This window comes from Ammodytes marinus, assembly GCF_949987685.1.
Source record: "Ammodytes marinus genome assembly, chromosome: 22".
NCBI classification, from domain to species: Eukaryota; Metazoa; Chordata; class Actinopteri; order Uranoscopiformes; family Ammodytidae; genus Ammodytes; species Ammodytes marinus.
The window spans coordinates 16,910,744-17,054,922 of record NC_137226.1 but is presented as its reverse complement, the minus strand read 5'-3'; the positions used below and the strand labels follow the sequence as shown (position 1 = coordinate 17,054,922).

The following is a 144,179-nucleotide window of genomic DNA, read 5'->3' as shown; positions in this document are numbered from 1 at the left end:
GGTTGAAAAGTGTTTATGCCAGAGAGGGAAATATTTCACATTCTGAAGCTGCAAAACAACTGGATTCCAGTGAGCATGACAAGGCTGATTTCTAATAGGAAATTCAAGAGAAAAGTTTGTTAAAATAAATAAAAATTAATCCAAATTTGCATGGCACATAGTTATACATAATAAAAGAAAACAGCAATCTAGGCAGAGTTTATACCATTTATTTTGTCATGACATAAAAGTATAATTCATCACAGGGGAAAAACTTATAATCTACAAGATGAATGACTCTACATACAGACACCTTTCACTGCTGCTCATGAAATATAAAAAAGGGTTTATTATGTACAAGTGTGGAGATGATGATGCGTGTGTTCATAGCGTCGCTCGTTGCCCGGGAAGACGTCACACCTGCTCGCCCAGGTTCAAAACCCGAAACTTGTCTAGATTGTAGAAGGCGGCCTTGACCACTCGCCCGCCAAAATACCGTCCATTCAGATCTACCACGGCTAAACAGGAGAGAGACACACAGTAAAGGTCAGGCTATACTAAACTTATAGTTAGCAGCATACATAGATGACATTGACAGTTTATATTTGTTACGCTGATGATTACAGAAAGTAATTATAACATTATTGATATATTTTCAACCTGCATTAACTCAATACTGCTCTTTTGTAAAAAGTAACAATACTTTGTGAAGGGGCTTTAACATGGGACACTTAGACAGTCACTGTATGGTTATTGAACGATGGTACAATGTTGAGTCAAGGGTAATGTTAGCATAGCGCTAGTGGCTCGAAATATGCCTATGTAAAAAGTCACATCACTTATCGCCATGAAGAAAATGAATAAGCCAAAATAAATGAAAACCTGGAAGCCTCTGAGTTTGTTTCCCTGTCTCTTGTTCTAAGAAGAAATTAGTTATTCGATTTTTGTGGAACAAACTGTTGCAGTCAGCTGATTGGTGCTAACCGTTTGAAAAACAACTTAGCTTTTGCCCCGCAATTCTTGGAAAAAAGGGAGAAATATGACTTTGGTGTCATTTCCAAGGACAGCAGCTTGAAACACACAGACACAGACAACACCGCAGGGAACCCAAGCCTTACCTTTGTTGCTGATCAGGGCCAACCCAATTAAATAAACGGGCGACGCTTTCACCCATGTTATTTTAGCGGTTGTGCCAGTACAGGGAGAAATATGAATAACAGAGTTGCTTAAGTGCCAAGATGCAATTCCCATTTTGAAATTATAAAATGTCAAAGGGCCTGTTTTTCGAGCTTATCTGGTGTGTTCAGGCTTTAAAAACACATCGGGGAATTATTGGAGGGCTGTGCATTAAAAAAAAAAAAGAGAAAAACACTGACCTTTGATGGCCGACTCCACCCTCTCAAACTCCAGAAATATCCGGACCGCCTCATCATCCGTCACGTCTGCGATCTGAGAAGCAGAGCGGCTGTTATGCTCTTGTCCTGTTTTTTTAAACCACTCAAATTGACGTCCCAGTTTGTACATTTTCTCCACTCTCACCTCAAAAATGACACATCTGGTCACTTTGCCGTACTTCTCACACTCCTCTTTGGTCTCCCCCTCCAGGTCTTCATCCACCTCTCCTGGACCCACCATGTTCTACGGGACAAAACCAAAAGACTTTAGGCCCAACTCCACTTGACTGACTTATTTTCAAGAGTGACAATTGGACATAGAGTTGTTTTTTTCCTTCACTAAAATGTTGAATGCACAGTCTGCGATTTATTTATTCTAGTGAGATATTTGTTGAAACACAAGGCAATGACCCCCAACACATTATCTAAAGAATTCATGTTATTTTGATTACCACAATCTAATCTACATAATGGCATTTGGGAACACGCGCACACACACCCTCAGCAGGACCACTTTGGTGGGGTTTTTCAGGATCTCTGTGAGCGGGTTGGCGTCTGACTTCTTGGAAGGGTCCGCTGGTTGGGTGGAAACAGAGACAAAATTTCACATGAATATTTACTAGCTGCTGGGGAGCTGGATCATGCAACTAAAAGGTGTGGAACAAACAAGAAATGTCAGTTTTCCCATTGAGCTCCATTCAAATAAATATTTCCACTTTGAATGTGTATTTTTCTTCATATTGTGCGTCACATGCTGCTGTGTAAAGGGCCACTCCAGTGCAGTACCACAGTGAGTATATTCCTGGGACAGTGACTAAGCAGCAGACGGAGACGTTTCCTGGAACACTGATATTGTTTACATATTATTACATCCTCACTTTTCCAGACATTAAGACACTAAAACAGATAGTTTGTGTGTGTGTGTGTGTGTGTGATAAACTGTTTGTTCCTCAATGGGAGAGAATGTCTAAGAGTGACTGTATTCTCCTATTCAGTACAGTATACAGTACAGAGCTGATAGCAGGGATCGTTGCTTATTGGCCGAAAATTATTTAGCCAAAACAAAACAAAACAAAACGTATCACCCAACCAAGTTATCTATTTGCCACCCACTGCAGCCAGAAAGAAGCAAAGGATCAAGTCCACTGTTTGTATTTCATAGCTCTCAAAGCCCACAAACCCTGTTAACTGTGTTTGCTTACACATTCTACCTGAGGTCATAGTGGGTGCTGCTGATAAACAGCCTACTGTCATGTTCCTGCGTCGCTGGTGACACAGAAATACTAGTGGAGCAAACAGTCTGACTCTAATCTTTAAGCTTTCACATTTACATTCAAACACACGGATTTGCTTTTGGGCAGAGAGTTAAATGAGAAGATCTGTATAGCTCAGAATTGCTCCTATTATTAGAGGGTAATTATGAAGCTACAGCTAGCAGCTGGTTAGCTTAGCTTAGAATAAAGATTGATTAAAGCCACTACGAGTAACATGGCACGTTGGCGTCCCCTTTGGAGCAGTAATAAAAACTATTTAAAAACGTCTTTCTTTGCACTGATGGTCTCGTTTGCTGTTAAAGGTAATTTATGATTATCAGAGGAAACATGAGGCCGTTTAAAATATATTTAGATGTTACTCGTAGCCGCTTTAAGTCAAGGAGAACTCTTGATGGCAGTAGCTTTATATCTAACAGTCAGATATGACAGTGGTATCCATCTTGTTGTTCAACTCTCCAGCAGAAAGCAAAGAAAGTGGATAATCCTGAATGGTTGAACTAACCATTTGAGCCACAATCAGGGTGGATTGTGGATGTGGGGTTGGGAGAATATGTTCAAACTAAAACTATCATAAAAAATGCAAAGTGCGTATTTAGGAGTGGAGCTCTTACAGAAGGAGACCAGATTGGAAGTAGAGCAAAATGAAAGCATCATTTCCAAGCATAATCTCACATTAAGTGTGGGCACATACAGCAGGGATCCATGACAACCTATTAATTAACACTGTCATGCCATGTGTTGACACAACTATTTTGCATTGCAATGTTTAGAAACCCCTGAACTTTAAAAAGACTTAAGGCATCGCTGCTTTTGATTCGGTCAATATGTGTAATAAATAAACACACACACACACACACACTTGTAGAATCAAAGCAAGCAGAACAGCACACTCTGTGTAACGGTAGAGAGAGAATGAGAGTGGAGGCCAACCTGCAGAGAATCCACTTGAAGTCTCAGGGGCTCCTGTCTGACTGGACCCTGCTGCTCAGTCACATAGAAGAACACACACAAACACATCACAATGAAAAAGTACACAAGACAAGACAATGCACACACACACACACACACACACAGTCACGGTCAAATATAACTATTCCTGGAGTGACACCATGACGCTCAGTCTTCCAGAAACACACATGAAAGTTGATAAATAAAAGCCAAAGCCGTTAGTTACGTTTTTCTGCCGCGTCTCCGATGATGATCTTGCCCCCTCTCTTGCTGGTCTTCTCCACAGACAGCGCGGTGCTCAGGCCCTGCTCGTGCTTCCCCAGGCCCTGGCCCTCTTTGAAGCCGTACTTCTGCATGATCTTATGGGCCACCGTACCTCTGTGGGGTGTGGATAGACAGGGGGGAGAGGGGGTTAGATTAAAAAAAGTGGGGATTTGTTGTAATATAGTGTATATTGTTTGTCCACATTATCATCTCAATTTTGTATCATATTCAAAAATGAAGTTTTTAAATAATGGTAATTCAAAATGAGGTCATGCTTGATCTAGTTAATCTGGGGTAGATTTCTGAATTTGGTGAAAACCCGCTAATAAAGTATCACATAAAATCATTTTACATTACATTATTAAACATAGCTCTGATATAACACTCAAAATAAATGCTTTTTTAAAATTCGACTAGAAAATAAACAGAAGCTCTAACACAAACCCACCCCATGTTAGCCAGGAAGGAGCTGGTGGGTCCGGGGGGCGAGCGTGGCCGGTCTGAGTCGTCAAACATGGGGGGAGGGATGGCCGCCTTTGAGCCTCTGGACGGGCGACCTTCATCCTCATAGCCGTACGGAGAGGAGCCTGAAAACACAAACAATATTAACATGTTAGCACTGACACTGACCATGAGAAAGACACAACGCTGCCTTCTGCTGTAGACAAACTGTCACATGGCAACAAATCTTTTTAGTCTCTTTACTCTTTTTGTTCTCTTCCTCAAAGTTTTCCTAAAATTAATTTAAAGCAGAGGCCAATAGATCCTATTCTTCTTCTGCTGTTTTTACTCTGTATATTGTGTTGATGTGTGAAAGCAGCATGTTGTGATGGATCAGGAGACTTACCGATAGTTTCCACCAGAGAAGAAGGAGGAGCGATGGCGGCTCCACCCATACCTGAGACACAGAGACAGGGATGATGTCAAGTTTAGCACTTGAAGACTGTGGTGCATGGCTACTTCATATAAGATATGTTTTTTAGGTATTTGAAAACCTTTTATTGACCGTTGAGAGGAGAGATTCCAGAGTTGAAATAGGGAGGGGGATGACATACAGTAAAGGTCCACGGGTCGGATCCGAACCCGCGACCACTGCGACAAGGACTGAGCCTGTATGGTGCACGCTCTACCCACTACGACACGGAGCGCCCCCGCAAGGCTACTTAATTTAACGCATTTCATTTAACTCTGTGCTTCTATGTTTCCACGACACTATCATGTTATTCATCAATGCCAAAGTGTTATGCATGTTTTGGTTCCTCCTGAGTGGTACATAAGGCTTTGTTTTGGTCACACAAACTCTCAACATGAGATCAGTGAAGCAGGACTGTGGTTTTAAATCAGCTGATGATAAACAATGAACACATTATTTTGGGCACACATCATTGAAATGTTGATATTTTTTTAACATTTGATTTAACTGACACCAAACTAACTATGTCTGTTAGTAGTATGATCTCAAACCTTGGTCATCACATCCATTTGCTATAGTGAACACTTTGTTGGGGTGAATCCTATTTCTGCATCACTCACTTCGTTTCCTTCGCTCGTACTCGTCCTCCTCATCCGAGTCGCCTTCCGCTGCGGGGAAACGAGAGAAACCGCTTGGAGCTCCGCCATCGTGACGGTCTTTCCTTTTCCTGCAACACAACCAAGCTCCAGATTTAAACAAGACTCCTGTGTTCTTGTGTATATTCATTCAGTATGGCACGCATTAGTCTCGCACAAAATGACAAGACTAACGACTCAACCCCTAGAGTGTTTGGGGCGGCAGTGGCGAAGTGGGTAGGGCGTTCGCCTCTGGAGTGCAGGGTCGGAGGTTCGATCCCCCGTCTCCCCGCCACATGTCGAAGTGTCCCTGGGCAAGACACTGAACCCCAAATTGCTCCCGATAGTTAGCTTAGTTAGCTTAGCACCCTAGTGCTAAAACCTACCCTGCGTGGTAGCTGCTGCTATCGGTGTATGAATGTGTGTGTGACTGGGTGAATGTGTACAAAAAACAATGTAAAGCGCTTTGAGTCTGTGATAAACGGAGATATAGCGCTATACAAGTCCATTTACCATTTGTTTATGTGTTATGGCTACAAGATGCACAAAATGACAGACGCATCAAGATCCCCCGGGACAATTAAACGCTAACTCCACCTCGATATTTCCGGTATTCTATCTACGTGAGCCGAGTGAGCGAGCGAGCACGGACGTACTTTTCTCTCTCCTCTATCTCCTTCTGTCTCTCCTGCTCCCTCTGCCTCTGTCGCTCCTCTCTGTGTCTCTTCACAACCTTCTCGTAGTCGTTGGGGAACATGGGATCGTACTCGTCTGCCAACGGGATGAGCACGTCGCCGGAGGAGAAGCCGCTGGGCACCGAGTCCTGAAGAACACAGAAACACACAGAAACACACACACACACACACACACACACACACACACACACACACACACACACACACACACACACACACACACACACACACACACACACACACACACACACACACACACACACGGTTTCAGAGGGAGATAGAGAATGGCATCCAGCAGACATACTGTAGCTGTAATGTTATTTTGAAAAAGATATTTACAAGGTTAAAGCCACATCACATTATTAGAATGACATCGTTGTTATTTATTGTTTGTAATTGTGTATGCTCGTGTGTTCTGTCTTGTAGAGTATCACAAAAATAATAAAAATAATAATAAAAAAAACATTATGCAAATGTAATTTTCAAAAAAAATTATTATATGTAAAAAGAAAAGAAAAAAAGTTATGGCCACATCACATTACTAGAATGACATTGTTGTTATTTATTATTTGTAATTGTGTATGCTCCTGTGTTCTGTCTTGTAGATTATCACTAAGATAATAAAAATAATAATTCAAAAAAAATTCAAAAAAATGATTATATGTAAAAAAAAAAAAAAAAAAAATTATGGCCACATCACATTATTAACATTACGTACAAAACATTGGATTTGTTTGTCTTTGGGGCAAGATCCAGACCCCCAAAAAAATGTATTGAAAAAAAAATCAAGCCGCTTGAAACGTTCCTAATAATGTATACACTGAGAAGACGTGCATTTGGTAAACAGTGAAGATGAGCAGGTTAACTGGATCACACAGACCTTGAGTCCAGCAGCAGCGTGTGGAGGAGTGTCTATGATCTGTCTCTCATCAATGGAGCCTCCTCTCTTTAAATCAATGACTGGAGCCAGGACAGAGCCTTGCTTCATACGCTGGGTCTGCAGCGCACACACACACACACACACACACACACACACACACACACACACACACACACACACACACACACACACACACACACACACACACACACACACACACACACACACACACACACACACACACACACACACACACACACACACACACACACACACACACACACACACACACGTTTGGAATAGTTTTGTATGTTGAAATGTTTAGTATTACACGTTTAAACCCTTTCATGTGCCTACTAAGAAAAAAAGCAATGGATTTTTGACAGCACACAAATGCAATTTATCATTTAAGGGCAGTTACTATAGGGGTGAAAGTGAGAGAAATGCGTCTGATGTGAGTAGGAAAAATGAAGTGATAAATTAGCATTTGGGGTAAAAGATAAAGTACCCGTTATCCCTCATTATGCATTTTCTTGAACGTGACCTGTGTGCTGTACTTGTATATTTTGTTGCCGTGCATAGTACCACATAGACTGTATAGATGCACACATACCTTGGCCTGTGTCAGCGCTGCCTTCTTCACCTTCAGCTGGGACTGCAGCAGCTTGAAGTTCTTGGACCAGCCCTCGGTCTTGGTGTCACTGGCACCAACGCCGAGGTCATCATACAGCGACATGGCTGCCCGTCACTGCTATTGTTTACTACGGACAAGAATTACATTATTTTTATGAATTAAATCCAACCTCCACGTAGGTTCTGCAGTATTTATACATAGCTTGAGGTTGTAACTTCGCAGCAGCCCAGTTTAATAAAAGCTGGGTCACTTATCTGGATCACAAAGACTAATTAAATGCAACGACATGCCGAAATATTTGTCTTGCTGAGCTACATTAAGGTTAACACGTTAGTTTAAAACCCAGCAAGCCAGGACAAACTGTCTAAATGTAAATGTAGCTAACATTAGCTGATGCTAACACAGCAACTAAACACAACTGTCTGCTCATAAATGTTCAATGAATATGTGTGTATTATAATATGTAGTATTTTAGTTTGCTTTCAACTTACCTGCTTTAGAAATACCTGTACATATACTTAACGTTAGTGCCTGCACAATGAAAATAAAAAGGTTTAGCAACACATTTGTTTCAGCGTTGGCTCCTCGCTCTGCTAGGCGGAAGGAGGCGGCACAACAACAAAACTACAAGCGCGACAGTCAACGACATTTTGGCAACATTTCCCACTCTTGCGCCACCTAGCGGCCGGATGACTTTTCCGCCCACCTCTGCTCTACAGTGAGCCTACCCTGTAAAAAATTAATAATTAATAATAATTAAAAAACACAAAAAAGGAATGACGCTTAAAGAACATGGCAAATGGATGTATGCTATGGATAATGCCTGTTCGAATGCAAAAAGACAATAAAACGTGTAGTTGCCCCATTGTGAGCATTGTTTTGACACATAAAATAATAACCACAAAAAATCGGTGCCTGCAGGCGAGACGATCACGTGATCCGCTCTGATCCACCCCCTGTATTACGTTGTATCAGTAATCAAAGTAGCAGTGGTGGTGAAAGTGAAAGTGTGTGACAGAACCGGACAGAACTCGTACGTGTGTGCGGGAGGTTGCGCTGTGAGGAAAGGTCTCTTAACTGGCCCTGGTTTATTAGACAAACATGAATGAAGTTTCTTAGAGGTGTCAGATGGATCTGGGTCCCCCCTTATTCTCTGCCTGCGTTCTGCTGATCGTTCTGCTTGGTGTTGAGCGCTGTTCCAGCGGCGGTAAGTGCAAAACAAACTCTGCATGGTAGTGCTTGATGACGGGGATTTGGTCCTAAACAGGATAGGATTCAATTATTTACACTTTCACTTCAACGACCGCTGCCGTCTGAGAGGATTTGTGTAGTGTAGCCATCCAACTGTTATTTAGGCTACAACAAACACCACAATAAAAAACACACCACAAAAAAACTAAAGTAAAACTGTAATAGTCTATCTAAATATAGACCAATGACTCCAACACATACAAGCTCACACATGGAATTAAGACACTATCCATCTACTAGGAAAAAAGCAAAGTACTGGTCAGTTCTGCACCATGAATTTACATATAAAATCCAGTTCACTTATGTGTCTTGTTAAACATAGTTTGAAGTGAAAACTACTCATTATTAGTTCATGTTACTGATTCATCTATATATAAAACAGATATATGACATTTTTTTCTTTCCATCTAGCTATCTAAAGACTCAACCTTTTTATTGTTCTCTTGTTGCCACCTCTGTGTCCGGTCTTTGCTGTCCATATTGTCATTTTGCAACATGTATTTCTCCCTCTTCCAGACGATATCAATTGTGCATGTGAAGAAATCGCCCCAATGAATCTAACCAAACCCCCATCAGACACCTGCTCTTCGACCAGCACAAGGTTTCGCTACAGATGCATCACAGGTTTCTCGAGGATGGCTGGAACCTCGGATCTCATCACATGCAAGCTAATTAATGTTGTTCCACAGTGGTACCCACAGACCCCTAGCCTGAAGTGTATACGTAAGACATATTTCTTCTACTGCACTCACTGAATCAGAGCACATGTTGCACATTGTTGAGGGTGACATGCCTCTACACACAGTACCATATGAATGGGGGATGGCACATTGGGGCTCAAAGCATCATAGGGCTCAAGACTATGTTAGTGATATATTCCTTATTTATTTAAGAATCCCTGCACATAGGCAGAGGAGCTGGGAACAGACATTTTTTGTGTCAAGTGTTCTGTTCAAACTTGTAAAACCGGTGAGCATACCAAAGACGTGTGCATGTACCTGCGTCTGCTGTATGGGGCAAAACACTTACATGTGTTTTACTATTGACAACATCTCAGGCCAGGCAGTACCTCCAGAAGCATGTTCCATAGCGGTCGGCTGTGGCTCAGTGGAGCAGAGCACGACGTCATGTATTTACAGGGCTGCCGTCTCCTCCTGTCCACACAATGAAACTGTCCGAGGGCACAACACTGAACCCCAAATACAGTCAGTAAGCAGCGCTGGGACAAATGCTGGATAACCAGTACCGGCAGGAAGCAAGTCATCACAGCACCATAATATTTATGTGTCTGTTTTCGTCACATATTCTTCAGCAAATTTGATCAAATGTAAGCCGTCAATTGTGCTTAGGCATAATACTAATGCCTGAGTGTGAGTGTATCATATATACACTTTTTTATTGTTCACATATGCTGTTGTAAATAATACTGATAGATAGGACATGTTTTGATTAGTCCATATGGTGAGCTATTTACAGAAGCCTATTAGAGATTTGGGGAGGGGTGGAGACAGGTGGACACACTAAAAAAACAGCAGTATATCAGAATCTAAAGCCTGTGTTACAAAGCAAAACTATTGGCGCTCACCGGGCCATCAAGTTGTTTTGTGGAAACGGTAGGATCAACAGTTTCTGGTGCTTGGCTTACAGTTGGCCTTACAAGTCCCCCAGTTTTATCCATTAAGACAACACTATTTTTAGATTTTTTTAAACTGAAGTGAACTGAGTGGGAACGGAATGCTGAGCTGATACTGCAATTATGTCAAACTGCTCAACTTCTCATTTGTTGTGTTCCAGCTGACCCAAAGATAACCACAACACCAGCGCCAAAGCCAGCAGAACCAAGTAAGTGTGTTTGTAATTTATGAATTAGGGAGACATAGAGTTAGAATAAATATTTAGTCTAGGCTATATGACATGTGTCATCACAAAAGAGAAACAGTTTAGCTTATTAAAGTAGTTTCTGTGTGTGTGTGTGTGTGTGTGTGTGTGTGTGTGTGTGTGTGTGTGTGTGTGTGTGTGTGTGTGTGTGTGTGTGCAGTGTCTATTAAAAAAAGTCAACACACTACTGCGCACACTAGCTAAGATTGTTCATGCATAGAAATGTTTATACAATACACTAGTCTTAGAGATTTTCTTTCTTCACATTTATAATTAATGATGGTCTGATCTTGCAGCGGCACACACTGATATTCCCCCTGACTCCATAATTCCCACCACAGTCAGTGAGTTATATTTCTGCATGCGTTTTGAAGAGGTTACAAAAATTCTAACATAAAACTAATACACTTATAGTACTTAACTACCAATGGTGAATCTAAAAATCAGTCTAGACAATTATTGTCAGTAGCAATTTTTAGAAGCATCAGGATAGGAATTTGCACTAATATCGATAGCAGCCATGGCAATAGCTGTTGTGTCAAGAGCTTTAATGTAGCAGCAGTATGAACGGTTGTAGAACTACCAATAAAAGGAGTTAGAGTAGAGAGTAAATCAAAAATATTAATATTAATAAAAAAAACATCCCAAAATAGTCCAGCCTGGTTTGGGTTTTACAGCCCACATCTTGCATGTCTGGCTTAAATCTCCAGGCTCTCATCCACCTCTGTTCAATTTTCAAGTAAAAACTTAATTCCTAACATATTGGAGCAGATAGCAAAACACAAAAGCTGAATATTTCCTGAAGGAGTGGATGGAGACCAAAACAGCGCTAAAAATGATTTTAGTATTGGACTAAGATGTGTCAGGCGGTGAAAGGAACAAGTCTCCAAATGCTGACGGTGCTCTGTTTGTGTCAGACGTGTCAATAGGTTTGGCAACGTGTTAGCTTTATCAACTTTATAACTTAGTAATATGTCAATTTTGTGTGAATTCTGTTAATACTGCCATATGTCCCGGTATGTCCATACCATAGATAGTATAATAAATCCATACATGAAATATACTACTTTATTACAGTCATGGCGGCCATTTTGGCAAAGTAGGTAAAGTAAGGTGTACATAAAAGTTTTCTGTATTCTAGTCACTGTAATGGTTTAGTAGTTCACTTACATGGAAAATGGAGGAGGATTAAACAGTCTGTTGATTACTTCCGTTCTAATAAAATAAGTTGTAACAGTAGTAATGATATCTAACAAACTGACACAAAACCATGCATGTTTTTCAAATGAATGATGTTGCATGTTATATCAGATGAATATCATGATTCATAAACTATTTGCGTAATGCACTTGTGTATAATTGCTTACTAACAGTACTTCTGTACCACACAGTCACGTTTGAACTGTCCATGCATGACAGCATGAGTAAAGGCATCTGTAACACCTGGACTCTCCAAATCACAGTATGAGTTGGTTTGCTCCGGCAGTAGTTTTTGCCAACGGTAGCGATGGTAGAAGAAACAACAGTGGTCTTTGTAGTGGACGTAGTAGAATTGGCAGTAGTAGATGCTGTCATGTGCTTCGCAATATATGTAAAACTACATTTCTTTTTATATCAGTTGCAGCCAATAACAGCCTTCAGATGGACCAAAGTGAGATCCCCTCAACTTCAGTCTCAACTACAGTAAGAGACCGTTCTGAGACAACACAGGTCCCTACAGATCACACACAGAGTAAGTATAGCTTTCAGTCAGACATGCTACACTGATTTTTCCCGATAAGCCTCCACATTATTTGTGTTTATAACCAATCTGTCATCAGGTCAGATGATTTGCTATGTGTTATTACACATTGGTGTTGAGCGCCAAAGCCACAAGAACCAAGTAAGTGTGTTTGTAATTTATGAATTAGGGAGACATAGAGTTAGACTAAATATTTAGGCTATATGACATGTTAGATCAGGGTGTCATCACAAAAGAGAAACAGTTTTGCTTATTAAAGTAGTTTCTCTGTGTGTGTGTGTGTGTGTGTGTGTGTGTGTGTGTGTGTGTGTGTGTGTGTGTGTGTGTGTGTGTGTGTGTGTGTGTGTGTGTGTGTGTGGGAGTACGGTCGACATGATCTTTACAGCACGGCAACTTCAGGAGAAATGCCGGGAACCCACAGTGTCTACTGACACATTTACATGTCCTACTTGTCAGAGGTTATGTAGGTCTAGGATTGGGTTGTATAGCCACATTAAATCTCATAGATAGATGTGGAAAAATGGGGATGGGTAGTATGGGCATTGTCACTACCTGGAGCTTACTAGTACGGAGCCTGGGTCTGTTGAAGGTGGCAATGCTGTTTTTAGGCTGTGTTAGCCATGTGATAGGATCTGTAGAATCGGCATTGACACTACCTGGAGCTTGTTTGTACAGAGCCTGGGTCTGTTGAAGGTGCGTTGCTGTTTTTTAGGCTGTGATAGCCTTGTAGTAGGATAGGATAGGTAGAATCGGCATTGACACTACCTGGAGCTTGTTTGTACAGAGCCTGGGTCTGTTGAAGGTGGCAATGCTGTTTTTAGGCTGTGTTAGCCATGTGATAGGATCTGTAGAATCGGCATTGACACTACCTGGAGCTTGTTTGTACAGAGCCTGGGTCTGTTGAAGGTGGCTGTGCTGTGTGGGCTGTGGTAGCCATATGATAGGATAGGGAAAGTAAAGTAAGTAAGTATGTTTTTGTTTATTTAAAATGTTTTTTACGAAAAGGTTAAAAGTGGACGTCATCATCGAAATCGATGGACAACCAAGAGAGAGAGAGAGAGTGTGTGTGTGTGTGCAGTGTCTATTAAAAAAAGTCAACACACTACTGCGCACACTAGCTAAGATTGTTCATGCATAGAAATGTCTATACAATACACTAGTCTTAACAATGGTCTGATCTTGCAGCGGCACACACTGATATTCCCCCTGACTCCATAATTCCCACCACAGTCAGTGAGTTATATTTCGGCATGCGTTTTGAAGAGGTTACAACAATTCTAATATAATACTAAAACACTTATAGTACTTAACTACCAATGGTGAATTATTAATTAATCAATTATTGTCAGTAGCAATTTTTAGAAGCATCAGGATAGGAATTTGCACTAATATCGATAGCAGCCATGGCAATAGCAGTTGTGTCAAGAGCTTTAATGTAGCAGCAGTATGAACGGTTGTAGAACTACCAATAAAAGGAGTTAGAGTAAAGAGTAAAAAAGTACAATTTCTGTTACCTCATTTTGTGTGTAAAATTGACTAAAATGTAGGCTACAACAAAGCTCATCCGGACTCATTCAGTTTATGTGGATGGGAGGATATTAATAAGAAAAACATCCCAAAATAGTCCAGCATTGGTTTGGGTTTTACAGCCCACATCTTGCGTGCTTGGCTTCACTCTCCAAGCTCTAGCTAGTGTAGCCTACATAGTTGAGCAGATAGCAAATAAAAAAGCTGAATATTTCCTGAAGGAGTGGATGGAGACCAAAACAGCGCTAAAAATGATATAAGTATTGGACTAAGACCACTTTTCCGGTGGTGACAGAAACAAGAGTGGACGTAGTAGAATTGGCAGTAGTAGATGCTGTCATGTGCTTCGCAATATATGTAAAACTACATTTCTTTTTATATCAGTTGCAGCCAATAACAGCCTTCAGATGGACCAAAGTGAGATCCCCTCAACTTCAGTCTCAACTTCAGTAAGAGACCGTTCTGAGACAACACAGGTCCCTACAGATCACACACAGAGTAAGTATAGCTTTCAGTCAGACATGCTACACTGATTTTTCCCAATAAGCCTCCACATTATTTGTGTTTATAACCAATCTGTAATCAGGTCAGATGATTTGCTATGTGTTATTACCATGATCGATACACAAAATAGTCTTAGAAAGGATTTGTCCATCGAATAGGATCCAAAGCGGTGTGTGGCACTGTGCGATAAAGTCCCACCCAGTATTTGCTGTCAGTCTAGTAATATGGTGTGGTGGCCTTGGATTTCAATTCACAACGGAAATTTTGCGATGTCCATGTTTAAGCGGATGTTATTCAAGCCCATGAGAGTTATGGGGTTTTGTTGAGAATTGAAATCTCACCTAATTGAGTTTGGATGAATTCACTCAGTGACAGAAGACATCGGCAAAGGCGTATTTCTTCAGTGGGAATATTCCCACCTCGAGTACGTCAATCTTCTGTGACAAGTTTACTGCAGTTTGACCACTTCATCAATCCAGATAAGAGGCCTAGTTATATCTATTAGTCCACAGGGTTAGTGTTTTTGGTCCTGTACTGTCTGCATAACTCACACAAGCTTTTATTTGCCAATGCAAAATAACTGCTTTTGAGGAATTTGTTCCATTGTAAAATCTTACCAAACCTTTCTTTCCCTGCTGAAAACAGCCTATTCAGTGTTGGAAACCAAATCAACCTCAACCACCTCTGAGCCATTGGACAACAAGACAGTTAATCCTCGAGTGTCCAACCCAAGTAAGTTCAGACACTGGCGTTGTACCCAAATATTTTCTGTTTCCCTTTTAACCTGTCATTTTTCTTTTATTTAAATGTTTTATTTCTCATTTGCTTTTCTAATGTGTATTCTATACTTGATGTATTTTAATCTTGCCACTGTAAAGCACTTTGAATGGCCTATGTCTGAATTGTGCTGCATAAATAAACTTGCCTTGCCTTGCCAATTGTACCTGTAATTTCCTAATCGTCCTAAAGGAAATCTCTTTAGTGGTATATGTAAATGATGAAAGCTCTAGATGTCTTTTTAGCATCTTCTCAACTCTCCTCAATGTGGTGGTGGCTATGGCTAGAGATTTTCACGGAAGGCTTGGGATCATTATGTCTGAAAAAAATCATCATTTGAACTTCAATGTTGACCACTTATCTCGTTATGGCAGCCAACAACGCTGCGACAACAGCAGTGATCGCCTGCGTTTCGTTGGTGGTCATCGTTGCTTTGATCGGAGTCAGCTTCTGGTGGTGTTATAAAAGGTACGTACTGTATGTTAACATTACTCGGGGTTGTGTCGAGCTTATGACACACCACTTACTTTCCCTCGACGAAAAATGTATATTATGTATCTTTTGGCATGTTTATCCATCAGATATCGCAAATAGTTCTGTATTGCAAATGAATTACCTGGGCAAAGTGCCCATGTGTTCAATTATCATTTGACTTCTTCTAATCTTCTCACTGTTTCCCATGCAACTTAGGAGGTCAGCAAACAACACCCAGATGCACACGGTAGAAGAACAGATGCCCATGAATGTTGTTGAATCTGGAACGCCACCATAGGCTTTGTTCCCTTACGACTTGAAGGAGCGCCAATGGGATCAGCACCCCCCCCCCCCCCACATGCTGTGAGGTACAGGTCTTTACCTCTGCACAGCAAGTGTGTGCTTGCCGACAGCCCATTCGATGGTCTGTTAACGTTTCCCGATAAGGAATAATGGCTGGCTTGATGTGAAATGTCTTCGTTTGCACATTCCCAAGTATTTGAACAAGTTTAAATGTGTTTTTTTTTTCCTCGAGCAGATCTCAAGACTCTTTCAATGCTCTTGTTTTCTGAAGACCCTGTGATTGTTTTTCTGCTACTAAGACACAAGGTGCTTTTCTCTCTCTCTCTTTCTTCATCAATACCAATGAAAACGCCAAAACTAACAATGAATGAATTGCGGTAGCCAAGAAAACTATATTACCATAACCTCTGGCTAAACCTGTAAACAGATCACGTAAACCGGGAACAGCTCACATAAACCTTAGTATACAACCCAACAACCATTCCATTAAACTACAGTACAGTTCTACAGTATTTGGAGATCCATCCATCTTCAAAAACATGTTCCTGCTGTTCCGAAACCATGTCTGCATCTGTAAAATTGGACCCAAGCAAAGTATAAATGAATCCTGTTTGCTCCAAATACCAGTGCCCTGCTGTTTCACGGAATCTTTTGGCCACAAAAAGGCAGGGGGAAGTTGGAAAGTATTGTCGGACATTAATTGTATCCCCAGCCATAACCTTTCACAGTACAATGCTGATGGTTTAATTAATAGGAACTTTGAGCCGCGACGGTTGAGTGGGCGGCTACTTTGGTTGAGATCAACCGTTGGCATTAGCAAATTTATGTCATCCCTTTATGTTGTTGTAGTCTGTCTGCTTACAACAGAGGAAAGAGTGTTTTATGTTTTGAGCACTGCGCCAAAGGCACATTTAAACATGTTGCTGGATGTGTTCATATCGCACAGTAATACAAACTTCTTGATTTGACAGTAAATTGCCTTTTAAAGGGTAAGTCAAAAGCTCTCAGGCCACTTGAGAGACATTTTAGCCAAAATATCGAGGGCCTTCAGTGATTGGTTGGACTCAAGTACACAGTCTATCGGGGGTAGAACTAAAATAAATGTAGCAAAGAACAAAATGATCCAAATAAACATGTGCTGCTTTTTTTGCGGGGTTGTAAATTGAAAAAAAAAAAAAATCAAATTCCCAGAAATGATATTAAGGCAAATGAGCTCAGTGTCTGGCGTTGCTTAAACACCCCAGCTGTATAGAGATACACAGGGTTGCTAACAGTTTTATGAATGGTAATGCAGAGGGAAGTAAACCCCCCCCCCCTCCCCCCCAGACAAAATGGAAATGAGCCCTTGTTTGTTTTGGATATTGTCTCACACTGAAAATGTCTTACTTCCTCTTTATTATACTGTTCTGTTCTCCTGTGATGTAGAGTGTATGCTGTCTTGTTAGCAATTCTTAGCTAGCTGGCTTCAAAAGTATCTGTATCCCGTATGGCATATTTAAAGCTTTTGTTTAGTGTTTAAAGTTGAACTACTATGAGTTTGGTATTGATATAAATCATTTCCAGAGATGCCCGATATTTGTGATCTCAATGTTTTAAAGAGTCTTTATTTTTTTAATCTGTATTGTTTTCTTCAGTGTTGTTTTATGTGCTAACGTAGGAATTACTATTTCCATTTTTATGCAAATTATATTTGTGTGTGTGAATGTGTGTTTTTTATCAGTTCAAATAATCCTCAGTGTGAAGAAAGCCTATTAAAAGACTGCATAAATGTATTTTCCGGCTGCAAGGGTGGAGATCAGCTGGTAATGTACAGTTCTTGAGATTGTCCTCTTGTTATGATAAAATATTAAGAATTTAACGGTACATCAGTTGTAAGAAGAGGTGTTTATATGTGCCAAACGCTCTCCTGAGCAAGACTGAGTATTTTAATGTTTGATAATTCATTCCCATTATCAGTCTAATGTTCTTTGCGGAATTTTGGCTCTTACTGGAAATGTACTGCTTCAAAGTGCTCCCAAGATACCGTAGGCTAACTGATAGCAGATGTACTGTGGAACATGCCGTGTGGGAGTACTGTTAATGTCCAAAACTACGGATGAAATGAAATAAAATGTTTGTTTCTAACATCTTGTTGGTTGTCTTAAAAGTAAAAAAAAAAAAAGAAGTTGTCCAGGATTATTATTTCGTTTTTTTACTATTATATTTTCATAAGAAAAGAATAAGAAATTCACACACATTCACACAGTGCTCTCTAGTTAAACCATGATTCTCTACCGATGGCCACTGGGAGCAATAGGTTTGTCTTTGCAAAGGGCATCACACACACGTGATACTTTAAACACCCGATTACTTTTTATCTCACAGAGGAAAAACACGTCTCATTGTCTATGGGCGACTGAACGGCTGACATTATATTGTCATTAAAAGCCCTTTTCCAACACTGCACAAATGAAGTCCGTTTGATCCAAGGTCCTGGAAGCTGAGCAGCGTCAGAAGAACATCATGAGGTCGTGCATGGGGTGGACTGGCGGGCCGAAGCCTTGTGGGATCTCAGCCATGGAGAGCACGTCGTCTGTCATGAGGTAGGCAGTGGGCCCGATGCGCACCCACACACACCTCTCACACAGCGGGCCGCCGCGGGACACTCCGTCAGACTGGAAAAAAGGCAGAAAGGGGAAACTTCTAAACCATAGCAAGCAATGTCTCGGAGGGTATTGCCACAAGTATGATTGCATGTGGTGACACAATCTGGCCACAGGTACATTTTCTTTCAATATATCCTTCACATACAGTCTAGACCGGGGGTCACTAACAGGCGGACCGCGGTCCGGGTCCGGACCCAGACGCTGTCCTATACGGACCCGGACCTGTAGTCAATCAATTATTTAAGTATTTAAAATTTTGACGGGGCGCTTCTATTTTGACCGGCGCAGCTTTTCTAGACTTTACGGTACTGGTTTAGCGAATCAGGAAATGCTTTCGAGTTAAGCCATCCCGCCTCCTGCTACTCAGGCAGCCAATCGAATCTGTGCATTCCCGGCTCAGGCTGGCTCACAGACAAAGAGACAGTGAGCTATCATGCGAGAGATGACAGAGAGAAGTGCAAGAATTACGAGAATTTCAGCGAAATCAGATTAGAGTGAGAAAGACAGCGGGAGGAGAGTGAGAGACAGCTTTCTCTGCACGCTCGCTCACCGGCTCCGTGTGTCGCGAGCGAGTTAACGAGCGATCAACAGCTGAGTTTTTTCCTATTATTTACTATCTATGGTTTTTTCCCCTTTTGTAAGACTGGTGAAAACCGATCAAGGTGCAATCATGTGGACTCTCTATTACCCTGATGTAGACCTATGTGTGAATGACACAGACATAAGATTGACATAATCACCAATCGCCAGCAGCACTGCATCACTGCCCACAACAGCAACAGGAAAAACATTATTTTTAAATTTTTTTTGTATGTAGTTTCAATTATCTACATTTTAAGTTTTACATATTCTTAGTAATGGCAGAATTTATAAATACAGGTTAATTTTTTAGCAAGATATTTGGCAGTAGCCCCCACTAACATTAGCGAAAGCTAGTGGTCATCCGTCCCTCAGTCCAGTTATCTGGCTGCTAGCAAGTTATGTTGTTTTGTTAATTTTTCTATTCATCTTAACTATATTAAATGTTGACCTTTTCTTTTATTATTTTCCCCAGAATGCACCAGAATGCTCCGATTACATTCTAAAAACACAAAAAAAAATTACTGGGGGGGAAACCCCCAGACCCCCCTACAGGGGTTTAGTTTCTGACATGTCACTTTTTCAGAGCTTTTCAAAATTGCAAAATAAAAATCCAGTATTAGACAAAGTGGGAGATTACTATGTTAAACAAACATAGTAGGTATAGTGAAGTTTAGAAATGATACATTGAAAATATTTCTCAAAATTATTTAATTTTTCAAAAATGAATTATATATTTTATCTTTATTTTAAGATTATTATTATATTTATTTTCACCATTTTATTTTTAAATGCAGCCCTTCTCTATGAAGAGATTAGTTTCAGTTGAGTCACTTAAATACATATATCTTCAGTATTATATATCTATAATTATTTAAAAGTGAGAATAAATATTGTTGAAATGTTTTTGAATTGTTCTTTCTATATTGATCTGACAGTCAGTTGTTAATTACATGCAGACGTTGATACAACTACTAGGCTACTTCACTATATCACACTGAATCATAACGCAAGTTAGACATTATGATGTTCCGGACCTTTGCTTGAGGACATTTTCTCTAACTGGACCTATTTGAATTTTAGTTGAATACCCCTGGTCTAGACGGTAAGCATTCCTTTAAAACAGAGCAGGTCACTGACACAAACTGCTGTAGTTTGCTCATTTTCAGGTTCAAAATTGTAATTTGGGTTTCTACTAAAAACTGTTTCATGGTGTAGTGTCCAAAAAAACACATTATATTTGTGTGAGTGCTTTGCTAAATCTACTCTTTTCGGCCTCTGCCTGGAACGCTCTGTTTTAGCCAAGCCCCGCCTTCCAAAAACCCCAGTCTGCTCTGATTGGCCAGGTCCCCACGTGGTAGAGGCACTGCCCGTCAGCCTGGGTATCTGGGGTTGTGCTTATCACAAATGGAGTTATTTCTAAGTTAGGTTGGTAATGAGAGGGTGTGGGTTCTACCGTTATGATGTCATAAGGGGAGATAAATCTGACTGATAAATCAGAAAGGTGGAGAACAAAAAGAGAGGGATGTTTTGTCTCATACTTTGGTAGACTCTAGTCACACCTGGGACCCATTTTTATGTTGAAAAAAAAAAGCTTCTGCATCAAATTTGACCTTTGTACGTCAGTGTGGGTTTGATATGCTCTTACACATTGCATCTCTTGTTTGCGCATGATGAACGCTGAGCCGGGCGTGGTGCAGTTGGGACAGTCTTTGACGCGGCACGGGAGAGGCTCGCCCGCCTTCTGCAAGGCGCCCGGCATCTCCGACTTCAGGAAGTATTCCTACAGGGGACAGGGAGTTTTATGCAAATTATATTTGTGTGTGTGAATGTGTGTTTTTTCTATCAATTCAAATAATCCTCAGTGTGAAGAAAGCCTATTAAAAGACTGCATAAATGTATTTTTCGGCTGCAAAGGTGGAGATCAGCTGGTAATGTACAGTTCTTGAGATTGTCCTTTTGTTATGATAAAATATTAAGAATTTAACGGTATATCAGTTGTAAGAAGAGGTGTTTGTATGTGTCAAACGCTCTCCTGAGCAAGACTGAGTATTTTAATGTTTGATAATTAATTCCCATTATCAGTCTAATGTTCTTTGCGGTATTTTGGCTCTTACTGGAAATGTACTGCTTCTAAGTGCTCCCAAGATACCGTGGAAGAAAATGCGTAATACAAGGTAAACGGAAGCCAATTTTAGGAATAAGAATAGTTCTACCTTTTTCCTCCAAAACCAATAACTAATGTGACCTTTCAAATCATATTATTTGCTGTAGTGTCATTTCATTATAGTACCAGATCATTTGAGCCCGCTCCATGTTTGAATACGTTTTCTAATAACTTTTACAAATGAACATCTGTCTGGTATGTCATCATCTCTGTTCAGGACTAAGCCCATAGTAACCTAAACATGCTGTTAACATCAAGTCCCTGCCAGGAGCAGGCCGGGGGAAGACGGTGCTCCAGGACCACACAAGCCATGGGAGAATAATACGCAGAGTGAATGTGTTCCAGTGCAGATGCATTTGGTCTTCCAACACTGTAACATCTCTGGCCTTATTGATTCAGTTGTGAAAAAAGGCCACGAGCAAACAAGTTGTGACGTCCTCAAATATATTTGTCTTATGTGACAGTTCATTCAATAATTGACGGTTTTACGGACTCATGGCTCAATAAAACATTACAATGTGAACACACCAGTTTGGGCTGTGGGAAGTTACTTTTTATTATCTCTATCTTTATTCCTACTCTGTACTGTTCCAGGCCTAAAAAGCAGCAGCTTATGAATACAATGTGTTTGGCAGCAATTGAAAGAATAATAGACAAGTCTTTGTTATTTGATTGAACACATCTGTTCACCGGATGTCACATATTGGGTTACCAACAGGAAGCCTGGATCCACTCTGCAACAGGGCTAAGCTTCTAAAACGCACTTTGTCTAATCCAGGCTTAATACTGCAACTGGCTTGAGAAACCTTAAAAGACTCATCATCAAGTTGTGTTTGACTTTTCCAAGCATTTTCCCCTAAAAACAAGCATTCCAGTCAGCCAAACATTTTCTTCTGTCCTGGCTCACAACGTTTTTAACCATAGTCCTCCATTGATTTAAAGTCCTGTTTATATGACGACATTCCTGACCTACCCAAACAACTAAAAGCCATATGCTGCATTCACATGGAATCAGGCAGACGGTACACACTAGACGGCATTAAGATAGAATGGCAGGAAAGCAAAGGCAAACCGAACCAAACATGCATGACTATGTGTTTCTATGGTGATATCGTATTGTTTACAAGGAAATTAATAAAATGTAAGTCTTAAATACTAGATGTATTATGTCATTATTTTACAGCCTATATATTATCTCATGTTACAGCCCTGTGCGATTCAGCTTTCTCTGAATAATATTTTGCAAACTATAAAACAAATGTTAAAATTCCCTGAGCAGTGACAGTGAGAGAAGGAATTCACTGTGTGTACCTTGTTCATTACATTGTATGAAAAAAAAGAAAAAAGGTCATTTACAACAAATAAGCTCATATGGCTGCATCCTGGTCTGATCATACAATTCTGGATGCTGCACTTTAACACTTAAAGCCACGTCTGCATTTAAAATGGAGGTGTCCTTTGGCCAGACCGCAATCTAGAGGTTTTGAAGTGCAGAAGGTGGTGTGAAACCAAGACTTCTCTGGAAGGCTGGATGTGGTCGTGCTATGAGCTAGTGGGCTTTCAGCACCCGCAGAAAACACTTCCTACTTCACTTTCACACAACCATTACACCCTGCCAGCTACAGTATGTGAGAAGAAGAAACAAAAGGGTGATGAAAGCAGAAGCACACACTTTATCTACCAAGAGGGAAAACTCGATATTAAAAGGCAATGAAGAAAATAAATAAACACATCAAATATGGCTCTCGTGACATTAACATTTTGTTGTAAATATGACTTTGCTATATCACATAGAACAGTGACTGTGATCCTGCAGAAGTGTCTCACCCCAGCCATTGTGAGGATCTTGCGGATGTTCTTTGTGATGACCAGGGAGCTTTTGGCACGTGTCACCGCCACGTACAGCAGGTTCCACTCATCGTCTGGAATTTTGGCTGAGCAGGGAAGAGAAGGATTCAGATATTAACCAGTGATTGGTTTAGCAAAAGTCAAAATGTGTGAGACGCAAAATAATTGCCTGATGTACCATACCGTACCAAACCCAACTGTACCGCTCAGGGGAAATGAGGTTTTTAGATACACAATGGATGCCGCGGTACATTTCACAGTGGAATGGTCAGTGCTTTCAGGTGGACTGTACAACAAAATGCCATGGTGACACTGTTTCTAAATGACCTCAAACCTAATCTTCAGTAATAAGACAATATCAGTCTACTCTCAGCGATATAATATAGAACTAACTCAAAGGGATTCACCCCTAAAACAAAATATACAGACCCCCCCCCCTAACGGAGTGGAAAGGATAACATTGTCTACCAAAAAGCTACAAAGTAAAATACAGGGAAGAAAAAAACAAAAGGTTCCAGCAAAGACACTCACAGAAGGCGAAGTCGGAATGGTAGCACAGGTTGTGTTCCGAGGAGGGAACCTTGGCAAAGTCATCGCTCACCATCACGTTCTCAAACTCCAGACCTTTGGCTTTGTGGACGGTTCCCACGATGAAGTCTGGAACCCAACAGCAAACATGACATGAGCGTTTAACAGTGGAAAGACTCCATCCGTATAATGAATCAACCTGTATCACACACATTTATAAGGTCTATTCTTCTCCTATGTGTCCTTGAAGCTGCACAACTCCTGGATGGAAGATTACAGCATCTGTGTAGGTTTCCAACCAGCCGGGCTGAAAGTTTTTTTTTTTTTTTTTTCTTTACTAATTTCCACACCTTCAATGTCATTTTACCTTATTTTAAAAACACATGAATCCAATGATGACTTTCCTATTCCCGAATTGTTGTAGTTACTAAAACAATTATTTGAATCTATAAACAATGAAACATTTATCAATGAGTCAATAATTTCATATTGAATTTAAAATGTCATCACATTTCTGATAGAAGATCAACACTTTGGTATTCAAAGATTTTTTGAGGTCAAACCTGCTTTGTGAGAGTCCATTTCAAAGCAGCTGTTGAGGCGTGCGGCCAGCTCAGGGATGCGGCTCTGGTATCTCTCCACGATGCTGAGTTTGGCAAACAGCTCCAGGTCCTCGGCCTGCTCGGCGTACTTCTTCAAGCCCCAGAAGCCGTTGTGCTCCACGCTGACGAAGCGGCGGATAAAAGAATCCCTGATAAATGACGGGGCTTGATAGAAAAAGAAAAGTCTTATTAAAAAAAGAGGAAATGACTGATGGGCAAAACATGTGTGTGTATCTGTATGTATATCTCACCTTTGGGCTCTTTGTCTCTGCCTTTCATCAGCCTCCAGATGTCCAGGATCCTACTCAGGCCGATACCGTTGAGCCCCTGAAGGGAGAATGTAGACCTGTAAGTGCCTGCTCTATATGGGGGTTTAAATGCTACATAGTTTGGCACCTACGTTTGCCAAGACCTAAGATTGTATATTAAAATTTTGAATATTGTTATGCCGAAATGTACAAACACCGATCAATGGGCATTTTGACATCACATGCATATCTGCCCTCACAAGCCTGAGACTGCAGGCAGCCTCATCAGTGTGGCTGAGCAATTTTTAAATTTGAACTTTAATATTCAAAGCTCACTTACTAGCATGTTATATGTTGTTTAGTTTTAGGTTTTTCTTCCATTTAAAACTGAAGACTAAAAGCAACACCATTGGTCAGAGTAAGACTAGTTATTTGCATCTGTTTCTGATCTTGTGCTTTTGTGAGTGGTATTAATCTTCTCATGTAGCTTTCGGCAACAAAAAAAGGGGGGGAATGATTTCCTTTCAGGGTTATCTCATCTGACCAAACATGTATGTAAACTATGTGTCTGGTGGTATAAACACACTCACTCCTACAAAGTGGATCCTGCAGTTGGGGTTGGCGTCAGTGAGCCTCACGGCTTCACTGAACACACTCAGATTACATCTTGATAAGATGGCCGTCGTCCCCCGGCTTAGACTGACACCCGTCCTCAAAGCTTCCTTCACCCTCTCTGCAGCCTCGTCACACACACCGCCTACACAATCAATACGCAGACAGACACCAACAAAACAGTCAAAATAAAATATTTCCATATATTAGAAACATTTTTTAAAAGTATACAACGTGTACAAATGAAAACATGAAGGTACCTTTTTGCCTTCCTCCCACTAGAATCTTCTGCACTCTCTTGCACACCTGGAGCACGGTGGCCCCCACATAGGCGATCTCAGCACCGAACCGAAAGCTCTGGACAAAAACATCCGGAGCACAGAGGTTCACTTTTATGATTCTCAATGAACTGCTGAGAGTTCAACAAAAAAAAGTGGCACAGTGGTATATAGTATATAATGTCCCAACAACGAGGTCATCGTTTTCCACTTCCTTTGGGGTTTGGTTCATGGATATCTGAAGTGATGAACAGATTAAGATTGTGTGCAGCAAACCATGACGTGGGTCTGTGCTAGTAAGTACAGGAAACACAACTTATCTTTTTCACTATCTTAAAGCATACCGCCACAGCACCTATACAGAAGGTGTTAGGATGTGGGGCTGTTTGAAAACACCAGTCTAACATGTTGTACTTTAGGAACAGCCACGCTGTTGATACGTCAATTTCATTGTGGAGTCAGCTATTCTGGAGAATGCTTTTGTCAAAATCATTATATGATAAAAACATTAAATATGTCCTCATGATCAGCTACCTGTCTGTACAGTGTGTGTGCTCTGAATAAGATTCCAGTGTAAATACATCCTAGGCTTTGTAATTGAATAGCAAAAATGTTCCAAGCTACATACCAGTTTACAGAGCTTAGTTGGTGTATTCGTTTATGTATGTGTTTTTTAGTGCACACACAGTCGAGACAGACAGCGGATTGTGAGGAGATGTTCACTGATTTTAACAAGTGATTTTTGTCAACAAGGGTGACTGAATCACTGACTCCACCTTTAAGTGTGTCTGTGCAGAGGTGAGCTCTATTTGTGTATTTGTGTGTGTGTGTGTGTGTGTGTGTGTGTGTGTGTGTGTGTGTGTGTGTGTGTGTGTGTGTGTGTGTGTGTAGTTGTGAACACCTGTGTCAGGTAGAAGATGTGTGTGTGGTCCACAACTTGCAGGGCATTGACGGCTCCTTTGAAGGTGTAGATCTGCTGGTGAGGATCTCCCACCAGGATCTTCCCACAGTTCTGAGACAGGAGCACGTCCATGATGGCTGAAAAAACAAAACAAATGCACCAATCAGCAACTCAAAGTGAAGGAACATAAGGAGAGCATAGCACTTTGTAAGAGCTGCTGCATCATTACCTGGAGTGCAGTCCTGGGCCTCATCGATGAAGATGACATCGTATTGGTCGGACAGATCAGGCTTGGGGAATTGGAGCTGCCATAACTTAAGGTAACCTGGGATTACAAAGAGTTCACTTTACCACCTGTGCAGAGTTCCCTAATATTAAAAGGTAGATTCAGTGACACAGAAGAATACTTGTTGTCAAAATACCCTTTTGTCAAAACTAGTTCATATCTCCTCACGATCCGCTAATTGTCCGGCATGTGTGTGTTTACAGAGCCTAGGCTGTGTATGAGCACCAGGTTTTTGTTCAGCGCATACACATTACGTACAGGTAGCGGATCATGATGAGATAATCCCTAATTTCGACATGAAGTGATTTTGACAACAAGTGTTCTCCGCAATCACTGACTCCACCTTTAATGCATAAACGACTAATATTACATTTGACCTACCATCGTGGGTCATGTGGTAAGCGTCTATTTTGGTCTCGTTGAGATCCTTCATTTTGGTCCAGATCTTCCGCGCGTCTTCCACAAAAAACTAGGATTACACAATAAAACACAGTTTGAATGTGACTTTGAAGTGCTTTTATCCACTAGAAAGAAGGTACACACTGTGGGCAGTTGTTAACATGAATGTGTTTCCGCACCGGTTTTTCGGCTTCAAGTACTATCGTCCTCTTGCCGGCCTTGCTTGTGCTGCAGTTGGGGACATGTTCCAGGGAGATGGTGGCGTCGGTTGAAGCCATGAAGGTGGTGAGAGTGGTGGTCACTATCTTGGCTTTGGCAAAGCCACCGCGGCCTTTAGGCAGGACAAAGCTGACGGTAAACGCTTTCAGGTTAAAGGTTAGCTTCTGACGCTGATGGTAGCTGCCACAGGAGAGATGAAAAGGAGCACAACAAGTGATGTGGTTAGAAAATGGAGTACAGCTGAACACTTCTCAAGAATTTCTTTCTTTACAGAAATGAAGACGAATGAGCCACAGTCAAGGTTTGTTCTATACTGTTGCACTTCTACGTCACCATAGATCAAATCAGAGATGTATCATAGATAACCATCAAAAGCAGTTTCCATTTGCTATGCCTTATCGGGACACCACACATTCAAACTGAGTTGACTTACACAAGGTCTGAACTTGTCATGTATTTGACTCAACTAAACTTTGATATATTGTCGGACAGCAATACTAAGAAATGACAGATCAACACCACTGCATGTCAATCAGCGATGTTAATTAATGAATCATTCTGACCTAAGTGTGGTGTCACAGATCAAGGCATAAAATCTTTACATTTACCGGAATTATGAGTCTTCATTCTCAGTTAATCCACTTATTTGTAATTTTTTTTGTATATTTGTCATTTTTGAAATGACATATTTAAAAAGGTGCACTATGCAGTTTCAGAGGAGGGGGATTTGTTTACATTTGCAGAGCCTGCAGTTAGTTGTCAAACACATATTTACTCTACATTCTTAGTATTGAATAATTCCATCATCATAAATCAGAACAAAAATATTTTGAGGCACCTGGAACCAAACTTAAGACTAGAATATGCTTGTAAACAGAACCATGGGCCCTGCTGCTGTAAACAACAGTGAAACACTAACTTTTCAGGTAGCATTCTAATTTTTCCTGTGAGGAAAGTTTGTTTGTACTCAGTTATGAGAATATACCTTAGAAAATGTTCTTTTCTCTGACGCATCCAAAGTTACACAGTGCACCTTTAAAAGCCCAAATCATAACTAAAGCAGACAAAGAGCCACCTCTTCTAGTCCACAATCTGTATTTCTGCGTACAATCAGTCAACTCTTTGAAAGCATGTGAGGGGGAAATGGTTCTTACTTCCTCCCCACGTCGTTGAAGGCCAGTGAGTGGACCGTCCTGCAGTCCACGTTCCTGGGGAAGCGTCTCTGGGCCTCGGTGGCCACTGACTTGTTAAAGGCCACGTAGAGGAAGCGCAGGTGAGGCCGCTGCTCTGCGTACTTCACTAACGTAGTGGTCTTCCCTGTACCTGTGACAGAGAAGGCATGGACACCTTACAGCTAGGACACTGTGTGTGACCCCTATAGGCTATATGCATGGCTGGACCACATCCCACCACTCACAGCCGCAGTCAAGGAACTGAGTATCTTTAATAGTTTCAGTTCTCAAAATATAACACAATCAAAATATTTAGACTTGTAATTACATTATGCAGTGTCATCTAAGGTAAACCAGTTGCACATATTATTGAAACTATTCTGTTATATTCACAGCCCACACGTGCATGTGAGACATTAGTTTAGTTACCTAGAGTAATATGGCCCCCTGGTGGAGTTTCAGACACTTTACACTGAAATGATTGTTGTTCCTATTGCAATCAAACACAGCACAGTATGTCCAAACTGTAAATAAACTACTTTAATGTTTAGGTATAAATGCTGTGCTCTGAGCCAGGGTAGAAAATAATTATGTTTATTTTATAAATGTACTTTTATTTGGGTGTTCTGGACTAAGTATTGTATACAATGAGGATAGCTATAGCCATGACAGCCAGTGTACCTGCGAAGGCCACGATCTTGACCAGTTGGTCCTGCTGGATGTCGTGGCTGAGAATCTGCTGCTGTTCACCAGTGAGATGAAGCTGAGGCTGCCTGAAAGAAACACAGTAATATAAATATACACTTAACTTACCATTAAACCAACATGAAAAACAGAAAGATGGAAACTGCTAGAATAAAACACAGGCTTTGTTGTTTGTCTGTCAAAATCAGTGAATATTTCCTCTTCACCATCCTTCATCTGTATGTACTGTTAAAAAAAGTCCAGTGCTAATACACCGCCTAGGCTCTGTAAACAGGTTCGATGCTAGCTACTGTGGGCCCCTTTGTTTACATACCCATATACAGGTGTTTTTGGCAAACACATAGTACAGACAGGTATTGGGACATGGGGAGAAATAAACTGATTTTGACAACAAGCGTTCTCCTGAATCACTGACATCTTAAAGTGGCTCCATCATTATGTGCAGGTGAGGTTCATAAACAATGCTCATCAGTGAAACTAATGCATTCTGGTCCTCACCCGCTCTGAGTGGAGCCCACAGAGAAGGGCCCGTTGTCCATCAGGTGGAGGACGTAGTAGATGTTGTAATGCAGCCTGGGGAGACAGAGAAGAGAAAGGCATCATAGGGAGAGCGACGTGGGGAATTTAAAAAGGTACAGACACTTTCTGATTAAAAAATTAAATAAAAATGTAAACCTTTATTTATACAGGTAAATCCCATTGAGAACAAAGACTCTTTTGCACATTCATACACCCATAGCAGGCTAACTATCGACATTCACACAAGGCAAGGTGGGTGAAGTGTCTTGCCGAAGGACACAACAACCAGGACACATGGTGGCAGGGCGGGGATCGAACCTCCAACCCTTTGATCACCAGCCGACCCGCTCTACCAACTGAGCCACAGTCTTACCTGTTACTGATCTTTACGTTGCTCCTCTGTAGAGCCAGCAGCATCATGGCCATGCGACTGAGGTATTCTGTGATGGCTGTGTGTGACATGCAGCCGCTCAGCACAGACACCAAGGACTCCACATCCTCAACGCTCTCACTCAGGATCAATATAACAGCCATGGCAGCGTACGGGTTGGGACCCTGGACAATGGACACACCAGTGATGTGAAGAAGACCTTTTACACTCTCACTTTATTTCCAACGTATATGCATCCAGTTGACTGCATATTGCACATATTGAAATTATTGTTCATCACATTGCACATTTCAATTGAATTTATTTACTCTTTACTTTCTGTTCTATTTATATATACTGTTGTATTGTGTACCTTTGCACTATTTAGTAGTTATTCACTGTACATATTGTTTATCTTTATCTTATTCTACTTTATTTGATTGTATTGTTCCTATTGCACGGTGGGTCGGAGATAAACGTAATTTCAATTCTTACGGCCTCTGCACACATCCTGCGTCTACCTCTGGAGCGCGTCGCCTTACCTTACTGCTGCGTCTCTCGGACTTTTCTCGGACACACATGGAACGTCTCAGCAGCTGCTGCTGCTGCAGCGCTGCTTCTAAAAGCCCTATCTTTCTACATAGAGTTTTCATAGATAATTCCCATTAAAAATGAAGTTCTTTCCTGTCATTTATGATGCATATGATTTATATTGAGTCTAATATTGAGTCTGGACAGTAATCCGTGCGCCCCATTGCCTTTTTCTTTTCTTTTCTTTTTTTTTTTTAATTTTCGCTTGTTGGAAGTCTTATTTTGAAAGGGACACACCAGGAAATGGTGAAACTACAGCGAAAGCTGCCGGTATGAAGTCAATATGACTCTCAGCAGAGTATTTCTCTATCAGTTAAAGCAGAGAGACCCGAGAGAGACGCGCGGCTCTCAGAAAAAAATAGGCGAGCCTCCTGAGGTAAAGGGGAGCATCGCTGCAGACGTGCCTCCGACGCGCATCAGCAGTGCGTCTGAGGTTGGATGTGTGCCCGCTCGAGGTTGATTACATGGTCAGTGACAAAAAGTCAGACGCAGACGCGAGGTAGACGCGCAGTAGAGGTAGGATGTGTGTGGAGGCCGTTATGTCTCGCATGTATCAGAATTGACATTAAAGTTTGACTTGACTTGTATTCTTTGTGTATGTGTGTGTGTGAGAGTCCTACCTCAATGCCCAGGCTAAAGTTCTTCTTAATATCAGGGATACGTAATGTGATGGAGGCCTCGGCCTGAGGGAAAAGACGATGTTTCTTCACACACTCCAGGACGTTCTCCGGCTTCACCCGCTCTCCCACCTTGTGCTGGCCCATTAAACTGACCACAACAAAGTCAAAGTCAAAATTATTTCTATAGCACATTTAAAAACAACATCAGTTGACCAAAGTGCTGTATAAGATACAATACAAAATAACATATAAGATACATGAGAAAGAAAATAAAGTTAGGAGTGTTAACACACAGACAAGAACATTACTACAGTGAACAATGGAGAATAATCTATGCATGCCAGTATGGATTTAAGGTATGGCATACATCACATTTTTAAATTTGTAAAGTGATTGCATTTAGTTCTGGGCAAAACAAACAGAAGATTATCTTCTATCGTTATATGCCCTGTGTTTCTCTCATCCCAACATTACAGAGAAACCTTTTTAACACATGTATCGTTGCAGCGATATCCCTTACTAAGGAAACACAGACTTACATCACTAGGTTTCGTATGCTGTGCTGAGACAGTGCTGGATCTGTGACGCCGCTCTCCTTCAGGATGAAATTGATCCCCAGGCATGTTCCCCTCTCCCTCTTCATGTAGCGGTAGTACTGTCTCTTGAAGGGGACAAACTGCACAATGGAAGACAAACACAACAACTAGGTTCATTTGAAGAGCTTTACTTTACCTTTGTGTTTCAGAAGGTCTCATCAACATTGGGATAAACATAGCAATACTAGTAACACAAAGTTTATCTCTAAATGTTTTTATGCTGATTTAGAACTAGCGGTTTCTTTGACCTTGGGGTCCTGGACGATGTTCCTCCAGTGGTGGCAGACCCTGATGACCCCGCGGTAGAGGTCCTGGGCTGGGACCAGGACCAGCACCTGCCTCAGCACCTCCTCAGGCAGGTCCTCCATGCAGCCCTGGGGCTCCAGCAGAGGCTTGGTCCTCCCCAGCAGACCGTAGTGAGAGTCAGGGAGAGGCTCCACCTCACAGTCCTCCTCCTCTAGGTGACCGTCACATCGCTCAAAGTCATCATCATCCCCAAACATCTCTGCTGTCATCCCCTCCATGTAGTCCACAGACTGCTCATGCTTTCTGTCGGGGTGTGGTAAACTCTCGGCAGCTAAAAGGCTGAAATCGTCAATATCCTCCTCTTCCTCCTCCTCTGTTCCTTTAGGCTCTGTTGCCATGGCGACAGCTAACAAGCTGACATCGTCATCCTCCTCTTCCTCGTCCTCAGCCCTGGTGTTTGTAGGATCATGCTCTCCATTCAGTCCATTCAGTCCATTGAGTCCATTGAGTCCATTGGTGCTTGTTGAAGGTCCAGGCTGGGGGGATTTCTGTGGACTGGAGCTGATGACTCCCGTCACAGAGAAGAAGTCACTGATGCCTTTCTGTTTCCCCACAGGGCTACTGGAGGCAGACGCTGGTGGTAGAAGGAATGAGAGGAAAGATTCAGAGTCTGACCATCATTATGGCAAAAAAAAACCTCTTCTCTCACTGGACTTAAAGCTATAGTGCGTAACTTCTGTTGCTCCCATGAACAATTCTGAGCAATTACAAAAACATAAGTTAAGTTACTTTATTAGTCAATGGTTGGTTACATTGAAAGTTGTCTTTTCGCATATCCCCTCTCAAGTTACCACACTTCGGAGGGGGTCAGAGCGCAGGGTCAGCCGCAGTACAGTGCCCCTGGAGCAGTTTGGGGTTAAGTGTCTTGCTCAAGGACACAATAGTAGAGATGGTGGGCACCGTAATACCAGCCTCTGCTAGTTTTACAACTAACACCCTCCTGTCCGGTGCCGGGGATCGAACCAGCGACCTCACGGTTACTGGTCGGCCACCTTTCCTCTAGGCCATCTTACCACCCTAAGGGGCCACTCACACTAGGGCCGCGGCCCCGTGCCAAAGCTAATTTGCATACTAAAGTCTAGAACGTTTGGCTAGTGTGACCACGCCAACTTGTATTCCAGCACGGAACAGCCCCTTGGCCACGGCACACCTGGGAGAGGTGTGCCGTGGCCAAAGTACAGATGCTAATGAGATGACACGCGCACAAGCAAGCGCACAGGCGGTGTTCCTGACGTGAATTTATTAAGGATGCATAGTCCGTTAACGTCCGCTGCCTTACTAGTCCACCAGAATTGCCCACCACTTGGACTTGTAGCTATAATGTGTGAGAATTAACGTGTGTGTAAGCCTAGATGTGGGCTAATAAAAGAGGGAGAGAGCTAATTAGGTCGGCGCAGAAAGCAAAGCAAAAAGGTTTTCGTGTTTACTCACGTTCGTCAGATGATTTTTTTTCTTTTTCCTCCCGTCAGCTGTCATAACTGCATTTACGCATGGCGGTGGAGACGCACCCAAAACAACACACCGCGGCCCGGTGATAAGGAAACAGTAGCCTACACTAAGGTTTAACAAGAAACTTTATAAAGACACTTAAAAAATCGATCTCTGCCCATACAAAAAGTTCTGACTTGGATTTGATGGAGCGATCGATGTGTATAAAACCATCCGGATACATATGGTCTGATGACGGGCCGTTATATTAATAATAAACAGCGTGCTGCACAAATATGAGACTGTCCACCGCGACCTATTACGTCAAGGCTACATTTAAAAAAAAAACAATAGCTTAAGGATTCTCGTTGCTCTAATGTGGAAGTGGAATATTTGTTGCAAATTTGGCCGGATGAAAATATTCACAAACAGTCGTATAGCCTACAAGTAGACTAAGCTCCAAATCCTAAACGCGCACGGTGACGTAGGCAAGGTGCAAGTGTGCCCAGGCCACGAGCAGTGTGAGCACGGGCCAGCGAGGGGAGTGGGGAGGGGGGGGAATCGTGCTGAATCGTGCTGAGCACGGAACAGGCAAACGGCACTAGTGTGAGTGCGCCCTAGCATTATTGGTCACATCTACATGATAAGCTTTCGGTTCTCGTGCATGGATTTTATACTGTTTACGTCCAAGTCTTTTTTACTGCTTTCTCTTTAGCAGTAGAATCAAACACTGCCATACCGAGAGATACAGAGAGTTTTGTGGAGCTGAAAGGGGTTAATCAACTTTATGCCAACTCCTCTGCCGATGGCTTGAATGTAACCGACATAAAATTATATGGATAAGATACGCACTACAGCTTTAACAATAAGAATACATTTTCATGCAAAGCTATTGTCCAGTCTGTTTTTGTGTGTGTGTGTGTGTGTGTGTGTGTTAGTTTTAAGTCAACGGTTTTGTAGTAGAAGCACCTTACCACATTTGCGTCTCTTGGTGGGTGTCCGGGGGTAAAGGCCGCGGTAGGGGTTGCGGTTGCCCTGCACGTGGTTGACCGTGTGGGGCTGGGTGAGCGTGCCAACACCCTCTGAACTTCCCCGCAGTTCACCACACTCTGCTGCGCTCAGGTGCCTCCGTTTGACCTTTCCTAGGATCAACACATAACATTCAGTCCAGTCAGTACAAGACAAACCACACTGTACCGGCTGGGACTCTTTAGCTTTAGAGTAGACTGCATAACTCCTCCGTCTATCCCTAGTTCACCCACCAACCCAACTCTACATGTTCTTTTTGTTTGTTTATTGTTTTGTTCTTGTAAAGCGCTCTGAGTGAGAGAAGAGCGCTATATAAGTAAAATGTATTATTATTACTATTGTAACTTTCCCACCCATGTCAAACATTTGAAGTAAACATTTTGAATATTAGTAGAGTTTGTAGAGTCCCATTATAGTCTTAGTGTAGTCGTGGAGGAACAGTTATTATAGACATTTAAGAAAACACTGAATTCCTCGAGTTATGGCTGTGAAAATAATGAACAAGATTAGTTTTACCTTCAGAGTTCATTCAAATGGAGCCTGGCACTGAATTGCCCACACACTTAGTTAGCTAGCTAAATAATGTAGAGTAAAAAGAAAAGAGTATGCAGCATTTAATTATTCTAACACACGGTAGCTACTGGTCTACTCCTCTTATAATAAATCCATGGTCTTCTCACCTTTAACAGCCACCTCCATCTTTATGTCCAGCGCATCCGTCTTTTCGTACCAAAGCGGCCTTACTCAATGTTAAGGTTCGCTGAAGCCACGTTTGAACTATACTAAGCAGCAATGCCGTCGTCACATTATTATAATGTATAAATAAAAAGAACTGACCCGTCGGCGATAAGGCTAAACAACAGTAAACAGCGACTGTTGCTAGCATAAACTTAATTGTGCTAACATTATTTTTTCCCCCTTACATTTTCTGTCAACTTGTTCAAAAAGAACAAACATATATCAAATAAAACGTGCCGTCCACGCTTATATTGACGTGTTGGTTGTGGTAAAAAAAAATGTCGACTTTCGTTTCAGAAGAGTTGAAGTTGGCTGTTTTTCAAATGCTCCACAGTGTTGTTGGTGAAGAAACCACGTGATAGAGACGTGATTGGTCGGGCACTTCTTCTTCGTTGAATTTCATTAGCGGCTGGCAAACTCGATAAAGGGTGCGTCCTCGCCACCAGTCGGACTGGAGTGGCGAACATATAAAGAATACAAAAAAAAAATCTACAGATCTCTGCTGGACGAATTGGACAATAAGCACACAGGAAGCGATCCGCAAATGTGCAGAGCCAGTTTCACGTGTACAAATGGTTCCGTAAATGCGTAAATATGAGTTGACATGTCTTTTTTTGTGGTGAAACTACTTGCATTTTTAAAACATTATTTTTTATGCAAACTAAAATACACATTTACAGCCTAAATTCTACATATTTGCAAATCACTTTTTAATTTGTGTGGATATAACTTTACAAAACACAATTACAAACAAACAAATGATTGCTCTTCACATTTGTAAGGCTTATTCTACAGATCTCGGTGGTAGAATTTGGACAAAATTATGTAAAAATGTAATGTAGCTCACAAAAAATCCACAAATATGCAAACCCTTTTTCACATGTAGAAATGGATCCGAAAATGCGTAAATATGACTTTGTATTCTTAAGTTCTACATATTAGCAAGTCAAAAATGACAGGTTTGTGGATAGTGAAATACGTGTGAATCTTGGTTCACACTTGTCAAATGCATTCTGTGCTTTTTCAAAACAGTTTTGCCTTCACAGATAATAAAGTCCAATACATTATTCCATAGTTATCAGCCTTAAAAGTAGAGAGCAGAGCCCTGAACATGCATCATGTTAATGTGTATTTCAAAATAAAAGCTCAAAGCAAACGTGTCATTAAAGATAATGCACACAAGCCCAAAACAAAGAAAAAGCAACAAAGACCCAGACTCAAACAAACACACACACACAGACACACACACAGACAGACACACACACACACACACACACACACACACACACACACACACACACACACACACACACACACACACACACACACACACACACACACACACACACACACACACACACACACACACACACACACACACACACACACAAAACAAGAAGTGTGTCAGCAGCAGAGCATCGGTCCTCTCCCGCCTGTAATCAGGCTGCAGGTGAAGAATTCATTGAAAGGTCATTTAGGCCATTCCGCCGCTCGTCACTCTTCAAGGGCTGATCACAAGCAATTCCCTGCTGTCTCACACCGTTGCCATGGGCGACTGTGTTTGATTGACAGCAGGGTAGGCTAACCTCAGCAGTTCCCCCTCACCATCGAGGCCTCAGTCATTCGCTGGGTTTGGGTCAGTGAGGTGAGCACCTATAGGTAGCAGACAGAGAACAATGTAGTAAAGGTTCAGTAAGCGGAATGGTCAGTTTAGCTAAACTCCTGTCAGTGATTGCAGTTAGCAGTCCCCTCCCTCCTCACCACATCACAACTTTAATGAATGAATAGTTCAGACAGGTACTGTATGTCATATGTGAATGTACTCGTCAAAATGTTTTTATGTTATTTTTTAATTTATGTATGTATGTAGGTATATAAAAAATAATTCTCTTATTATTTTTATCCTTGAAAGTTTTATTTTATTTTTTGCACAACAAAAAAATATATAAAAATATATAGGATGCTGTAAATGTGAACAATAACAGTAAGATGATAACCTATTATGGCTCCTACAATAAAGTATATACAAAATAAAAAATATATAATAAAAAACAGTGCCGCAAACTGATTTGAATCGGCTACTGTGGTATTGCCAAGCGGTGTCCGTAGTCAAACACATCAGGGAACCATTTTGTGTCTTTATAGTTGCCAAATCGCACATTGCTTTTAACACAATGGTGTGGTGAATGTGATGCTGACCTGAGCTGACCCGGGCTGGATGCCCACTGTGGAGTCCAGCTGTTGTTTAGTCAGGCCACATTTCATCGCTGCAGTGAAGCCTTGGAGGATGTCTCCAGCATTAGGGCCCATGACATGGAGCCCAACCACACGCTCCTGTTGACACACACACACACACACACACACATACACACACACACACACACACACGTTTAGTAGGTTCAGTAAGGCTGATGTTCTAATGTTCTTGATGTGAAAGTCAGAGACACCAATATCATGTTAGACTCATGTTAGACTTGAGGACTCCAGTCTTGGTACATTTACATTAAATAGTTGTATAGCTTGTACAGGAATTATCACAATTGTGTTTGCAGTTAAGAAAGTGATCAGGCATGACATTAACGGGATTTAAGCATCTACTATACTTATTTATATTAGGGGTGTAACAAATACACATAATTCCTATCAAACCGCACCAAACTGCACCATACGTAAGTATGGGGTAATAATAATATATATATAAATATGGATAAGTACAGCTTTTATAAAAATAAAAAAATAATGAAAAAAACATATGATAAATCATACATGGTCCGGGATGTGGCAGATGACTTTAACATAGCAGGAGTTTTTGTTCCTGGCAGGAAGCTCCCACTGCACGGGCCAGTAGTAGCTGTGATACACCTGCAGAGGGGCAGACATGTTGATATGAGATCATTCGATGGGATGAAAACTGTGTGTGTGTGTGTGTGTGTGTGTGTGTGTGTGTGTGTGTGTGTGTGTGTGTGTGTGTGTGTGTGTGTGTGTGTGTACCTCGACACTGGCTTCTCCAAATGTCAGATTGGCTTCCTCCTCAGTCAGACCACAGGCAGCGTATTCCATTGGAGTGAGCACAACAGTGGGCACGTGGGTGTAGTCACACTGTGAAGGAAGAATTGTCTCAAATCAATTCTAACTACATTGCTTCATAATGTAAAATAATAAATGGCAAAAAAAATACGTTAAAAAGAAAAATTCAACATGATAATTCAAAGGTCAATATATTATCATGTAAAATATTATAATAATGCACTATCGTTCAATCACTATTTCCATACTGTACCAAGATGGTGTCCCCTCTGTAGAGGCGACGGGCCAGCAGCGTCCCAGCATGCATTGCGAGGCCTGTGGTGGAGGGGCGGCCATGTTGCACTGACCCCACAGCGTAAATATGATCCACATTGGTCTGGTCCCGCTCATTCACCACGATCTTACCAGTGCTGCACATGTACACACACACACACACACACACACACACACACACACACACACACACACACACACACACACACACACACACACACACAACCGTTACACAAAATCAGCAATGCACAAACTAAAGCCAAAATGAATGTGGACTGATTGGACGCACCCCTCGCTGCACTGCACCCCGACACACTCCAGGCCAATGTTGCGGGTGGACGCCTTCTTTCCAACAGCAAGTAGCACCTGTGCACACACACACACACACACACACACACACACACACACACACACACACACACACACACACACACACACACACACACACACACACACACACACACACACACACACACACACACACACACACACACACACACACACACACACACACACACACAACTTCCTTAGGTTGATCTCAATTATATAAGGTCAAGAGTCTAACATTTTAAATTGGCATGCTGCTGTGCTTTGTCAGGAAAGCTATTGAAGCAACAACCAAAACATATCAATGTCACAAAGATAACGTACTGTATCAAAGTCCTCCTGTCTAGTTTGGCCGTCCTTAGAGGTGATGGTCACTCGAAGTCTCCTCGTTGAAGCCTGCTGCGGTTTTTGTGCTTCACGATCACCTAATCAAAATAACAATTAAAGCATAATATATGATGTTTTATTTTCTTCTAACTCCTCTACATTTAACTTGTCATTAAGGTACAGCAGTTGGAATTGTATGTGGTGATGGAGCCCTAAGCCTCAGAGGGAGAGGAAACATCAGGCTTTGATTGCTCCGACTCTTTACTGGAGACACTTTACATTTAAATGAATATGAATGACTATAGGGGTAGTGTGCATCTTTGATAGTGATTTCTCCCTCGTATTCATTCCATTATATTTAGTTAAAATGGGCCCTGGACTAAAAGTTGGGGCACACACACATAGTTCTTTTTTGATGAAATGTGATTTTGACAACAAGCATTCACCTGAATCGTTGACTATACCTTTAAAGCTGGGGTGGAGGATTTGGGGAGAAAATGGCAGTTGGGATAGAGATTTGAATTCAAATACCTCAACCGCTCCACTTGTTCTCTTTGGTCCCTCCCCTATGGTCCCTCCCTGACACACTCTACACCAACAAAGTCATGCCAAAGTGAAAGGACAGTCCCAACAGCCAATAACAAGAGAAAATCGGAGCCTCGCTCTGATTGGTCAAAGTGTACAGCTCATGTTAACTTTGAACAATCAGAAATCATATAGGGGAGAGTGGCCTAAGTTGTGCAACTTTTCACTCAAAGTGACTTTAAAGTAAGGCCTTGACAGTAAAGTCTCCAACTCAAATATGTACATATATTTCAGGGTGTTGTGCATCCCTGGCAATAAAAACTTTGGATCTGGAATAAACTGTTGAAGAAATATAGCTTTCGGAAAAAAAGTTGTCTTGATGCACAACTTGTCCCCAGTGTGGTGTAAGTTGTGCGGTTGGAGAGAATACCATGGGGTGAATTGTGCCATTGATATATATCTCATAAACTGTAATGCAAGACAAATCCATTAGACAATCACTTATTTAAGGTGTATTTAAAGTAAATAAAGTAAAGAGTTGACAAAGATTGAAGGACAATTTTCTTTAACAAGGCCTAGCAGATATAATGGTTTTACCTGCAAAGCTCACAATGACAAAGTCACCATCATCATCATCTTTCTGGCCATCTGAACTCTCATCAGTGGTGTCGTTAAGTGGAATTGAGATGTCACTCTCTTCTGAGCTACTGTAGACAATCACTTTCTTTTGGTGACCAGTGTATACAGCCATGTCACTGGCACAACTCTCAGAAATGTACTTTGCACTAGTTGCTCCGTGCTTGTGGAACCAACTGCCACCTGACAAATGTGATTCCCCTACATTTCTGCCTTTAAATCAAGGCTCAAAACCCATATGTACACCCTGGTGTTTCCTCCCCATTAACTATCTTACCTCTGCACTACTATCTGTGTTTATGTGGATGTATGGGCTTTACGTCTTTTATTTTGGTTATTGTTATTTTACCTTCATTGTTTACCTACTGAATGCACTATGTACAGCACTTTGGACAGTGCAAACTGTCATAAATGTGCTTTTATAAATACATTTTACTTACTTACTTACTTATAACTCACCCAGGCCCTTTGGCACAAATCACCCCAATCCCAGAAATTTGGATAATAAGCATGATGCAGCAATTTAGGGCTGACATCGTGCTAACTGTAGACTCAAAATGTAGCATACCAAAGCACTAAAACATGTGTCAAATGTTTTCAAACTTGTCTATAATTGTTCAGACACAATAATCAAAAAACCTTGATCATGGAAATTTTACTTTGAAAGGCAAAACACAGTTTTTTGAGCTTAAATGTGCTTATATCTTATTCCTTGTGTCTCCCTTATTTACAGGATGAGTCAAATGGATGGCTCTTCTTAAATATGTGGTCACAATTCCAATTTCTTCCACGGTTTTCTAGAAACAAGGGGTGGAACAACTTCCAAAATGCACAACTTAGGCCACTCTCCCCTACCCCAGCTTTAAGTACAATACTTAAGTAAATTAAACTTTCCATCCCTGTCTTTACAATAGGTTTTAACAGTTGCCATACCTGAAACCACATCTTCACTGTAAACTCCAGTCTGCTCCATCTAGCACAGAAACAAGCAGGACTGCATCAAAACAATGACATCTCCAGTGTTCTAATGTCTTTATCCTCTCAGTATACCTTGGTGAGTGAACAGCCATGAAGGAAGTCCACACCGCTAACATACATGTGGTTCTCTATCTTCTGAGCCATTCTCTGGTCCATCCCCTGGAGCATTGTGTTGTTTAGAGGCATGACGGTGACCTGCAGTCCCAAACCCAACAGGAAGCCAGCACACTCCAACCCTTCTGCAGACCCTCCTACCACCAGGGTCCTCCCGGGGGGCTCAGCCAGGGAGAGGAGCTCCTCACTGGGGAAGAGAGAGGGAGAGGGAAGGGACTCTCAAACGGCTACCATACATTTCTAACAATGAATTTTCAAAACTTTTCCGTGCCATTTTACCCAATTTTCCCTAACCTTATTTTGGCCTGTTTCACCAACCACCTGTTAGAAGTAAGTTCCTCCCGTCACTTGTCATGTTATACTCTTGTATGTTCTCATTTCCAATTTTTTATTTGGTATTTATTTGTATTTTAAGTCATTTTAAATGGTATTTTACGTCTAATGTATTTGATCTGTTTAAAGCTTTCTTCGCTTATCAGGCCGCCATTGTAAATAAATCTTTTTTCTCAATGACTTGCCTGTATAAATAAAGGTTCAATAAATAAAATATAAAATCATATGGCTCAAACTGGGCATTCCAAAACAAAAAAAGACCGGCGAAAATGTGTCTGCACTTTAAACTTTTCCACAATATTTAAGTTAATCCAAAAAAAGCTTTTTTTTTTATCTCAGAACTTTTCCAGGAATTTCATGAGCGTGGGAACTCTGGACTATGAGGTATATGTGATGCAGTCTATTAATACAAGACAGTATAGTTGTTATTGACGCACATGTGTAAACAGAATGCAGTGTGTTACCTGGTATGGCAGTACTCTCTGGCTCCGGGTACGTCCAGATACTGAGCTGTTTCCCCCGTAGAGATGACCAGGGTCTCTGCTGTCACACGCCTCTTCCTCCCATTCATCTCTGTCACCTGATTGGACGAAAGAAAAGAAGAAAAAAAAAGAGGGTGGGGGGGTCAGTTGCATATTCACACAAATTGTTAAGTTTGTTCTTTTGTGTTTGACTACAATAAAGATAGAGGTCCCATGCTATTTGGGGCTAAATGTGTCAAGTTATGCTAGTGTATAGAAATAATAATGTCATAATTATTGATAATACGTCTTTTGCCACCACTAAACCTTTAAAGCCACTACGAGTAAGATGGCACGTTGGCGTCCCCTTTGGACAAAAGCGGTAGTATTTTTACAACGCCCGCTGTCGCAAAGCTGTTTTCTAGCGCGTGCCAGGCTTGCGAGTGTGAACTGAGAAGGGCGCAATATAGTGCATGTCCGTGTGTTGAAAATGTGAGGACTCTTTTCGGCTCCGTGAGAGTGGTTTTGACACTGCATCAACTAATGCCAGTCACTGCCACACACACCTGATTGCAATGAGTTGATCAAGCAGTGTCACCTAACTACTCTCTCTCACGGAGCTGAAAGACGTGTCCTCACCATAGATAGTAAGGTCCTCACAGAAAGCGAATGAACGAGAGACGGCAGTTAGTATGGATCACGATGAGGTAATGTGTTTGTGTTGTTGATGTAAATAATGACTATTTCAGATAATGGCTATCTGATGACGGTGAAGCAAAGCAAACTTTGTGTTAGTACCAACCGCTCATTAATTTAGGAGTAAACACTGCAGTCTAGTTTCGCTCTCGTGAAATTGTATACACGTTGCTTGGCAACGCCCTCGTCCCACCCGTAGCCTATATCACTCTCCCTTTTAGCTTTTCTTCATTTTTCTTTTTTTCTTTGATGGTTCAGGCCCTTTATCAGTCATTATGATGAGAAATAACTGTCTCAAACAAGGCTCCCGCTCCCCTTCCCTCACCTGGAGGGGATAGGCTTCTCAAATCACGTTGCTGCGCCACACTGAAATCTGCGACCAATATGGATATGTGACCATAGAGCCTGCACGAGCGAACCGAAAATCAGACTGGGTGTGCGACCAGACCAAAAGCAGTAATAAAAACTATTTAAAAACGTCTTTCTTTGCACTGATGGTCTCGTTTGCTGTTAAAGGTAATTTATGATTATCAGAGGAAACATGAGGCTGTTTAAAAGATATTTAAATGTTACTCGTAGCCGCTTTAACTGCAGACCTTGATTCTCAGAGTTTACCTCCACAGTGTCTGGCGCTACAATCTCCCCCCGTCCCTGAAGGTAACACACTCCACATCTCTCCATCTCTCTCCTCATCTCAGAGTCTTTAGCTTTCACCACCTGCTGCACAGCCTGCACCAGGTCAGTCCAGACGTGACACGCTGAAAAACAAGTCACAATGGATAGGACCAATTTTGATTTGAATGGGCACACAATTCATTTTAATGACCATTTATTTTTATCTTCTAAAATTACCTTCCGCTTTCAACCGCCAGCCGTATTTCTGAGAGTCGTGAATAGCCTTCCCCAGGAGAGAGGCCTGTTGTAAGAAGGCCCGGACTGGGGCCCTGTGGAGACTGGAACCTATGAGATATGGAAGACAGAGGCAAGGAAAGAAGAACAGAATCTGATAGCAGAGCTGATAATAAAAAAGACAAACTTGATAGATAAGAGAGTTTGTAGTGGTGTAGTACCCAAAAAACATGCTTGAGTAGAACAACCTTCTAGAAAAAATGACTACTTGACCTATTTCAATACCACTTAAAGCTGGGGTATGTGATTTCTGATTGGTCAAAGTTAACATGAGCTGTACACTTTGACCAATCAGAGCAATCAGGCTTCGATTCTCTGTTCTTATTGGCTGTTGGGACTGTCCATACACTTTGGCACGACTTTGTTGGTTTAGAGCGTGTCAGGGAGGGACCATAGGGGAGGGACCAAAGAGAACAAGTGGAGCGGTTGAAGTATTTGGATTCGAATCTCTATCCCAACTGCCATTTTCTCCCCAAATCCTCCACCCCAGCTTTAAGTCAAAGTACAAAAGTATCTGATTTTAAAAGTATCAACAGTATTAAGATCATATGGAATATAGACTCAAAGATGCACTTCAATAAAACAGCAACAAAAACAAAATCACATGTCAAGCAACAATAAAACTCAGTATAAATACAGTGTATGAAACCTAACATGCAGTATACCAGACCACAGAAGAGAGGGGCAGAAAGAAGATTCATAATAATAAAGACTCTTGACACTCACCTGTCTGTGTGTCTGTGTGAGAGGCATATGCCTGGTCCAGGATCAGTACCTTCCTCCTCAGCCCTGCTGCTTCCTACAGGAGAGAGACCAGAAGAGAGAACGTTAAAGCATGCAACACACCCTGCGTTCCAATACCCATACTTCCATACTATTTAGTATGCCAGAAAAATATTTGGGATGTCCCACTACCTGCTTGTCAATTGTAGTATGCTGAACATACATAAATGCCCCACTAACCCCACTAGCATTTTGGAAAATTCATCTTTATTCTTGACATTTCTCGACATAATGAAATAAAATCTTCCTTATATGATTTTTTTCTCTCCTGTGGCCCTAAAACTCTTCTGTACTTTAGTAAGTAGTGTAGTAGAAAGAAAGAGTATGTGATTTGGAACGCAGGGACAGTTAGGCTTAGTATAACATAGTTATCAAATATGTCTGATTTCAGAAGTAAGAATGTAACAAGTCAGTGGATGCAATAAAAGTCCCTTATTTATTATTATCATTGTAGGAATGGACATAATGAACCCATAATGGGATGTGTATAACATGGATGTATTGCATATAAGCTATTTGCAATTGTTGAACAAAATTGTCACTTCTTTCCGCCTAGTTTTCATAGGCCTGGTTGCTTGTTTCTCTCGCGGGATCTGGCAACGCTGGGAGTGAGGCCCATTAAATATTGAAAGGGGTTTGAAGCGTTTTGACATTCTGCAATATTCATCTCATCTCCACTTTCCTCTATCACAGATCATCCTCCCATTAGCATAAAGCTATTAATATGATAATGATCTGAGCCCAGTTGCTTATTGACCATATTAACAGTAATTATGAGGCTGCCCTCTAACTGAATATACAGGGGCGAGGAACAAAATTATTGTATCAGTTTCTATACTTGTGTGTACTTTGCAGCCGATCAATTTCACAAAACTAATATTTAAAACTAGAACGGAATATTTCATCATGAAGAGAGAGGCTCTCTCACATCTCCCCACACTCTTTGACATTGACCAGTTAAGAATATGATTTTAGCCCTTATTATTTATTTCTCAAAATTCCTCTGCTTTATATTTCCGTATGTACTATTTTGTTTTATCTTTTATTTTTGGTTCCAAATCGTATTTTTCTTCTATTCCTTTATCTGTCTTCATATTTGTTTCGCATTCCAATTGTAACCTGTGACCTACCTAGTAGTACTACTTCTGAATACTCGGGCCACAACTCACAGTAATGTTTGTCATTTATTCATCAGGCAACTATTTTTGATCAAGCAATTTATTCTTTTATATAAGGATACTCAGAAGATAAAGAAAATTATATTTGACACATGTACTGACCAGAGGCATAGAGAATGTTGACTAGCCTAGGCCTATTTATCTTTTCTCTCTCACAGTGATTGTTTTAATGCAGTGTTGCTACAGTATGCGACATTGCGATCATAAGGATCTTGATCAGACACAAAGCAACACTAACAAACATCAAATTATACAGATCTCAAAACAATAGCAGTATGTAATGTGTGAACAAACTTAAATGCCATTGGCTACCGCTCAAGCTAAGCCTGTATGCTGGTTCAGTAGTCAAAATACTATATGATGGAGCTGAATCGCATGCTCTCTGTCTCAATGCTTTAAAAAAGACAGAACCAAAGAAAAGAAGAATGCAAATAAAAGTTAGGCCTAGTATAGGAGTCAAAGAAGTGGTCTGACCTTAGCCACGGCCAGGCCTCCTGAGCCTGCTCCAATGACCAGCATGTGGTAGTCATAAGGCCCTGACCAAGGCTCTGTTGGAGGGTCCATGTTTCCAGGAGCTGAGACCCTTCCTCTAGACCAGGGGTGTCAAACATACGGCCCGCGGGCCGGATCCGGCCCGCGAGATGATTTGATCAGGCCCGCGACCTGTAGAGCATAAATTTCTGAGTATGTCAAAAAAAAAAGTAAGTCTCTAGCCCATTCCTGTGAGGAGTTATGAATTTTTAAAGAAATAACCGAAATGCTCACTCCTGCCGCTAGGGGGCAGCCTAAATAAAAAAAGCACATTTTAGCAACGTGGGAAATGGTAAATGGCAATCCTGCTTCACCGCTATTAATGTTTCCTACAGTGCTTTATGGCAAAGTAAAAACCAAAAAAAAAAAAACATTTTTATTTTTAGTACATTTATTTTATTACTTTTTTATAAAAATAAAACTATTTTTATTTTTAGTGCTGAACAATTAATGTACTAGCAAGCGTGGTGTGTCTGCGGCTCTGTGTGCGCAAAACGAGCAGGAGCATGCTAGTGTAGGCCTACAAGATTTATTTCCTAATTTTCAATGCTGCTTTATTTTTATGTTTTAAATTGGGAAAAACGAATTCCAAAACAACCAATAACCTCTGTATTTAAAAATAAATCAAAACAGTAGAAGTTGCACTTTTATTTAATTGTATTTTGTCTGCATGTTTGCACAAAATGTGTCCCTGTACATATAGTAAACAAAATTGGACAACTGTAAGGTCAGTGCCTGTTGTATTTGTGTATTCAAATAAACAGTTGTTTATTTCATTAGTGCACATTGGCATCTTTGAGCAAAATACCCCCAAAATTTTTGCTGCGGCGCTACGCGCCGCACCTCCTATTCCCATGGCCAGCAGCAACCTTTACTAAGACATCTCCTGGGGGGTACAGAGATCCCTTGTGATCCGTGATAATGTAGGTTACAAATGTAGGCTGAGTTATAAAGCATATTACTGAAAAACAAAGTTAGGGATTTGGAGTTATTTTGCCATTATTTTACTAGTCCGGCCCACCTGAGATCAGAGAGGCTGTATGTGGCCCTCGAACCAAAATGAGTTTGACACCCCTGCTCTAGACCTAGGAGCACATAGACACAAATGTAGGCTTTAGCTATGGCCACACACAGCCTCAGAGAGGAGGGACTTTGGCCCCAAAGCTCTCCATGACTGCAAGCTAGATATTGATTAGCCTACACTGGATTAAGTCAACTGACATGCTTTTTGGGTTAAGACCCAAAATCTAAATGTCTAATCTTTCACACCAACTTGCAACGTTTTGTTTACTGTGCTGGTGAAAAGGACCTTATCCTACTAATCAATCACTATAGGCCTTTAAACATGCATCTTGGCTATGAGCAAAAACTGCTAAGATGGGGCTTTTCATGAGAAATGCTTCATGATATTGGCCAGAGTCTGATAGAAACAGAAAGGGAGAAATGACCCATATCTCTAATAAGCAGAAGAGCATGCAGCAAAGACAGTGTACAATGCGTTTTTATGTGCATCTCAAGGGTGACATCTCGTGGCGAAACCTTGAAGTTCAAGTAGGCCTATTTATAGTGTTTAACTAACTTTGGTAGGTCTTGGCAAACGTTATTGTCATACACACTCAACCATATTAAAAAAAATCTGATCGAATAAACATAATAGACTATGTAACACCTATGGATACAATACAATTTCGAATGAGCTGTGACTTGTTGGAAGGAACAGCTGTTCAGACTAACCATAGGGACAGCCTACCTTATCGTTGTCAAAATTACTTAAGGTGTAATATTAGAACTTCTTTTAACAGTATTGTTCAACACAACATGGCTCGAAGCGGCTCCTATCCGGTCTAAATGGCTTTCCTACGGATACTAGGAGCTTCGTAGAGCACTTCAGACGCATATGGAGACAACAAGAGAAGTTTTCTTGGAAGAAAAACAGGGAGGGTGAAACATTTGCGGGAAACGTGTAGGCTAGAAGAGATGCGTTCCAGTGCTGCCAAAAATGTAGGAATTAAGGATACAATGTGTTTAAGGGTGAACTACGTTACTCTAAAAGCGCATGATGGGTGTGTATTGGAATATATTATCTATGTGTTTGGCTTTGGTTATTTAACTGCATCAGCAAAAATAATATTTCGAAACACTTCACATTCTCTACCACATCCAATTGACCCCACAAGCAACGTTTACAATTTCTGTTACAAGTCGTTATGATTTCGGGAGGTAGGAGCTTTCAAGGAGTCCGTGAACGCAGCACGACCCCTGTCGGCCAATGGTGGTAGTGCATCCGCGACCCCGCGCTGGGACTGGTCCTTTCGCAGCCATTTTCTGTCCAACCAAACAGCCGTCTCAGGAAGGTAACCAACCAGGGCTTCATTGCAGGTTTGTGCCGGGCTCCGGCCAATGATTGCTAACCGATTTCTCGTTAGCTCGAATGGAAATGTCCGTCTCTGTCTGATTTTTTTATTTGTTGTCTGAGTGAATGAGGGCTTCTCATCAGGAAGTATCCAGCGGGCGAAATTTATAAAAAATACTTTATCGGCCCCGGCCACGTCTTGCTCTGCGCGACAAAGAACAGGCCAAACGCAGTGTCTCTAGGCGCGCGGTGCAGTGGATTTACAATGAATATGTATTCAAGAGACAAAATGTACCTGAATAGGTTAACTACAGAAGGTAACTAGCCAGCTGGACAGTCTCTTCATTTCGCTGAACTCACTGTTTTTTGTCATCAACAGTAAACTGGCTTCGCTAGCTTAAAACCGAGGGTTAACGCGAGCTAACGTTGGCTAAATATCATCCGCGCGGCTGCTAGGTAGCACATGATAGCTAAACACAAATTAATGTATGCAGCGTGTGGCTATGAAACAACACTGACCTCACGCTGGGCTTGGCTATTTAACTAGCAACGTTTTCCCATTTATATGAAAAGGTAAAATGCCAACGGCACTAACACAGCTAGCTTGCAATCCTAGTGTGAGGCCAAAAATATGTATTTCTCTTCCAAATGTACCCCCCACCCCCAGCCCAACACAAAGCCAGCAAACACATTTCATCATATTAAACTGCGTGGAGGAGGTGGGGGCTGCGGCCTTTGTTGTTCGCCATTCAAATATGTCTGCCGTAACGTTACAGAGGGAGCAGGACAGGTTGGATACGTTAAACTGGAAACATATCATGCTAATTTAACCCGGGCAGAATATTTGGCTCGGTACCAAACACGCTTTTCCGCCAAGTCAATGAATATCAGCTGCGGTGGCTGACTGCGAGTTCCTTATGGTAACACATGGAGACAAAGGAAAACACATAATTGTTTTAATTTATCAGTACTTGAAATGCACCCCATTACAATTTATAGCGGTTGCTCAAGTGGACGTTGACATTTTGAAACATGAAGATAATCCTCCGATCCGCCAAAATTCCTCCCTATATTAATAAATGACTACACGATCAAAAGTGACTGGCAGCTGCACTGGAAGATGTGGATCATTTGCACGAGAATTATATTTGACCAAATATAATTGTGCAATTTTAATTTATTTTAATTTATATTAGTAGTCGAGTAACTTCATTTATCAATGCTGCATTAAAGGCCAATCAATGTATTAAAGTTAGGTTGTAGTAAGGCAAGGCAAGTTTATTTATATAGCACAATTCAAACACAAGGCTATTCAAAGTGCTTTACAGGGGCAAGATTAAAATACATAAAACACAGTAAGAAACATCAAGCTGGGATTATCAGTGAAGTGAAATCTACCATGAAATGTCTGATGGTGATAGAAAGTATAAAACATTTCTGCAGAGGCTAATGTTAAAATACTTGGTCACTATTCTATATTGAAGAAAATCAACATACACCCCCCCCCCCCCTCCCTGCTGGTATGGCTCAGTAATTGGAACTAGTTCTAAATGATTTTGGCAATACAGCCTATGCGACCCGTAATAATTTACTAAGTTATACTTGACTTGCTTCCAATGATCCAGTCAGTTTTTGAAATGTGTGTGTGTTTGTTTCTAGGATGCTTTGCAAATAACTCAACTGCAATATCTAGTGGGTTTCCATGGAGTGATTTTTTTTTTGTTGCTATAGCTTCAGCTGTTGTAATGAAAGGGCTGTGTGTTTGCAGATGGACGGAGACAGCTCAACCACCGACGCCTCCCAGCTGGGCATCAGCGGAGAGTACATGGCATCCGGTCACTACGTGCTCCAGTCTCAAGATGGTGAGCAGCGTCTTCTATATACTGTCTGGCTGCGTTCCAATCCCCATAATTTCTGCTATTTAGTATGGTAGAAAAAAAGATTTAGGATGTCCCAATTCTTGTGGTCAGATTTAGTATGCTTAAAGATGCCCGGATGTCTACTAGATCCGGCCGAGACTTTTAGTGTTGAAATCAGCATTATATAGGGCGATTCTGACCCATAATCCAGTGTGAACTTGAAGTGACGTCACATCGACGGAGCCTCCATATGAAAACAAACGTGGATGCGACAGATATAAAAGCAAGAGGCAAGATCAAGGCGCAATGTTATGATGATATAAATAAGTAAAATTGTGTCCCAATAGTATGCCTACTGTATCCTAACAAGATTATTTTTATCGTCGGATGTAGAGTGTAGAATAGAAAAAATAAATAGTATGCTATTTGGAACGCAGGGGATAACGTGAGGAGAGGCACAAGATGGCCGCCAGTGTGTTGCTTTTGCTTTAGAAGTGATTCTATCCGTGTCTGTGTCTGATGATTGTATATGTGTCTTGTGTTTTGTTCCTTGCAGACGACGGGGACGAGAGCCTGCACGACCACGATGACGGCGGCCTGAAGGAGAACTTCCGGGAGCAGGACATCTACCTGCCCATCGCCAACGTGGCTCGCATCATGAAGAACGCCGTGCCCCAGACCGGGAAGGTTAGTGAGAAAGTAGGGATCCTCAACTTTCATACTCAATATTTTATATTTGATTTTAATTTTTAATTTTTTTAAAGTTTTGCTTTAAAGACCTACTTCACCGGTGGAAATATGAAGGTGTATTGAACTCTGAGATCTTATGTAGTATAAATGTGCAATTTTATAAATAAAAAAATCGGTTCATCGTAGTCTGAGAAAAGGCAGAAAGAGTGTTTTTATGGTCTCACTGTCTAACCCCTACATTTTCCCATGCGTGACATCACCCATGGGAAAATGTAGGGTTAGGATTAACAGGACAACTGGGCCAAGGGAAGACTGAGGGAAGGCTAAGGGAAGACAAACCTCATTCATTATATTATAACAGCGAGTTTATAATGATAGAACGCTGGTTCCGTAAGGGTGAAGTATTCCTTTAAATTCTGTGCACAGACATATTTCTGTGCAGGTCAGTAACAATAAGTAAAACCTGTGACTGGACTGAGGAGGGCTCTAAGAAAATGTGTCTGAAGCTTTAGAAGGATGCTTTGCTGTGATAGTCCACTACTAAACTTGCATTTTAAAAATTGTACAATCCCAGGGTTACATTTTAACGGGCAGCAGTTGGTTTGGTGAAGGCAGTATTTTATCTAGACAGCGACGGGAGAAATGACTGCTTTTAAACTAGCTTTTAGCATCCGCTGCTCGCTGCCCTCCCTCCGCCATAGCTTCCTTGATTAAACTTTTATACAGTCTATGATTCTCCCAAAATGTTGTGCAACCAGAATGTAAGCTCTTAGGCTATGTGATGGCTTGTTCACATTTAAAGGTCGCCTTTGGTCAAAACGAAAGCGCCTCGACACATTTTCAGTTTTTGGTGTTAGTGCAAAACACACATTTTGTTGTATATAGAATTATAGATATTATTATTATATTTCAAACCCCCAACTATAAGGGGACGTCCCACTCTGGCCACCTTTTTAAGAGCCAAGTGAAGGTGTGGCTAAGAACTAACCAAAGGTGCAACCACCTCTAAATCTATGCTGTACCTTTATTAGTTGTTTATAAATTGTGTATTTCTTTAACCTACTAATGAATTATCCTGTTTTACTTTTCTTTCTTTCTGTTCCTCCATATTTGTACATAGCAAATGTTTCTATTGTATATCTTTGTCATTTTTATTGTAACATCAACCTGCCTAATGGACTACGGATGGAAAGAATCCCCCGGCCTACAATCTGACATATTTTACGTGTACTGCTGTACATGTTCATTAATGTGCATTGTCCTGAAACAAACAAATAAATAAACACCATTCTTCCTATTTTTCTCATTCTCTCCCCCCCCCCCGTTTTGCCCCAGATTGCGAAAGACGCCAAGGAGTGCGTGCAGGAGTGCGTGAGCGAGTTCATCAGCTTCATCACGTCGGAGGCGTCGGAGCGCTGCCACCAGGAGAAGAGGAAGACCATCAACGGAGAGGACATCCTCTTCGCCATGTCCACCCTGGGCTTCGACATGTACGTGGAGCCCCTCAAGCTCTACCTGCAGAAGTTCAGAGAGGTGAGATGAAGAGCTAACCACCATTACATCTTTCATTCTAATTTATTTGTGGCGTTTTTTTTCGTGTTTCAATTCCTATTCAGTAGAGCAGAGCCTGCAAGTTGACAAAAAAAATGCTTTCAAAGGAGAAGGGTGTGATGTAGCTTGATTGATTGATTGATTCCTGTCAACTTTACATTTTCCTTTTGTTTGTTTACTGTTGTGCTCCGAGTGTGCTTTGAGTGCCAGAACAGCGCTATATAAATTAAATATCTTATTATTATTATTATTATTATTATTATTATTATTATTATTGTTATTATTGTTATTATTATTATTATTATTATTATTATTATTATTATTATTATTATTAATAATAATATTTCCTCAAAAGTGTTACATTTGTTCCAAAATTCTGATTGCATAAGGCATTACAAAGTATTTAGCTAATGCATAGTCGTCTGAATCATGTTTACTGGCCCATTTTTTTTAACAGTTTCTATTCCTGCACATTGGGATTAGAATCAGCTCAGCTAGGAAGAAACACTCATAACCATTCAATACTTTGTTTCTGAAGAGTTCTTTTTTAAATTTGGATTAAGTATCTAATTTTTTTCAGGTCATCATTCCAGTTGTTCTACAGACTAACACACACCCTTTGTTGCAATGCTGTGAATCTGCAATCCTTCTTATTGGTGTTTTTATTTAAATTTTTTAAATATATTTTCTATATACGGATCCCTCTCAATTTGTGTTTGCTTTCTCTCAGTTGGAACATCCCCTGGATACTACTAGGCAATTGGTGATTATTTTCCCTCTAAACATTAAACATTAATATATGAATCAATCGAATCTTGAAATTTTTAGTGTTCCGAGTTTGATAAATAATGGATGTGTTGGCTTCTCTGTAAGTGGTTTTCATGTATAATCGGTATAACTATAGTTTGGAAGGATGGAGATCGGATGTGTATATGTGATGTATGTGTTCCCCCCACATAGTACGCCGTGTGTGGGATTATGAAGGAGCAGTACTGTATATACAAGGACGCTTGCTTTAGAGGATCAAGGTTTAAGATTTTTGCTGTGATCGTATGTGTGACGTTTTCTCTTGTTTCTTCCCCAGGCTATGAAGGGGGAGAAGGGGATCCCCGGGGTGTCGGGTGTAGGAGACGGCCTGGGAGACGAGCTCACAGACGACAGCTTCTGTAAGTAGAAAAGGCTTCAATGCTTAAAGGTTCAGTAAGCGGAATGGTCAGTCTAGCTAACTTCCTGTCAGTGACTACAGTTAGCAGTCACCACATTAATGCACTGCGGTCTTCAAGCAGCGAGTTATCTAGCATCATCTCAGATCCATAAGTGTGATAAAACATGATAAAAACCATCAAAACAGACATTGGGACACACACACATTCACCCATCTGTCGCTCTGCACGTGCACCGTCAGTGAGACGGGTGTCGGTTTGTAGCGTTCTCTCTTTTGATTGGATATCAGTAGTGGGATCCCCGAAAAGTTTATTTGCCGATTACATGCAGAGCGAGTGACTGAGAGATCGGCTTTATGAAACGCGCACACTAGGCTATATAAGTGATCACTGTACGAATAAAGAGCGATTTAACACTTATAATAACTTAAATAAATCGCTTACTTCACCTTTAAGTCTGTTTTCATTCCTCATTTGTCGGACATTTTGTAAAAGTTTGTTCTCCGTCCTCAGCGAACCCAATGCCGGCGGGGATCATCACAGCAGACGGCCAGCAGCAGAACGTCATGGTGTACACCACCTCATATCAACAGGTAACACACAGCACATCTCTTTGAATGAATCTGTGTAAGGGAGAATGTATGGCAGGGCTCCAGACTGACACCAAATGCTCGCATTTTGCAACCATTTTTCGTGACAGTGCGAATGCTATTAGTAACTAGACCTGAACATTTGCAGATTTTTTTTTTTATAATTTTTTTTTTCATTATTATTATTAGTGCTATAGTGCTTTGTGTGAGAGGAAAAATACAAGTGAGTAGTCACATGATCAACTCATACGGATCACTTCACCTTTCATCGCAGTGTCTCGCTGTCGTCACGTCTTTAACATGTTGGCTAATTTGTCGCAGTTATTGAGGAAAAATTAAAAAAAATAGAATGCCATGAACGCAGCATTTTTCAGCGCTGTGTCCTATTGAACACACACACCATCTCCAACTAAACTCTTGTGGTTTTCAGATTCCCACCGTACAACAGATCCAGTTTTCATGACGAGGCCCAACACAGCGGCTCCTGAGCAGGCCCAGGCTGGCCCCATGAGAGGGGGGGGGGACAGCACAGACCCCTCATGTACAGAGAAATCACTACCTTGTTCAGTAGAAAGTGTAGTTTCTAGTTGTGAGGTAAAAATAAAAAATGTTTTGGAGCCCATCCAAAGCAGCTTGGGGGAAAATGGAGGCTTTATTTTAAAGGCTAGTCTTATTACATTATTTAGTGGTCGGAATTCTTTTTTTTTTGTGCGTGTGTGTGTCAATGTGTTTTTGTTTTTATGCATTTTTTCCTGGGTTGGGTTAGGGGAGGGGCGAGGGGAGGGGAGGGGGGGATGTGTTGTATTGTATTGAATTGAATGCCTTCTCTGTTTGAACCGAGAGAAGCCACCTTGATACTGTCTCAGATCAGATCATGCAGCTCTTTTGTAAGTTCACACAAATTTACCATGTGCTTTAATGTTATGTAAATCATTTGAATAAAAATTCAAAAGCAAAGTTTGGGATGTTTATTTGTTGCAAAAAAACCCGATCATTTCAGGTGGAAGTGAAGGTTTAGGTGTAGCTTTCCTATTTAGTGTGTGTTCACTAGGGTTGGCCGGCATCCTCAAAATCTTCTATCGCAGTATAACTAATGCTATGTAACGGTACTAACAGTATATCCACATAGTATTTTTTTTCTGGTAATGAATAGCTTAAAATTAAAATAACTACTGTACTTCAATCACATTTGATTTATTTTGTATTTTATTTGGAACTTTAATTTCTATACAAAGGAGAAACAGTTTCAGAATATTAGAGCAGTCTGGCTTCAACAGCTCAAACATGATTTTGATTACGATTCATCAGGGGTTTTTGAAAGCTATGATGCAGCTACCACGCAGGGTGCAGGCTAAATAACGGGAGCAATTTAGGGTTCAGTGTCTTTGCTCAGGGACACTTGGACATTTAGCAGGGAGGCGGGGGATCGAACCACCGACCTTGCACTCTAGTGGACGACCGCCCTACCAGCCTCGCCACAGCCTCCCCATTGTAATATGAATTGTTATTGTTGAGAAAAATTTATTTAATAAGCGACTTCTACCTTTTTCATGTTGGCCAAACGTTCCCTTTAGCTTCTCCAAGACTTGTGACAGTTATATGGTGATATGAGCTATACAGAATGAGAATACTGTAGGGGAGAGTGGCCTAAGTTGTGCCACTTGAGAGATGATTTTAAAGTGAGGCCTTGACAGTAAAGTCTCCAACTCAAATATGTACATATATTTCAGGATGTTGTGCATCCCTGGCAATAAAAACTTTGGATCTGGAATAAACTGTTTAAGAAATATAGCTTTCGGAAAAAAAGTTGTCTTGTGGCACAACTTGCCCCCAGTGTGGTGTAAGTTGTGCCACAAGAGAGAATACCATGGGGTAAATTGTGCCATTGATATATATCTCATAAACTGTAATGCAAGACAAATCCATAAGACAATTACTTATATAAGGTTTATTTAAAATAAATATTTTACAAAGATTGAAGGTCAATTTTCTTTAACAAGGCCTAGCAGATCTGATGGTTTTACCTGCTAAGCTCACAATGACAAAGTCACCATCATCATCATCTTTCTGGCCATCTGAACTCTCATCAGTGGTGTCGTTAAGTGGAATGGAGATGTTAGTCTCTTCTGAGCTACTGTAGACGATCACTTTCTTTTTGGTGACCAGCGTATACAGCCATGCCACTGGCACAACTCTCAGAAATGTACTTTGCGCTAGTTGCTCCATGCTTGTGGAACCAACTGCCACCTGACAAATGTGATTTCCCCTCCATTTATGCCTTTAAATCAAGGCTCAAAACCCATATGTACACCCTGGTGTTTCCTCCCCATTAACTATCTTACCTCTGCACTACTATCTGTGTTTATGTGGATGTATGGGCTTTACGTCTTTTATTTTGGTTATTGTTATTTTACCTTCATTTTTTACCTACTGAATGCACTATGTTCAGCACTTTGGACAGTGCAAACTGTTATAAATGTGCTTTTATAAATACATTTTACTTACTTACTTACTTATAACTCACCTAGGCCCTTTGGCACAAATCACCCCAACCCCAGAATTTGGGATAATAAGCATGATGCAGCAGTTTAGGGCTGACATCGTGCTAACTGTATAGACTCAAAGTGTATCATACTAAAGCACTAAAACATGTGTCAAATGTTTTCAAACTTGTCTATAATTGTTCAGACACAATAATCAAAAAAACTTGATCATGGAAATTTTACTTTGAAAGGCAAAACACAGTTTTTTGAGCTTAAATGTGCTTATATCTTATTCTTGTGTCTCCCTTCTTTACAGGATGAGTCAAATGGATGGCTCTTCTTAAATATGTGGTCACATTTCCAATTTCTTCCACGGTTTTCTAGAAACAAGGGGTGGCACAACTTCCCCACCGGCACAACTTAGGCCACTCTCCCCCATATGTATTTATATATTATTTGCATGTTATTATCCAGACATTATTTGACAAAAGGGGCTGAAAGACGTGAGTTTTGTAACGCTTGAGGGATGCGTGAGAGACTGAGCTATGCGGAGGAGGGTTTTACATGTACTCCTTTTATGCAAGTTCTTTTCTCTAGCCACTGCAAGTTGCTGTTCTACTCAGGTGACATGTCCCATATGCAGTTATTATATACACTAAACAGGTGCCAATTAAGTACTTTGTAGAGCTTAATAGACGTTTCCTTGGGCACCATGGCTGTCCATAATTAAATTGTGCGGTACATACTGTACAGTGGCTTGCAAAAGTATTCATACCCCTTGAAATTTTCCACATTTTGTCACGTTAAAACCACATAAGTACATTTATTTTATTGGGATTTCATGTGATAGACCAACACAAAGTGGCGCATCATTGTGAAGTGGAATGAAAATGAAACGTGGTTTTACATTTTTTTTATAAATAAAAAACTGAAAAGTGTGGCGTGCAAAAGTATTCAGCCCCCCTGAGTCAATGCTTTGTAGAACCATCTATCGCTGCCATTACAGCTGCAAATCTATTGGAGTATTTCTCTACCAGCTTTGCACATCTACAGACTGATATTTATTGCCCTTTCTTCTTTGCAAAATAGCTCGAACTACAGATTCAACATCAGATTGGATGGAGAGCGTCTGTCAACAGCAATTTTCAAGTCTTTCTCAATATTCTCAATTGTATTGAGGTCTGGACTTTGACTGGGCCAGTCTAACACATGCCTATGCTTTGATTTAAACCATTCCATTGTAAATCTGGCTGTATGTTTAAGGTAGTTGTCCTTCTGGAAGGTGAACCTACACCCAGTCTCAAGTCTGTTACAGACTCTAACAGGTTTTCTGCCCTGTATTTGGCTCCATCTATCTTCCCATCAACTCTAACCAGCTTCCCTGTACCTGCTGAAGAAAAGCATCCCCATAGCATGATGCTGCGGTGGTGATGGTGTGTATAGGGTGGTTTGTAGTGTTAGTTTCCGCCAGACATTGCATTTTGCATTCAGGCCAAAAACTTCACGTTTGGTCTCATCTGACTATGCATGGCTTTTGGCAAGGGTTGGAGGAAGGTGCTCTGTTCAGATGAGATCAAAATTGAAGTTTTTGGCCTTAATGCAATGTGTGGTGGAAAACTAACACTGCACATCACCCTATACACACCATCCCCTCCGTGAAACATGGTGGTGGCAGCATCATGCTATGGGGATGCTTTTCTTCAGCAGGTACTGGGAAGCTGGTTAGAGTTGATGGGAAGATGGATGGAGCCAAATGCAGGGCATAACACCTGTTAGAGTCTGCAAAAGACTTGAGACTGGGTGTAGGTTCACCTTCCAGAAGGACAACTACCCTAAACATACAGCCAGATTTACAATGGAATGGTTTAAATCAAGGCATAGGCATGTGTTAGAATGGCCCAGTAAAAGTTCAGACCTAAAAACAATTGAGCATATTGAGAAAGACTTGAAAATTGCTGTTGACAGACATCCAATCTGATGCTAAATCTGTAGTTTGAGCTATTTTTTAAAGAAGAATGGGCAATAAATATCAGTCTGTAGATGTGCAAAGCTGGTAAAGACATACCCCAATAGATTTGCAGCTGTTATTGCAGCGATAGGTGGTTCTACAAAGCATTGACTCAGGGGGGCTGAATACTTTTGCACACCACACTTTTCAGTTTTTTATTTATAAAAATGTTTTAAAACCACTTTTCATTTTCATTCCACTTCACAATGATGCACCACTTTGTGTTGGTGTATCACATGAAATCCCAATAAAATAAATGTACGTGTGTGGTTTTAACTTTTAACGTGACAAAATGTGGAAAATTTCAAGGGGTATGAATACTTTTGCAAGCACTGTACAGTATATAAAGGGTTATGTAATATTCAAGGTGCAGCACTATATGATTATTATGGTTCAATTTCCAACACAATAACTAACATTATACGGCTTTATCAAATTACAATCATCTACAAGTTTAGGCTTGCTTTAAGAGGTTGCTAACACAATATAAATATAAAATTGTAAAGAATTTATATTAAACAGTTTCTTTAGTGTTTATAATATATTTTGCTTTATAAATGTAATGATTTATTAACCACCACCTTCCTTCAAAATCAGCTGTAAAACATGTAATTCGCTAACAACAGTAAGTGTTTGCATGTGGCCTTTCTCATCTTTTGTGCATATGGGTGTGACTGGAATGTTTTGTCTCTTGGTTGAAAGCATTTTTAAAAAAAATCAGTACAAACTTAGGGGTGTGCTGCAGGTACCAAACAGGTATCAAGTGTTCTGTGGCAACAAAACAAACAATGTCACTAATTCTCTTGGGCGACTTATTCTTACATTACTCCCATAATTTCTGTCTGACTGTGTGTGTGTACCAGAGCCATAAGGGACATTCTGAACAATGTGGAGGTTAATACTATCACATGGGAACTAGGAGTTTCATTCATGTTCTGAGAGGAAAAAACGTGAGCCACCGCCTCGCACGCTGTTGTGTCATAATATGAGTGGCTTATGTACTTCTATTTAATACGCTGTTTATTGATTATTTAGTAGAGAAATAAGGTGACATTAAATATAAAATAACTGACACAAAATGTGGCATTTTAAGAATATTTCTCTTTGACTGCCATTTCCTATCTGCCTATATGTAGTGCTGCTTGAAAGTATGTGAGCCCCTTGAGAATTTTGTAATTGTATTCATTTTAACCATTATTAATTCATTTTTATCAATACCAGTATTTTTTATATGAAATAACAGATGTTTACTTATCAATTCAACATTTTTCTTTTCCGGAAATCAATTGTTACAACAGATACAAAATAAATAAATTGCCAATTTTTGTATGTGCAAACATTTGTGAACCCTGAGCTGCATTGCTTAAATCAAGCAGGTAAACACAATCTGGTGGGCAACATTGAGTGATGAAATGGACCAATGTAATGAGATATCTTTAGGGAATCAATTGGGCGGCACTAGATAAAACATAGATCAAACCAGGTCAGTTTAGGCCCACCAAAGTGAACCCATACAGGTCAGACATGCCAAGAGGAAAGAAAATCTCAGAAGATCTCAGGAAGATAGTTGTGATGTTGCACATTTGTCTGGGGACAGCTATCAATTAATTTAAAAAAAAGTTTGAGCTCCACCGGTCCACCGTAAGGGAAATTATCTACAAATGGAGAGCTTTAAGAGTGACTGAACATCTGCCTAGAAGTGGACTTCCTTCAAAAACATCCACAAGAGGGGCACCCTTAGCTCAGTTGGTAGGGCGTCCCCCCCATGGGCCTCGGCCAGCAGTGGACCCGGGTTCGATTCCAGCCCGCGGTCGTTCTCTGCATGTCACTCCCCTCTCTGCCCCATTTCAACTCTGTCTCTACACTATCAATAAAGCATAAAAATGCCAAAAAATATATCTTAAAAAAAATAAAATAATAATATCTACAAGCGCCACAAGAAAAGTAATTTCTCAGGTAAAAGCAACCCAAACATTACATCTGGAGATTTGTAGACCATTTACCACCACCATTCTTCACTTGGGAGAAGATTCTTTTGGTGGTAGGCAGAGTTGCGTTTTTGCCCAAACATGGCTCTCTGGCAAAGTTGTGACAAGCAGTTTTGTTCTTTTTTTAGAGCAGAGGCTTCTTCAGCAACCCTCCCATGAAAGCCATTTTGACTTCTTACTGTGGAACCATGCACATCTGTCCCTGATGCTGCAAGAGAGGTCTGCAAATCACTAAATGTTTGGGTTGGCTTTTAACTGAAAAAGCACTTTTCGTGTTGCGCTTGTGGATATTTTTGAAGGAAGTCCACTTCTAGGTAGATGTTCAGTCACTATTAAAGCTCTCCATTTATAGATGATTTGCCTCACGGTGGACCGATGGAGCTCAAACTTTTTTAAATTGATTTATAGCTAAATCCCCTGACAAATGTTCAACATTACAACTCTATTCCTGAGATCCTCTGAGATTTTGTTTCTTCTTGGCATGTCTGACCTGTATGGGTTCACTTTGGTGGGCCTAAACTGACCTGGTTTGATCTCTGTTTTATCTAGTTCCGCCCAATTTCTTCCCTAAAGATCCCTCATTACATTGGTCCATTTCATCACTCAATTTGGCCCACCTGATTGTGTTTACCTGCTCCATTCAAGCAATGCAGCTCAGGGTTCATAAACTTTTGCACATACAGAAATTGGCAAATCATTTGTTTTATCTGTTTGAACAATTGATTTCTGGAAAAGAAAAAAGTTGAATTGATAAACAAACATCTGTTATTTCATATAAAAAATACTGTTATTGATATAAATGAATTGATAAGGGGTTCACATACTTTCAAGCAGCACTGTATACTCTCAGTGGCTACTGATGAGACACCTGGACAATGAATGCCCCCAATACAACAGCTTAGTTTAGTATGTGTTGCATTGTTATTAGTTTTCAACTGTATTCGTGTCCTTCACATTGTTTTGACCCCCTGGCATAGAGTAGTCCATACTATTTTCTTAACAGATATTATTGGGTAATGCGGTTACAAAACCTTTAAAACAGTCCCACAGGTCCTTGGGTTTCTGGGTCATTACCAGTTTATTGTTTGTGCTTTGGGTTCTCATTGGTCGTAACACTACGTGGTCTGGTTTTTGTTATAGCTTCAGGGAGTGGCCAGTTCTCCTTTCATAACCAGGGTAGGAATAAATAGTTGCTCTGCACCAGCAGTGAAAACACATTTTCTCTAATACAGGGAACTCAACACTCTGCAACAATGTAAGTACCATTTGACTTTAATCTTGGTTGAAAATCACTGAATAGAAATGTCTTAGTGTATGAATTAAAAAAAAAACATGTTGTGTGAAAAACTGTCATTTTTTGAATGGCCAAAAATAACTTGTTAAGTCTTTTTTTGCTGACGAAAACATTGTTTCTCAGGCTGTATCTTTGTGGACTTGTGGGCTTTCTGCTGGTGCTTTCAGCTGAGGCCAACGGGTAAGGAACCTGAATTATATCCCAACATTTTGCAATAATATGACCTAATGGTTGACCGATATGGGGTTTTTCAATGGCCGATAGGGATATTAAGAGAGCAGGTCAGCTGATATTACATGTGGTTGTTTTTTTGCATTTGATAAAATACAAGAATTTAATAAGAATTATTACAAATGAGAAACACAAATGTAACTTTAATCAGCTTGTATTAAACAAAGATACAATTAAAAATAAATTAGAAGTATGCATTGTCTATTGCACTTAGCCTTCCCTGGTGTAATGCCATAAGCGACTTCTAGATTTCTGTCCAGTCCAGTCGTCTTCGATTATTGAAATAGAAAAAAATCCAAGATAAATATTTGAGTAGGCTACATATAAAACATATTTTTTTACATTACTCCATAGCAGCCAAATTTATCTCAAAATAAGCGCCATAATAATCGGTCAATCTCTAATTTGACCAAAACTACAAAGTACAAATGCTTGTTTATACTGTATAAGTGTTTTTGTCAAATAAGAAGCACTGTAAGATCTTCAAGTATAACAAATAGACTCAGATCAGAAACTGGATATTATTGGATATAATAAAGTGTATTGATTGATATGTGAGGAATTGTAAATATGAACCCTGGCAGTCTCATTATATATACTTCTTAATATCTGCCTATGAGCCTTTATTAATATACCTCTGCTCTTATTTGCACAGAAACTCAACTATAGCCTGCTCTGAGACAAGTGAATGCCTGGGGTTTGATCCCATTTGTCAAGCTGAAAACTACGAGGTGAGTGAGTGTGTGTCTCTGGGGCAAAGAGAGAAACACTCTCTGCGTTCCAATACCCATACTTCCATACTATCTAGTATGCCAGAAAAAGAATTACGATGTCCCAAAACATGCATGTCAATTGCAGTTTGCTAAAAATACCTAGATGCCCCCACTAACTCCAATAGCATTTAGCAGTAGTCGTCTTTATTCTTGACATTTCACAACAAAATGTTTCTGATTTTTTTCTCTCCCATGGTCTTAAAACTCTTGTGTACTTTAGTATGTAGTGTAGTAAAAAGAAAGAGTATGTGATTTGGAGCGCAGGGATAGTCAAATCTCAGGCACAAGGAACTTTAAAAACAATCTCTTTCCACCGTGTTTCCCCTTGTCCCTCTAGGCCCGGAAGATCGGCTCTGTGAAATGGGTCACAACCGAAGAGACGTCCTACTTCATGGAGATGGCAGCCATGAGAGCATTCAGACGACTGTACAAATACATCACCGGTGCCAACAGCAATGGTGTGCTTTGACTTATCTATTTTTTTGTTATTTAATCTTTTATTGAAACTGGTATTCTCACAGGAAAGGCATTGACACAACATCAGAAAAGCCCACAATTTACATACACAATACAGCTCCGGAAAAAATTAAGTGACCACTCCAAATGTTCAGTTTCCAAATCTAATCGTTATACTATTTGTAGGCATATGTTTGAGTAGAATGACCATTTTGATTTTATAATATAAACTACTGAAAACATTTCTACCAAATTCACAATAAAAATCTTGTCATTTAGAAATTTTTTTAATAAATAATGTAGAGATAAAGATTTAAGAAAAATCCAGACTGGCCTCTTAATTTTTTTCCGGGACTGTACAGTGGTTCAACGTTACAGAAAACAATACATAGAATTCAAAACGCTTGACAGCAATGTTTTAGGTCCTTTAAAAGAAAACTAGAGGTTATAACTGCACACAAAGAAACTAAACCCCAGTTTAGATATGTGGTGCAGGCAGCTAAAATAATCTAGATGCTATAATTACTGTATTTAGTTAGTGGTCATAGAGCAAGACAGTGTTTGGTGCTTTTATTTTTTGTGTGGACTTTTGTTATGCAGCTCCTCCTATCTATGACCTTTCTAAACAACTGTTGCCTCTTTTCTTAATGCTTCCTTTCAGGGGAAAACATCGAAATGACATCTCCTGTCGTTGTGAAAATGCCCATCAAGCAGTTCTGGAAAATGGGCGTCTACCAAATGAGTTTCTTGCTGCCGGCTGACCATCAGGCCAATCCCCCCAAGCCTACCGATGCCAAGGTAAGCCTCTCTGACAAAACACCGTTAGCCTCATAGCATAATTGCCTAAATCCTATTTACTCTACTCTACTTTTACTCTTCATCTACTCTATTCTACATCTACTCTACTACTTTTCGTTAGCCTAATAGCATAATTGCCTAAGTCATATTTTAAGGGTTATAGAGTAGGGTAAAGTAGATGTAGAGTAGAGTAGATGTAGAGTAAAAGTAGAGTAGAGTAAATATGATTTAGGCAATTATGCTATGAGGATAACGGCATGGTAGAACAATGTAACGCATCATCCTCCATTCATTCATTATTGCCATGGTTATGTTGGAATTGATTCTTGGAAGGTTCCAAAATTCCACTGGCTCATGCGGATAATGAAACATGGCTGACTTGCAGGTGTACATCAATACCTGGCCGGAGACCAAGGTGTACGTACGGGGCTATGGAGGATGGATGAACAGCCTTTCTGACAAGCTCAATGCAGAAAGCCTGATGGCTGATCTGGATGCCACCGATGCAGAGTACGAGAAAGGTTTCCACTATGCTGCTGGATATAACAGGTGAACAAATCACTGTCATTATGTCACTGGTTATCAAACAGACAAACACTTAAGAAAGACCTCAATATCTAAAGATGATATTTTGCAATACATTGTTCTGATTTAGTGTGTTTGTGTGTGTGTGTGTGTGTGTGTGTGTGTGTGTGTGTGTGTGTGTTTTTCTGCAGTCCAATGACGATGTTCAACAGGCACAATGAGGTGTGGTTTGTCGCTAAGGATGATCCAGAGTGCTCCAGCAGTGAGGAAATGGAGTCTCTTCCTTTTGCTTAAATACCATGAGCCTTCAGCCTTGAGACATGACAGATTACAGCAGACGGTGTATATGGAGCGTTGTTGTAGATGGACATTGCCTCAAGTCTTAATGTGTGGTAAATAACCTGCCAGTGAGTGCACACAGTTAATGCATATGATTGATTTGAGTACACCGTGTGGCCAATGGTGTTACACTTGTTGTTCTTATGGTTTTCTGCTGTCTTCAATAAAGTTACACTTTGGCAGTGAGTTTTTTCTCTTTTCTTTTCTTAACCAATCAAAGACAACCTTTTGTGGACCTATCCTATACTATGTCTGGTGTAACAATGGATGAAGCCTGCAAAAGACAATCTAGTCTGCTTTCCAATACCCATACTATCTTCTATTTAGTATGGTAGGAAAAAGATTTAGGATGTCCTGATTCTTGTGGCCAGATTTAGTACGGTTAGAAATACCCGGATGTTTACTACATCCGGCCGAGATTCTTTAGTGTTGAAAACAGCATGCTATTTGGGCGATTATGACCCACAATCCAGTGTGCACCGGAAGTAACGTCACATCGACGTAGCCTCCATATGAAAACAAACAGGGATGCAACAGATATAAAAGCAAGAGGCAAGATCAAGGTGCAATGTTATGATGAAATAAATAGCCTAAGTAAAAGTATGTCCCGAGTGTATGCCTACTGCATCCTTACCAGATTATTTTTATGATCAGATGTAGTAGGCTATAGAATAGAAAAAACGAAAGAGAATGTGATTTGGAACTGCAGATGTAAATCATTATCTTACACTACCACTAGATGGCACTACTCAGTTCAAGACTACCATTACTTCCAGGATTACACACACAGCCAAACAAGTCATGCTTTTCTGTGAGATACATTGTTGAATATCTTTTATTTAACTACGATTTACCGTCTGATAGAACAGATGGTGGTGTCAGAAGTAAAAAATAATGAGCGAAAAAGGAGATTTTTCTTGGGGGCTGTCGACTCTCTGTGGAAGTTCCCGCCAGATATTGTCTCCCCAGTTTTCTGCCAACATCAGCTGGAGATAAATGGAGGGTTCATAAAGCACCTGTCTTTAGTTTGTGAAACATTGCCATCTTGTGGTTAAAGGCCTACTTCACCAGTTTGAATATGAAGGTGTATTGAATTCTGAGATCCTATGTAGTATAAATGTGCAAAAAAAATTGAAATTGGTTCATCCTAGCCTGAGAAAAGGCAGAAAGAGTGTTTTTTTAACCCTATATTAATCTTACTGTGACATCACAGTAAGATAAACATAGGGTTAAAAAAAAACCTTACTTTGTAAATATTACTGTGATTTCTCCTACTGTGACATCACAGTAATATTTACAAAGTAATTTTCTTTTTAACCCTATATTTATCTTACTGTGATGTCACAGTAAGATTAATATAGGGTTAAAAAAACACTCTTTCTGCCTTTTCTCAGGCTAGGATGAACCGATTTTATTTTTTTTGCACATTTATACTACATAGGATCTCAGAATTCAATACACCTTCATATTCCCACCGGTGAAGTAGGCCTTTAAATATGTATATTACATCTGGTACAGGGGTAAATGCACTAAAATAGATCTCTGAAATATGAATAGTCATGAATAAGGAGCTTTTAGGGAGAAAACAAACTAGGCTACAGCTACCTCCTTGAATAGAACATATATTCTTCTATGAATTAATAATTGCAGTTCTCATTTCGTGTCTGGGATAAAAAAATATATATATATTTTCCCGTGAACATAGTGCTAGCAAATTGATTCCCTGAATATCGACTGAAGGCGCAACATAAATACATTATTTCTATATTAGCACCTTATTTGAGAATTAAATGGAAAACATGTCAGCGAACAGTTGCCTATTTACCGGCCTATTTATATTTATTCAAATATTTATATCGCGTTCTTCTTATTTGTTTTTAATGTATCCTAGTCACGCCCCCAACCACAGCACCTAAACTAGGAAACATAGCAAAATGGGTCCCTGCTGAAACGGTGACGTAACGGCTATCTACGGACTATCTACTACAATGTTTCACCGCCAACAACTTGCCTTGCATGCATACTACAGCGTTTAGCTCCTTTTTTGGCGCACACAGCAGGCTAAAGGAAAAATTTATCCGTTTTCAGCGAGACTGTTGTGTAAATGTACTGTACACAACCAGTATTTAGTGCAAAAATTATGGTAGGATGTAGTATTTTGTTATGGATAGATGATAGCTTTTAATGTGCCTGAGATTTACCCATTCATACCATGTGTCTGTCTCCTAATCAGCATTCCTGTAAACATAGACTTTGATCTTGAAAACTTGAACAATATGTTGGGGACAGTGTAATGAGTATAACCAATCCAAAGGTAAGTTAAAAATCAAGACAAGCTAAAGTTCAATACTGTCCGGAAGGTTGTTTTCCTGGTCTCTCAATTGAGTAATATAATAAATCCCAAGATACAGGCTGGAAGTGTTTAAATATGCATGACAGAAACACCATGCAAGGAGACTCCCCAGGGACTGCTGCGACCTACAGGATGTGGCTCACATGACATAGTGGGCTAGTTAAGCCTTACACTACCATTGCTGTGAAAGTTACAGTATTACTACTATGACATCCAATAGGACACACATTTCTCCAGACAGTAATTCTGGGCAGAGGTGGTGGAAAGTTATTAAAGAACTGTTGGGAGAATTGTGTGATGAATGAATTCCATAGTGCCTGGTCAGTGACCCATCCCAAATGGAATTATTCAGACACAGTTACTAACAACAAGCCCAACCTTCCGGCGTGACATATGGTCATCCAACAACACAATTAATGTACATCAATCAAACATACATATAAACAGAAACATCATCTAAACAAAACAAGTAAGACGTAATAAGGTATGTTAGCACAAATATTCATAAAGCTTGTTTTTTTGCTCATAATCAAGGAACTGCTTTATGTATACGTATGTTGATATACTGTATTGTTCAGGCTTCTTAAGGACAGTGTTATGAGCCTCCTTTGATTACCCTCTAACAGTACGAGTAAACAAGCCAGCCAGGCCACCAATAAGTAGCAAAGGATGCATTCAGGTGGTTTCGTTGGTCACCTGACATTCGCCTAATAGGCTACTGCACCATCATTTGCCACTTAAAACCAATAAACCCTCCTTTCCAGATGTCTCCTCCTTGACACACTCTAATATGCTTTGCATTAAGATGTCACCTGTGTCAATCCTTACAGCCTTTTCTAATCTAGTGTAAATACCATGTTGGGGACTCACAGGAAAAGTGACCTCCATTGGCCATTCTTTTGCTTGCAATCTCGGTCAATCTCAGACACTGTGCTCAGCCATTCTGGATAAGCTAAATACCTCAATGTACATGTCATGTAAATGTATAATGGCATGTTTCCTGTGAGTGTCCCCACCCCGGGGAGCCTCTGGGCTGGAAGTGGTCTCCATCAGGCCGACGCCCCACATGGCTCATTTCCTCCTATAGAAGCTCAGGCAGGGGATCGCCCCTCGCCTTCTTCCACCGGGAGGGAAGCTCCTGTTGGCTTGTTTCCTGAGCCGGCCCCACACAGACTCTATGAATAAGCAACAAACTGCGCCGTCTGCCCACAGGTTTGGACTGACAAATAGACACAGCCTCACAATGAATTGGCCGCACGTCGATCCCCTCTGCATGACGAGCGACTCCCAACAAAGACATACAGACAAAACTTAGCCCCCTCCCTTTCCTGTTCCTCCTTTTCTACAGTTTTACCCATTTGTCTGGTCTTCCTCCCCACCCACCAGTCCATTTGTTATATTTAAGACACTCTATAAATAATACAACACTAGAAGGGTGACTCGAAGTGCACTTCCAAGTCCTATCGACGTGACCCTATTTCTAGATATTACATATTTAGGTGGAGAAGTAAAAGTTTTCAGATGGATCTGTTGGTCTTACCATCTTTGGGGTGTGCCAAGTTTGGACTGGGGGTGGAACTAGAGGGAGGACAGGGGGGCAATTCAATAAAAAAATGTCAGTTCTGGAGCATGGTCGTAAGTAAGGAAAGGTCAGGGAAATGTAGCTGGTAGTTTTCAACATGATTGGTCATGGAGCAGAGTGTTGGTGAAATGACTTGACAGTGTGATGCTGGATGAAGGTCAGGGGTTTGCAGAAGCAGTGTTTATCTGCTGGTGACCATGAATATTCCTCCAAATGTTTTTGACAAGCCCAACTAAAGATAGGAGAAGAAGAAGATGTAGGTCCTCAGAACATGAAATTCATACAATGAAAAATGTTATGTTGTCACAAGAAGTAAACCCTACTGCCAGACAAACCATTTCTTTATGGACAAAACAACATTTTCAAACATATTATCTTTAAAATCTTACTTTCTGCAATACAGTATTTGCAAATGGCAACTGGTAAGCTTAGTGGAAGAAAGTTATTGGAAGGACTGACCAAACAACATACGCCTGTTTAATCCTTACAGATGTAACACATGCACAAGGACATGTAACAATATAGTTTTGTGACTGAATTTTTTCTTCAACAATTTGTTTTTCGCAAAATAAATTAAGAAAGGTTGTTACTGAAAACTGAACAAGCATTGAGAAATTCTAGTTGATTTTCTTCAACCCACTCAAACTCCCAACTACAGACCCAACTACTTGTTGGGTGCCCGTCTTAAACTTGTCAGATGCACCCTTCTTAGCCAATCGTTCCAGCCCATTAACCTGCTGTTGCTTGCACTCGTCTTGCAAAACAGGTTGTGTCATCCTGATAAGATATACAGTAATTGGCTGCAGAGGTCTCTCTTTACGAAAAGAAACAGAGCCTTATTCATGAAGGAACATTGCAGAAGACAGCGGATGACTGTTGCGGATCTGGACAAGGAGTGAGCGGGTGTCAGTTGGGGATGTGTAGCCATGTGGTAGCACCTCCAAATAAACCTGTGCCCTGCGTGTCCTAGCACGGGGCTGATAGAGGTATCTGGCTTGTCAGCCTGACCCCCTGCTGTCACTGACTCCTCTTAGGCTCCCCCCCACCCGATAGGCAGCTCGTCTGGAGAGTGTACCTCCGGAGCACGCCAGCGCACACACACACACACACACACACACACACGCAAACACACGCACACAGACACACACACACACGCAAACACACAAACACACGCACACAGACACACACACACACACGCAAACACACAAACACACGCACACACGCACGCACACACGCACGCACACACACACACACACACACACACACACACACACACACACAACCTCAATCCTTCCACTCCTTTCTCAGGTTATCCTATGTCACCTCCTTCCTCCCTTTGACTTTCGACCCCCCTCCTCCAGATGATTGCATGGCGGTGTGGACTCAAGGAAGGAGGGTTAACAGCCAAGCTCTTCACAGTCAAAGCAGAGGAAAGAGGCATTTGCTTGGAGCAGGGGCCTCCTGACACTGAGCCATTTCCAAAAATCTCTGTCAATATTCAGAAACAGTCACACAAACACAAACGCGCGCACACATATACTTGTCTTTGTGGTATAGTGGGGACCCTGACTAGGGCATGCATCCTGGGGTCCACCCTTTTCTGAAGGTTGTACAGCACTGGAAAAAAGTCATGGAGTAACCTGGACTGGACCTAAACAGAGAGAGACACACACACATACACACACACATGCACACACACGAAACATGTACACACACACACACACACGCGCACGCGCGCGCACACACACACACACACACACACACACACACACACACACATCTCCTCTTCCTCACCAGGCTCCCACACCTCCCACCATGGTGCCTCTCTCAGTCCATCATAGCTTTTAGAAAATCCCCTTGAGACCTGGTACCAACTGCAGCGAGATAAGGTTTAATCCTCCCCATGATGTAGTGCATTTTTCCTATCAGTTCAATGCAGATTTATAATAGCTATATCTACGGGTAAGAATTCTCATTTTTATGAGTTGGGAATTCCCCGAGTAATAAACACTTGCACATGTCTCTCTTTCTTTTTCTTTAAGTCAGGGTTGCAGTAGTCAAGTCCTATTTTAAGGTCACATATGCATACATCGCACATAACCTGAACCTGCACCTTAATAACTGAAGAATAAAAGGATTAAAGAAATGTTGAACAAAAATCATTCAGATATTGATTGTTAGGAACCCAAACTAACAGCTGGAAAAAGCTACATCCACTCAGATTGATACGTGGCTCAACTCGGACTGTTCTGTATAGTGACACCTTCCTGGACTGGAACACTGGCAGACATAATATAGACATATTCAAATCTAATGTTTTCTCTAAAATGTATTCCTGTATGTGGGTTTAAAACAAACTTTGCCAGGAGGCCATCGGTGGTGTTGTGAGTGATTACCAGCTTTTAGATACTTCAAGACAGTTGTTTATTTAAATTCCTCACTAAAATGTCCCCCCTCCATCTCCTCCACTCTTGGTGGATCAAGGTAACCTAAGGTGCTGACTTCCAAGTTGTGGTGCACTCCTCAAAATGTTTTCAATCTAGCACCGAAACATGTATAAACACCATCTCGCCAGCTGGTTGTGGACACATTCCGGTGTGTACGCCTGTGTTTCTCTCTCTCCCTCTCTCTCCTTCTCTCTCTCTCTCTCTCTCTCCCCCCCCCCTCTCTCTCTCCCTCTCTCTCTCTCCCTCTCTCTCCAGCACCTGACTCCTGGGCAACGTTTCAATATATCTGGATGATGTTTAGCCGCCTGCCTGCGGGGATGATGGGGTGATGGCTGTTGCGAGAATGTTAAAAACTATTCTTCAGGCCTTCCCTGTTGTGCAGTGTGTCTAGTGTTGGGGGGGAGGCCTGACATCAGAGTAATGATAGGACACAGAACACTCCACACCTCGTTATCAGAAAAGCCTGGTACCAAGTGGAGATGCATCTGGAGCCTGGAGTACAGTATGTGTGTGTGTGTGTGTGTGTGCGTGTGTGTGTGTGTGTGTGTGTGTGTGTGTGTGTGTGTGTGTGTGTGTGTGTGTGTGTGTGTGTGTCTCTGAGTAGGGGAGGACAGTGAGTGTTTAAAGGAGACACAGAAGGTGGCAAGGAGGTTACTCTTGGGGAGTTTAGAGGAGGGGAGGGGGGGGGGGGGGTACCAGTTAAGAATGCACTATCACATTCCAGGCATGCCCGCCTCATTGTAGCAGTCTAATGAGCCGACGGGAGCGAGCGAGCGCTGCCCCGGGCCCATAGAGAGAGAGAGACATAGAGCCAGAGAGAGAGAGAGAGACAGAGAGAGAGAGAGCCAGAGAGACATAGAGCCAGAGAGAGAGAGAGACAGAGAGAGAGAGAGAGAGCCAGAGAGAGAGAGAGAGACAGAGAGAGAGAGAGAGCCAGAGAGAGAGAGAGACAGAGAGAGAGAGACAGAGAGAGACAGAGAGAGAGGACTAAAACCAGCGGAGCACCGGCCGGCACCGAGCGGCCTGAGCTCACGGCTGAGGAATTCCAGCGGCGGACATGAGAGAGCACAGGCCCGGTGCCAGCAGATCTCTAACAGTATACACATAACACACACAAAAGCACAGACACAAAAGCACACACACACACACACACACACACACACACACACACACACACACACACACACACACACACACACACACACACACACACACACACGCGCACACATGGGTCACACTGTATCAGGGTGACCAAGGATGTCAGACATCACAAATTTTTTGACACCCAACAGTGATGGAGCCTTTCCCCTGAAACAGATCGACTACATGCTGAGAATTGTATCATAATGATCCTTATTGAACAGGAATATCTAGAGTTGTATTGGTATTGTATAGAGGCTAAGCCCACGCTTGAAGACTAGCCCTGCTGACACACTTTTGCCTTCTTTGTTGAATGAGAGGCTGAGTCTTGTTCGCAATTAAAAACATTTCTTCAATAATTTTACTTGAACAACGTACCAAAGAAAGACCCTTAGTGCAGCCAAGTTGTATGGCATGTGATGTTAGTGTGGTCAAAAACCGTTTGCTTTCCAGGTAGGAGCACCTGTGTAACCTGTGGAAAGTTTGGTTCCTACTCGTGCACAAGGCCTGATGGGCTCTTACTGGTATCAATAGAACATTCAAGTGCCACCTGATCATCTGTTTTTGGTTCCTCCAACATTACAAACAAGTGTAAAACAAGTAGAAATCCCAGCAATGTGAAAAGATGAAAGCATTTTCTTCGATCAGGTAGAAGTTGACATATCAAAACAGATATAAGACTTACTGTGAAATGTTTTTAAAGTTAAAGGTCCAGTATGTTCACCAGCTATTTGCCAAGTGTAAGTTATAAATTACAAATTTCAGCTTATCATTATAGATTGAATATTCAAATTTCTCCCTTGTTAGAATGTGATGTGACAACAAGCGCTGCTGAAAGGCCAAATGTTAATCCAGTATTCATAGCAAGCAGTTTTCTTTCTCCAAGCCTGTCTGTTTCCACACAGGAAACAAAGTTGCATCTGTAAAATGTTCAAAAATAACCCAGGAATTTGACCCTATCTCAGCACAAAATGGCAGCATTGGTGTTGGCCTTCAAACACAATCATAAACAGTTATGCTCAGCAGTCTATTACTGGTCAAAGTTAACATCAAAGTGAAGGAAGAACATCCTTCCTTTGGTGTGAGTCACAGCTGACAAGTGAGACCCATGACAAGAGAGACCAGTGCGGGCACATTCAGGATGCTCTGTGACACATCCTTCCCTCTCTCTCCCTCCGTATGTTACTCTCTCACTGATCTCAGGTCAGCGAATACACCGCTGTCTGTCCTGGGTCCAGCTGGCCATGTGAGGTGCATCATCCAGGCCTTTGCTGAGGTAATGGAGGGTGAAATGTACAAGTTGCTCCAGGATAAAAAAAAACACTCTCTGAGCGCTAAAGCTAACATAGCATTCCTCTGAGCAGCTGCAGGAATGAGGCTGGCTGCTGGCTGGCAGTCAGTCATGCATGCAGGCACACTCACACAGTCATCAGTGCTGCTAATCTGACTGTGTGAGTGCTTAACACAGCTGACATACACACCCTCACCTCGCCCAAACCACTTCCCCTAATAGGAGGGCATGGACAGCATCTTGATCAGCTGGATAGATACTGTGTCCAAAAAAAATCAAACTTCTTGTCCCCTTTTTCAAATGTATCCAATCTCTGCCCCATCCATTAGTGGTTCATGTAGACGTCAATCTATCCTCCACTCAAACCGGGACCCTCCCCACTTTATGTCGGTTAGTTGAAGGTAGTCCCTGATTGGTTCGTGTGGTCGTTGACGTCAACATGGATCGACATATAAGCTTGTGAGATATGGCTGGTCTCAACATTCTCTGAAGAGTGGAATATTTTTCCATTATTTTCCATTGTGGTATTGCTGCTTACACTGTTACACTTAAAAAAATCACTGTTGATCAGAATGACTTCTAATGGTCTTCACCATTTCAAGACAATGGTTTATTCCCAGCAGCACTGCAGTAGCTACATCAGTCATAGTTCACCCCGATGGTTAAAAGGCTATTAGCAAACTACTGTGTTGTAGCAGTATAAAAGAAAACTGTGACTGAGAACATGCAACACATGTAGGAATATGTTCATAAATCACACACACACACACACACACACACACACACACACACACACACACACACACACACACACACACACACGCACACGCACACACACACACACACGCGCGCACACACACACACACACACACACACACACACACACATGGCCAGTAGTCATGGGGGCAGACCTCCGTTTGTATGCACACACACAGCGCTGGCATGAATGATCCTAATGCTCAAGTATACAAAGCAATCCCCAGACCCACAGTCCAAGCGTGCCTCTTGATGTTGTGCTCCCGTCTTTGAAGCCCAAGTCTCCAAATCTTTTTTTATTAATGACTCCTAACTGTTCCAGTGGAAGAGGGAAACACCCAGGAGAAGCCTCCACACCCCTGATCTTATCTCTCCTATTCTGTTTCCCCTCAGACTTCCCATCAACAGCCTGTGACGCTGCCATCACGTCCCCCGACAGCACAATAACAGCCAGTCTTTTAAAGGTACACTATGTAACTTTGGGTGTGTCCCGAGAAGTGAACATTTTCTAAGGTGTATTCTCATAACCGAATAAAGAAACTTTCCTCGCAGGAAAATTGGATCGCTGGAACAGTGTTTCGAAGATAGAAAGCTTCCTGAAAAGTTACTGTCTCACTGTTGTTGTTTAAAGCAGCACGGCCCACAGTTTGGTTGACCAACATATTCTTTAGTCTTATGTTTGGTTTCCAGGTGATTCAAAATCATTTAGTTTTAAATTTATGGTGATAACGTTATTCAATACCAAGAATTACATGTAGAGAAAAATATTTGTTTGGTAACTAACTGCAGGCTCTGCAAATGAAAAAACAAATCCCCCCTTCCCCTGAAACTGCATGGAACACCTTCAAAAAGAAAACGAAAGAAAGAAAGGAAGAAAATAGGACACGTTTGTTGTTGTATGCATTCAGACAGGGATCTGGATAAATCCCAGTCGCGACCTGTCAGTCAAAGAGAGCGTTTGGAGGCGAGTGAATGGAGGCATAGTAAAAAAAAGTGTCCTGAAAGCCATTCCTGGGACGTTTGTGAATATCCGTCGTCATGGTCACAAGCCACTGAGTCAACTCTGGTGGGTCCCTGCAGGGCAACAATCTGGAGCCTAAAGCGCCTGAATTTAATCCAAAACTCAAACACCACGCCAGCTGGAGCAATGTGCCCCCATTTCTACAGTCAATGAAAAAGTGTCAGTGGAGGCTAATGGAAAAGGAACCAATGAATAGTCACCATTTTCACACTGCCAGACCAGGACAAAACAGGACTAGAGGATGGGTTCAATCAAGGTCCTGTTACATATGCATTAGTGAGAAGACGTCTGATTATTTAAATGATTTTAAATCGTTAGACATTGTGTGTTGTCTTGTGAACATTCTCTTCGAAAGAAAGAAAATTAAATAATGAATCAATTCAATTTAAACCTTCTTACTTTCAAAGTTCGTACAATACACTCACACGGTATACTGTATACAGTAGTGGTGCTACGACGACACCAACGTCTGCTGTAAACAATTGCGTTGTTTTCACTGATGGTCCTCTTTGCTGTTACAGGTCATTTATGATCATCAGAGGAAAAATGAGACATTTAAAAGTTCCTGGTAGTCTCTTTAACAGTTCAAGGTGACTGTCTGATATTTCATTTCTGACACCCTGAGGACATTTGGAGCAGGTCCTTGTCAAATCTCCAGTCTGTCAGATTGTCTCAACTTGAGCCTTTATAGCAGGGGTGTCCAAACTACGGCCCGCGGGCCGCCCACGTTTTATTGGCCTGCGGCCGATTTTAAAAATACAATGTAATATGGCCCTTTGAAAATAAAATAAATATTTTTTTGCATTTCTTAGTTAACCCACTAGTGCAGGGGTGTCAAAACTGATTGATTGGCCCGTGGCACATTTAAAAAATATAATGTAATATGGCCCTTTTAATTTTTTAATAATTTAAATGCACTCATTATATTACAGAGAAATATGTCCCATAAAGAAAAAGAGCATCAAGCCCATCCCAGAGGACCCTGCATAATATTTTATTTTAAATTAATATTATTATGGAAAATCCATGTGTCCTTCTCCAATAGCTTCTAATTCATCTGACACAGTGTCTCCATTTTTTTCATACAAAATTCTTCAGCTTTAGCCTCTTAATTTCCCTCTCAAAGTGCACTAGATTCATGCATTTCACTTTAAAATCTTAAAAAAAGACACTATGAAACTAAACATCAGAGCAGCTACATCTCCTGATAAATGTGTTATTTTTGCAAAGTGGCCCGGCCCTTCGTAGCTTTTTCTGTATGTGGCCCTCAGTGAAAAACGTTTGGACACCCCTGCTCTATAGCCTCTAATCTCTACTTTTGCATTCAATTTCGGCCCAGCCCAGAAACGACACAACTGTGTGACACAGTCAGCATCTGGTCGTCAGTGGGATCAATCCATACAGGGGGGTGATGGAACCTATGCTGTGGGGTGGGCTATATTGTCATATTGAGATGAACAGAGAGAGTTTCGGCAATGGGGAGATGTCTTCTAAGGCTGGGTCTCAGAGGATACACATATATTTGGGTGGCTGCAGAAACAGAGACCTGTGGGCAGCTGTAGGGCACAGGGGTTCATAGAAAATCTCAACTTCATGTCAACACACAACAAGTACTTATTTCTGTGACTGACTTCCAAGCAACAGTTTCCCTTTTGCTCTGCGTTTGAGTGACTTGCAAACACATGGGCCTTTCCCGCGATCAAACAAACGGCCCAGGCAGTGGCCCAGTCGACGTGACTTCACCCCCGTCCTTGAGTCCCCTTTTTTGGGAGTGAGACTCCAAACCAAAGCAGAGGGGGGGGGCACATTGTCTCACCGCTTCCTTTGTTATTCAAAACGTCCCGGCATGCGGCGAGTCCACAGCTCTCTGGGATTGGGTCCGGGCTGCTAGGGTCTGCCCCTGGTTCCTCATGATAAGGGAGGGAGTGGGGCAGTGGCTAATGCAATGGTCTGCCTACACAGGGCTCCACAGCACTTTGCAGGAGGGTAAGGGCCGAGCGAGCACACAATACAGCAGGATCCTGAGAGAGAGAGAGAGCGAGAGAGAGCGAGAGAGCGAGAGAGCGAGAGAGAGAGAGAGAGAGAGAGAGACACTGGGCAATAACGGTACAGCCAAGGAGACCACAGAAACACTCCCCCCTCCAAACCTTCCTCACACCCACCCCAAATCCCCAACTCTACACAGAGAGAGAGAGGCAGCGGAGGGACCAACAAAAGCATTCTTGGCTTTCAGTTTTTTTAAAGAAGAAGTATAAGAAGAAGAAGAAGAAGAAGAAGAAGAAAGGGTGGACGAAAAAAAAAGTGAACAATACTTCTGGGCGAGATCATTTACTCCAGATACAAATTCGAGGGGACGAGGCGTGACAGGACGGCTGCGTCAGCGTCTCATCCATTAGGTGGGAAAAAAGAACACACAAAACGTTAAAGAATCGCCACATGAGGGATACACACACACACACACATCTGGACAGAAGAAGACACACCAGCGCAGACAAGGATGAGGTCGACTACGAGGATCACGTGGCTCCTGCTTTCACTCAGTAAGTACACTTTGATTGTGAGAGCATAACACACCTGTTGGGGGGCTCGTATTGGGGGCTCGGTACTGTGTGTGTGTGTGTGTGTGTGTGTGTGTGTCAACTTAACTTGTCATGATTTCTCAAGTGTGCTGCTGGACCGTGGTGTCTTCTCTGTGATATCTGGGTAATAATATCATGTGATAGGATGTGTGTGTTAGGCAGATAAAGTGTTGTTGTGCAGCAGCATAACTCTAGGCTATACATTACACTGGTGCGCTGCAGCAACAGGTGCTGGCTTCCCCACAGCGCAGACACACTGCGTGTTGAGTGGTGGAACAACTTCACAGCTTTAAAGGTGCAGTCAGTGATTTTGGAGAATGATTGATTTCAAAATCACTTTTTGTTATAATCAGTGAATATCTCCTCTTGATCCGCTACCTGTTTGTACTTTATGCCCCCTGAAACATGCCTGTTTACAGAGCCTAAGCTGTGTATTAACACTGGATCTTTTCAGCATACACACAGTACATACAGGTAGTGGATAGTGAAGGGTTATTCACTTGTTTTGACTAAAAGTGATTTTGACAACAAGCATTCTCCAGAATCACTGACTCCACCTTTAACTGAGTCTCTTCAGTCATTTCAAAATGCGTCAAAATACCAGGACCTTGATGTTAACAACCGCCAATAGAATCAAAATATGACTTAAGTATAAATACAGCATTGTTATAGCAGCATTATGTAGAAGCTTAAACTCGTTTTGCAGTGGTGAAAGAAGAATTACGTCCCTTTAATTAAAGGTGCACTATGTAACTTTGGCGGTGTCAGAGAAGTGAACATTTTTCTCATAACAGAATCAGCAAATTTCTTCACAGGAAAATGTGATCCCTGGAACACTGTTTGTAGTTGGATAGCTACCTGAAAAGTTACTGTTTCACTGTTGTTGTTTTCATATCATATTTTTGATATGTGCTTTTTAGGTGGCTTGATCTGTAACAATGCAGTGTGCTGTTATGCGCCTATCGTATATGTATATTATAAAATCTGAAAATTAACACAGCTGTCCGATATACAGTATGTAGTGGAGTAAATAGCAGGCCGTTTAAAGTTACAGTTCCCGTGGCGCACTAGTAAGAAGGAGTCTCAAATTAAAATGCTCAAGTAAAGTAGAAGTAGCTCATATTTGTGAACAGCACTTGAGTCACCGTACTTAGTTTGTCTATACGGCTGTCATGATAAAACTGAGTTACTTCATTAATTGAACCACCGGTGCATGAAAGTGTACACAGCCGTTTTGAGTTGTAGAAAACTATACTAAACAAAGCAACATTTTTAATATAATTGTGTGATAGAAATGTCATTTTTTTGTGTTATTTTGAATCCTGCGTTGACCCTCAGATTGATTTGGAACCACTGGTTTATTTTAGAACTCTGCATTGTTTTTAATGAGAATCATAATTGGATTTGCATGTCGCCTACTGTCAGTCCAAATCAGCCAAGTTTCTAAAGCTGTCAAAAACAAGTCAGAGATAAAGTACAGGTACCTCAAACCTGCACTTAATTAAGTTATCTGCTTAATGTTTATTCCAACACTGGATGCAATATACTGAGAAATGTGCCTTAATGTAATTCACATAATAAGTTGCAAAGTAGTATTATACCTTTCTCCTTTAATGTTAAATCATACCGTAATTAAAAAGGCTGGATACAAACTAATGACGCTCTTTGTGACTTTGAAAGCTGTATTTTTTTATAACTGGAAGCATGATAACATTGCCTTTAAAGTCTTCCTAATTTGACAATAACTGACCAAATCAACTGACACAAAATATTTTTTTTTATGATCTCCACATCCAAGATCTACAAGTATTCCTTACTTAACAATGTATGCTACAATTTGTCTGAAAACATAATTATTGTTTTTTTTTAGGTAAATACCCAGTAACCTGTATTTTTTTTATGACATGCAAGTATATGTCCCATGGAGGAAAATGTTGTGAAAGCATCTTACCAAATTACATGACATGAAATCAGTGCCACTTAGAAGATAGAAGTAAAAATGTAATATACACATCAAATGTGCTAAGTGAACAAGACTTTTAAAAAAAAATCAGTTTGTGACCTCAACCCTCCAAGATGCTCTAAGAACGCCAAGAGCATTGGTGGATGCTGCCTGAGTTAGAATGCCAGACTTGGCTTGCTGCCAGTTCTATCCCTTTTTGTCTTTTCTTGCTTCTCAGTTCCTTCGTTTGTGCACAAATCCTCTGCATTGAGGCCCACCCCACCCCCATACACCCCATACACCCCATGTTTTTTTGTTCTGTGTAGCTGTCTGCTTGTATTGGGAAGCACACATCCCCACTGCTAAAACCTGTATGAAAGTGGCCTTAATCATGCACAGTAGGACTCAGAGCTGAAACATCTGCCCCTCAAAACCCCCCCACTGTTACGAACTTGCCCACCCTCTCTCCAAATGCAAAGATACACACACACACACACACACACACACACACACACACACACACACACACACACACACACACACACACACACACACACGCTCCTCCAATAGCGGTGGCTGAGGACAGAAGGAGCCTGAATAATAAAGTGGCCCCCCCTGACCTCCCTCCCTGGTTGAAGAGGCGAGGAGAGTGTTTTCCTTTAATTATTGCACCTGCCGCTCTCTCACCACTACAGCAGGCTGTTGCAGACGGGAGGCCTATTATTTTTGGGAGCGTGTGAAAACTAAAACGCGCGACACATCCCGAAAGTCCAAAGGCTGTCAGCACTTTTTTTCCCAAAAATAAAAGGCAGACAGATTATTTTGTGTGTGTGTGTGTGTGTGTGTGTGTGTGTGTGTGTGTGTGTGTGTGTGTGTGTGTGTGTGTGTGTAAACATGCATCTGTGTATGTTTAAGGCCCTGTTATCGCAGTAGGTATATGGATTCTAAATATCCTAAGTTTTAGGTGTAAATTATGTTTTTGAGATCTGTTCTTAAATGATGGACACATGAAGTTTTTTCATGTGTCGCACTTGATAACTTTCAGAAAGCCAGAACTACACTGATCAATCTTCACGTAGATAGACCGCTCAATGGAGGGGATTCAGTTGCTTCCACTGTGGCCGTATAGAAACAAGGCACTGTTTGTCAGTCTCCAAAGAAGACACTTTCGCACTTGAGTGAGCTCAAGTCTAAAAACAATAGATTTAAAGGAGTAGTTTGAGATTTTGGCAAACCTTGCTGAAAGTCAGATTAATCAAACGCACGCAGATGGGCCTTACATGTTGTCCTCTGCCATTCTAATGTCATGTTTACAGTAACGCATGTATTTCTGGGTCATGTCCTGATGTCTTAATACTTGACTTTTCAGTGATTTTGAAAAGGGAGCTACTGCAATGCTAGAAATATGTCCGACTTGCTCTGGCATGAAGTAATATCGTATGGTATCCTATAGAATGTTATCTTATTAGAATATGGATACCCGTTTAAGGGAAGAGCCAGCAGCCAGTTAGCTTAGCTTAGCTTAGCACAAAGACTGGAAAAAGGCGAGTGCGGCTAGCTTGCGTTCAAAGGTTTAAAGTCTGCCTATCACTCACTAGTTCAAATGTTACATTAATTTGAAACCAAAAGTATCAAAGCTTCAAATTGGCAACCAGTTCTAATTGATAGCTCATTATGGGCCGGACTTCTTCCTGGACGGGGCGCGGTCACTTCCTGAAAGTCTTGTCATCGCTGCGAGGTTGCCAGGTAACCAGCAGTGAACTGCAGGAAGCCGCCACGCCCAGACAGGAAAAAAGTTGAACTACACCTTTAATTATTTCCCAAGGAGATGTAAAGATAACTGCTGCTCCAAAGTGCTTTGTTGTGTAAAAGCACATGATGTGGCAGCGGGATTCCCCAAAACATCAAATCATTCTGTTTTGTATTGGTGCGAGGATCATTTAGCAAGTTGTAAACTGCATGCTGTTGTTGTCTTTAGCTGATCCATAGCCCACACTTGTCATATCTTTGATAAGAGACTTGCTACAATATGTTCTGCAGACAGTATTGTTTGAAAGGGGCCTGTTTGGTGGGGTAGCGACATTCGACCTTCACAATGGTCATTGTTTCATTGTACAGTAGGCAATACGGTCCCGTGTTTCTCGCATGTAAAACAAAACCTATTTCATAGTCTTATCATAAACAACTTCTCTTCGCTTTGGCTGGTTTTGAACTTTCACTTCTTCAACTTAAGGCCAGACACTGCAGGTGAATAGGGTAAACGTTCTAACTTATATCAGGAATCTTTGCCAGTTGATTACTTTAACAACTTTAAAACTATTATTTGTGTTAAAAAAAAACAGAAATCTCTCTATAAAACAAAAATGACATGTTGGAAAAAGCCAGAGTAAGATCTTGTATTCCATTTTTTCCAACATAGTGTCCAGAGTTTTTACAGAACAGATTTTGGATACAGACTTTTGTCATTCTATAAATCGAACATATACTATGTACGTTCAACAGTAACATAAATTAAACAATTAACAACATATGAACAAATCCTGTAATATCTTCGGAATAGAGTTAATAAATGATTATGGAAAGTTAAGTTGATGGTTGATTAGTTGCTTTAGAAGTTGAAATTCTTGGTTCAAATCATTGAAAAGAAAATATTTTTAGATAATGATACAGTATATAGATACAGGTGCAAACAGACAAGGTTTAGTCAAATGAACACCTTAATATACATTTTGGACTTTTTATTTTAATTATTATCAAAGAAGACATATTTAGGAAGCCAAGAATCTCTAAATCGACCAGTGCTTGAAAAAGCAATGATTTTGCCTGCTGTGTCTCGCTTTAAGCTTCCACCTCCGACTGTGCTCTTACTTATTGCTGCTAGTAGAATCAGGTGACCTAATGGGGACGTGTCATTCTCAACTTGTGATCTGCATTAGGTTTAGAATAGCCTAAAACAGTGGTTTTCAAACTGTGGGGCGCGCCCCCGCTCGGAGTTATGGCAGGGGGGGCGCGGATGAATATGTAAAAAAAAAAAAAAAAAAAAAGTAAAACAATTATTATTATTTTTTTTGTGTGTTTTTGTTATCATACAAAAAAAGGAATACAATGTTTTGGTCTAGATAGTTTATCATTTGGGAGGTAATCCGAGGTTAACTGATCACGTCACGTTCACGTCCTAGCACAGTGTGTATTAAGTTTATTTAAAAGATTTTTTTTAAATGGGGCTGCCCTCAGTTGCCAATGCACTGTGTATAGTCTACAGCCTTTTTCAGCCTCATCTGTGGAAATAAAGATAGCTGGACAACAGAGTTCTTCTGCTTCGTTCCTCTCACTGCATTTAAATGCATTCACTATATTACAGAGAAATATATCTCTTTAAAGTAAAAGAGCTCCAAGCCCATCCCAGAGGACCCTGCATATTCTATTTTAAATTAATATTTTTATGGAAAATTCATGAGTCTTTCTTCAATAGCTTCTAATTCATCCGACCCAGTGTCTCCAAATTATTTGTTCACACAAAATTCCTTATATTTAGCCTCCTAATTTTCCTCTCAAAGTGCACCAGATTGATGCATTTCACTTTAAAAAGGTAAAAAAAAATCTCCCGGGGGGGGCATACCCCCGGACCCCCCTAGGAGGGTCAGGATATCTGCTGGCTACTATTTTCACCCAGCAGGACATTGGAGGCACTAGCGAAAAAACACTGGGAATGACATTTAACAAAAGTCAATAATTTGGGCAAGTCTGTCTGCCTATCTTTCTAACTCCACTGCTTTCTAACTCCACTACTCAGTCACTACTATCCACGCTTAAAGGAAGCAGGATTAAACCACTAGATTAAAATGTTCAAATGTATTTTGAAAAAGCAAAACAAAAAAACATACTTAGATAAAGATGTTTAGAATGTTTCAAAAATATGTTTAAAATGTGTAAAATAATTAAAAGATCTTTCAAAACACAAATGGATTTAGAAAAAATGTTATGCTGAAATGTGTTCTCTGAGGGGGGGGGGGGGTCACTCTCTCACACGTTGAAAACCCCTGGTCTAAAATATGGTCAAATGAAAGTCAAAATGCTTATATCGGACACTAAAAATGTGCTGCTAAAGTGAATGGTCAAGTGCTGGATGGTTGGGGTCAGTGTTTTAAATAAGTCCCTTTGGATCCTGGACTATACAGGAAGTAGGCGTCATCAGTTATCAGTCCTCTCCAGGACTTCCTCACACCCCTCCTACACAGAACATCTTTTTTCGGTGCGTTTGCGGGTTCGCGACTCGTCCGTTTCCTACAAGATAACAGGCAGTGTGGAGGTTCCTGGCTCTGTCCGGGGAGACACTGCTGCCTCTGCTTGTTGGCACACACACACACACACACACACACACACACACACACACACACACACACACACACACACACACACACACACACACACACACACTGGGCCCGGTGTCTGCGCTGGCTGGCTGGCTGGCTGTACATGGGAGAGAGAACAATGGATAGGGGGGAAAAAATAAAAGTTTCATCAACATCCCAGTTCCCAAGGAGGGCGTGGTGGGCAGGAGACAACCTTGAACAAACCCCCCCCACACACACACAGACACACACACACACACACACACACACACACACACACACACACACACAGACACACAAACACACACGCAGACACACACACACACACACACACACACACACACACACACACACACACACACACACACACACACACACACACACACACACACACACACACACACACACACGCACAGGCTGGACAGTGGAGACAGAGCATGTGATATTGAAAGTGAACAGAACGAGCTTATCAACCAACGAAACAGAGTTCCTTTAAGCCACCGACAGACACCTTCTGACCCCGCACTGAAGATAGTATTCGAGCGAACTACTTTTTGCATATTAATTACAAGCAACTGACAGTTTTTTGAATATCCAGACAGCCATTGGTTTCAGTTCATGACTGGAAAATAATAAATAAGGTTAAGAAATTGTGACTTATATAATGATTAACGAAATAATAATGATTTGTCGTTTTAAGTTAAAAACTGAAGTTTCAACAAACGCAATTGTAACTCAGAGACTCTATTACTGTATTTCATTTCAAAGTTAGAGCGCTCTGTGAACTTGTGCTCTTCTTGTTGTTTGATCAAGTCAGGCCAACTTAAATTGCCCAGTCATCCCTGTTGTTAGAACCTGTAGCCATGAGGTCAGACTTAACTAATTAAATAATGTGTTGTCTTAATAGAGGTATAGTGTGCTCCCTCTTTGTGGAAGAATGAAGTCGGGCGTGACTGCTATTAATACAAGTACAGCTCCTGACAGAGGATTGACTCAATACATTTACAGATTACAAAAAAAAAAGTCTATGAGAATTTCACTTCTGGAAAAAAATCAAGCAACAATCCATACCTTTTTTTTTAAAGTTTTTTGCTTTTAAACTTTGAGCTCTCTTAAACCCTAATTTTTATTTTTTTTTTAAAAAGATATTTTTTTTGGCATTTTCAAGCTTTATTTGATAGTACAGAGTTGAAATGGGGAGACAGAGAGAGAGACGGGGGATGACCTGCAGTAAAGGTCCACGGGTCAGATTTGAACCCGCGACCACTGCAACGAATGCCAGAGCCAATACAGGTGAAACTCGAAAAATTAGAATATCGTGCAAAAGTTAATTTATTTCAGTATTTCAACTTTATAGGTGAAAATAATATCTTATACAGACTCATTACATGCAAAGTGAGATATGTGAAGCCTTTATTTTTTATAATTGTGATTATTATGGCTTACAGTTTATAAAAACCCCAAATTCAAAACCTCAGAAAATTAGAATATTACATAAAATCAATAAAAAAGGATTTTAAATACAGAAATGTCGGCCTTCTAGAAAGTATAATCATGCATATGTACTAAGTACTTGGTTTGGGCCCCTTTTGCATGAATTATTGCCTAAATGCGGTGTGGCATGGATGCTATCAGCCTGTGGCACTGCTGAGGTGTTATGGAAGCCCAGGTTGCTTTGATGTGGCCTTCAGCTCGTCTGTATTGTTGGGTCTGGTGTGTATCATCTTCCTCTTGACAATAGTCCATAGTTTCTCTATGGAGTTCATGTCAGGAGAGTTGTCTGGCCATTCATGCACAGTACTACCATGGTCAGTCAACCAGTTACCAGTGGTTTATGGTACCGTGGGCAGGTGCCAAGTCTAGCTGGAAAAGCTTGTCAACAGATAGAAGCATGAAGTGCTCTAAAATCTTCTGGTAGATGGCTGTGGTGACTTTGGACTTGATAACACAGTGGACCAACAGCAGCAGATGACATGATTCCTCAAATCATCACTGATCCAAATGAAATGTTGCGTTTCATTTGGAAATCAAGGTTCCACAGTCTAGAGGAAGAGTGGAGGGGCACAAAATCCAAGGGGCTTGAAGACCACTGTCAACTTTCAACAGTCAGTGATGATTTGAGGCACCATGTCATCTGATGGTGTTGGTCCACTGTGTTATCAAGTCCAAAGTCACCACAGCTGTCTACCAGGATATTTTAGAGCACTTCATATTTCCTGTCTGTTGACAAGCTTTATGGAGATGCTGAATTACTTTTTCCAGCAAGACTTGACACCTGTCCACTGTGCCAAAACCACAAGTAACTGGTTGACTGACCATGGTATTACTGTGTTGATTGGCCAGACAACTCTCCTGACCTGAACCCAATAGAGAAACTGTGGACTATTGTCAAGAGGAAGATGATACACACCAGACCCAACAATACAGACGAGCTGAAGGCCACTATCAAAGCAACCTGGGCTTCCATAACACCTCAGCAGTGCCACAGACTGATAGCATCCATGCCACACCGCATTTAGGCAATAATTTGTGCAAAAGGGGCCCAAACCAAGTACTTAGTACATATGCATGATTATACTTTCTAGAGGGCCGACATTTCTGTATTTAAAATCCTTTTTTTATTGATTTTATGTAATATTCTAATTTTCTGAGATTTAGAATTTGGGGTTTTCATAAGCTGTAAACCATAATAATCACAATTATAACAAATAAAGGCTTGAAATATCTCACTTTGAATGTAATGAGTCTATATAATATATTAATTTCACCATTTAGGTTGAATTACTGAAATAAATGAACTTTTGCACGATATTCAAATTTTTCGAGTTTCACCTGTATGGTACTCGCTCTATCCACTACCACCGGAGCGCCCCAAACCCTTATTTTTATGTTTATTCCTGAGATGAAGAATTCGCCAAATCTAATCTGGAGTCCCCTTTGCATTGCATTGAACTACATGAGTTTAACCTGTTAAAACTTTAACAGGTTGGTGCATTCAAGGACCATCCAATATTGTATAATTCCACATAAGAAAAGACCGACCTAACAAAATAATTTCACGATATCCGTCATTATTAAATATTAGATTTTTATCATGCATTTTTTAAAAATCTGTCCCTGCTCACAAACCCAACTTTGACAAATCTACTGTTTAAACGATACGATACGCTATTATATTGTCAGAGCAAGTCTGAAATGTGTCTTGCAAGGCAGCAGCTCCATTAAAACAGTACATTACATTATTGTAACAGATAAGCTATCTGTAGTTTAGTATTAGACCTTTATAGCATACTGATAATAAAGGTCATACAATCAATGTAGTTGTAGTTGCAACGGCCCCTGCATGATCTAGCACACAATGTTGCCACAGAAGAAAGCACCTTGCAAAATAATTCAGACTCATTCATTCTTCTGTTTTGAATGATTGAAACATGTAATCATTGGGCAACTCAAATTCCTGACCTTCCCCAATGGGCCCCTAAGGGTCTTGAGCAGCCATTTTTAATAGCATGCGTACCAAGATACAGTGGACCTGGGAGTGGTTGTATTGACACAGGGACGCAGGTTTACTTCAGGGAGGAACTTACCCTGCTCTCTGTAAAGCTGCAGCATTTCATCACTGTCTTATGCTTGGGATAAACAGCAGCTCTCTCTCCTTCACCTCTGTAACCTCACACTCCCTCCCTCGTTTACCCAGCATGCCTTTCTGCCCAGGTGTCCATTAATCAGAGCCCGTGGCTGGTACCGTCCCGGACCCTCACTCTCACCCTCCTACTCATTCCTCTGCTCCCTTCATCTTCTCCTCCTCTTTTCTCTCTCATCACTCTTTTCATCCACCTCATCACTTTGTGTGTGGACTCCCTCCGCACTTCTCGGCTTTTAGGAAAATAGAAATAACGGCTGCTGTGTGGAGTCTGCGTGTGTGTGTGTTTGAGTGTGTGTGTGTGTGTGTGTAAGTGTGTGTGTGCGTGTGTGTCTGTGTGTGTGTGTGTGTGTGTGTGTGTGTGTGTGGCCTATAACATGCGTACATACCTCATACTTACAGTAGGTCACTCGCTTTATGTAGCCACGCAGGAATTTTATATAGTTGAGTTTCTTCTATAGTTTTTTGGACAAAATATTTTTCAGCATTTGATTAGCCAGGGGATTCTCAAAAATCTTGTGTTTTACAGTAATGTAGCCCAAACCACTGATTTGACCTCTTTAACTTTTTAAATGTGTTTGTGTCATTTTGTTTTACAGGAACCTTTCATGTATATATAGTTAATATTGATTTTTAAACCACTGCATTACGTAAATGGAATGTAGTAGGAAGCTTCCAGAAACCTGACATACAAGACATCATTTTTTTACAAATTATATTTGAACCATTAAGTAGCATCACTCAAACAACGATTTGAGAATATTTCAAAGTTGTAAAAATGTAAAGGATTGCATCACTTATACTGAGAATACTTTGTCTCTTGAGACAGCTGCGTAGGAGAGGGAAGGGCAAAAGAATGAAGACTTTGCAATCACTTTACATGCAAATAGATTCTTTTATTTCCTTTATTTGTCTGCTCTGTATTTGTCAGGGTGGTTAGAAGAAAGTAGACTCCCGCACACTGTCTAACTTGCAAATGGCCTCAGCCCTGCCAAAGGGTAGAAGCACTCTATTATAATGCAATATACCACAGCACAATGCCAGTTACAGGTGTTTTGTTTTTAATGTATTAAATATGACAAAACAAATTGACAAATCTATATCAGCTTCCAAAGATCTTACGTCTAAGGTTATTGTAAATGATTATCCTTCTGAATCTGACTTCAGAGAAATTCCGCCTTAAATTCTTGCCTGTTGCCTAGATTAACTCCACTTACCAGCTGAAGGGTTTGTGTGTGTGTGTGTGTGTGTGTGTGTGTGTGTGATGGCACTCTACCATTGAACTTTTACCATTAGTGCAGCCCACGGCTATATAGTGTAAACACACATACCAGTCTGGTTTCCAAGGACAGGGAGTGTGTTTGTGGATAATGTGTGCAAGGCAACAAGTGTTATTCTGTAAGTGTGTGTGTGTTTGTGTGTGTGTGTGTGTGTGCCCGCACGGTGGCTTGTGCTTGTGTGTGTGTGTGTGTGTGCCTGCACGGTGGCTTGTGCTTGTGTGTGTGTGGTCAGTCATTTCCATGTGGCCGTTAGATTTATGGCGTCTCCAACCCCTTGCCACTTTCTCTCCTCCCTTTCACTTGTGTCTCTCTTTCATTCCCCGCCGAGTGTTTCTTGTACACAATGTAGAGCAAAAAAAAAAAAAAAAAAAAACTCCCATGCCCGTTGAACAGTCCCACGGAATAACCTCTCTCAATGGGACAAGTTTCTTTTGGGGGGGACGGGGGTAGAGGGGGTAGGCAGCTGAACACCCTCAAAGGCCCGGGCTGTAGCAGGGGCGAACGGTGAGGGGTTTGGCCCATGGTTGTGTGTCCGCACGTGGGGGCCGGTGGTTGCCTTTGTGCGGGCTGTCAGCAGGCTAACGCGGGGCAGCTTTGTTGTGCGGCCGGCATTTTGAATACGACAGCTACATGTATTTATTTACTCTCCTCCGTTTGGCTGTGCACACTGCACGTTTCACGCTCAGATGCACTCAAATCCCAGCTTACTTACTGTCGGAGAGCTTGGCTGATAACTGGCTGGATAGTGGATAGTTGGCACACACACACACACACACACACACACACACACACACACACACACACACACACACACACACACACACACACACACACACACACACACACACACAATGAAAGCCACTAGGACATGACCATCTGACAATCCTAATACAATAATGTCCACTTTTAAATACTTGCATTATGTTACTGTGTTCAATTTTTTCTAACACAGTCTGAAACAATACTGATTGGGCTTTAACATGTGTGTCTACCACAATATAATGTGTGGCAGGCTCTATGTTATGTTATTTAAGAAAGAATCTAAGAGAAGCAGTTTCACATTTCTAATGGGGCTTTTCCAGCTACCGGCATCGCCTCTATTATACTCTACTCTAGTATATGAAAGTTGTATTGACGTCTACCACTCTATTCCTTTAATGCTACGTCATACAATGATTTTTCTAGACAACTTGGGAAAGGCCTCTTCCTGTTTCCACATGACAATACTCCTGTGCACAAAGCCAGGTCCGTAAAGAACTTGAAAAGACACAGGATTTTCCTCTAGTCTGGTATTGGTAAGGACTTGCCTGGCCAGCAGAGTCCAGACCAACACATTTATTAAGATGAAGTAGAACACCAACTGCTTCAGAACATGGCCTCACCACTCAACATTCGCATTGGTGCATTAGTGTTTGCTGAGGCAGAGGGCAATAAAAGTGTCCCGCTTTGTCCCCTCTGTGTTTCGGTGTGTGTGTGTGTGTGTGTGTGTGTGTGTGTGTGTGTGTGTGTGTGTGTGTGTGTGTGTGTGTGTGTGTGTGTGTATGTGTGCATGCGTGCGTGGCATTTATTTACAACGTGGCAGGTGGCAAAGGGAGACAATTAAATCTGTCTCTCCACCCTATGGGACAAACTTTCATTCTCCTTATAATGGTTACGGATGGTGGATTCTCACACTGAACAGGATGGGGTGGACGCCTGCTGGAAGCAAACAGTAAGACCCCCCTGTAGGGAGGGGCCGGCCCAGGGGGACGGAGGCCACCCTTTGACCCTCCTCTGGACCTCCACTTAGTCTCAATGAATACACTCTAAACACTGTCACGCTCTACAGGTTAACTGTATAGGACCAGCTTCAAAAGTAGATCAGGTCAATGGCAACAGGCCAATGTGAGGATGTGTTAGGCTTTAGGCACAAATGGTCTTTTCCCCATGTAGCCTTTAAAATCTCTGAAAACTATGGAGGGTGATTAGTGCCATAAGTAATGCATATGACTGATGAAGCAACCTAGAGAAACCAGTTACTTTATTATGACCATACGACTATCATGCCTTATTTTCTGATATTTTTATTGCATATACTTTATACAGTTACTGTCTCTGATAACGAGAGAGTTATCTCTTGATCTCAATCTTGTTTCCAACCAATCGTATTACCCTTATTACCTGTAATATGAATGCCGATATCTTGAGATCACATTATTATAATTATGATAATGATAATTATCTTATCACGAGAAAACAAACGTTACCTGGAGATAATGTTATATTTAAATGTTTTCACAAAAGGTTGATTCCTGTTATGTTCATTACGTCGTGATCTCGAAAGATTTTCCATTTTTTTGCTCAAGAACCATAATCACAAGATAACAGCCTTAAAAAATAATTGAAAGCAAGTCAGTTCTGGGCTTCCATATTTTGTCCACCAATTAGCATTTTGTAAAACTCAATAATGATTTGACTATTTTGTTGACTATAGAGCTAGTATCTATTCACATTAATATAATTATGGCTAACATGTTAGCCAACAGCTGCTTATTAACACATCCTACAGACACAGAGCAGCACTAGCATTTGCATTAGAATTGTTTCAACATTGTTTTTGTATCCACCTACAGTATATCTTATCAGGCAAAGTTCTGATAATAATGCTGGGTTTTGGCCATACTGTATTTACCATTATGTGGTGTGCACATTTTTTAACTCAAACTTTGCAGCTGTAAAAACTGAATGAACATAAAATAGATAGACAAGTCCCTCCCACAGTGTTTGATTGACAGGTGATATGTGGCACTAGGGCATTTCACCCAACAACGGCTGCTATTGGAGGTTCTTGCTGAGCAGTTTCCTCCAAACGCAAATATATATGCATGTTAGGTTTAAGGGACAATCCTGCCACTTCCCATAGGGAAGACATTGGACTTGGAATTGACGTTAATAGACGTAGTTAGGATCTGTCAAATGCTGCAGACAAACTTCCCCTGTGCCACTAATGTATACGTAAACCCACAGTGAGAACAATAGAAACAGCTGGCACAAAACCAACGTACGTCCATTCAGTCGAGGCTTATTACAAAATTAGCAATCACACACACAGCCCAGATCAACACAAGTGTTTCCTGTAGCCGAAGTGAGCCAAGAAGTTGGAAAAGAAGAGCCAGGGAAAGGACAGCGGGCCGGTTCTCACACCCTCTGCTGTCTGACCCTCACACAGTCTCACTGCAAGCGGGTCACTGCCTCAGACAAGCAGCACAACAACAGCACAATATTACAGCCTCTATATCGGCCATGGAGAACATCCAAACGCTCGGCCTAATGGCACTGAGAGGTTAGAGGGGTCATAACGTTAGTAGGATAGTTCAAGAGAGCTTTTTCCACAAAAGATAAGGAATCAGACTAACGTCACTAATCTGGCTTTGTGAAATACCTCGCAGATAAAGGCACTATTTCTGGGCACTGTTCACTCTACATACTGTAAACAGTGGTACTATGATAACCTTTTCATCCTAAATATCTTCTTTTCCTTGTCTCTAGTTTAGTTTACTTTTATTTAGGATACTTCTTAAGTAAGTCACTTGAATAGACTTAGCCTACTACTGATAGTGTATGTTAACTTAAAACGCTAATTATTTTTAGAGTGATATAATTATCGATGTTATTGTAAGTAATAAAGCCTCTTTCGAAGTAAACAGACCACGAAAAAAAGGGTGTATGGTGCTTTGAATTGAGAGGGACTCAGTGCAAGTGAATTTGACAGACTACAGGTGTGTGTGTGTGTGTGCGAGTGTGTGTGCGTTTGCGTGTACGTGTGTGTGTGTTTTTGTGTGTGTGTGTGTATGTATGTTTCTACTTTGTTGAGGAATGTGTGGGTGAGGTAAAAACAGCCCTGGTACTGATAGCAGCGGGATCAGCCGGTGCTGTCGCCCACTAAGAACCAGATGCGTCAGTGACAGCTGGGGTCAGCGGGGGTCACCCATCCCAAAACACAGCACCACACCTGGGGGAGGGAGAGAGGGAGACACAAGGTGGATGGATGGAGAAACATTCATTTATTTGGAGTTATATTGGAGGAAAATCATAAATTGCTTGTGGCAGTTTAGTGGGAAAGATGTGGTCACTGCAACAACTCACTGTATGAGTCTGAAGCCATTCATCAACTTTGGAAAAATACACTTCGACTTCTCCACTCTAACTGTGAACTCAGTAAGCTGGACCCCCTCCCCCCCAACCCCCCCTTGCAAGATGCAATTTTGGAAATATCTCCAGTTCAATAGATTTGGTAAAAATACACCCAGCATAGTCAGTGTAAAGTAGTTGAAACAATTGTTTTCCTAATGTAAGTTGCATTTCTGGGTCCATTTCTGATAATCATTGTAGCAGAAATCAATGCAAGCCTTGCCCCCAACTCTTCTGTGTGGCTGTGACAGGTTCAGGGTCTCTATTAAAGGTGCACTATGCAGTTTCAAGGGGGGGATTTGTTTACTTTTTCAGATCCTGCAGTTAGTTAACACATATTTATACTTAATGGAATCGTATTGAATAATAATATCATCGTAAATCAAAACAAAATAATTTTTGAGGCACCTGGAACCAAAGGTAAGACTAGAATATTGTTATAAACAAAACCGTGGGCCCTGCTGCTGTAAACAACAACAGTGAAACAGTTACTTTTCCGGAAACTTTCTAACTTCAAACAGTGTTCCAGGGATCCACATTTCCTGTGAGGAAGTTTTTTTCAGTCATGAGAATTTACCTTGGAAAATGTTCACTTCTCTGACACACCCAAAGTTGCATGGTGCACCTTTAAATTATACTGGTAATACATGAGGTCCTCATTAAGCAAATCTTGCATGCTGTCTTTTATATGAAAAGGTTGGGTGGTCCTCTCTTAAAGAGAGACGTGATGCACATTGGCATATTTTTATATATAAAGCCCTGACCGGAAAGCTGCCACTCTCTTTGACAACAATGCTGCATATTTCAGATGGGCTTTATCAAACCCGCTCAACTGAAATGCTCATGTTATATGTTCCATATGCCCGGTCTGACCTTGGTAAAACTGCTTTTAGCCACAGTGCCCCTGACTCCTGGAACAGCCTACAACATCAAATTGGAATGAATATACTTATAACTGTTAACCAATTTAAAGTTGTTGTTTTGAATCAGCCCCACTCCACTTGTAACTGTTTTAATTAGGCTATTGTTCTGTTTTATTCAATTGATCTGAATGTTTTAATTGTTGTTGTCTCTTTGTAAGCTTGTTGTGTATTCTCATTGTATATTGTGTATCTGTCTCGACGTCATTGTAAAAGAGGGTAACCCTCAATTGATCTTTCGAGAATAAATAAAGGAAAATGAAAAGCAAATGCACTGCAGATAATAACCCTTAGCTCAATCAAAGGACTTAACTCTGACAACCATTCTCTCTTAGTAACAGTAAGCTGAGGGATGATAAGTGATGTGTCTGTGTGCTTTACAGAGACAGGACAGGCTTTTGGCTCTACCAGCCTCCACTTGACCAGAACACACTCTTATCTGCTCACTCCTGACACTGTCTTAATGCTGCACTCACACACTGTGGGAACCCTGGCTCCAGGAGCTCCTGAGAACATCCTGAATGGTTTTGGTGTTATTTGGTTTGGTGGGAAATCTTTGTTTATGCAACGAACATCAGAGGAACAAAGCCATATACTGTACGTGCTGAACATTGGTTTTCTTGTGGGGGGGGGGGTCTTGTAAATCCAGTATTGATCTGCCACTGTAAAAAGACCCCAACAAATGCAATATTTCCTGCTTTGCTAAACTCCTGAGTTGTCTACATCTGCTTAAGGTTAAGTATTCAGTAGGAACCAATGATCTGAGAGCTAAAAGTCACAGACAAGATGTCAGGAGATATTTAGAGACGGACTAACACGTTGATTTTAGCAGTTTCATGGGATTTGTTGACAATAAGCAAATCAATTTAGCCTTGTTCTTCTAATCGAATTTTGTAACAGAGTACAACTCTAGAAGTAAATATACAACATAGCACATATACACGTAGCAGTGAACATTATGTCTGTTTTCAAAGTAACCTTATAAGTGGGTGTGGTATGGTCATACATACACTCAACAAAAATATAAACGCAACACTTTTGTTTTTGCTCCCATTTTTCATGAGATGGACTTAAAGATCTAAAATTCATTCCAGATACACAATTGTACCATTTCTCTCAAACATTGTTCACAAATCTGTCTAAATGTGTGATAGTGAGCACTTCTGCTTTGCTGAGATAATCCATCCCACCTCACAGGTGTGCCACATGAAGATGCTGATCTGACATCATGATTAGTGCACAGGTGTGCCTTAGACTGTCCACAATTAAAGGCCACTCTGAAATGTGAATTTTTTTGCTTTATTGGGGGTCTGGGGACTCAGAACCAGTCAGTATCTGGTGTGACCACCATTTGCCTCATGCAGTGCAACACATCTTCTTCGCATAGAGTTTATCAGATTGTCAATTGTGGCCTGTGGAATGTTGGTCCACTCCTCTTCAATGGCTGTGCAAAGTTGCTGGAGACGGCTTATGGTGGAGAAATGAACATTCAATGCACGAGCAACAGATCTGGTTGACATTCCTGCTGTCAGCATGCCAATTGCACGCTCCCTCAATGCTTGTGGCATCTGTGGCATTTTGCTGTGAGACAAAACTGCACATTTCAGGGTGGCCTTTTATTGTGGACAGTCTAAGGCACACCTGTGCACTAATCATGATGTCAGATCAGCATCTTGATGTGGCACACCTGTGAGGTGGGATGGATTATCTCAGCAAAGCAGAAGTGCTCATTATCACACATTTAGACAGATTTGTGAACAATGTTTGAGAAAAATGGTACAATTGTGTATGTGGAATGAATTTTAGATCTTTAAGTCCATCTCATGAAAAATGGGAGCAAAAACAAAAGTGTTGCGTTTATATTTTTGTTGAGTGTATTTAAAATGATTTAAAATTTACGATGAATTGTGATTATTTTTAATGTTTCAAAATATCAAGTGTGTTTTAAACCTCCATGAGTTGATTTGCAATCAGATCAGCTTCCTGAAGTTAAAAAAAAGAATCTTAAAATAACTCAGCACCGTAAAGAAAATGTCTGGCAATGAGATACAGTACATTTCATGGCATTAATATCAATTATATGTCACTTGCAATAAATTAGCTCCTACTTGCTAAAAACAAACTCATTGCCTTCATCTGAGGAAACATTACATCATGCACATGAATTCGTCACTGCGCACGTATGCTGAAAATCCAGTAGGTGGGTGGTGGGTGGAGGTCAGAAAACGTGCGTGTGGGGCGGGGGGCAAGGGGGGACTGTAAGGCCATTGTTTAGTGGCCGGGGAGTCAGGCTAAGGATTGTTCACGGGGCACTCCACACGGGCCGTGGTCGCGGGCGTGGTGCTTCCAAGTTTATTGTGTAGCAGCATCCTGTCTTGGTCACTATAAATAGAGGAACAGAAGAAGATGGAGCGCCTTGGCCCCAAGGCTTACAGCTGTAGCACCAGCAGGAAACCCAGGAGCAAACCTTAACATAGCTCAGACTTCAGAGAGCTTCTAGTGCCTCCATTTTGCCTATTAAAAAAGGCCATTATATTTATAAAAGATGCACAAATCAATATTTTTTTAAATACCAATGGGTGAAATGACAACTTGTAAAGTTGTAAGTAAAAGGAGGCGTGTGTAGTGATGGACCCCATAAAGAGTTATCACCCAACTGGACACTTCAAGACTGTGGTAAAGATGGAAAGGTATTGAGAGTTCCGGGATCAATAATGCAAGAGCAAAACGTTATTAAAACACAAGCGATGCATCTTTGCTTTCGCCAGATAGGCAAACAACGTACTACTACAACACCATTTTTACCATTTGTTCTATGAGTTATTTCTCAATATCTTTCCAACGTTACATCAGTCTTGAACTGTCTTGTTTATACTCTTCATGTCGACTTTATTCACAAAATTGAATTTTAACTTTATTCTCAACATTTCAACTTTTTCTCCAAGTGCATATTGAAAAACGACTTCCTCTCAATTTTCCTTCTCTCCCGTGACAATACTCTTTTGTATTGATAAGTTTAGGACCTACGGTATAACCTCAATATTATGGTTGAGTCTTGCGGCTCTCATCAATCAGCACAAAACACATGACCTCACTTCTATTCAATGTATATTACATTTCATTCTTACATCTTAATCATTTTGAACTTTTATGTCTCTTTGCACTATTTACGTTGTTTAAATATTTTAATAAATGTATTTTAAATGTTGCACTGTTGAAGGGGAACCTGGGATTTAAGAATTTCAATGCCAATGACAACACCTTTATTCGTTATGTGTATGATCACCAAAGGAACTTGAACTTGGTCAGCTGGTGAACGTTGTGTAGCATTTAGCGGCTCCACACCCTGAACAATGCAGGTTTAGGTCAATCTGAACCGCTTTGGTTTCACTAGCAGCGTGCCGTATGTAACAGTGCTGTTCTCTCCTCCCTAGGCTTCCTACTTCACAGCGTGTGTTCGGATGAGGATAGCACGGGCGCTCCTTCAGTGACTAAGGAAGCTGCTGCTGTCACGGCTGGGCCAACTGACAGTAAGCCGGTTCCAACTGTACCCTCTGGTAACCTAACTGTCGCTGCTGCAACTGGTCACACTGGCGGTGCTGGCCAGATAACCACGCCCACACAGGCATCAACAAAGCCCACTGCAGCAGACCCCATGCCTGGTATCCAGAAAACTACTACGTCCATTCCTGACCAGCCAGCCACTACCGTAACACAAGTAGCCGTCACAAACAGCCCAACAGTAAAGCCAGCAACCGTCTCTAATGTTCTAACCACTGTGAAAATAGTTACAACCTCTGCTGGTATCATCGACCAAACCACGACCACACTCCCGTCTGTACCAACAGACCCTCCAGTGACAACCCCTGCTTCTGCAATAGTGCAGACGTCCAAAGCCCCTGTACACCCCGGAACTACAGCGTCTTTCACACCAGCAGTAAATCCCGGCAACGTGGGGACCAGCCAGAGCACAGGGGTCTCCACAGGTTCACCCACACTGGGACCACAGTTACCGGCTAGCACCACCGTCACACCCAAGACGAGTCTAGACCACAGCAGAGGAGGTAAGTTCTTCTAAAATATATTGCCACATTTGGTGGGTTGACGGGGGGTTCTCCAGCATTAACTCAAGCCCATAGGGATGGAGTTCAGACCATGGCAAATAATTAATCTCATCAGATGATTCAGTTACCCCTCACAATTTGGAAGCATCTGTATCGGTTAGCTTACTCCACCTATCAATGTGTGACTTTCTTTCATTTGATGGCTTTTAAACCGAACTTCAAAAAAGAAAAAGGTTTGGCACCAGTCTGGGATTAGGAGCTTTGTGCTCTGGTGTGTGTAAGCCATTCTTTCAGGGGATTTTTTTTGGAGGGGAATTGTGTTCAAAGTAGTTACAATGAACCCCTAGGGATGGCGAAACAAAACCCAAATGAAAACCCTCCTGCTGTATAATCCACTTCCTGTTGTTGATCCGCATGCTCAGTGTGCTCCAAATACTAGTACTCACTCTGGATCATTACTGGGATCCTTCTTAAAAGCCATCTATTGGATTGTCAGTAAATATAAAGCTACACAAAGTGTTTCTTTATGTTCCTTCCTTTTATCAGGTGTTTTTTCATAAATATAAGGAAAGCCATTTGAGATAATTTAAAGGTCACATATCATGCTCATTTTCAGGTTCAACATTTTTCATGGTGTCCAAAAAAACTCACAGTGCCATTGTTGAATCGCCCATTTTCAGCCTCTGTCTGTGATTGGTCCTGAAGCTAACTGCCAGTTTGAATCTAACTGTCAGTTACATTCAGGGGGATCTTGGGATGTGGAACTTAGTGGGGTTGGTTATGGGGGCGTGGCTTCTCCCCTCATGACATCACAGAAGGGAGAGAAATCTTACTGTGGTTTTTGAACACAGGTTTTCAGAACTGCAGAAAATGAGAAAAAGAGAGGGTTGTTTTTATCTCTTACTGTGGGAGTCTCTACTCTCTAGTCACACTATGGACCCATATCAATGTTGTAAAACCAATAAAAAGTCAATTTTGCATTATAGGTGACCTTTTACATTTGGCACAAATTACACTTGAGACACGTTTGCCAAACAGGTCAATAGAGTTATCACTGACTCGGCTGTGATAGGTGTATGTGTTAACTGTTAGTTTTTTTTCCGATTGAAGGTATCACTGGGACAACTGCGCCGGTACAAAGCCATACGCACACACCATCAGTGGCTCCGGGGCCAGCAGCTGGGAGCACAGCACTGGCCCCCAACACCCCCTCTCCCTCAACCAAGAGTCCTGAAGCAGGGACATTAGAACCCAAAACTGTCCCCACCACCTCTCCAACCCCCATCACTACTACCAGAACAACAACCATCAGCTTAGCTCCAGCTCAGCCAAAGACCTTTGAGGTAAGACAAGGGCTATGTTCGAAAAGCCCTACTAACGTCCTACTTATACTAAGTGTGACGTCAATTTGAGTATGTTGTGGTTGCGAGTTTGTGTAGGCGAGAAATACCCAGAGGAGTACTTTCTTCAAGGCAGATTTTGTGTATGGATGGATAGGTTACTTTTCCTACTCAACCGCCCCACAATGCATTGTGTCTTTCTAACGACACAGAAGTTTTTTTTTTATAAATTCTTTGTTGCTTCTGTATACTTCAGTGTAAACGGTCCAACGAACCTTGCATACACAATCGATCGTTAAGTAAACAGTATGTAGTAGTATACATGTTGAGTATGTAGGGGGGAGGACGTTAGTAGGCCGTTTCAAACACAGCCACAGTGTAGACCAAGGTGCAGCAGCTACTATGTTATGTTGCTACATATGTTTTATGCTTTTGTGATTCTCGCACGCCTTCAGGGACTGGAGGGTCATTGAGGCTTTTAACACTGACACTTGTTTTTTCTGTCTCCTTTTCTCCACAGTATTCTCTAAACAAAGGACACGAGGTGAGACTTTGCTTTTTATTTATTTATTTTTTTTAACCTGTTGCATGCAGCCATCGGGCCTTTGGGTTTATTCACACAAATAAACAATCTACGTGATAATAAACACAGCTCCGGCTCTTTCTGACTCTCATCGAGCACTCCGACCATTGTCCTGTCCCATGGAAAGGCCTGGCCCCCCCACACCCTTTTCCAATCCTTTCTTCGCTGACATTTCACTCCCAAACGCTGCACCAGTTTTAAAGATGGAGAATTATCGTGCTACATCCTGCAGGAATGATAAGAATAATTCCGACATGTTGTTTTTAATGCTGGTGCCATCGTAGCCTTTAGGGAGCTACTGTTTTTTTTAATATTTTTTTTACACCAGATCCCCATGCAGGTTCTGACTTTATTTGAAATAATATGACTATTCTTATAATTGTTCTTCTTGTGCCACCTTTAGGTTAGCATGTATCCAATAGAGACATTTTAAGTATCTTAGGTTGACCCTTAGTTTCCCCAAAGCAAAAAGCTGATTGGGTTCTATATTTTCCTTGCCAAAAGACCAACACTTCCAATGAATGCCTTCAGCAAACAAGTAGGCCTACTGTGTGTGTCAAACCCTGATGTATATCTTCTTCCTCTGAACACTATTGTCATCCACACCTTACTATTGAACCACATCAGTGAGCCACACGTTGCACAGGGGAACACTGTAATCAGCCATGCAAAGGATGATATTGATAAGGGATGCTTTCAGGAAAAGTGATAACTTAGTTGATGTGACTTGTTTTGAATGCGTTTAGCTGTTTAAACCAAGTGTATTGCTCCATGTAATGCACCTGTTGTAAAGCTGTGTGTTGCAGAATTGCCACACAGTAGATTTCATGAAATATGTGAGGTAAATATTACAATAAGTGACAGGTATGATGAGCAAAACCTACGGAAATAAGAGCGAGGTAATAGAAAAATTTAATTTTCCTTTAAAGGGGCACTGTGTAACATTTTAAGTAATTTATTAGCTAAAATCAATATCCTCATTCATAAATATGTCCTCATTGGTGTACAATCACCTTTGCCAATAATCTGAATTATCCTCCTGAGCGGAGAATTACAAATATTAATATTACATTTTCTACATCGAGAGGGTAGGTCTTATGGAGGAATTCATGTTTTTGGAATATCATCAGGTGCATTGTTTAGAATTTAGAATTGTTCTTGTCCTTGAAGGCCACTGTAGCTTCTGTTATTATTCAAAAGGGGTGGGGTTACCCAGGGAGAACTTTCTTGATGATGTCATATTACACACTGCACCTTTAAATTATTTCCTAGTTTTTATTTGTGTACATGCAGGATCAAAACCTTAAATCACTTTCAATAACTTATCACCGTTTGGGAGAGTCTGGTTGCCAGATCCGCATATAAAAGTAAAATGTTTTCGTTTGACTTCCCACCTATGGGGGGGGGAGGCCTCGGGCGTCTGAGCCCACCAGACTGTGTGTTTCCAGCAACGGGACAGGAAGAAGTGAAGCTCTCTATAAAAAAAAATAAAAAAAAAGGGATTCCAGTCCCTGTGTGGAAAAAGTGTCTTAGTAGAAACCCTTCCTGCCTTTCACTAGTTTCCTATGTTCCCACACCTCTTTCATATACTCACCCTCTCTCCCTCTCTCTCTCTCTCTCTCTCTCTCTCTCTCTCTCCCACTCTCTCTCCCACTCTCTCTGACAGCTGTGTTGTTCCATAATGGGCCAGAAATAATCCACACATCACACACAGGAAGATATGACCTCATATGTATAACCCTTGACCTTCCCGTCAAGACTCTGACACTAGTAGAGGCTTTGGCGATGTCAAAGTGAAATATCATCACCCTCCTAAAATAATTACCTTAGTCATATTTTCACATTTTCACGCTATCTTATGACATGGGCAAAAATGAAAAGGGCATAATAATTAACATAAGCCATTATACTACAGGTACAAGATCGCATTATCAACTAAAATGAATTAGGCCATTATTTGACGACATGTGATGTGTTTATTTATTTATTATGTGTGTAGATGTTTTTTAAAAGTGTCCTTTCCCCTTCAGAACAAGGAGGAGAAAGATCTGGTGGAGGTGTGCAAGCGGCTCATGGTCAATATGATAGATGGAAACTGCACCCTGACATGGCGCCATCACAACGGCAAAATACTGTTTGACTGTGTGGAGATAAATGGCAAAGGTAAAGCACCTTCCTTCCTGATCCAAAAGTCCCAGTTGTCAGGTTAAAGCTATAGTGCGTATGTTTTCCATATATATATATTTGGATGTTGGTTACATTCATGCCATCGCCTAATGAGTTGACTCAAAGTTGATAAAACCTATCAGCTCCACAAAACTCTCTCGGTATTTCTCAGTATGGCAGCCTTTGTAAATTGGTGTCAGCCCCCCTGACACTGGCGCAGGTGCTCAGAAGAAAATCCCAAAAGGAGCCTAAGAAATGTTTCAGTTGTTGATTCTACTGCTAAGAAGAAAAAAAATTTACGTACAGCAGAAGGTATAAAATTCATGTGCAAAGGCTTACCTCATGTAGCCCCGACACTGTTGTTGTTATTACTATGAATTTCTCATGGAGGCAACGTAAGTCACGCAGTATAGCTTTAAGTTGAAATACTAGAGAAATGTTGTAGAACTATCCAATTTTTTTTAAATAAATCAAAATGTTTCTTACAGTGAAAACCAACCTGGCAAATATTATTATTGAAGACATCACCAAGGTAAGGCTTCATTCATAGTATGCTGGGTTAAGTTCATGTGAGCACTTGAAGTAAGTCATTTGTTCTTGTCGTGTTTTTTTTACCACTTTAAGAAACCAACGGACAATAAAACCCTGATAGCCATCCTGGCCTCGTGTGGAGCCCTGCTCATCATGATCGTCATCCTGGCTGTGTGTGCCTCCCACCACCGCAAGCCCTACAACGAGAACCAGGTAGGGGCTCAGCCTCAACTCTGTTGGGGTGACTTGAAGTTCGATTTTTCCTTTTCGGCCTGCAAGATTTGTAATATCCGTCTAGTGCCATCTAGTGGTTGATTCTTGTATGTTCTTTTGTTGATCCATATTCATGTAACATCATGAGCAAAGATTATATAAGTGATCACTGTATGAATAAAGAGCGATTCAACACGTATATTAACATAAATAAATAAATTGCTTACCTCACCTTTAATTCTCCCCAGCAACACCTGACAGAGGAGCTGCACACGGTGGAGAACGGTTACCACGACAACCCCACGCTGGAGGTGATGGAGGTGCAGCCGGAGATGCAGGAGAAGAAGATGATGTCGCTCAACGGAGAGTTCAACGACAGCTGGATCGTCCCCATAGACAACCTGAAGGAGGACATGCCCGACGAAGAGGACACACACCTGTAGAGAACACACACACACACACACACACACACACACACACACACCTGTAGAGAACACACACACACACACACACACACACACACACACACACACACCTGTAGAGACCACACACACACACACACACACACACACACACACACACACACACACACACACACACACACACACACACACACACACACACACACACACACACACACACACCAAAACTAACTTAAGAATACACAATCCTCGCCAGAAGAAGAAACACGCCCTATATAGGTCAACCCCAACTCCCCCTTAGTAATGCTGTCCATAAAGCTACACATTGAGACAATGAAACATGGCCACGGAAACTGAAAACCTATGAAATCACTCACTGCTGTGCCTATATAGAGTAGTTATTTTATGAATATGCACATTGGCATAGGTTTTGTTTTCAAAAAGTTGTGGTTGGAAAGGCTATGTTAAGCGGAGGGTCTGCGGGTCCTCACCCAGAAATTGTTGAGCGTCAACCACTTCATTTCCTGTATTCTGGTGACATTTTATACACCAATTTGTGCCTTTTCTACATCGATTTATGGAAATGTCTTTTTATTTATGACTGAGCACCAGTGGTAACACAATATGTTATGTTGGTATTGAGATGCCAATCTAACATTGGCAATGAGGGGGGGAAATGGAAAATGTTCCTCTTCTAAATATTGAGAGACATATCCCACCCACCCCCGAAATCTACGCCTATATGTCTTCCAAACAGAGCACAATGTGTATTTCAAAAAACAAAGTGATAACTTCCTTTAAACCACAAGGGGATTTTATTTCCCCTTTTCCTTGTGTTGTAGGCTACTCAGAGAGAGTTGATTGGTCACTCACGTGCCTGTAAATAAAGTAGCCTAGTGGCGTGTTTTATGAGAGTGTCAGATGACGCAGCTGGGTTAACTAACATAGACAGATGACCTCAGGATGATCCCATGCATCCTGGTGACTTTTCCACTAATAGTGCGAGGGAGCTGCCGCCACTGAGCAACAACCTTATTGTTCCGTAGTAGACAGACGACAAATGAAGGGTTTTAATCCCAAATGCCATAGTACTGAATCAATGGAAGCCTGCGAGGGACATATCACAACTATTATGGGTTGTCTTCTCTGTTCACCTCCCCAATGTGGGATCTTGACTTACTTGTTTTCTTTCCGTGTGATAACACAATGCAGAAGTCAAAGTGGGGGAATGCTCAAAATTTCATCTCATAGAAATATCACATTCAGGGCTTTTACTGCTACCAAGCCTGACAAGGTCTGGTATGACCTGTAAAGGGTGATGGCTGGGTAGTATTTTTAATCAACAAAATAAAAGTATCACATCAAGTAGGCTAAACACTTTGTACCTCACCGTCAGGAGACGTAATGTCACATGATGTCGCTGTTTTTGGTCACACTTAGCTCGCCAAACGAAAGGCTCTTTAAAGGTCACATATTATCTCGACTTTCAGGTTCAAAATGGTCATTTGGGTTTCTACTAGAAACTGTTTTCATCGTGTTGTGTCCACAAAACTCTGCATATTTCTCACAGTGCCATTGATAAAGCTCCTCTTTTCAGCCGCTGTCTGAAACGCTCCGTTGTAGCACCTGTCTCTTTAGGCCTCCTGCCTTTTAAAAAGCCCAGAATCTAAATGCCCCTCTGGGGTGTGGCTCATCACAGGAGGAGGAAGTGCTAAGTGAGATTGGTTAATGAGGAGGCATGGCTTCTCCCCTTATGACATCACAAGGGGAGAGACAACTGAGTCTGGTTTCTGAACACAGGTTTTCAGAATGGTGGAGGTGGATTAGAAGAAAGAGGGTTGTTTTTTATCATATACTTTGCGAGTCTTTAGTCACACCAGGGACCCATTAGTCATTTTGAAACATTTTGCATGTTAGGTGACCTTTAAACCTTTACCACAACTACTTGTATTTTCTGAAACCACTTGCTTTAGGATTCTTTGCTATTTTGACAGCGGCATCAAGTGATTCTCCTTGAAAATAAAAATCAGGCAAATACCAAAATCCACCTTCATTCAGATATTGGGAATGAGAATAATACTGGACTGATTTAGTTTTTTCTTTTAAGTTGACATTGGTCAAATACTGATACACCAATGAATCACTGTACATACGTTGTTTTTTCGTCACTGTTGCTGTAGCTGGAAGGGGCGGAGCACATTTTAAAAGACTCAATATTAAAACCCTCACGGCAGAGCCTGAGCACATTTTTTTTATTCCATTTTGGATTCTGTTCAGTTGAATTATTTACTTCCCTTTAAAACCAATTAAGAAGTTAATATATATTTACTTATACACATGTAAATCAATCACTTTGGGCACTCCAATCCGACTTTTGTCTTGTTTTGTTTATTGTGTTTTGTGCGTCTACATTGTCACTACTTATAGCTGTGCCATTTTTCACCAAAGTACGTTAGCAGCATTGTATGTATTTATGGTTTGGTTTGCTGCTGAAGGCAAACAGCAGGGGTCTGACACACTGGAAACTGTAAATTGTTCGATCGCCTCGGCGGTCATGTTATTCTACCTGTTTCGGATTTGCAAATAAAGGAAGATTTTTTTTTCCACTTGTGTTGTGTATGTTTTCCTGTTGTGCTGTGAGCGTACATGGCCACAAGGGGGCAGAAAAACACCAGAGAAGGGAGTTAAGAAAACCTGAACAAAATACAATCTTTATTCATTATATACATTACATACAATGCAATACTACAAGGCTTTTCTACACATTCACTGTATCCACAGGAGTAGTGCTTCACTGATCGGAGAGTACCAGCCTTTAAAAGCTCCTGAGTCCCACACCCAGGGGGGTTGAGATGGAGAGAAGACAAAACGAAAAAAAAAAAAAAATTAAGAGATAACATTCCCATCCAGCAAACATTGTTGTGTGGAGGATATTGACACTAAATGAAAAAAAAGAAAGAAAGAAAGAATAGTATTATTTGGCATTGTGTTTTTTTTTTCTTTTCTTTTCTTACAAAAGGTGCTTTCAATTAGCCTGTTTTTTTTTAAACACAGCTCTCTTCTGGCACAAAATTTAAATAAAAAAATGCTACAGCAAGCATGATGAGCCCAAAAATGTGTCAAAATATCATTACTTATCCCTCGCGTAGTCTTCATTTGAAATATTTTGCTCTGGTGATTTGAGAAAAAAAATTAAAATAAAATAACGGGAACGCCACAGCCATCCACCTCCAACTAAACAACCGGTAATATATACCAAATACGTGTGGTAAATTTTTACTGAATTGACTTGCCTAAAGTGTCTGAAATGACCCTCATGTAAAATGTGGAGCAATGGAAACTGCTCATTCAAAGTGGTGACGGGTGCACCCCCACAGTCACAGTTAACAATCCTGATGGCGATTCTATAGTGCACTTAACGGACAGTTGAGTTGTTCTATAAATAAGCCCATTATAAATGTAAAGCCAGAAAAAGAAAGAAGAATTGACCAGATAAAAGTGCATTCGATGTAAAGTGTCAAACCATTCCATTCAGACACACTCTGTAGTAGAAGGTCTGACACTTTAAAAAAAAAAAAGGACCATACCGCTGTTTTTTTTGTTCAGCAAATTTTAGTTGGACAATATTGCCAACCACTTTCCAAAACACGCTGTAGCTATTACTACCGTCTTTCGACTAGCAGTTGCTCCTAAGTTCACTTCAGCACCATATAACAAACCTATTTTGACTTGTTTTTTGACAGTGTGAAAACCATGACTGCTTCGAATATTTGATTATGGGTAGTATTCTAAGTTACATTACTGAGACAGTTTACTAACTTATCGACTGCCATTTGCATTACTACTCTTTTGCTACAGTTAACATTACAAGTTAGCATAAACCTAGCCTGAGTTTTTGGGAGTGTTTGGGGATTAAGGAAATACACTGAAAATAGCTCTAAGTGGTGGTCTTTTAACTGTAAAAACAGCAGTATGGTCATTTGAGTTCAAAAGGAGTACATTGAATGTTCATCAGTGTCTATAAAATGCCACTTGAAAACGGTACTCATAGGCTAACTAGTTAATGTCTGCTCTTAAAAAGTGGAAGTAAACATTGAATGTCACTTGGGTTACATGCAACCCCTCCAGTCAAAATAGTGTTAAACATGATAGAATTTTTATTTTTTTTTACTTTGCGGTTAAGCTACACAACGAGCAGACCCTCTTTGTGACCTCAAGACGTCATTTTATCGTCTGTGCTCGTTAGTTAGAAATAGTGCTGATCCCTGTATTTTTACACACGGACTATGTACATTATAGTTGTTATGGCTAACAGTCTTAGCGGATGTGCCAGGGATGACAAGTCATGTAGTGTTTACATGTATAATCACAATTGTTCTAAATGCAGGAGAGTTTTTTTTTTGTTACCGAGAGAGTCACAAAAGTGTATAATAAACTGACTAGAGTGAGCAGTAAAGCACCAGTAAATACAGACTGAATGATTTAGGTAAGAGCAGAGGTAAACTTTTTCAACTTCACCTAAACACATGCAACTACTGGGCGCTAGGGGAGTCACACTCAGCCCTTCGGAAGTGTCCTTGAGCAAGACCACAGACCCTGCTAGGCTAGTGCTACGTAGCTCAGCCTGATGTGAGTTAGTGTGTGATATAGCTGGACTGGAAAACGTGCTTTATATATTCCTCTTTACTTTAACTTTTTTTAAATGTTGGTCTTAACAAAATCTGCTTCCTTTTTACTAAAACCGACAACACAGATCTATTCAGGGAGACTTTTAGGATTTCTAGGGGGGGGGGGGGGGAAGGGAACATTTCATCCACTGATTCAATGGAACATGGTGTCAACACATTGTGACATACACTCATAAAATGCCCTTTTCCTTCCAACTGTCAAAACTGGATTACTGGCAGCAGCACATCATCAACACATGCACACCAGGCGTTTTAGAACTCTTGCCAAGGAGTAATAATGAGGATTAAGTATGCATGAATGTGGACCCTTAACTTTTAGAAGAAGGGGACTGAAAAAAAAAAACATGATCCACCACACAATCTGGTCAATCAAAAAAAAAAAAAAAAAAACTCCGATATGTATATTTACATCGTCTGTACACTGGGTGTCGGAAACACTTAGCATCAAGTCACAGTCCCAAAAACAACTCAAAAACGTCATCTTCTGGATTATATGCAAATCTATGGGCCAGTTTTCAGTTTTCACAACAACCAAAATCAATATTATAAAAAAAAGGTATATTTAGATATATATATTAAACTTTAACTCAGATCAGTCCTCTACTGTTTCATACAACACTTTTACATTCTTTGACTCTTTTTTTTTGTGCCTCTGCATGGCTGTTGCACGGTCATAAATATGGGGGAAGCAAGCCGTAACTAAAAAAATCATCTAAAATGGAAGTTTTTGCAGGATTTCGTAACCAAAATAAAAATGAGAAAGTTAGATGCTTTCTAAGATGGAAAAAGGGAGTGAAGTGGTTTCAAATAAATTAAACAACCAAGTGATTGGAACTCAAACTTTCGCAAAACAACTGGCCAGAGCAGATGTCATCTCATCCGGTGCCTGTGGGTCGGTTGTGTGCGTGGGGGTACAAAGCACAAATCAAAAAACACACAAAAAAGGGGAAAAATCTATGAAAAAAATAATAATACTGCAAAACAAAATCTTTCTTTTTTTTTTTTTTTGGCCTTAACTTTTCTGGGGGGAAAAGCTTGTTGTTTGGCAGAGTTGCGTGATTTCATTATGAAGGAGGAAAAAAACAAAGGGATATTCTTGTGAAAAAAAACCAAAAAAAAACACACACACACACACAAGCTTCAGGGTCATTGTGGAGTTTTTTTTCTGCTCATAATCAAAAATCCCACAGTGTTGTTTCTATGTGTTGTTTACCAGCCTGCTCACCATCAGTAAGCACAAGGACTGTGGTGAGCTAAAGAGGGCCTCCAGATGAGGTGAAATAGAAAAATAACTGCTCTCCATTGGGTGTGTGTGTGTGGATAGGTGGATGGTCGCTATAGGTGATATGGGGCGGGGCTAAAGCGTGATGAGGTCCACCAGGTTGCCCTTAGGTGGAGTCATGCTGTCGGGGAAGAAGTTGACCAGCGTGTCAAAGAGCTGTGTCCTCTGAGCGTAGGTCTGGTCTACGTCTGAGAAGCCTGGCAGGAGAGGGAAACAAACCACATGTTAATACGCTGCTGTAGGCAACTGAATATTTAATACGCGGTTTATAGTAATGTGCAAACCTCCCAAGACCCGGTTTACTACAGAGCCTGTACTCCTGTATGCCTTCCTAGATAGCGCTAAGATGCATTGTTTGTGTTTTCATAACGTTTGACTTGAGTAGTAACTGTTAGTTATTGATACCGGGAGTTTGAATCTGTCAACATATTTCCAGCTTGACCGCAGTCTTTAGTCACAAAATTGTTTTTCCATTTTATTCAAGGTTTGGACTTTATTCTTGAGAAGCATAATGATTGTTTATACTCCATAACTTCCAGCATACTAGACTTGGAAAAGAAAGGAGAAGGACATGGCTATAGAACAACATTTCAACTTCTCAAAAGTCAAATTTAAGTTAAAATATATATAGAGTTGAGTTTATGTTGTCTTCTGTGTGAATCTGAGCATTATTTGCTTCTATCTATTTGACTGTGGACGTGCGTCATGTATTTGGACATTGATGTGGGTTAGATATGAACAGTAGAGGAGGTTTCTTACCCAGAGGGATGAAGTCAGAGCTGGACTTGAAGAGAGCCGAGGGCAGCAGCTGGAACTGAAGAACACAATGCAAAGGCTGAGGACACTTCACCCAGACAGCACATACTCAACAGACACACCCTCAGCAAACGCATGAGCTCACTATATACACCTTCTCATCACAGCCATCTGGACACATGGAATGGGACTTCTGCATAATACACACACTGAGTCTGTAATCCACATTTGAACACAACATATTTACCTCTTTGGTCTCATCCGGGTCTGTGTGGTCCACTGTGAGTGACAGGTCGTTCTGCAGGTATTTCAGTGCACTCAGAGGCTCAGACTGGGCTTTCTCCTCAAACCTGCCCAACACACACACACACACACACACACACACACACACACACACACACACACACACACACACACACACACACACACACACACACACACACACACACACACACACACACACACACACACACACACACACACACACACACACACAGTGTCAACAATACATGTTCACAGTGAAGGCTGCAGTAACACCAAAACAACACTAGATGGAAACGCACACAAGGCATGGGATAAAAACCAACAACCCAATGGTCTGGTTACCCTTTCATGACCCGGATGATAGCTCCTATGGTTTCTCTTCGAATTAGATAACTAATTCAAAAAGGTCTGTCAGTTTAAATACTCAAGTCCTCTACAGTGGCTTTTCCTGTTAACAAATGTATCAAAAATAATTGTCTATAATGCCAAGCTAATGGCAACAAATGGCTAACACAGTGAATGTGGAAAAATAGTATGAACATCCAACACATCCATGACATTTCTGAAAACTAAGAAAGAGGTCTTAATCTAAATTGTTCCTGTTATTGTCTGCCTTTATGATCTATGAAGCTTTATAAAAAAGGCACTGAAAGAAACCGATAGGAAGCTTGTCATTTGAAATACTTGTAAGTCTGAAATAAGCCGTGGAGAAACTACTTAGAAAACATTGGGAGCAAACAAATGCTCAGCATGTGGTGTTGCGAGACAACACTCCTAATATGACTAAAGCACTAGATGATTGAAACGTGGGGAGCTTGCCTTCTGCCTTCTTAATCTGTTCTTTTAGACCACTTCATCACATTGCAATTGAAAAAGTACAAAAAAAAACTATTAGTTAGGGCGACCAATGATACAAGGGTTGGCGGTTCGATTCCCGCCCGGCCACCTGTGTCATGGTTGGTGTGTCCTTGGGCAAGGCACTTCACCCACCTACCACCTGAGCCACAGTCGCCCCCAAAAGCCTATTAATATTGGATAAGAGTCAGTAGAAAAGAGCTGCAGACCTGTATTTCCGGATGAGGTATCTGCAGTGGCGCAGCAGGAACTCCTTGGAGGGCCGACACAGTTTGAGGGACCAGAAGTCGTCCAGGCGCATCTTAGGAGAACAAGACTTCCCCGGGTTCCCACCAAACAGGTAATGCACCTGGAGACACACACACAGTAAATATACCATTGCTCCAGAACCAAAGACAATACATTGTAAACTAACTAAAACTAAATCCAAGGCATATTTTTTAACAGACAAAACCGTTATCACTGTCTTCAGTCAGAGTGGATGGTTGTGCCCAGTTAAGTGTTGATTCATGTATGATCTTTTCTGTCCACCATTAAGATAATACTACTTACCTACTCCAGAGTTTTGATGTGATCAAAGCAGCCAAATATTTCTGCAAAACTAGGCTGTTGTATTCAACCATTAGTTTACAAAAGACAAAGTTCTGATTGTTTAAAAGGTGCTACGAGGAACTTTGAAATATTTCTGAAACAGTCTAATTGTTCCTCTGATGATCATCAATGCTATTTGTATACAGCTTTTCTTAATGCCTTTGTCACGGGTATGCTCACCCAGTTACAACAGCTGGCGTAGTAAAAACACTACCGCTTTTGTCCAAAGGGGGTGCAAGAATTAACACAAACTGAAAGTTCAACTCTAGAACAATGTTATGTTTTCTAGTTTGGGTTTGGCTTGTATTGAACCTTGGATCGGAATGTGGATGATTTAAAAAAAGGCACTGACAATTCTCTGGTTGCAAATAGTCTCCTGGTTGGATCATTTCTTCAAGAACTATTGCAAGAATGAAAGAAAAAAATACTTATTACAATGCATGAATTAGCAGCTGAGTGGAGAGGATAGAAGCTGTGTTTTGAAGTGTTACTATTTGAGTGTGTGGCATGAAGTCTTCATGACGTACAAAGTAAGTGTGTGTGTGTGTGTGTGTGTGTGTGTGTGTGTGTGTGTGTGCTACCTTGTGCATCTCATCGTAGACCAGCTGGTGTGCAAAGCGTGGACACGGCTCCTCCTCCTGCACAGCCTTGCTCGGGTTTTCTTTCACTGCCTGATCGTTCTTATACACACACGACCTGCGCACACACACACACACACACACACACACACACACACACACACACGGAGGAGGAGGGACAATATTTACATTAGTGAGGTGAAATAAAAACCCAACTTCCTGAAGCCTTCAAGCTGTACAAGTAATTGGGACACCCACACACACAAACACAAAATGGTGTGGCTATACTTGTGAGGACACTCGTGACATAATACATTCCCTAACCCTTACTCTAATCTAATCTAATTTTAGCCTGAACCTAAAGTATTGAGCCTTAAACAGCACTTTTGGTCCCCACAATAATAGATATACAAGTCCCACACACACACACACACACACACACACACACACACACAAGCCTAGTAGAGAGAAAAGCGCACGCGTCAACATAACGCTCCAAGTGTCTCATTGACTTATTTCACTGGACACTGAGTACAAGAACAGAACAGGGACTGAAATCAATGTACTGGAACAGCGGGGGACACAGCCTGTTCTTTCACAGCCACTCATCCAAACATGAACAAGTGCATACACACACACACACACACACACACCTCCCTAGATGGGGGCTAAGAGGTCGGGGGGATGTGATGAAATGTGCCGGTCTCTGTCACGGTGACATTTGTAGAAAAAAAGTGTTGTGTGTGACAAGTGAGTGTGTGTGTGCGCGTGTGTGCGTGTATATTGTTTGCAAGCTCTCTCTAGATATCTGTTGTGGTGAAGATGTTAGCTACAAAGAGCTGCCATGTGTGTGAAAGTATTTCCTGTGATTGTGTGTACTCTCTCGTTGCTGCTGCGGTGACGGTCACACAAACCAAAATGTGTGTGTGTGTGTGTGTGTCTCTCTCGTTGCCCCTCCTACCAGTTATTGCGGGCGATGTCATAGATCCAGAAGGAGTTGCGTACGTTCTCCTCCCGTTTGTCCTTGTCCTTGCTGAGGCCGGACAGGACGTGGATCTCGTTGAGCTCGGGGTCGATGGTGGCTCTCTGGGTGAAGCCCGTCATCGGAACTGTGAGGGGGGGGGGGGAAACACAACAACAAAGGGTTAACTAAGAAATAGATTAAAAAAACTTCCATTGTAAAGCAGAACTTATTCAGTTAGGTTACATCTTGTTGAGTAAAGCTACAAGTTGCATTAAAGCTTCATAGACCTTAAAAAAAGAAATCAATATGATATAAAAGTTGGGTGTCTCAATAAGCTTTTACACACACGTTCTAGTGTTCCTGGAAGTGACAGCCTCAATCAAATGCTAGGGCTGCATGAAGGGCTAATGCTAGGATTATTGTGTTCAAAACTCTAAGCTGCAACACAAATCAAATTTGACTTGAATAAATGTCATGAGAATATATGGTGTTGAATATATGTGTCAATACATGGAGAAAGACACTAAGACACCTCCGAGCAACAGTTAGATGAACATAACAAGTCACCAGTTTAAAATATGTATATATATGTCAACCATCCCTTCATGATCAATATTAAACTAAATGAATATTCTATAAAGTATTGAAATGATCATGGCTCAGTCAGCCTGTAAACTGCATCTAAGATTCATCATAACTCAAGTGGTTTGCACACGGCTCTGATCTAACAGGAGTCATTTGTTTGACGTTCTCACCACCAGAACCCCCTTCACCACAAAACAAACACAGATGAAACATGACTGTTTGTGCAAGGCAAAAAAAAAAAAACACTTCTCAGTTTCATAAGCTCAAAATAAATCTCGTTTTACTCCATTTTTAAATCCATTTTGTTCAACAGGATAACAACTCATTGCTAAAAGACTATGACAAATAGAATGAAGCTAATACAGTCTCAATGATATAAACATACCTGAGAAAAACACTGCAGAGTGAGGCCTCACAGTTTCAAAACATCTGTGTTCACATCTTTCTCAGAAGTGAAAAGCAGAACATAACGAGCTCATTATTCCTTCGAGCAACTGTGACACATCAACAACTGAGGTGGTCTTAAATAAGAGTCATATTAAATAATCAGACGCAAATTTGACCACATCCCCATTGCGTTCCAGGTGTAACCAGTGCTGAGCCAGTGCACACATCAACATGTGACACTGGTTATGGAGACGGAGTGAACTGTTCAGGCTTGTAGCTGCTGCTGCTTCCTTCCTGCCAAGACACATTCTGTTCTTTTTTTATTGTGTGTTGCTCCGTTTCACGTGTGCAGCCATTTGACTTTCTCCATTTGTCTTTCTTTCTCTCTCTCTCTCTCATGTTATCATCCTGTCTCCCTGCCTGGCACAGCGGGCTATTTATACTGGCTCTAATCTACTGTTTTGTGCACATTCCTATAATGTTTAATGTTCGCTGTGTTTTATTGTCTGCTTATTTTATTGTTTGTTTGCCATTGTCTGTCAATTCATTCTCACTATGTGTTTCTGTATTTTATGAGTCCACTATGTTGTTTTTTTAAATCTTTGTCTCTACATGCATTTTATTTCTGTAATTTTAGGTTGCCTTTTAAATATCTAGCCGGGGACAACAGATTAAAACTAGCCTCTTAAGGCTAACTCTGGCTCACTTACATTTTGAATGTTGATTTGTGTGCCATCTCCCTGAACTAAACCAATAAATGGATAGATAGATAGATAGATAGATAGATAGATAGATAGATAGATAGATAGATAGATAGATAGATAGATAGATAGATAGATAGATAGATAGATAGATAGATAGATAGATAGATAGATAGATAGATAGATAGATAGATAGATAGATAGATAGATATAAAACAGAGCTGAGAGTGAAGCACAGACCTCAGGCAGACTGTGTGTTGAGGGGAAAAAAGGAAGTGTGTGTGTGTGTGTGTGTGTGTGTGTGTGTGTGTGTGTGTGTGTGTGTGACTGCAGCCGGAGCTTTTTAAAAACCAAGAATATTTGGCGTCCCTGCGTCTGTCAGAGTAGATGTCTTCCCCTGATCAAAGCTTGTTTATTTCACTGATTAAATACCAACCACTCTTTCATCTGACATGGAAACATTTTTCGAAGGCAGTCACTTCTAAAAAGTACCACAACAGTTCTCCCATTAACTGTTTTTGTTTTCCTGCATTCATTCATCAACTGTCATCTCGCTAAAGGCTTTGCAAGATGAAATGGAAGCTGTAGTTTTCCTCGTCGCTTAGCTGGAAGGAAATGCACGCAAATAAAGTCAGCTGTGGCCACTGACTCACTCAGTGCCTTTCCATGGGAAAGCTAGATTTGATTTAGACATATACCGAACTTGCCACTCGAACGGACCGCGTCACTTGTCTGAGCATACCTGGCCTTTCAGAGAATCGGATAAATGGCCAGAGCATGGCTGACTCTGCTACGCTAGGTGGCGCTGTATCCCTTTCAACAAGTGGTTATAGAGCCACGTCCGGTTCCCTTCCGGCAACAACACTACTTTTTATTACGTCGTGTCCCCGGCAGGGATTCTCGAGCAAGCGCAAAACGCAAACTCCGATATGAGCTATGCGATCCTGTTCACATGCAGATAGAATGCCGACTATGAACGAGTTATCTAGGTGTTCTTATCCGACTTCGCTTGTCCGTTAATGTGCCGATTTGTTATTTGCTAGGGCTCAGCCATTCCTCCATTTCTCAATTGGTTCAATAGACCCTATCTATTTGTAAAAAGGTTTTAAAGCTGGCAAATTGCATGCTGGGATTTGAAGTTTGTTCTCCTGTACAGAGAAATAATGATCTCACCCATGCCCGAGTCCTTCTTGGTGCCGTCAGATATGATCTCCACGTGGTCTCCATCCACGTCGTAGCTGAAGAAGTCGTTGAGGTAAGTCTTTGACCTCTGGCCTCCAAACACATACAGACAGCGATTCCGCTGGAGCAAAAAGACACAAAAATATGATTTGACGAAAACAACAATATTACACAAATAACAAGCACTGCAGTCCTAGACTGTCAAACACTTGCTCATTTGGATTACATATCCTAAAAGGAGCGGTAAGAAGTTGAAACTTTTGTAATCCCACCCCCCCCATAAATCAGCTAATAAGGTATTTAGCTTTATATTTAAAACCCAATAATTATTACCTAAAAGTTAAGTTATTATATATGTCTTACAAGTGAATTACAAGTGAAAGACAGATATATCAAAAAATATAAATGTTATTTTCAGACAAAGTGAATAACATGAAGCTCACAGTATGTTATTAAACTGATCAGTAAGTAGAGCGATACAGACAAAGGCAGAGTGTGTATAGAGACAGGCCGTACTCACAGTGTGGAAGAGCATGCAGTGTCCTATGCGTGACTGTACGTCCTCCGGCCCAGCGTTACAGGAGTCTTCCCTCAGCAGGCTCCAGGTGCCTGCCTGACAGTGGAAGGCGTAGAGGCCGCTGAACTGGGGCTCTGACGTCCTGCTGTCCTCCACGCTGCCGTTACACGTCAGGATGCGCCCGCCAAACGTGTAGATCATGTGCTTCTCTGAGTCCATGCACATCTGTAGGGAGGGCAGAAGGGAATGAGAGGAAATTAGGTTTTTTTTTTTGCTTACATTTTTTTTTATTCAAAGTGTTGAGTAATTGTTTGTCAATTATTTAACTGACTTATTGCTTGAGCTGTACACATTTTTTTTCTACGTAAAAAAAAAAAAATGTGTAAACATACTTTTGTTGACTGAAAAATATTGGAAATTTAATTGGGATAAGATAATTAATTTCAATAGAATAACTTCAAATAAAAACGATTTTGCGATTCAAATTGTTTAAAGAGGCAAGGTAAATGCTTTTACATAACAACAGCTAACTGTACCTGGTGGTCAAACACTAGCTTAGGCCCTCCATCAGCTGACGTGTCCTCACTGAGTAGCGTCCATGTGTTAGCGTCGATGTCATAGCGGTAGAAGTCACTCTTCAGAGACTTGCTGTTTCTCACACTTGAGTCCAGGTACCGGCCCAGGGTGTAGATCTGACGGCGCTGGGAGTCGATGCACATCTTGTGGCACGAACGAGCGCTAGGACCGCTCTACAATGGTACACGGGAGACATAATGTGCATTAGTGTAAGTGTATTAACGGAATATGTCACCCATACGGAACCGGCGTTCTATCATTAGAAAATCGCTATTAAAATATAACAAATTAGGTTTTTTCTTCCCTCAGTCTTCCCTTGGCCCAGCTGTCCAGTTAATCCTAACCCTAAATTTTTACAGAAGTGATGTCACATCTGTAAAATGTAGGGTTTAGACAGTGATACCATAAAACACTCTTTCTGCCTTTTCTCAGGCTAGGATGAACCGATTGTAAACTACATAGGATCTGAGAGTTCAATACACCTTCATATTCCCACTGGTGAAGTAGGTCTTTAAAAGCAATAATATTTGATAAGTTTTTGGTTTCTTGGTCTCAATAAATCTTAAGTGTTTGAAAACGTACTCACCTCTTTCTCAGTGTCTCTGGAGATGCAGGCCCACTGGTTCTCCTGAACGCTGTAGGCCCAGAAGTCAGCCAGGTCCTGTGTGCCGTCCCAGCCCCCAAACAGGTACACGGTCTCTGCAGGGAACACAGTCAACACTCATGAAACAACATCCAGAGCAACCTATGCAGCTATATTAATCTAAAAAAGGTCACATATGCTCATTTTCATGTTCAAAAAAATGTAATTCATTCTGGTTTGGCGTTTCTGATTTCTTTTCTTTTAAAGATTATTTTTTGGCATTTTCAAGCTTTATTAGATAGTACAGAGTTGAAATGGGGAGACAGAGAGAGAGAGGGGGGATGACCTGCGGTAAAGGTCCACGGGTCAGATTTGAACCCGCGACCACTGCAACGAAGGCCGGAGCCAATATGGTATGCACTCTATCCACTACACCACCGGAGCGCCCCTGTGTTTCTGATTTCTAATGAAAATGTGGTCATTGCCAATAATTGAATACAAAATATTGACAGAGGTCCTAAAAGAGGAGGAGACACTTGATTTGCTGTGATAAAAGTATATTTTTAAAAAGAACACAATGTCTATGATTAATACGCTTGCTCTTCTAGGAAAAAGCTCAGTGCCTGGGTTCAAACGCAGGTCACTGTGGGCCTGGCAGATGGAAGCTGTGGGAAGCAGGGATTGTATCAGAGACTTGTGTAGGAGGGGATAAGTTGTGCCATCGCTGCAACAACTCTAAATACAGTACGGAGCCAGAAAAAGTCTTGTGAAAGCAAAAGAGTTTCCAATGAGTCACTCAGTGTGTTTACATGCAGACTCATAATCGGGTAAATAAACGAATAAGACTTCAACAGAACTTGTAAAATGCATGTGAACACCTTTATCCGATCTACTTCACATACAAAATCAGCCCATTAACGGACAAGCAAAGTCGGATAAGAACACCTAGATAACTCGTTCATTGTCGCCATTCTACCTGCATGTATACAGGATTGCATATCGCACATCGGAGTTTGCATTCTGCACTTGCTCGGAATCCCTGCCGGGGATTTCACAAGGAAGTGGAAGGAGACGACGTAATAAATAGTAGGGTTGTTGCCGGAAAGGACCCAGAAGTGTCTCTATAATCACCTATTGAAAGGGCTACAGCGCCACCTAGCATAGCGGAGTCAGCCATGCTCCGGCCATTTATCCGATTCTCTGAAAGGCCATGTATACTCAGACAAGTGACGCGGTCCGTTCGAGTGGCAAAATCGATATATGGCTTAATCCAATCTAGTTGTCCCATGGAAACGCACTGAGTGGCAATGATCAACAATAGGCTTGTTTTGAGTATCCAGTAAAAAAAAAAATCACTTATTCTAGTTTTTAATTAGTTTAAGATTAAGGTTTTTTAATCTGGCAGTGAGTGTGTGTGCTGTATTGTTGTAGTGTCTGGATCATGCTGGTTGTAATGTTAAGGATACCGCCACCTGGGGAGGTACAGGTGCAGCTTGTGTCAACTAACTTCTTTATTAAAAATTCTCGAGCCAAGACTGCTAGCGTTTTGTCAGGGGTTTGTTTCTATGATTTTCATACAAATTGTATTGTTTCTTTGGCTGGTATATTTTGTTGGGAGCTGCAGTGGCTAAGGGGATCGACCATGTGTGCTAATCTGAAGGAGGTTAGTTCCATTTCAGATTTATTTATTGATATTATGTAAAAAAAACTAAATGACAAGGAGCTGACAAATAATGTGTCACGTCATGTACATTTCATACATTTTGCTATTGAAAAAGGTATTGTTCAGAAACTGGTATCAAAGTCAAGGTAATCAGTATCAGTATCCATATTGACATTTTTCTTAAGGTATACTCAGCCCTGTCTAAATGATACAAAATAATCAGAATGGAAAAGAATGAGTTAGAATCAAAAATGGGCTCAGATGGTGACAAAGAAATCATTTAGAGTCCCGTGTATCAACTACTCCTATCAACTGTTGCTACCAGAACACAGAGGGCAGTGTGTGGGCCTGAGACAGACAGACAGACACTTTTTTTTCCCAGATGACCATTGGGGAAGTACACTAAGATACTGACGAAAAAAAAACAATACTTGTGCGTCCCTGTCAAAAACTAAAGTTGTGATTTATATGTTCTTAGAAGACAAACTCGCTCAGTACTAAATACTATTTGTATTTTTTGGGGGTAGGATAATGTCTGGAGGTGGAGGAGACCGTTCATTTGATTAAATGCCCAATGGAGCTCTGTGATGTGAGTGTATTTGTGTAGGAGGGGATGTGAGTCATAGCTCTGTGGGGTAAACCAGTCTAGTCGTAACACCGTGTCTGTCTGCTCACCAGTCTGCACGTCAATCACCATTTGATGTCCCCCCCTCATCCCCGGCCGGTTGTCGTCTCCGTCACCTGTAGAGAAGAACAGAGGGAGGAAGAGAGACAGGGATGGAGGGATGGAATGTGTGAGTGAGGGAGGGAGGGAGAGGCAACGTGATGTAGAGGAAAAAGAGAGATGGAATATGGACGCGGAGAGGCAAGGCAAAGACAAGGCAGCATCGCTTTAGCTTCCAAGGCCACAAAGCAAGTCAGGTTGAGCTGAAATGTTTGATTGACGGGATGGGGGAATACTTGTTAGGACTGTCCCGAATACTCTTTTACCAGGCTTCGAATACTTGGGCCGAATTTAAAATTAAAATCACTTGTTAAAGCAATATTAATCCCAATGTTCAGCATTCGGTAGGTAGGCAATATTTTTATTGTGAATTTGGTAGAAATGGTGTCAGTAGTTTATATTATAAAATCAAAATGTTCATTCTACTCAAACACATGCCTCTGAAAAATAAAATAAGAGACACTGAACATTTGGAGTGGTCTCTTCATTTTTTTTTCCAGAGCTGTATAAATATAAATATATAAAATATAAATGCTTCTTATAATAAAAGGAAGCTTCAGAATACTGAATTGGGCATCGTAATTCACTAACTTAAAAAAGCGAATAGTAGAATATGTGAATGATTCGGTCCAGCCCTAAGCATTTCCCACTTGAATAGATTGCTCTCACTGTTCATGTCGTCGCGGTTGGGTTCTTGGGCGCTTGTACCTTTGTTGCACTTGGGGATGATCTGACTCCAGCGGGGCTTGTACTCCTGCTGGCTGATGTACTGGTTAAACAAGCCGTCTATAGCAGAAAAAAATGTCAATGTCACCATTTTACCCAGACATAAAGCATTCATAAAAAAGACTGGAGTCATCTTCAAAAGAAATAGTTCAACATTTTACATTTGTCAGCGTGTTGCCTCGCTCTCCGGCTTAAGAGAAAAAGGCGACAGAAACTATGCCATTTACTGTGTGTGAGTTTTTTTGATGAAGATATGGGCAAAGGTCGCTAAGCCACGTTAGCTTAGCTCAAGCACTGGTAGTTAAGGGGAGCGTTAGCCTCGTCCAGACCATAAAACACTCTTTCTGCCTCTCAGGCTAGGGTGAACCGATTTGAAGAAATGTTTGCACATTTATACTACATTAGGATCTCAGAGTTCAATGCACCTTCATATTCCCACCGGTGAAGTAGGTCTTTAAAAGGAATGTCACATTTTTCTTGAGCCGGAGAGTGAGGCTACAAGCTAAAAAAAAAAAAAAAAAAAAAAAAAAAAATTTTAACTATTCCTTTAACAATTCCGCAGCCTCTATATTGCAGTACCTCTGACAGCTTTGTCTATGAGCTCCTCGCAGGCGTCAAAGTCTCCCTGCAGCACTAGGCGCTCGTGCAGGTGTGTGAGCATGGGGTGCTCCAGGGCTATGCGGGTCTTCTTCTGCAGCGACTCAAAGGCCTCTGTGTAGTTGTGCTGACGGAAGTGCTTCAGGCAGAGGCGGATGGCTTCCTGTTCTCTGTACTGGAAAAAAGGAAACACATCACATCAGTTCAGTGACAAAAGAAACACACACAACTGGAAGTCACTAGAGTTAGGACTAGACAGGGAGAGGCAGCTTTCAGTTTTTATGCACAAAATATCTGGAACAAACTCCCAGAAGACTTGAGGTCTGCTGCAACACTCAGCTCTTTTAAATCAAGTCTGAAGACTTTTCCATTTCCCTTTTAACATGTAATTTTTATTTTTATTAGGGCTGTCAAACGATTAAAATTTTTAATCAGATTAATCACAGGATTCTGTGGATTAATCACGATTAATTTTACCATTCAAATATGCTTGAAAAATTCAAATTTTCTCTATATATTGTTGTATGAACGGAAAGATAAAGGACAGGAGGTGGATATGTACATTTAAAATTAGTATTGTTATTAATTAAAAATCCAACGCACCGCTCAGGTACTGTTTTGATGAAAAGCTAAGTGTCAAGGGAAAGAGGCGGTGGGTTAAAAAAGTCTTTCGACCGCTTACTTTAGTTCACTCGATGCTTTCAATGATTTATTCGTTTGCCAGTATATTTTCCTTTATTTAGAAGAAAGTTTTGTTCCTTTTTAAGCTGTTCAATAAATACAATCATTTTTTGAAATCGCGAGTGCTTGAAATTGTTTGGAAGCGAGTCGAGCTACCTCGCCTTCTGTACCCACGGCTGAACGAAGAACAGCCGAGACAGGGAGAGTGTGTCGTACACTTCCTTGGCCCTGTCACGGTTTGAAGAGGGGAGCTACGGCAAGGATGCTCCTGTACGAGCACAAGCATAGAAGCGTAGATATTAATTAATATGCAAATCTTCCCCTTAATGCTCGTTTTCAGGTTTGTGATTTGGGTTTCTACCTGAAACTGTTCATATTGGAAATCCTTTATATTTTTCACAGTGCCATTGCTGAATCTCCTCTTTTCAGCCTCGGCCAAAACGCTCCGTTTTAGAGCCCTCTGATTGGCCCTGAATCCAACAGCGCTTAAGCACGGTGTGGAGCTGATTGGCTTAATCAACTTTGTCAACTCCTTTGGTGATGGCTTGAATGTAACCGACAAAAAGTTACGTACTAGAGCTTTGAAGTGACTTTGATTTTACATTAAGTGGTTTGGTCGTAATTCAGCGAAAAACTGAATGTGTTATGATCCCCTCTCTTCCAGTCCTTACCCAGGTCCCTCTCTCCCAGACTAGCATCATGGTGCTTACCTTGCTATACCAGTTAAGGCAGGGCTGCACCACGTCAGGCTCCTCAATGCCGTGCAGCTCAATGTACCAGATGCTGAAGTTAAAACTGGGACCCCATGACATCAGAGGCACTGAGACAGAGAGTGAGAAAAATACAGAGAAAGAGGGGAAACCGTGTAAAAAGACAAGACATTTTTTTTTTAATCATGTAACTTTTTTTTAGCATCACATGGGGCACTCACCTATTTTGACAAATCTACAGGGAAACATCTGCTCGTCGATCTTGTGTTTTAAGGTGAAGGTTTCCTTGTTGTAGTCGTTCTTAAGGCCACTGAAACAGAGGGAGAAGCTGCTTCATAAAATTGCGTTACTGGCTTCAGATGCCAAGTGCATCCATATGCTGTTCAAGTCTAAGAGAGTCGTCGTCCAACTCTGGCAATTAACCAAACTTAATTTGTCAGTATGGCAGCAAAGGAAATGAAAACTGAAACTGAAGGTGGAGCAGTTATATAGAAATCAATAAATATTTTAACAAAACGAAATGAATGTGTTGGTTTTAGGCTACAGTAGCTCACGTCGCCACCTCTGGAAATACTGTCATTTACAAAACATAGGTTTTAGTTCATTGATTTGTTCCCCTTAACAGTTATGATTTACTAACTGGTTACACGTGTACACCCCTAACACAAAGCAGTACCTAGAACAATGCTTCAATGGCATTTACTGCCGGTTTTGGCACCAGTAACAATCCGGTGGCCAATGATACATGAACGGGTCAAACTAAAATCAAGACTCCAGCTTCCTGAATGATACTTTATTGCCTATTGGACTATTATTTTCCCTCAAGTCATCTTCTGGAGGCAGACCTTACACACACACACACACACACACACAACCAATGAGCTACAGACAATCCCAACTTAACTCGCAAGATAACATAACATGCTGTAAGGTGGCATTGCAATTTCACAGTGTGGAGCAGAAAATTCAATAGACAAAAATCACAACAAAGGATAAACCCACCTTGACAAAAGCTCCGTCATGTTCTCCTCACTCATGCCACCAAACACTTTAAACTTCTTCAGGTTGCAAACGTGAGTCTTCTCATACTTCCCAAAGGTGATGCTCTGAACAATCGCCGGCCTTTCCAATTTCAGGATTAAAAACTGTGGAAATAGAGAGAGGAGGGGTGAAAAACACTGTAGGCAAAGTGCAGAGTCATTATGTTAGTAGTTAAGAGTGTGTGTGTGAGTGAGTGAGTGAGTGAGTGAGTGAGTGAGTGAGTGAGTGAGTGAGTGAGTGAGTGAGTGAGTGAGTGAGTGAGTGAGTGAGTGAGTGAGTGAGTGAGTGAGTGAGTGAGTGTATGAGACCCATCCACAATGTCACCGTACTCTAACAAGCCAGTACATCCACAGACAACTCCCCTCCCCTCCCCTGGTCTGTTCATGAAAAATGTCTTATCAGCTCTCATACCGACACAGCTTTTAAAAAACCAATACTGGCAAATGTCAACAGACCAGACATGCAAAACAAAATAACCAAAATAATGATACTATAAATACAGTGTTTCCCCCGCTGCAGAATGTTTCGCTCCACTGTGAGAGGGAAATCACACTCTTTTTCTTTTTACTACACCACATACTAAAGTACAGAAGAGTTTTAGGGCCAAGGGAGAGAAAAAAAAAAATCAGATGAGGAAGTTTTTTTTCCATTACGTAGAGAAATGTCAAGAATAAAGACGAATACTGCAAAATGCTATTGGAGTTAGTGGGGCATTTATGTACCGTATTTTCAGCATACTACAATTGAAGTGAATGTTTTGGGACATCCTAAATCTTTTTCTGGCATACTAAATAGTAGGGAAGTGAATTGGAACACAGGGTAAGTGAGGGGACAGCTGCTAGTTCATTGTAAAACATCAATGTGATGGAAGGAGGTAAAAATTAAAACGTGTTGTACTGTTTTCATACGGGTTATAGGTGCTAACAGTCTTTGCCCCAACGATAGCCCTCACTGCTATCCCGGCAGGGCGCAATGGCAAATGCTTAAAACACCCTTGAGCTCGCTTTGTCTCAATCCTAGGGGAAACACTGGGATACTTGGTTGAAAGCTGCAAATGTCAATGCTCTTAAGTTCATACAATAGCATTGATAGCTTTTATAATAATAATAATAATAATTCACATAAACTATACATTGTTAGCCTCATAGCATGATTGCCTAAATCATATTTACTCTACATCTACTTGACCCTACTCTATAACCCTTAAAATATGACTTAGGCAATTATGCTATTAGGCAAACGAAAAGTAGATGTAGAGTAGATGTAGAATAGAGTGGATCTAGAGTTAGAGTAGAGTAAATATGATTTAGGCAATTATGCTATTAGGCTAACGAAAAGTAGATGTAGAGTAGAATAGATGTAGAGCAGAGTAGATGTAGAATAGAGTAGATCTAGAGTAAAAGTAGAGTAGAGTAAATATGATTTAGGCAATGATGCTATGAGGCTAACGACATGTAGCTAAAACTGATTTTTTTCTTCTTCTTCTCATTTCTACCGATCTCCCCCTTTACTCTACCGACCGGCTGCTTTACTAGAAAATCGTGAGAAATGTTACACGCTCGTGCTCAGCTGACTGGTGAGTGGTTAACCATTGTTTTGAAAAGGCTTCATTTCCTCTCTGTTGCCGTACAACACAAAACTCTCAGATTCAACCTCAAGCTCTGCCTGTTACAGCGTGGCTGCTGGAGCAAAGTCAATGAGTTCAGAGACACAATGAGAAACAGCGTCTTTGTTGTAGTATATAGGAGACAGACACACACAGTGCTGCTTTCGGATGGCTGGCCTACTCAAAGCACATGGCAGAGGAAATGACTTATTGAAAAAAAAAAACTTCAAATATACAATACCCTTTTGTTCTCCTGAATAAATACTAAACACTAGACCCAGACATTGACTTTCTTTTGCACCAGCGGCACACTCCAAATAAATGAAGTAATGCTTTTTTTTCACTTTTACAAATGCTATGATAATTTCTAGTATACAATTTGAATCAGGCCCGATTCCTCAAATGTGTGAGATCGACTGGTGCCGACATCATTATTTCTTTGATCAAATGTGAACCGGTCAGTGACCCCGACAGTCTAGACCTGACACTAGCATGTGAAAGAAAGAAAACAGAAAGATGAGGGAACTCGCCCTAAAACAAAGTTACGCTGGGAGAAAAGTATCATGTTAGAGACAAACTAAGGCCTTGATCAGACTGCAGGCAAATCTGATTTGCTTTCTCAAATCTGATTTTAACACTGACTGTCTGCACTGTCAAACGCAAGAACATCTCTGCTCCGCACCGACCCTATGTGCATGACTTACTGTGGTAACAACAACATAGGGGTTATTACGTTCGCTGGTGATGCAGCTTTCCAATTCTGAACCATGAAGAATGGAAGAATCATGGATACAAGTTATCTCGCCATCTAAACATTTGAGCGGTCAAGTCGCTAGCCGTTAGCAGTCATTGAATTGAACTTCCATGTGTTTTGTTTTTTGTACTGTCTAGACTTCATCAAATCAACCTGGATTCAATCTGGATACCACATCAATCTGATTTGGGCTGGCAGTCTGACCAAGGCCTATTCACAATGATGCCTTGTGGAATGACAGTTTGTCCTGAACGCACCGCCGGTCAAGTCTCTCATGTCAAGCTCCATCAGGTGCAGTAGTCAGTGTGCAGTCAAGAGAGGAGTCAAGTGTAACACAGCAGCACACACATACCTGTGGAGGGTAGTTGCTCTCAGAAGACCATCGGGAAGACTGATCATTAGGTTTGTCCGTCAAGATATTCCTACACACAGACACGTAGAGTTTATTGATCCATGAGAAAAATCACAGCTGCCAAAAAGTGAAAACACCATAGGGCAAAATGAACAGGGGTGTGTTTGTGTATAAACTAGTCGGAACTGTAAAAGGATATAACAACAATACTACTACATGAGCAGTAGAATGTGCGAGATAGAGCAATGAGTCAATTGAATAATAACAGTAAAGTGTATGTAAGCTAGTAGGCTGTTGTTGTTGTTAGCTAGCTAACAATACAGATGTCCTATATCATTAGTGTTGAACCAGCAACAGGCCGAGAGCTCTACACTGTGTGGGACTACAGTCACTACACTAATACTTGATAAGAGGGTGTATTTGTGTGTAGGCCGACTAAACCTTTAAATGCGACAGTGTGTTCCATAACACAAGTGCCAAATAGCGGGTAAACAAGCTGATTAGCCACTGTCGCTATCCGAGCGCTATTTGGTTAGATAACAGCAGCTAACGTTTAGCTAGCCGCTTTAGCTAGTCGTGGACGTTCGTTTTTGGCGCTAAAGGGTACCGGAATGCACTTTGCTAAATCGAATTGCAAGACAATGTACTGTTGACAACACATGAGTATGAGGTGACAAACAATTTGCTGAAATAGCTTCAAGTTCTGAAGACGGGTAAGCTAAAACAAGCTCGTTTCATGAGAAGAAAGCAGAAGTTGACATGCATAACAACCTAAACAGGGGGCGGTGCATACTATAACTATCTTATGGAACTGAATCATTTAAAACTCAAAATTCCAAAGAAATATATCTAAATGTTCTCCAATCGACCATAAAATGCTTCATGAACTATTCTTTCCCACGAAATCCTCTATGGACCATCGGGCGCCTCCCTAACGGGCGACACAGTATGTAACACCAAACGCCCCTATTGCCGCTGAAAAAGCTAACGCTAGCTGGCTGGGAGAGCAGACGAACTAGGCCAGTCGGGCCGAGTGTGGTAAAAACATTGGTGCACTGAGTCAATAAAAGACCACCTGTAATCACAACCCCTGGTGCATACGCCGGGTCAACTAACAGGTGCAATACTCACTCGGGTAAATAGGTAGAGGAGTAAGAGCTCCATTTAAAAACGCTGAAAGTGAGCACTCTGCTCTCAGGGACGACAGCCATCTTGTTGCAGAAAAATAACAAGCAGCGGGAGGCCAGCGAGGAGAGAGCAGTGACAGCCCTTAAAGAGACAGTACACACTGTTTGGTTTGTACAAAGAAGCATGATGTATGGAATGTAATACCTTTACCAAGCCAGCTTTTTCATATACATCGATAATAAAACATCAGGTGTTCACATTATCATATGTTTCACAACGTTAAGCTCTAACAAAACGGCTAGCGCTTAGAAAAATAGCTAAAGGCAGTTCACCCAAATGATATTATGATTTTTCCAAATGGGTCCCCGGTGTGAATAAAGATCCCTTTCTAAAAACCTGTGTTGAAAAACCCCAGTCAGATATATCTCCCCCATATGACGTCATAAGGGGAGAAGCTACGCCCCCTTATTACCAACCTAACTTAGCAATACTTCCACTTGTGATAAGCCACACCCCCAGATACCGCTGAATCTGACTGACAGTTAGATTCTGAGCCAATCAGAGCAGACTAGGCTTTTTCGGAAGGCGGGCTCAAAGAGGTAATTTAAAACGGACCGTTTCAGATCAAGGCTGAAAATAGTCTGTTAGAATGGCACTGTGAGAAATGTAGAAGGTTCTTTGGACATTTAACCATTAAAGCAGTTTCTAATAGTGACCTAAATTACAATTTGAAACCTGGAACTGAGCATAATATGTGACCTTAAAAAACCTTATTTTACTCACAGAAATTACAACCTACTACTACTGCTTCTACTACTAGGCACACTGCTTACTAAAATGCATTGTGATTGCACTTGTAAAAAAGGAATAGTCATGGCCACAAACGTGCTTGGGGGCTGCAGGGCAAATACGAGCTGCTGGGCCCCTTGTAATCTTAAAATAAATACAAAGGAAAAATAAAGGTCTTAAATCAGAATTTTAACCAGGACCTTTCTTCAAAACCTCAAAGTTGAGGTAATAGGGTTAGTGAGAAAATACAAAAATAGTCCATAGCAATAACTTTCAACGACAGATATATAAAAAGAAAATATTTTGTATGTTTTGTGTACATACTAACACACCGGTTGTCTTTAGTTTAAACATATCTTTATTAGCCTAATAGAAATATTAAAATATCTGCATAGATTGCTGTTTTTTGCACATTATTATTAACCATGAGTATGCTATTCTCCTCTGTTTTATTTTTTGCTGTCTACAGACCTGAACTGTGCGCTGCTAAGCCTATATGACATTTGAATTTCACTTCAGGGAGTAATTTAGTGTCCTATCATGTCCTGTCAAGCCCTGTCTTGCCTAGAGTTGTTTCCACTTGTCCTGCCATGTCCTATCCCATCCTCACAAGCCCAGTCTGGTTGTTGGCTTGTCTCATAGCGATATTCAATATAGTTCCCTGAAAAAGAACATAGCTTAAATAACAGTTGCTGTGTACACCCTGGTTGGTCTTAGAACATCACATCTCATTATATTGATGACTTAGAAGACCAAATGAGTCAAAACAATTGAATTCAAAACATTAATTAAAATTCAAACCCAGTCATGTAGTTGTAGTTCCAACAAGTTTAAAAACTTGAATTTTCTTTTTTCAAAATGTCGATTTTTTTGTAGCTGACGATACGATACAGATATCATGCAAATAAATATTGCCATATCGATTTCGTAGCTCAAGTCATGAGTAGACTGTAGCTCGAAGGCCTGTTTTGTAATGGTTCTTTTCTAAAAACAAAGACATCACGACTGATGAGACCCTTCTTTTAAAAGTATCTCTCTTATCTGGGTGATCTCACTGCAGAGCTTTGTGTCCCTACATGTCCAGTCACTGAGCGCTTACAGGGTGGATGAATCATCCAATGACTAATGTGAACGTAGCTTCCAGTTAACTGGTCCTCTTTTACCCAAAATGTGGTGCAGTGCTTAATGGACTCCACTTATATAGTGCATTTCCCTGGTTTTTCACAGACTCAAAGCGCTTTACATTGTTTTGTACACATTCACCCAATCACATTCATACACCGATAGCAGCAGCTACCATGCAGGGTGCAAGCTAACTTATCGGGAGCAATTCTGGGTTCAGTGTCTTGCCCAAGGACACCTTGACATGTGGCGGGGAGGCTGGGGATCGAACCACCAACCCTGCAACCCAGTGGCCAACCGCCCTACCTGCTTCGCCACAGCCTAAGCAGGTAAAAAGGACTCTTCCTCATCCCCCAATCATAGCATAGGCATGGGGGGAAGCGGCAGAGGTGTCTATTGTTAGTGGGAGTTGTAATCGGCTCTAATTCAAACCGAGGGGGGTCCCGGAGACCGACAGACCTTTGGTATGTTCACACGGTAGTGGCTGCCAGCGGACTCTCCATCACAACTCAAGTATTAGCGTTCATGAGAGACTTTATGAATTTTATTGTGTTTTTTTTTAATCCTCGTGGCAGCTTAAAGGAGTCAATTGTATCCTAAGTGTCCTCTTTGTCTTTAGTTTCTGACGTGTGTTACGTAACATCCAGCTCTCAAACTGGATTTTTCTTTCAGGACCAAATTACCCAGTGGCCTGAGATAATTGCACTTTCTTTTGTTTTCAGGCGTTTTTTTAGCAACATTTTATTATTGAAAGGTTGTCAGGCAATTCACTGTACTATAATGAGGGAAATAACACAGTGATTTGTGGTGGAAGCAACAGGATTCAGGAAATTTTTTTGTAACTATCAGGGGACTTATCAGTGCGTTAATTAACTTGTTCAAATAGACATTAGCGGTGAAAGCTCCCAGAGGATAGCAGTGTGGAATGAGGCATGCTTAACTGTCTTATACTTCGGATCTGATGTTTTTTCATAGAATCCATGGTGAAAGTATTAGTTTTTGGATGAATCATCGCAGGTGGACCTCTTCCAGGCACGATGACGCGTAGAGAATGATAATTGTGTTTTCTTCTAAGTGCCTGTCGGGCCGCTTGGCACAGCCGTGAATCCACTTACTGCAAATGGAAGGGCACCGGTCAAGTTTCATTTTGTACGGACGTATTCGCAGACAGACAGTGCAAACAAACTGAAATGTTTTATTATTATAGAACTATGGCAAGAGAGGCTACGTACGTCCTATAATGTACATCTTAGCTTTTTTATTATTTTTTTAAGTTTAGGTCATACATTCTTTACAGGCTCAACAGCTGAGCAATCCATGTTCATTTGATCTGAGGTTAATATAGGAATACTGATTAGTACAGCTTTATCTGTTAAGTTACAGAATACCTTTCTAACTTATAACAAATCTTTGCTAAAATGCTTATCGTCATACTGTAGGCCTATGTCTAAACATCAGCAAGTTAACCCTCTGGTGTCAATTGTAATGTATGAAAAACCTCTTAAGGCCATCAAGGACAAAAATACCCACATCCAAAAACTTTAAGAAAAATATTATAAAAAATATTGAACTTTATCTTTTAATCAACATCAGTCACTTGTACTACATCTTTAAACTGTGATGATTCATCCAACACTAATACTTTCACCAGGATTCTAAGAAAAACATCAGATCAAGTTGTGCTCATGTCTGTAGCAGCTTTATTAGGTTAAGAGGACGTAACTGTAGACTGAGGGGAATAAAGTCTTCACAACTGTCTGTCTCTCATATGAGATCAGCTGTGCTTCCCTGCAATGTTAGTCACCCTATGATGATGTCACAGGCTGCATGACCTCATTGCTAAACTTTCAGTCATAGTCTCATCTTCATCCCTATCAGCATCAGCACCAGTAGCACCACTATCATCTTCCTCATTACTACTTACTTCTATCTATATATAGAATATTACCTTTAACTTAATCATTTCTATGGCACACCTTATCTCTGCTCTTTATATCTGCCCTGTGTCCTTGCACTACTTTTGTGTCTGTATTTGTGTCTCAGGTGTTACTCTTTTCATTTGCTTTGTTGAGAGGAGCCTGGGACTTAGAATTTCATTGCCAATGACTGCTGCTGTAATTAATGTGCATATGAGAAATAAACCATCTTGAATACCAGCATTACTATCACCATCATAAAAACCCCATTTCATATAACTCTTATCATTACCTTCACATCATGATTAATTAACTGTTATTTTATGAATTATTTTCTTATAAATGTACAACTATATTATATATATTATCATATCATCATATTGTTTCCCTCAATTCGGCCCTAATACTCTGTGGTATCAAAACCACGGACAGTTCTCTTTTTCACATCAAGTGGCAGTTAAAGGTGGAGTCAGCGATTCTGGAGAGAGTATCCTTTAGGACATCTTTGGGAGATTTAAACATGCACCGGGTCAAATTGACCTGGAACACCATTGCTGTTCCTAACAAATGAACATAACAGGAGGGTTAAACAACAGGCAGCCTATGTTAATCAAATAGGGATTTTTTTTGATAAGCTGGTGAACTCTATTTGATAAAATAAAGACAATATATGCACTCCTATGTCGTTGTAGTGTTTTACAGTATATGTAGCTATTGATGTGATGCTCATCAATTTTAGGCATTTTTTTCTGGCCCCTCATTTTGGATCATTTCCACCAACCAGCCCCCATTCAAAACTAATTGAATAGCCCTGGCCTAGACTATGTAAACAGAGCCTTTAGGCTGTGTAATAACACTGGATTTTCTTTCAGTGCGCACACCGTAAGGATAGATTGCGGATTGTGAGGAGATATTCACATATTCTTGGTCCCCCCTTAAAAAAGTGTTCCCACAACAAGCATTCTGCAAAATCACTGACTGCACCTTTAACTGTCCTCTTCATCATCCCAACAGTTCAGGTTAACCCTGTCTCAGTGCTGTACTGCCCTGCTGCTAGACTTTATTGAGGGCGCAGCAGCATCTTTTTTTTCACCGGTACGCGCGCGCTGCCTGCCTGTGTCCGCCGTGAGCGCGCGTCACGTGGGAGGTCCCTTTAAGTTTCCACTGACAGCGGCCCGAGTCAGCGTGTCACATGGAAGTGATATAATGAAGCGGCAGGAGAGGCGAGGAGAGGCAGAGTGCTGGGCTGATGGGGAAGGGAAGGGAGGGGGGAATGTACGCAGTCCGTCGGGAAGAGGGACAAGCCAAACCGAACCGAACCGAGTCAGGGCGGACCGAGCCGGACTCACTGTCTATCTGCGCCTCATCGGACGGGACCTGTCTATTCGCAGCTGCACCTGCCCTGGTTATGACACGCACTTTCTTTCAGGAGGAGGAAGATTCGCCGATTCGAAGCTGAAGAGGAGCCCTTTTTGAGCGTGAGTGAAGTTATTTGTAATCTCCTCAGCTGCTGATTTGAGATCGGCTCCTCTTGACTGTGTTGCTGCCTGGCTGTCGCAGGTGCGTTTGCGCGCTTGTGTTGTTGTGCTCGGTTGTTTGGTTGGTCCGTGTGCAATATTATATATCGGCTATATTCTACTGCGAGGGACCTGCATCACTCGTATTTTTTTTGAGGGGGGGAAAAGTGTGTTTGTTGGAAAAAAAAGCTTTGGAGAAACATTTCTGCAGTGTGTGGAGATTATTGAGCACGCGCCACTTGAATTTTTTCTGTGTTCGCCCATGGAGTGTCCGCATTCCAGGTGGTGTTGCGCACATCGAAATTGGAGTTGAAGTAAACAAGTGGGAATAAGGGCCCTCCTCGCTCTGACTGGAGGCTTGAACACACAGTGGTTGGAGGTTCAGCAGCACTGACTGCGCTGACTGGAAAACATCCCGCCACCGTTTTTCACCCCCAAGCCCTGCTGCAGCCCTCAAATTCTGCCTGTCCACATGCCAGGCACCAGTCAAATTGTTGATGATTTTGGATGGCTGACATGATTAATCTAATCACACACTTAGCCTACTCATTGTCTCCAAAACAAGTCTATTCATAAAAATACCATTCTTACCTTAAATCCATTCCCCGACTTATAGCCTATACTACTGCGCAGTGATGGCCAAAGTCGGATTTTTATAAGTTGGTAAACACTGACCGCGTGCTAAACGTCGGTGTGTGGTGCATTTCTTGAACTGTCAAAAATGTGTTCATGAGTGAATCGCTTTAAATGAGCGGTTTTATCTGTTAAATAAAGCCGGGATGTGTTTGGAGACGTGCCTGTGACGTGTGCTGTCAGCGCTTTAATATTTCAATATGCTTCCAGTGTGCATGGAAAAACAAGAAAAACATCTGCGTGATGATCACGCACGCACGCACGCACACCACGCACGCACGCACGTTAACATTTTGCTGATTCATAACAGTCTCATCTGTGTGTGTAGCCTATTGCAGACAGTTCAAACAGCCTCTGAAATTGGCGCAGTCTTCTGTCTCAAGCAGTCGAGGGGAAATAGCCTAATTCACAATGCTAAGGCAAGGGTGTCTTACCGAATATGCTTATCCCAGCGGCAGACAGTCAGACTTGGGGCCAACTTGAGGAAGCACCAGTGGATGGAAAAGGCTGGCAAATATAGCTATAGACATCTGACGAATCAGCAGGAAAATTGTTGGAGAGGAGAGCACGGAACTCATTTACATTTACAGTGGACGGTATTCGTAGCAGTATGATGATTGAAAGAAATTCTGGTGCCCTGATGATCACAGGCAGTTCACTATCAACCTTTTCAACTTCACACAAACAGTCCTGGTTTTGCTGTATCATCTAGTGTCTTCATCCATCCACAGCTGATCTTCAGGCAGTGTGATAAACATACAGTAGTAGTCATATTTGGGCTGTCATTTATCCTGCAAGCCAAGTCATTTGTCATTCCGCATTTCATATGACAGCACTTCATCCATATAATGTATAAAGATGAACTGGAAAATAATAATACTTTATTGTAAATCAATCAAAGGATATATTTATAATGCAAATATCTATTTTATGGTATAACCTGCTTAAAACCAGTCTCTCAATGGCGCTTTTCCACCAGGCCTACATGGTATACCCTATACTTGCCTTTTTTGGTGTTCCACTATGAAAAAGTACCTGGTAGGCCTACCTACTTTTTTCTACTTTTTTTTACTCCCTACTCCGTTTAGGTTCCAGGGACCAGGTACTAAACAGTGACGTAAAACACTGCTGACCACTGATTGGTCAAAGCGTCATCAGTGGGCGGCGCCCTATCCTGCTGTACAAAGAGCCAAGCTGCTGTTGTGGTCTCAGTGTTTGAGCTTGCTGTCTGTCCAGTTTGTGTTGTGCTTTCTTTCAAAGCTGACATTGGGGACTATACTACGGCATGTTCGAGTGGCCGTCGAGAATATGCAGCCCAAGCTTGATGCCTTGGGCCTTATGAAAAGAGGGTCTACCAGCGACCATCCGACGACATGGCGGTGCACACTAGCTTGTTGGTTAACGTCACATATTGAAAAACATAAAGATAACAATACGACAGCCTGTTATGACAGAGCAGGTTTCTCTTTTATCCAAAAACAATTTGATGACGACAGAGTAGAAAAGCATTAGCTGATAGCGTGAGCTCCTGCCGTTGCTTCTGGGTTCTATGTGGTAATGGAAAGCAACCGAGAATAGAGTAGAGTAGAGTAGAGTATAGTATAGTAGGCTACAGTAGGCTAAGTATCCTACCATGTAGTGGAAAGGTGCCGTAAGTGTTTTGGCCCTAGACGTCCACAGTTACCTATATACCACTCAGTCCCCATTTACTGCTAGGCTATTGATCGCATAGCATGGAGGGAAAGGTATGCATCGAATAAAAATGCATTTCTGTGGCGGGGTGAAATGTGTGTCGCACAGACATTACTGTATGTAACAGCCAAACAGTGACTCTGTTAATGCATTCTGAAGCGACGGCAAACAGTGATTCTCACTATGAATTATACAGAGAATGAGACCAAGTTCAAGGAACTGATAACCCTGTAGGCTTACCAGTATGTACTGTCTATAGTGTTACACGTCGTCGCTGGTTCCTTCTTCTGTAGAAAAACCTCTAGTCAATAGTGTGACCAGTCAATAGACACATCCGCCTCTGCTTCCGTGTTTGTTTGTTCTGCTTTGCTTACTCTGACTCGGTGGAATTATCTTGCATTATACCCTGGTAAACAAAGCAACAACAAGTGCTCACGGCTTAGCTGTCCCTACACAACACTCGCATGACAATGACATTTGCCATAATCCTGAGGCATTAACCATTAACCACGCATTATCCCCCTGCCATGTTGGGCCTTATTAGGCAAGAACAAATCCATCAGGCTTTTTTTAAGCCAAACTTTCACGGCTCTAAGCTGTTATTTCCGCCCCTGAGAGCATTACTTGGCAGACCTTACACACGCGCAGAATTCCAGCAATGAGCCTGGCCCTGGACCTCAGATTAGTGACATGCTTGAAATGGCTGGAGCGTGTGAGAGTCAGAAGCCCATGCAAAGGTGATAACACAACATGCCTGTACACTGTGTAGGGTAGTGTGTGTGTGTGTGTTTGTGTGTGTGTTTGTGTGTGTTCCTGTTTAACTGTGTCTTCGTGTTCTTGTGGGTTCATGCATATGCTTAGTGAAGACAGACTTTCCCCAACTGCGTCACAGGCTATGTACTCTATCACTATCAGTGACGTCTGTCAGATGTGTAAGCCCGCCTCGACTCGACAAATAGATTGCTTTCCATCGGATATAAATGAGCGTGTTGTTTTTTTCCACCCTGCTACCTTGTATAAATGGCTGACGCTGAAACCAAAATCTCACTACTTCGTGCAGTTAAACCCCATCCTCACTAAATCTCTGTCCCCTTGCTCTCGGCCCTTGCTCCTTTGCTGGCTATTTGTAGCTCCACCGTCGCAGGCTACAATCTGAGAAATGAGCCCCATTACTTTATCTTTCTCTCCTCTGGTGTGGCGTTTGCTGAATAATTGAATTGTCTGTGAATTATATGTGCCTGCCTGCCTCGACGTGAGCTCTGACGGCCAGCTGTGAAAGTTGTATTTCCGCTGTTTTTTTTTTATGCGGTCATAATTAGCAGGCTCCCATGTGACTGGGTGTATGTGTGTATGTGTGTGTGTGTTGTGTGTGTGTGTCTGCGTTTGAGCTTGCATGCGGGAGCAGAGCATGCCGCCATGTGAGCAAGCAAGCAAGGGTGTGCTTGTGTTTACATGACAGCCGGACCAGGAAGGGAAGTGACGCAGGAGGCAAGCAGAGGGGCGAGAGTGCAGACATTACACACACCGCTGCAGAGAGAGAGAGAGAGAGAGAGAGAGAACAAAAGAGAGAGAGAACAAGAGAGAGAGAGAGATAGGGACGGAGCAGGAAACCCACAGACAGATTAAAGATTGAGAGAGGAACAATGAAAGTAATGAGCCATCACTTTCTTCCCTCCACTGCAGAATCGGATCCACCGGTAAACAAATTCAAAATGTGCAATCCAAAGTGAGTCAGTGTCCGCATAGGTCGCTCAGGCAAGTGCGCAGTTGATTACGAAATGTGTTTACCCTCTCTGCTCCGCTGTAAAAAGTAGTCACACAGGCGTTTTTTTGTTTGTTCAGAGCACTGCCTGTTCCAGCTCTTGGGCCAATAACCATCCCGCTTACCCCGGGCCGCAGCCAACTCCAACTTCCTTGGCCGGTCACAAGGCTTTTCATAAAGGCTGTGGTAATGGACACTCCTCAAATATTGCCTCAGCAAACGCCAGGGCTTCCTCGGGGATGGAGAATGGTCACGGGAAGATGGTTCTCAAAGCAAGTAGATGAAAGGCCCCCCCGATGTGCAAACCAACTACAAAAAATGGATTATCAAACAAGTGTGCTTATCCTCTCCGGCTAACATTAAAGGTCACATATTATGCACATTTTAAGGTTCAAAATTGTAATTTTGTTTCTACTAGAAACAGTTTCCATGGTGCGGTGTCCAAAAACAACCTTTATATTTTTCACTGTACCATTGCTGAATCTCCTCTTTTCAGCCTCTGTCTGAAACGCTCCGTTTTAGAGCCTGTGTCTTAAAGCCCAGCCCTTCCAAAAAGCCCAGTCTGCTCTGGTTTGCCCTGACTCTGAATGCATGTTTTAACCTTACTGCCAGTTAGATTCAGGGGGATTTGAGGTTGTGCTTATCACAGGTGGAGGTAGTGCTAAGTAAGGTTGGTAATAAAGGGGTGTGGCTTCTCCCCTTATGATGTCATCATTTATTCTCATACGTTTGGAGTCTCAAGTCATGTCAGTGACCCATATTAATGTTGATAAACCATGAAAAAGTGCATTTTCCATAATAGGTGTACTCTTCGGTGTGTCTTACAGTCATGCTAGTGTCCCCGACAGGTTACTATGTTAATTTAACTGAGAAAGAGCCACACAAACAACATAACTACCATCTTACTATTTTTAGAGCCTTACCGGTGAGAAGCATGAATGTGTTCAAGTGTGAGAAATTTGTATCCAACGTTGACATCTGCACACTGGCATTTCAGTGACGTTCAAATACTCATTAAAAATGCAAAGTGCTCATTTTACAGCAGTCCACATGTCAGATGATAGGATATTTTGTGTCCACAGTTCATATTTTGGCCCGTGGGATATATAAAAGCACACATGTAGTGCCTGTATGGTAAGGATTTAACCCCTTTGGAGCAATAATGTGCTTTCCCAGAAATATGTGTGCAAGACTTTGAGATATCTTGTGTCCAAGGCTGACATTTTGGTCTGAAACTGAAAGGCTTATCCACTTTCGTTAGCTTCGTAGCTTTATTTATTCAGGGAAGTTTCCTGGAGAACAGCTCTCTGCTGCAGGAACGCCCTGACCACACGTTAACACCTGGACGCTGCCCAGCTGATCGGACTACCACAGTCTGATCTATTGGTCCTTGAGTGGAACCTCCACTGGGGCAGTTGGTGGGTTTAAGGTTCCACGCACACTTGCACATTTGGGGTTTGAGTTTAAGTGGGTTGTATCCAATCGTTTTTGAATATTTTCATCCAGCCAACTTTGCAGTAAACATTCCACCAACGCATCAGACCAACGCAAACCCTTGGGCTACTTTTTTTTTAAATGTTAGTCGTCAAGAACAGTCGCAGTACACAATGTTTAAAAGGAACTAGACTTTCCGTCATTTGCGCTTTGGTATGGTACTATTGCCCAGTGTGAGGGTGTCCTAAATGCCTTGCCCAAAAGTGATAACTAGGGAGGGGGGCCCTGTCCATATGTTTGTAACTTTTTTGTGTTATCCCAAGGGAGCTCAGCACATATATCACTCAAACTGGAAACTAAGACCCTCTCCTGGGTGATACTCCCAAGAAAATGACATTAACATTGTTCTTACCAATGTGAAAGCAATGAATGGATGTACTGACTGTCTGCCACTCTCATCCATAGACCCCACCCCTACTATGCTGTGTTTTGACTAGGCCATCACGGATTATCACCTCTTTATACTCCACTACATGCTGTGTGTTGTCCTTCCTATGTTATGTACACTCGACAAGTCTTTAACTGCACTGCTTGGCTTCTGTGAGGGCGTTGTGATAAGACTGTGAATGAATGCAGGTCCATGGTCAGAGGTGAGCAGCAGCAGATTGCATTGTTAAGCAGCCCTGCAGGACGGAGGGTGAGTTGGCAGTAGAGAGAGTCGGTCCTGGCACTGAGCTGCTTGGCATACGGCTGGAGTGCACGGTTACTCGGGACGTGAAATGTAACCTCAGCAGGGCACGGCTAATGGAGGAGAAAAACCTTCCCATGTCTTAATTAGGGAGGACAGGAGAGAGGGAGAGACGGAGACACAGAAGGTATTGATAAAATTAAATTATATTCAAAGGGGAAAGAGTAAGTTAGCAATTCAATTATTTTGCCTTAACTTGCCTTTATGTGTGTGTTCTGTTTTCTTAAATTGTTTCTCATTTGGCTGGAACATCAGGTCTTGCTTAAAAAAACATTTATCAGCTGGCAACCGCACACAATGCATATGGCTGTGTTCGAAAAGCCCTGCTAACGTCCTACTCATACTAATTCTGACTTCAATTGGAGTATGTTGTGATTGTCTATGTGAGTTTTTGTAGGCGAGAAAAAATCCCGGTTGAGTATTATTTTGTCAAGCGCCCCACAATGCATTGCGTCTTTTCAAACGACACGGAAGGTTTTTCAAAATTCTTTATTGTTTCTGTATACTTCAGTGTAAACGGTCTGACGAACCAATCACAATCGATCGTTAAGTAGACAGTATGTAGTATATACATGTTGAGTATGTAGGAGGGAGGACGTTAGTAGGGCTTTTCGAATTGCCACAGCAATTACACCCTGAAATATATGGGGAAAGAAAAAATGGTGTGCCTTTTTATCTTCATTCAGAACGAGCCATTGGCATAGCAGAGCAGTCTAGAGAAAATCAGAGAGAGCCGAGGAGATGATCCTTACCTGTTTTCTTCTGATACAGCTGCAGGTGTTTTGTTTGGAGGAGATACATTTGTGTAAGAGATAGTCAAAGGGATATGCTTAAGAGGGAGCAGAGACAGTTGATTAAGATAAGAGAAGTTGCTTGGAAAAGATAGAAGTCCACTTGAGGAGATTGATGGGGCTGAGATAATTGGACGCGATTGCAGATAAGGCCATCTGTGATTAGCTCCACAGTTTTGACGACACAGTTTGAAACTAGATAGCTGGAATCAAAGAGTCAGATGGAAGAAAGCTTTCAGAAGATGTTGAGGATGGAAAATTACCTGGTGCACATAATACTGAAAGGGAGACAGTTGGGGGGGAGAAAATCTGCTTGGGAAAGGATGAGGACAGTGGATGTATAGATGGAGGGTAGGCATGTAGTAAAATGGTGGAGGAGTGATATACTGTATGGGAAATATAGTTCACAAAAGCTCTTCAAGAAATAAAAAAGGAATGTTAGTTGAGGAGTTACTTTCTTAACAGTTAGGTTTTACTAAGAGAATAGAAAATCAGTTTGTTTTTAGGTCAAACCTTGATTTTTTTTCGACTGCTAGATAAGTGAGGATGGAGGTAGCTGGAGTGGAGTCAAACAGTTAAACAGTAGACAGCTCTGCAGACTGCTCCAGCCCGGTGCTAAGTAGGCCAAAGGCACAGGGGAGTGTCACATGAACCCACGCTGCTATGTTAGCCATTCTCCAGTGTCTTGTTCAGCCACAGATGGGAGGAGAGACAGGGAGAGAGAGTGCTTAGCATGCGTCATGTATCCCATGCTGCTTGACGTTTGTGCATGACACCCAAAACTACACTGCTGAAAAGGGGAAGTGCTCATTTCCACCGTCCCGGAGACCGCACTGACCCTTTTTCCTTAACCACTTTAACCAGCGCCCAAGGACATGCAAAGTCAGGGAAATTCTCTGTGTTTAAAGGGGAAACGGCTTCCAGCTCTCATCCGAGGACAAGAGGGCCACGGGAAGTTCATCAAAACTCTGACCAGTCTCCGGTAAGGTTAAAGCCTGGTGGAGACCAGCTTGATCCAGCGCAAGCTTCCCATTCGTTTCTCTCCCGCAGATCAGTCCGGCCTTTCTCCAATCTCCATGGGGAGGAGTCCGGGCCCGTCCGTTAGTGAAAGCCAGCCACTGAATGGTTCAGGCAGTCATCAATCTAGCCCCCAGTCAGACCGGACCCTCTCCACATTCTGTCCCTTAGTGGAAGGCAGTCCCTGTTTGGTCGATGTTGTCGTCAACATGGATCGACGAATAAGCTTGTGAGATACGGCTGGTCTCACAAGGCTAGCTTGACGACTATACGAAGCTGCTTTACGCTTTAAGGACTTGGAATGGCATTTTCTGACCAGGCTCCTCCCAAGGGAGATTGGAGGAAGGCCAGACTGATCTGCGATAGAGAAATGAATGTGAAGCTCGTGCAAGATCAGGCTGGTTTGATTTAAAATGTCGGATAGCAACACTATACAAGCCTTTTCAATAACCTGAAAAGAAAGAATCTGACATACAGCCAGCCAGCCAGCAGCAGAGGCTATCCCTTATCTGGTTGCCTGTATCAACCCTGCTAGCCCACTAAAGTGAGATACGTCCCCAAGGCAACAGAAAGGATGGTGACACACCGGCCACGAACGGAGTGAGAGGGATGGGGTGTTGAGGAGGGTCAACAAAACAGTTTTGAGTTCAGAGCAATGAACAGAAAAGAAGAAGACAGAGGATAGAAAGAAACATGCGAAACCATTCGATGCTGCTACTGACACGGCTGTATTTGCTTTTTGGATTTCATTCCTGTCTGTACATCCGTTTTCTGGGAGAGTTTCTTTGGTCTGTCACTAGTCTTTGTCCAGGGGGAGGGGGGGAGGTGAGGGGGGGTAATCGGTTACCCCAGCGACTGGAACCGAATAGACCAGCCGTACGAGTTTACTCTGCAGGAGGAAGTGCCAATGGGAATAAATACAAGATCTCGGGTTCCTGCGAATTCACACAAAAACAGCCCACAGATAGGGCTCGGATTTCTCAGAAAAAGCCTCTCGATATGGGGTTTTGGTGATGCTGCTGACGTTGTGGTGTTTTTTTTTCACACACAAGCGTGCATCACACACACACACACACACACACACACACTTGTTCATCCCTCGTCAACCACATCCACTTCTACACATTGGCGAGCGATGCGACAGCTCCCCTCTTCCTCGCTGGCTTTTTGACGTCAGAGTGACTGGCCTAGATAGTTGAGAATGGACCTGGAACACTTGCCGTTTATAGCCTTTCCGCTGCCTCTCCCTGATGTAATGGCAGAGCACGACTTTCCCAGAAGAAAAAAAAAAGTTCTGCTGCCCTTTCCCTAAATGCAGAACAATAGAAAGGAGATAGGGCTGCTGCTTGTCAGGCCAGACCAGTTATTTTCCATCATGCAGGGTTATTATTATTTTATCTAGATTTTTGTTTTTCTGGCAAGGCAAAAACGCTCCCAAAAAATATCTTTTAAAAAACAAATCTCAGTTGGTCCAGTATAATTCATCCTGTTTCTTATGTTTGTTTCTATGTGGGGGTAGGATGTCCCTCTGGCCTAATCCACCTGAAACACTTGATTGTGTGTGTGTGTGTGTGTGTGTGTGTGTGTGTGTGTGTGTGTGTGTGTGTGTGGACAGCCTCATTATTGTTACCAGAGTCTTGCAGTCTCATCCTATTGATTTGGTACTCCCGTTAGCCTCTCTCTCTCTCTGTGCTTCGCTCTGTCTGCCCTCCCTCCAACCCGACTCTTTCCCCGTAGCCACGGCAACACGTGGCTATTGGTTACATAACAGTGCAGATCACGGCGTGTGTGCATGTGTGTGTGTGTCTCTGTGGCT

The 144,179-nt window shown here is 41.4% G+C and overlaps 8 protein-coding genes across 12 annotated transcripts; 4 read left to right on the top strand and 4 right to left on the bottom strand.

The window, feature by feature from the left end:
• Nucleotides 1-193: 193 nt before the first annotated feature.
• rbm17 (RNA binding motif protein 17) lies at nt 194-8,226 on the bottom strand. The gene is made up of 13 exons (XM_080051091.1): nt 8,108-8,226; nt 7,596-7,743; nt 6,983-7,099; nt 6,064-6,230; nt 5,393-5,499; nt 4,707-4,757; nt 4,308-4,446; nt 3,822-3,973; nt 3,578-3,628; nt 1,873-1,949; nt 1,519-1,617; nt 1,356-1,428; nt 194-497 (listed from the first exon to the last, which is right to left on the bottom strand). The coding sequence occupies exons 2-13, from the start codon at nt 7,716-7,718 to the stop codon at nt 394-396; spliced, it is 1,260 nt and encodes a 419-aa protein (XP_079907217.1). The 5' UTR covers nt 7,719-7,743; nt 8,108-8,226; the 3' UTR covers nt 194-393.
• Nucleotides 8,227-8,675: 449 nt separating this feature from the next.
• On the top strand, nt 8,676-18,168 carry il15ra (interleukin 15 receptor subunit alpha). 2 transcript variants are annotated; one of them, XM_080051084.1, is made up of 9 exons: nt 8,676-8,823; nt 9,384-9,590; nt 10,662-10,709; nt 11,042-11,089; nt 12,364-12,477; nt 14,398-14,511; nt 15,163-15,249; nt 15,669-15,762; nt 15,985-18,168. In XM_080051084.1, exons 1-9 carry the CDS (start codon nt 8,745-8,747, stop codon nt 16,064-16,066), a joined length of 873 nt encoding a protein of 290 aa, XP_079907210.1. In that variant the 5' UTR covers nt 8,676-8,744; the 3' UTR covers nt 16,067-18,168. The 2 variants fall into 2 exon arrangements, with proteins under 2 accessions (XP_079907210.1, XP_079907211.1); XM_080051085.1 differs by lacking the exon at nt 14,398-14,511.
• Nucleotides 18,169-18,253: 85 nt separating this feature from the next.
• fbxo18 (F-box DNA helicase 1) lies at nt 18,254-35,772 on the bottom strand. The gene is made up of 21 exons (XM_080051083.1): nt 35,400-35,772; nt 34,665-34,832; nt 32,205-32,836; nt 31,900-32,036; nt 31,361-31,508; nt 30,153-30,334; nt 29,759-29,833; nt 29,237-29,328; nt 28,538-28,706; nt 27,344-27,563; nt 27,147-27,234; nt 26,709-26,804; nt 26,480-26,616; nt 25,561-25,657; nt 25,279-25,445; nt 24,692-24,767; nt 24,402-24,605; nt 23,842-23,967; nt 23,290-23,396; nt 20,944-21,078; nt 18,254-18,725 (listed from the first exon to the last, which is right to left on the bottom strand). Exons 1-21 carry the CDS (start codon nt 35,416-35,418, stop codon nt 18,561-18,563), a joined length of 3,240 nt encoding a protein of 1,079 aa, XP_079907209.1. The 5' UTR covers nt 35,419-35,772; the 3' UTR covers nt 18,254-18,560.
• A 1,213-nt stretch (nt 35,773-36,985) lies between these two features.
• Nucleotides 36,986-46,614, bottom strand: LOC307268793 (thioredoxin reductase 1, cytoplasmic-like). Its single transcript, XM_080051539.1, has 14 exons — nt 46,499-46,614; nt 44,790-44,862; nt 44,007-44,114; nt 43,770-43,912; nt 42,462-42,577; nt 41,623-41,851; nt 41,506-41,545; nt 39,409-39,509; nt 39,047-39,123; nt 38,738-38,894; nt 38,449-38,556; nt 38,224-38,319; nt 37,657-37,791; nt 36,986-37,110 (listed from the first exon to the last, which is right to left on the bottom strand). Exons 1-14 carry the CDS (start codon nt 46,586-46,588, stop codon nt 37,045-37,047), a joined length of 1,539 nt encoding a protein of 512 aa, XP_079907665.1. The 5' UTR covers nt 46,589-46,614; the 3' UTR covers nt 36,986-37,044.
• A 2,253-nt stretch (nt 46,615-48,867) lies between these two features.
• On the top strand, nt 48,868-55,512 carry nfyba (nuclear transcription factor Y, beta a). Of its 3 annotated transcripts, none has more exons than XM_080051106.1 (7): nt 48,868-48,934; nt 50,677-50,770; nt 51,324-51,454; nt 52,793-52,990; nt 54,093-54,174; nt 54,685-54,764; nt 55,192-55,512. In XM_080051106.1, the coding sequence occupies exons 2-7, from the start codon at nt 50,677-50,679 to the stop codon at nt 55,222-55,224; spliced, it is 618 nt and encodes a 205-aa protein (XP_079907232.1). In that variant the 5' UTR covers nt 48,868-48,934; the 3' UTR covers nt 55,225-55,512. The 3 variants fall into 3 exon arrangements, with proteins under 3 accessions (XP_079907232.1, XP_079907230.1, XP_079907231.1); XM_080051104.1 differs by having other exon boundaries at nt 51,324-51,466; XM_080051105.1 differs by lacking the exon at nt 48,868-48,934 and adding an exon at nt 49,078-49,225 and having other exon boundaries at nt 51,324-51,466.
• Nucleotides 55,513-62,391: 6,879 nt separating this feature from the next.
• LOC307268274 (heme-binding protein 2-like) lies at nt 62,392-65,842 on the top strand. The gene is made up of 7 exons (XM_080050836.1): nt 62,392-62,495; nt 62,658-62,714; nt 63,421-63,496; nt 63,876-63,996; nt 64,656-64,792; nt 65,178-65,341; nt 65,509-65,842. Coding segments are annotated over exons 1-7 (660 nt in total). The 5' UTR covers nt 62,392-62,493; the 3' UTR covers nt 65,612-65,842.
• A 12,451-nt stretch (nt 65,843-78,293) lies between these two features.
• Nucleotides 78,294-107,012, top strand: podxl (podocalyxin-like). Its single transcript, XM_080050787.1, has 8 exons — nt 78,294-78,786; nt 98,567-99,196; nt 100,307-100,539; nt 101,057-101,080; nt 103,150-103,282; nt 103,774-103,817; nt 103,910-104,029; nt 104,278-107,012. Exons 1-8 carry the CDS (start codon nt 78,744-78,746, stop codon nt 104,470-104,472), a joined length of 1,422 nt encoding a protein of 473 aa, XP_079906913.1. The 5' UTR covers nt 78,294-78,743; the 3' UTR covers nt 104,473-107,012.
• Nucleotides 107,013-107,215: 203 nt separating this feature from the next.
• On the bottom strand, nt 107,216-129,025 carry mkln1 (muskelin 1, intracellular mediator containing kelch motifs; the record flags this gene model as incomplete). 2 transcript variants are annotated; one of them, XM_080051388.1, is made up of 18 exons in its annotated part: nt 107,216-110,618; nt 111,181-111,235; nt 111,425-111,527; nt 112,506-112,645; nt 113,469-113,583; nt 114,427-114,574; nt 117,276-117,405; nt 117,805-118,026; nt 118,338-118,550; nt 118,964-119,076; nt 121,299-121,364; nt 122,017-122,133; nt 122,653-122,845; nt 124,062-124,171; nt 124,283-124,371; nt 125,064-125,206; nt 127,815-127,884; nt 128,946-129,025. In XM_080051388.1, the coding sequence occupies 18 exons, from the start codon at nt 129,023-129,025 to the stop codon at nt 110,497-110,499; spliced, it is 2,229 nt and encodes a 742-aa protein (XP_079907514.1). In that variant the 3' UTR covers nt 107,216-110,496. The 2 variants fall into 2 exon arrangements, with proteins under 2 accessions (XP_079907514.1, XP_079907515.1); XM_080051389.1 differs by having other exon boundaries at nt 122,056-122,133.
• Between the last annotated feature and the right edge of the window lie 15,154 nt (nt 129,026-144,179).

Coding starts and splice junctions, on each gene's coding strand:
- rbm17 (XM_080051091.1), bottom strand. CDS start 7,718: ATGTCGCTGTATGATGACCTCGGCGTTGGTGCCAGTGACACCAAGACC. Junction 3,629..3,821: donor CGGAGACGCGGCAGAAAAAC/GTAACTAACGGC, acceptor GTGACTGAGCAG/CAGGGTCCAGTCAGACAGGA. Junction 1,950..3,577: donor TTCAAGTGGATTCTCTGCAG/GTTGGCCTCCAC, acceptor CCACCCAACCAG/CGGACCCTTCCAAGAAGTCA.
- il15ra (XM_080051084.1), top strand. CDS start 8,745: ATGGATCTGGGTCCCCCCTTATTCTCTGCCTGCGTTCTGCTGATCGTT. Junction 8,824..9,383: donor TGAGCGCTGTTCCAGCGGCG/GTAAGTGCAAAA, acceptor TCCCTCTTCCAG/ACGATATCAATTGTGCATGT. Junction 12,478..14,397: donor CCCTACAGATCACACACAGA/GTAAGTATAGCT, acceptor TTTTTATATCAG/TTGCAGCCAATAACAGCCTT.
- fbxo18 (XM_080051083.1), bottom strand. Junction 27,564..28,537: donor TTCAACGACGTGGGGAGGAA/GTAAGAACCATT, acceptor CTCCTGTGGCAG/CTACCATCAGCGTCAGAAGC. Junction 25,658..26,479: donor ACATCTTCTACCTGACACAG/GTGTTCACAACT, acceptor GTTTTTGTCCAG/AGCTTTCGGTTCGGTGCTGA.
- LOC307268793 (XM_080051539.1), bottom strand. CDS start 46,588: ATGGACCCTCCAACAGAGCCTTGGTCAGGGCCTTATGACTACCACATG. Junction 42,578..43,769: donor TAGCGCCAGACACTGTGGAG/GTAAACTCTGAG, acceptor TCGTCCAATCAG/GTGACAGAGATGAATGGGAG. Junction 41,546..41,622: donor ATGGCTGTTCACTCACCAAG/GTATACTGAGAG, acceptor TTTCTGTGCTAG/ATGGAGCAGACTGGAGTTTA.
- nfyba (XM_080051104.1), top strand. CDS start 50,677: ATGGACGGAGACAGCTCAACCACCGACGCCTCCCAGCTGGGCATCAGC. Junction 50,771..51,323: donor CGTGCTCCAGTCTCAAGATG/GTGAGCAGCGTC, acceptor TGTTCCTTGCAG/ACGACGGGGACGAGAGCCTG. Junction 54,175..54,684: donor GCTCACAGACGACAGCTTCT/GTAAGTAGAAAA, acceptor CTCCGTCCTCAG/CGAACCCAATGCCGGCGGGG.
- LOC307268274 (XM_080050836.1), top strand. Junction 63,997..64,655: donor CACCGGTGCCAACAGCAATG/GTGTGCTTTGAC, acceptor GCTTCCTTTCAG/GGGAAAACATCGAAATGACA. Junction 65,342..65,508: donor TATGCTGCTGGATATAACAG/GTGAACAAATCA, acceptor GTTTTTCTGCAG/TCCAATGACGATGTTCAACA.
- podxl (XM_080050787.1), top strand. CDS start 78,744: ATGAGGTCGACTACGAGGATCACGTGGCTCCTGCTTTCACTCA. Junction 78,787..98,566: donor GTGGCTCCTGCTTTCACTCA/GTAAGTACACTT, acceptor TCTCCTCCCTAG/GCTTCCTACTTCACAGCGTG. Junction 99,197..100,306: donor TCTAGACCACAGCAGAGGAG/GTAAGTTCTTCT, acceptor TTCCGATTGAAG/GTATCACTGGGACAACTGCG.